Genomic DNA, 139865 nt, shown 5'->3' with positions numbered 1-139865 from the left:
ACGTGGTGACGTGGCAGCCAAGACGTGGAAGCTTGGGACGTCTCTTCCACCACAACAGAATTTGGGGGGTGGGCAGGGGTGGGCCAGGGGGTCGCTGGGAGTCACAAGACCATTCACCTTCACTGTGGGCTTGGCTCAGGGATGACTGCGGGCAGAGTCAACCCTTACAGCATCGTGTCCTCCGAGGAAGACGGGCTGAGGTTGACCACCATGCCAGGTATCAACGGCTTTGGCAATGGGAAAATCCATACCAGGAGGAAATGCAGGAACAGGTTTGTAAAGAAGAACGGTCAATGCAACGTGGAGTTCACCAACATGGATGACAAGCCACAGAGGTACATTGCAGACATGTTCACCACGTGCGTTGACATCCGCTGGAGGTATATGCTTTTGCTCTTTTCCCTGGCATTTCTGGTGTCCTGGTTATTGTTTGGGCTGATTTTCTGGCTAATTGCACTCATTCATGGAGACCTAGAAAACCCGGGTGGAGATGATACCTTCAAGCCTTGTGTTCTGCAGGTCAATGGCTTTGTGGCTGCTTTTCTGTTCTCCATTGAGACCCAAACGACTATTGGTTACGGTTTCCGCTGTGTGACAGAGGAGTGCCCGCTCGCGGTCTTCATGGTGGTGGTTCAGTCCATCGTGGGGTGTATAATTGACTCTTTCATGATTGGTGCAATAATGGCAAAGATGGCCAGGCCCAAAAAAAGGGCCCAGACATTACTTTTTAGCCATAACGCAGTAGTGGCAATGAGAGATGGAAAACTCTGCCTGATGTGGAGAGTTGGGAATCTCCGGAAAAGCCACATAGTAGAAGCCCATGTACGAGCTCAGCTAATTAAGCCCAGGATCACAGAAGAAGGGGAGTACATCCCTCTTGACCAAATAGACATTGATGTGGGGTTTGATAAAGGCTTGGACCGTATCTTCTTGGTGTCTCCAATCACCATTCTCCATGAGATCAACGAAGACAGCCCCTTGTTTGGGATCAGCCGCCAGGACTTGGAGACAGATGACTTTGAGATTGTGGTCATCCTGGAAGGCATGGTAGAAGCCACTGCTATGACAACACAAGCTCGGAGCTCCTACCTGGCCAGCGAGATCCTCTGGGGCCACCGCTTCGAGCCTGTCTTGTTTGAGGAGAAAAACCAGTACAAAGTAGACTATTCCCACTTCCACAAAACCTACGAGGTCCCATCCACCCCTCGTTGCAGCGCCAAGGACTTGGTGGAGAACAAATTCCTCCTGCCCAGCACCAACTCTTTCTGTTACGAGAACGAGCTGGCCTTCATGAGCCGTGATGAGGAAGAGGAAGATGATGACAGCCGGGGTTTGGAGGACCTGAGCCCAGACAATAGGCACGAGTTTGATAGACTTCAAGCCACGATAGCGTTGGATCAGCGGTCGTACAGGAGGGAGTCGGAAATATGACTCTTGGTCCTTCCATTGACTTTTCTGAGGGTATTTTTTTTCCTCCTCTAATCTCTTCCCCTACAACCCGCTCAAATTATGCAGAACAATGCAAGTGCCATAGGAATGCTTGAGAAATTAGTATCGTTCATAGTTTTCAGTTTCATCGCAATAACCACTGAGCGGTCGGCAAGAGGGGACGGCGACAGCCCACGGCACGTCCCCCCCACTCGGCGCCCGTGGCGGGGCTGACGGCTCTGGGGGGACGGACAGACGGATGGATGGATGGGCGGACAGAGAGAGGAGTGTCCATGGGGCACGGGCAGGTGCTCGCCCCATGCGGCCCCACAGGGGTTTGCTCTCCCTGCGGGGAAAACGCCGGCGTTTTCTTGGAGCTGAGCACTGCGAGATCCAAAAAGAGGAAATATCAGGAAAAAAATCTTTCTCTCTCTCTTTATCTTTTTCCTTTTATTTTTTAACTGAGCAGCAACAACAACAAAAATTGCTCTTTGCGGCAGGCGGTCTGATTCAGTTGCACAAGAACAACACTTGAAATAACATGCAACATTAACATACTCCTATTTAATTAGGGGAAAAATAGGGGAGAGGGCAGGTGAGAGGGTTTCTAATTTTTTCACCGTACCATTTGGGAGACTGTTTACTGAAATAATAATAATAATAACAATAATAACAACAATAATAATAATAAATCTGAAATAAGTGATTCAGTATTTTTTAAAAAATAACAAAGGAATGAATAAGCCACTGGGGTCTTTTAAGGGGTGACTTGCTGGGTAGATACAAGAGAGAGAAGTCAAGACTGCATCCAATTTTGGGGTGTGGATTTTTTTTATAGGCAGAAAACAAACGTAAGTGGCTGCAGGTCTGTGGCAGTGACAGCGAGTAGCTTAATTATTGGCAAAAGTAGCTAACAAGGAAAAGGAAGACTGTAATAGAAAGATGCATTGTAAACACAGTAATTAACCAGTTTCTGGAACTATTGATCTTCAGGTTGGAAACTGTGTTTGGGGCACCAGCTGTTGAAATGTTTAGTCTAGCCCGGCACTTCCAATGGGGAATTCATGTTTCGCCGTAACTAGGATGAAATAGCAAAAAGCACAAAAAGGAGAGTGGAAAGCTCTCAAATTTGGGTATTTTTCCCACTTTTCCAACCCATTTGGTATTTGCTCCCTTGAAAAATCATTTCAAACATGGAAATCAATGTGAAAGTCATCTTGTCGAGTTGCACTTCTGACACAGGAGCCGTCTCCCCGCCAGGCTGGGCTTTATGACTTCCCCATTCCCTGGTGAGTGCTGCTTTGAAGGCAGATGGTTTTCCAAAAACTACAGATGCCAGTCGAGAAGACCCCAACCCGCCTTGCACTTCAACCCCTCCCTGTGTCCCAGCCTCAAGTTGGATTGTGCCTTAGAGATGCAAACTCCTCCTGCACCCGGTGTCCCTTTTGCTCTACCCCTGTGGCAGCGCCTGCATCCCACTGTCTGCTGCGGTTTAGTCTGGCCTTGGTTTAGGATGGCACATTGGTTTAGCTTGTGCTCAGGCACAAGGCAACCCCCTCTGTGCACGGGAAGCCTTTGCTCCATCCCTGCTCCTGCCTTTGCACAGAGGGAAGGAGCTGGAAGATGCAGGTTGCAGGTCCCTTCATCCCGGTTGTGCTGCTCATTGGTGCTCTGCGAGCCAAAATTTGGCTCCCTGCTCCACTGGGGCTCTGGGAAAAGGCTTCGGTACCCACAGGCATCCTGCACCCAGCCCTGGGTGTAGAGCCCTGGCAGCACCCAGCCACGGGGAGAAGGGGTCGAGAGTGGGGTCCCTGGCATCGTTTCGGCTGTGATGGGCTCCCGGTGCTTTTCCCCACATGCCCACACCAAGGGAGACGTGTCCCGGGTTAGAACTTGCCGTAGCACGTCCAGACATTGGTGGCAGAGGCAGGATTTGTCCTACGCCTCCATCTCCTTCCTGCACGGGACTCTGGGAAGCGGCTGCCCTGGTGTCCCCCCCCGCTGCCCTATGCCCGCCAGCATCGCATCTCATGAGACGGGGACCAGAGTCTTTGTCCCCACAGAGCTTTCTCCCTACCCTGTTCCCACCGGTGTCCATCACCACAACCCGGCGCTCCCCACCAAGGGGCTGCTCTATTTCTGGTTTTCCCCTAAAAAACGGGGAGAAAACATCCCTGGGGACAGTACCGGGAGGGTGACGACCGTTTCAGCACCGAGTGCCCTGAATGGGCTGTCCCCAAACATGGGGACACAGGGATGTGTCATCGGGCTTCAGCCACAATCCTTGTGTTTCAAAGGCAGCGAAGGCAGACGCCATCCCATCGCTGGTCCCTTTGCTCCCAGGGGAGATGGTTTTGGCACCCGCTTTTTGCCCCATAGCATCTGGGGCAGCGGGAAGGACGGATTGGGGTGCAGAGAGATTTTGTGTGCGCACTACTCTTTTTTTTTTTTAATGCTTTTAAGTGATTTTAGGTTCTTTTGAATAAATACTAATTATTTTAAAAGGTGCACATCTTGCTGCTGTAGAGTTCTCAGAGGGTTACTTTCTTTATAAATATATATATATCACAGTAAATATTTGTATAAAAACAAAAGAGAAATAGAGATGTCTTTAAGTAAATTATTGCTTTTAAAGAAACTTCTATGATTGTACAGTGTTACCTGGGAGAATAGACTAATACATACAGATGTATTTTTAAACTGCTGCGTAGGAGGCTGTGAACTGGGCTGGGAAGTGCCTGTGGCCATCACAGCGAGGGGGGTTTGGACCCTCCCCAGCCCCCGTTCACGCACCCCCTTCCCCAAACCCCACTAGTGAGGATCTAGCTCTGGCAAGTTGTCGTATATATACTGTATAGTGCTCGTCCTGGCCATGGACCACGCTGGTATATAGTGTATAAATCTTATTTTTGCCTACCTGTGAGTGTGCTGAGCTACTGGTCTTTTTTTCCTACCATCAGGGAGCATTGGGAAGGCTGCCCAGCGGTCGTTTTAGTCACTTGGATTGTCAAAGAAAAGGGGGGAAAAAAGAAAAAAACAGGTGAAAATAGCCAAAAAGTGATGTTTGTTCAGTGCTCAGGTTCCCCGGAGGGACTGGAAAGGCACAAGGATGCTCTTGGGGTGCGGGTTGTGGTGTTGGTCACGGTAGGGATGGAGCGGGATCCCAGTGAAAAGGAGCTCAGTGCTGAGCAAGGGAACACGTCCCACCCCACATCCCCCCCATCCAAACAGCCACCGAGCAGAGGCTGCTCCATCCATAGAGTTAACTCCAGTGTTACACTTGATCCTTGGAGGATGGTGGGAGTCCAAGAAAGGAAAGAACCTCTAATCCTCTTGGCCAGCATCCCGCAGGGATTGTCCTCGCTCACGGCAGCTCTGGCAGCAGCAGCTGCCCTGACTGGGGACCAGGGATGGGGGACCACGGACTGGACCTGCTGCTGCTCCCTCTCGCCTTCACCCTCAAACCATCCAGCAGTGAGACTAGAAAGCAGCCGCACCCCTATGCCCCAAAACCATTGGCTGGAAAGAGCATCCTCTGCCCCCCAAAATGTGTGATGTGTCCCGTTCAGCCGGGCAGGGGTTCGCGGGGGTTCCCAGGGGCCACCGGGATGAGTTTGAGCTTCTCATAACCAAATTTAGTGCACTTAGTCTTTTAGGGCTGGGACAATCACTTAGCGCTTAACCTTTCGCGATTCGGTGCTTGCTTGACCTTCAAACCTTTTGTAGGAGATGAATTCAGAGCCACCTTTTCTATCTTTAATAAGGCAGAACAAATACATTTATTTTTAAACCCTCCTGCTCTTTCCTTTCCTCTCATGCTGACAACCAAAAGAGTCCCCTGTGTCCCCCCCCACCTCATTTCTCACATAACAAAACCAGAGTGTGGCGCTCCGGCCGCATCCTGCTCTCCCACCCCCCCAATTCAGGGATGCTGCCACGGGGGGGTTGGTGCAGGGCAGGGGTTGGAGCAGGGAGGGGACATGGGATGGTGCCCGACCCAATGTCACTCATCACCTTGCTGACCCCTGTGCATCTCTGTCCCACTGTCCCCTCCCGGGGACAACATCTTTCCTCCATATCCCCCCTCAAAACACACCCCGGTGCTCCCCCAGCCTTGGCCCCAGGTGGTTTGGGGACTGAGACACAGCACCGGTTCACACGGGCAGGCTGGCAACTGGGAGCACTGGTTTCCTAGGGGGAAAATGCCGAGTCCGTTCACTGTGGTGATGGTGATTTGCAGCGATAGAGGAGCTGATGGATGCAATGGAAGTATCTGTACCTTTTCCACCTCCCCTGTTTCTCTGTCTCATTGCACATATATTTGAGATATATGTGACAATGTATATATATATTTGTAAAATGTATTTCAGATAACAAAACTGGCCAATTTTATGTTATTTTAAATATATTATATATATTATATATAAGAGTCTCCAAAAGATATAAATAGAATAGAGAAAATAATATAAATATGTAATAAATGTATTTTGATCTATTTAAAATATCTCGCGTCATGCTGTATATTTTAAAGATCATAAGGAAGTGTCTGCTGGCATCAAACTTCAAATGTAGTTTGGAGGCTGTCACTTGTCACATGTATAATATACCTGTGCAGCAAACTTCGAGCAAGACTGGGGTCCAGCAGGACAAGTACAGATGTTTTTTAGGAGTCTTCTAGCAAATGTCTGTCTTGCTGCCTCTAAGTAGGAGCAGGAAGCCCAAATTTGAATTTTCCTCATCCTGCAGGAGAGGGTAATTTCTCCTCTCTGCTGGGGAAGGGGCTGCAGGGATGCTCGGCAAGACGGGATGGGATGCAGGATCCCACCTGCCCGCGCAGCCCCGTGTGTGGGTACCGCCTGCTCTGCTGCATCCCCCTGATGGGCTTTAACCAGGGGACCGCATCGCAGCGTCTCAGCCACGCGGGCAGCCCGGAGATGGGGAAAAAACCGTGTCCGTAGCCCAGGCAGAAAGAGCCCAGCCATCCGAGACCGACCCAGCAAATCTTCCCCGAGCGACCTTGGTCGCCCTTGGGCTCCACAAGGATCTATTTCCTACGGGCATCGCCTCCTGCGGGGACCTCAGGGGACACCGTGCTGCGGCCAAGTGACAGTTTAAATGTCTTTAATGGTACGTCACGGTCGAAGGAAAGCAGAGCAAGTCCGTGGATGCTATTTATGGAGAGGTTAATGGCCTGCTGGACACAGAGCCCCTGGTTTTGCTGTTCTGGATTTTCCTCCTGGTTTTTGCACCTGGCTGCTGCAGGGAACGGGGCTCCTGTGCCAAGACATCCTGGAGAAATAATTAATCATCATTTCTCAGGCTGGACACAGGTCTGAATCCAGGTTGGTAACTGGTGACTGATAGCTTGCATCCACTGATGAGTATCAGTTTGGTCTCATCGGCTCCATCCCTTCCACTGTAAGGTAGTATTTTTACTCATTAAAAACAAAATCACTACCAGCCACTCTCTCTGATCACCAAAGATAGGTCCAAGGCTAAGCATGATTCAAGAGCACGGCCCGTTTAATTTATCAAAGCGGGAGACTGAGAGGTGACTTGATTACAGCATTTGTCACAGGAAGAATACACTGGTATAAAGAGGTAACTTAATCTACCGGGGAAAAGCATAATCACCAACTCTTCCTGGAAGCTGAAGCCAGACAAATCCATCTTGGAAATAAGGAGTGATCTTTTAATAATTATTAGCTATTAGAACAAGCTACCAATCTCTGTCTCTTAATGCCTTTAAATCTGGACCAGATGCTTTTCTGGAAGCTTTTTTCTTGCTGAGTAGAGGAGCTGGGGGTTATTGAGGAAGGTAATGGGTTGTTACAGGCAGGAGGTGAGATGGGAAAAACCTCCCTGCTCTCCTCCAAAGCAGGAGATGGATCTCGAAAAGGAGGATGCGGGGGATGCTCTCGCAGCATCTCTCCTGGGACAAGCACTGGCCCGTGCAGCAGCTTCCCAAACTCTGGTGGCTCCGCTCTCGGGGTTTGCTTTGCCATGCGGTGGCGACTTCTTGCGCAGCAGTTTGCACTACGAAACCCATCACTTCGTTTGTGGAAGCATTTAATGATTTGGGAGTCGGCAGCTCCCTGGGGATGGTTTCCGCTGCCTCCAGAATTCCTCCCTCAGTGGCTGCTTGTAGCAGAAATCCCCGGGGAGCCGAGCTGACGCTGGCACCATGGGAAATGTGCTACCGGGACGTTCAGTCCTTGCTTTACTTCCACTCTGACCATCCTCATCTTCAGGAATTAGAACTAAACTCTGCAGGGAAGGACCTTGCTTATGCCTCGCAGGCATGGCCAGGGTGTTTTTGGCAGGGATGCTGAGGTTGGGACTGTTTCTTAGCTGGCAACCTCCACTTTCAAGACTCAAGATGTCTTTAAATACTAAAACCCTCTCTAAACTCAGCATTACCCCAGCCCTTGCTGACTGCCCTCCTGCCTCTTTGGCTTCAGGGGACCCGAGGCATCTCTGTGTGCCCTTCCAGAGGTTTCTGGCCAACCCAAAAGCAAAGTGTCTTTTCATGGATGGGTTTGGCTCAAACACATCGATGTACCGTGTCTCAGAGATGCACGGGCAGAAACTTCGCCCCGTCAGCACTGGAGATGCTGCTTCTCCTCCCAGCCTGGGCGCATCTTCTCTCCCGGCTGCTTCGAGAAGCTCAGACCCTACGAACGCCTCCGAATTTGTTCCCCTGCCCACTCGAATTGTTCCAGCGCCATTCCGGGTGGCCGGGAGCAGCTCGGGTACTGGTACCCAGGGATGCTTTGTGTTCTCTGGGGGTAACCATAGTAACGGAGCAGCATCTCCGCTCTCCTGCTGGCAATTTGCTTTTTCATCCTGCATTAAGGTGGACCCTCTCCAACTCCTTTCTCCCCCTCTGCCTGCCATGAATGGCAATGCCAAGAGCTCTCTGGTTCCTCGTGCCACAGCCCAGCCCATCCCATGCCAGGTTTCATCCCACTTTATCATAGGAAAGTGCTGGGGAACCAGCCCCCAGCATCTGTGGGGAGACTGGGACAGCGGCTACTGGAGTTTCTCCTTAACACAGATTAATAAGTGTGAGTGGGACAAAATTAGGGGTTTCCTTACACTTGTTGTTAAAAGGTCACTGTCAAGGTTAAAAACCTTACCTAGGTTTGTTGGTTTGTTTTTGGTTTTAATTATAAAAGGCCTCTATTAGTAATAACATTCCATCTTATTAATATGGATTTAATTTTGCGGTGTTGAATGTAATTATCACTCATTAAGTACTTTGTTCACCTTTCACATTTCTTCCTGCTCGGGAAAGGCAAACACATGACTTGGTGTCCCTTTTTGTGTGGGTTTTAGGCAGTTTCAGTGACAAGCTGTCATGAATCAGCGCAACGCTGCCAAGTTCAGGTCGTGAACGCTCGCCACAACACTGCTCTCGGAGAAAAATGGTGATTTAAAGGAGGTGAAGGAGATCCCTGTCCTGACCCCAGGTTTTGGGGAAAAAAACCCCACAAATGAATAAATTTGGAGTTAAGCTGGGCATGGTGGTGCTGCTTTAGGGGAAGATGCACAGAAGGGTTTCCAATGGGATATCAGGGCTGTGGATGGAGAGGTAAGAGGGGACGTGTCCAAGCTGGCAGAGCAGCAGCCCATCAATGCTCCCCCTCCTCCTCGCCTGCAGCTGGCACATTTATTTTGGCAATAACTCATTAGCATGTAACTAAGCCTTGTCCTCTTTGCCAGCCTCTCCTGACGACCCCAAGCATCACACCTGTTGCCCAGGCTGGGGCATTTCTCACTGTCCCCTTCCAGGGTCCCTGCTCACCCCGCACAGGGGCTGGGTAGGGGTGCCAGACTCTCAGACATGGCATTAAGGGGGGGATGACCCCAGAACCCGGTTATCTGGGGGCTGGCATCCCCGCCTGGTGGGCTTGCTGTCCGTTTGGGTTGGTGGTTGACTCAGCCCCAGATGGTTTCTGTGAGTGTTTATATAATGGCGTGTTTTGGTGGGGGCCGCGGCGAGGAGGTGGGCGCGGGGGCGAGGGAGGGAACAGAGCTAAAGATAAGCCTGGCAGCTCTGGCACTGCTTTGCCAGGCCCCCTGGGAGCCAGGAAGGAAAAGGCTGCTGGAGATCGGGCACCGTGGCCCAGGAGAAACAGCTTCACATCCCACTGCCAGCAGCTGCTTTCTGCTCCCCGGTACCCACCAGTGCTCAGCCACATTTCAACCTTCCCAGGTTCATCTTCCTGCAGGTGCCACTTGCAAACAGACCCCAAACCCATTCCTTAAAACAGATTTTCCCCCCCCTGCCGTGTGTTTCATGACCAGGGTGCAGCAGGGAAATTATTCTGCCTGGTTGCAGGACTGAACCAAACTGCCTAGAGCTGTCATCTGCATCCTTCACCCCTGTCATTCCCTCTCTCCTTCCTGTACCCTCTGCTTCGCCGGTGACTGCCGACCAGCACCAAAGCTCGCGATCGGATCGGAAAACTGATGTTTATTTCTCTTAAAGGGATGTTTTGGATGACCTTTGACCTCTGTAGAAGTCTTCCTCTTTTGCCCAGTTTACTAATTCAATGTAAACGCGAAGATGACCCTTGTTTTATGGGAGTTTTATTTTAATGCTCTGGAGATTTGCTAAATAAAAATGATTCTAATATGAAAGATGTGCTGGGTGTGATGGCTTTTCTCAAGCAGGACAGCCAGGTATTTTGGGCCAGGTAATTAATAACGTGAGACCCTGCTTGGTGCCTGGGTGGGTGCTGCATGTTCCTCAGCACCGAGGTTAATGATGAAACCCCCAGGATGGTTTTCATTTGGCTGGAGCCATACGGCAGCACCATAATGACACCGGGTGTGGGGGCGATGGCAAGAACAGGCGGCCGGTGTCGGCAGCAGGAGCGCTGCGGGCTGGTGACAGCGCTCAGATGGTGGGGGGAAGTCCGCAGCTCCTGATAATTAGGAGAAAGACTAAATAAATCTCTTTTTTTGACAAAGACAATGAGGTGGGGGAGAAGCTCGGGTCTGGGCTCCTGCCAGTGATGGATTTGCAGAGCGCTGCCGCCCACGCTGGGTGGGAGCAGAGAGGGACATTGTCCCCACAAGGTCAGGGTGACAAGGCTGCGGTGGCAGCGGTGACACGCTGTGTGCAGAGGGCTAATGGTGGCCATGGCGGTGACAATGGGGTTGGGTGGTTGCTTGCCCGGGTGGTGGATGTCTGGGTGTCCCCTCCATGCAGGTCTCTCCGTGGTCCCCCACTCCAGGACAGGTCTCCATTGTGCAGCCCCCAGCACAGAGAGAACTGGATTTCAGGGGAGCTGGAATCTGGGGATTACACTGCCGGAGTCTGACCAGCCAAAAATTGTTAAAAAGCAGAATATCCGTAGCTCAAATCCAGCTTAAAAGTCAAACCAATCATCCAAACCATCTGCCTCACCACTGAAGATAATACTACTTTTATTGTTTCCATAATCTGCTAAGCAGCTTGTCAGCAAGAAAAACCCTCTCTGCTGGGACATTTGCTGCGGTGGGACGGCACGGTGGGCTCCCCAGTGACAGTCACATCCTGCTGGGATGGGGAAGGAGAGAGCGATGTGGTGACAGGGAGGACCCCCAGTACACATCTCCATACACCACAGCCAGCTCCTGTGGTCAGCTCAGTGTTAAACATCTGCAGGATTTCATCCAGCAGAGCAGTTCAGCAATCTTCCCCATGTGAAGACTGATGGGCAATATCCACAACTTTGCTTTTCTGCGTGTGTTCGTGTCCTTTCTGCACACAGCAATGTCAGGGCTACGCTGACAGTAAAGAGAGGATGGTACTTTGTGCCCGCATCTCTTCCACTGGGTGTTTCCAGTCCTGTGGATGAACACAGGCTCTTTGATCTCAACATTGCAGACACCCAAATGTGGTGATTCAGGGAAATGTGGCTGGGTCAGTCCCTTGGAGCTGTTTTAGACTCAGTGTGACTGCTGCCAGAGGGGTCCATAGATTTCCATATGCCACAAGCCATAAAGCATCGCCTGGGGGCCCAGCGTCAACAGAAATCATCTGTTGTACAGATGACAGCAAGCCACAGAAACCACAGGGAACAGCAGGCAAGGCCAGGATTGTCACCGTGTCCCTGCTGCACATGAGAACCTGGTCATGAGCTCCCGACACGGGAGCAGGTATCACTGCCTCCTGCTCGGCACTGGGCTGGCAGAGGGAGCTGCTCCCGCTCCGTCCACCCTCATCCTCCTGCCGCAAGAGGTATTTGCTGCTCCAAAGCGCAGTGAGCGGCTCCTCAGCTGACATCGCTGTGCCTGGGCTGCAGATCACACCGGTGCCATTTCCAAGATGCTGGCAAGTATCCCCTTGAGAGGAAAGAAGCTCAGCCAAGCCTGAAATGACCTGCTGAGGCAGGGCAGGCTCCTTCAACTCTCACATCACGTGCTGGGACTTATATAAAAGGGGATTCTTTGCAGGATGGCCTGACCCATGGAAGGTGACAACGTGCCAGTCACAGACTGCAGCTTGAGTTCCTCGGGATCAGGGTGAGCCCCGGCCTCTGCCACAGAGCACTTGGCTCCCTTTGAGGTCATGATGGACCCATCCATTATCTCAGCCACATCTGCAAGGCTGACGGCTCTTCTGGGACAGCACAGGGACACTGGGAACAAACTGGGTTCTCAGGCACTGCTCAGACACAACCCAGTATGGAAACTACATGGAAAGGAGGCAAACTCAGAGATAAAGACATTGCACTGGCCCTTGGGAAGCCGGGCTTACCCAAATCTGCCACTGTCCTTTGCACATCTCCTTGGTCACCTCCCTTAATGCCCGTAACTCAATTCCATCAGAAACTGGTTTCCAGGCCCTAATCCCATTGTCAAAGCTCAGGCACTGATTTTGATTCCCTAGACTGAGTTGCAAAGCTATAAGTGGTGGAGTCACCATCCCTGGAGGTGTTTAAAAGGCATAAAGATGAGTCTCTTAGGAACATGGTTTACTGCTAGATTTAGCTTATGGTTGGACTCAATCTCAAGGGTCTCTTCCAGCCAAAGTGATTTCATGATTCTGAGTCAGGGCAAGCAGGAGCATCAGTGGTCCCCACACTGCAAGAGAGCATCCCTTCTCCTGCAGACTGGTCATCAGAGTGGGCTCAGCCAAGACAAAGGGATCCAGTAACATGACTGCAGCCACCCTGCATGCCAAGCCCTGCTCCATCATCCCTGCCTGCTCATCGCTCCCGTGGACATGTGTACACAAGGTGGCAGGACCAGGCGATGCCAAATGCTCCTCGGGCACTGTCACCTGATCTCCGCATCCTGCTCCAAGCCTGGACAAAAATAAATCCGGGTGCTCTGCAGTGAAGCTGCTCTGGCAAGGCAGGCCTGGGCTGAGCCCATTGTTCCAGCGATAATGCTGGTTCCAGTGAGTGATCAGGGAGAAATGCAGATATTCCCCCTCGCGCCCCTCCAGCCTCCTGCTGCAGAGAAACCGCGGCTCAGCATCCAGGAGCGGGTGGAAGCATTTGCTGCTGAGCAGAAAAGGACCTTTTTTCCCCCCCCACGGTGTGGATTTTCTTGATGATAAAAGGTTCCTTCCTTGTGGGTGATGCTAAAATTTTGTCAGGGATTATGTTTTCCTTGGAAATTTTTCTTTAAGTAAAAGGGCAAAAACTTCCTTACCTTGTATCCTGAAAATTAAAAAGTCTGAAGGTCCAGATCCCTCTGTTCTGGCAGGGCACATGATCCCTTGCTGTGCAGCATCCTTTTGTTACATTAAATTGGCATCTCCTTGCAGCTACCATGTCATTTCTGAGCATATAAAGAACTACCCATGGAAGGCCAAAGAAACAGAGAATCATTTCAGTTGGAAGAGACCCTGAGAATCATCGAGTCAACCATAACCTAACCTAACTCTAGCACTAACCCATGTCCCTAAGAACCTCATCTAAACACCTTTTGAACCCCTCCAGGGATGGTGACTCCACCACTGCCCTGGGCAGCCTGTTCCAATGCCCAACAGCCTCTTTTGTGAAGAATTTTCTCCCAGTATCCAATCTGAACCTCCCCTGGCGCAACTTGAGGCCATTTCCTCTTGTCCTATCACTTGCTACTTGGGAGAAGAGACCAACACCCTCCATGCTCCAACCTCCTTTCAGGTGGCTGTAGACAGCAATGAGGTCTCCCTTCAGCCTCCTGTTCTCCAGGCTGAACATCTTTATCTCTCCTGTGATGCAGAAACGCTAAGAGGCCCTGCCCCAGAGGATCTTCACCTGCATCCACCCCGGCACAGAGCATGACCGAGCTCAGGACATGCCCCAACCCTGCACTAAAAGCCCCATGAAGGCTTTGCCACAGAAGCCTCCCACCAGCAGAACGGAGATGTGGGCATCAGCTGCACCTCCTGGTGCTCCAGCTGGCCAAGTGGCTTCCAGGGCTCCTGCTCTGAGGTGGACACATCAAAACCCCACATATGCACCCTTCTTCCCAACAGCCCAGCGTGCTCACAGCCTGGCACGGTGATGAAACAGGGGAAAAAAGCCAGATCTGAGCAAAAAGCTAAGAGAAGAGAGTGCAGCAATATGGTCCTGGGGAAAGCAGGAGCACAACCCCTTGGCTTCCCTTTCCAGCGCACCTCAAGCTCCAAATATCTCAGTTTTGCAAAGAGCCAATCTCCTGGTGTTTGCTGGGCCACTGCCACATCCATATCACATGAACTCTGGTACATCCACCAAAGAGCCTCCTGCATCTCCCAGCAACAGGCCATGGAAACCACAAGGCACCCGAGTGAGCGTCTCTCCTTGTCCCAGCATGGTCCTGGGACAAAAACCCTGCCTGTCCCCATCGTGCTGGCTTTTTGTCCCTCTCCCCCAGCCCTGACTTCTCTCACCCTCTTCCCAGGCCATACCTGGTTCTTCTGAAGGCGTCATGACTTCACTGTCTATTTTTACCCAGCCCACTGCTAAGTGAAAGCAGAGTTGACACTGGCTTTTGTAGAAAAAAAAAAAGGCATTTTTCTTATTGTGTGGGAAAAGATCCATGGGTTGAGTTTTCTTTTTCTTCCCCCTTAACTTGGAGATCTCCCAAAGCAAACAAGTGCGGTTAACTGGAAAATAGGATGATTCACCAGTCCCCTGGGCAGATGGTACCCGGGTCCTCTATTCTCCAGCTCCTGGTAAGGGAAAATGCCCCCTATAAAACCTAAAATAAATAGCTGATCCTGTAACCATCACGGGATCTGTTTTACAAGGCCAGTGTCTCTTCAGTGACCTCCTGCATGTGCCCAGACCACTGTGTTCATTCCATCTTGGTGTCCTGCACCAGAGGGGCAGTTTGGGGTGTGCAGGACAGATAGGGGTACAGGAGGTTTCCAAAGGTTGCAGATTTTCCATGGACACAGGAAACCAAGCAATGCACCAGGTTATATCCCGGAGCAAAGGGACAGAGCAGCCTTGAGCCGCCCAGGAGCTGGAGCAGATCTGTTGCTGCATGACAAGGTGTCTCCTCCTCCACGGAGCATCTGCCGTGCGATGCCCTTGCTCTGGGGTGGTGAGAAGATGCTGACACACGGAAAAGCCAGCCAGAAGATCCCTGTGGGTGAATGAACAGTGGGGCCAGAGCAACGAAGCAACATTTATCTTCCCTGCAGCCTCTGACACGTGCCACAGGGAGACGGTTTTCTTCGCAGCGTGACTCAAATCCCATCTGGATAGCGCAGGAATCAGCTGTCCTTTCCAGAGATGGGGAGGGTCTGTTTTTAACTGCCCCCCAAATCCTTCCTCCCGTGGGCAATGGGACCAATCAAGCTTATTTATCCTTATTACATTTCCCTTAAGGAGATTCACATTCCGGTCTCACCGGCAGCAGTGCTGTCACTGCGAGGTGGTCTCATCTCAGAGGTGTCCTGAGCCAGAGACGCAACAAGGCAAAGGGCTCTTCAGGGATGTTGGAGCATCACAACCCCTGAAGAACATCCCACAGGGCAAGAGCTGTCCATCACCTGTGTCCTTCCAAAGCAGGAGCTGTGACAGTGATGATGGTGCTGGAAAAGACTGGGGTGAAAACAGGACCTAAGCAGGTCTTGGGGGTGACCTGGGAACAAACTGGTCCCTGTAGAGATGCTGGTTGCTGGATCCTGTGCTCAGGGTCTGTCTTTCCCTGGCTGGGACATTACGACAGCAGAAGAGCCCGAAGCACACGCTGAGAGGCCAAATTCCCAGCACTTTAAAATTCCCCCTTGGAAGCTTTTTGGCTGCTGGAGGCCTGGGTTATTTCTGGCTGTGCTCGGCAGGAGCGTTTTTCTCTTGCTTCGTAACAAGGCAGGGATGAACAAACTGCTCAGCTCTCTGTTTCTGCAGAGACAGCCCGACCATGAGCTCTGTGCCCTCTCCCCTGTCCAGGGATGAGCTCATGAACCGCTCACCAGAAACACATGAAAGTTTCTTCCTTCCTCTCACCTTGAAATCAGATCTTTACCACCCAAAGAGGCCAGCAGCCCCCACTCCTCACAACAGGTCCTGTCCTGCTGCCGGGACTTTCTCTTGCATCACCGCTGGAGCCAGATCAGAGACCTTTGGGCTGAAGAAACACTTCAGCTCCTAAGAGGGCTCTTGGGACAGAAAAAACGAGGTTTCTGAAATAAGCCGGAGATGATAAGCCTCAAAATAAGTGACAGCTAATTGCCGTGTCACCTCATTGCCCACATTGCCACAGCTGCTCTGGGCATTTTTATCAGCTTTGCCCTCCTCCTCTTGCTTTAGTATTTTACTCAGATGCACCCACTCACCCCTCCTCATGCCTTAGGGTGGGCAGCAACCTGCTGCCTTAGTACCCGCTCCTCCACCTCTGCTCAAATACAAGGCTGTGACAGCCACTAGGTCACCTCTGGACATGTCTGGCAAAGGGGTTAAGAGGAGAAATCCCATTTTTGATGCCAAATATCTCAAATAAATGGTGCTGTTACAGATTTAGAAAGAAAACTGAGTTCTGGTTTGGAAGTGATGTGGGCACCCTGGGGGCAGGAGGTGTTTGGGTCTAGATGGGGAGGAATGGTTATAGAGCTACAATCACTCCTCTGAATGTTCCCCCAGCTCCCAGTGATGGTGCTGGGAAGCGCTGGCTCTCATTTTGCACAGAGATGTTCAACAGAGCCAGGCTTGTCCCTGAAGGGTTAAATCCACCCAGTCCACCCACTCAGCTGGTCCCATTCCACTCCCCAGCTCCCAGCGGTCTGGTGTTCAGCTGCAGCAGCAGGAAGGGGCTGTAGCCCCTGCCTGCTCCTCCGGCCAGCTGAACAAGCACCCAGCACTGGGGGATCCTGTCCCGGGGGCAGAGCAGTGAGGGAGGTTGGAAAGGCATTGGGCAGGGGATTTGGGGGCGAGAGATGCAGCAGTGACCTCAGCACTGGCAGGTAGATGGGACGAGGTGGGTGGTCTCTGGTCCACATTGCATCCCTAGAAAGGGCAAAGAATGTCCAGTCCAAGCTTCTCCATCCTGGCAGAAGTGCAAATGTCCCAGGGCTGGGATTTGGGACTGTCAGGATTCACTCTGACCACAATTTTTTCTGGCTTGGCTGCACTCAGAGCACAATGATCTGGTGCCCAGGATCCCAAACTGCCTCACAACCCCCCCACCAAACTCAGCCCTGTGCTGAGGGGTCAGGATGACATCGGGCAGCTCCAAACCCCTGCATGTCACTGTGATCACCCCAGGGGAGCTGCTGCTTTGGCCCTTCCTCTCCCAGACCTTGCTCAAAGGGAAGGGGAATGGGGGTTGGGGGAAGGACAGAACAACCCATTTTAACCCAAACTTCTAGTGCAGACACACATGGAGGACATCATTGCTGTCACAGGGTTCTCACACACAGGGACCTTCTCCCTGTAATAGCCCTGCAAGCCTGAAACAGGGTCCAGCACCAAGTCCCACAAAGTGCAAAGAAACACAGGCACTGTCCTTGTGTCCCTACCCCATCACACCTCCTGCCTCTCTCAGCTGCTGCTCTCCATGGAAATTTGCTATTTTCCCCCCGATAACAAACCCTGCCCAGCAGTGGGTCTAACTGGAGCTCCCCTGCAGCGCTTCAGCCTCCCAGCATCAATCCATCTCACAGACTTACTGTCACAAATGCATCATGGAAAACAGTATTGATCCAGCAAGGTGGTGACTTAATTTGAGGGCTCTAATGAGGCAGTGATTTAACCTTATTACACAAAGGTAAGTAGAGCTGCTGGGTGCCCTGTGCTGGAATGGGGGACGTAGTTAAGCTGTCGCCCAATTCCTTATGTGGGAAGGTGCCTCCAAGGATATATTAGTGTTAGGGAAGGTCCGGAGTTGTGATGTCCAGGCTTCTGATCATGTTCAAAGTCACAGGGGAGTTCAGATTCTTCATGACCCTCTGTGAGAGCAGCATCTCTCAGCACTGCTCTCTTTAGTGCTTACCTGCATCTACTGGCTTCTTCCTCCCCACGTGCCTCTAGGAAGCCTCTTAGCATCGAGTTAATGCACTGTCCAAAAACAGCATGTCCTGGCTTCACAAGAGCATAGAAAACCCAGGGCAGAGCACCCATTAGGAGAATTTCAGCCCCTCACCAACTCACTTTACAGCCCTGATAAAGTCCTTTAATTAATTTCCCCATTAATGCATCACAGTAACATGATCACCCCTTAACTCAGATGTATTTTCTCTCCCTTCCATCAGGCCATGCATCTTAGCTAACTGGATGTCTCCTTTGGGTCTCCACAGCTTTTGGGACACAGCCAGAACAGACCTGGGGGTCTCCAGGACAAAACTACTGCTGTGGGATGGAGCCAGAAGCTCCAGCTGGGCCCAAAAGCAGCCGTGAGGGTGATGAAGGCACCTGGGGTGCTCCTCACTTAGAATCATAGAATGTCCTGGGTTGGAAGGGACCTACAAGGATCATCAAGCCCAGCTTCAACTTGTGAGCAGCCAGGCAGCAGGTAGTGCAAGGACGGAAGCTACAGCCTTTCCTGACCCATGGGCTGGGGAACGTGTCCTCAGCAGCTCAGTTCTACAAATCATCAGGGTGATGACTTTAATTCTGAGCACTCTCCTGCTGACAGCAATGATTTTTCCAACCACCCTGACCACAAGCTTGCAATATCAATCTGTACCACACTAAGTCCAACAGAGCCCTGGTCTTTCCCAGACTCCTGAGACACCACCATGATCGTCTGCCCCTTCCAGAAGGGTGTCTCCCCTCATCTGGAATCATGTGCAGGCTCCTGATAATACTTCTTTCTGTTCACAAAGGAAATGGGGCATAAGAACAACCCTGTCCAAGCACAGGGTAACAGCCCAGCTCCCATTGATTCTGCTTAAACCTCCCTAAGCCAATGATCCCATCCATGTCTCAGCACAACCTAACAACTCATCCTCACAGCTGGTGGAGGCAGGACACAAGCTCATGTTGCTATGACTGTCCCTGCCAGCTGAAAGAGCTCTCAGCTCATGGAGAGCAGGTTATTGCTCTCACCAGTGATGGAAGATGCTGGTAGCCCTGGCATATTGCTGAGCAATGTTGTCCTCTGAGTTCTGGGTGTAACCAATTTCAGCAGCATGTGAAGGTATCATCTTAATGGCCTCAGGAGCAGGTGGCTGGCTGCAACATCCTGAGGTTCGTATAACTCTTCCCTGCTGAGTATGAGTATCTTCCTGGCTCTCCTGCTCCAGGAGATTTGGGCAGAGAATGTGGATCCACATGGAGAAGAATCACAGAGTACAGGGAAGGAGGAAAGAGCTCTAGTTCTTCAGACAGCTAGCATCTAAAATGGACCCAGATCTCCTCCAAAACCTGGGCAACTTTGTCCCTTCTCACATCTGTATGCAGGTTGAGTGGCCCACCAAGGAGAGGGTCAGGGAAGGATCACCTCCTCCATGCTTTCCTCCCACACATCACCAGCCCTGGCTGGCAAGGACAAGGTTGGTGGCCTTTCTCTAAAAGCACAAACTGGGGACACCATGTTCTCGCCTGGTTAACCACCCAACCCAATCCCCTTGTCTCTGCACATTCCCCAAACAGTCGCTGCTTCAGAGACACGTTCTCCCAAACACCCTCCCCTCACTGCCGCCTGCGTGCAGGGACTCGCACGTCACCGATGTGGGGGAGAACCAGTGGGTTGGGGACCGAACTTTGGTCTGTGTGGGAAGCTCCCCGCACGCAGCAGTAAGGGTGAAGTTTAACAAGGGTGTTCAACGGGATCCAACAGTTTAAGAAACCCCAAGATCTCTCCCATGATGGCTGGATGCTTTAACACAGCAATAAATCATTAGCAGCATAGGAATGCCAAAAGGAAAGCCAGGGGGTATGTGGGGAGGAGAAGAGAGACTAGAAGGGGATAAAGAGGCTGGAGAAGTGCCCACCCCTGTCCTTTCTCACCCTTTGACATGCAAATCACATTTCCCTTTCAAGGAGCAATGAAAAACCTCTACATCTTAGCCTGGTTATTCCAAGCCCTGCCAAGTTAGATCCATGGAATAACTGCCTGCTGCAGCCAGCCAAAAATTGTACCTGACAGTGTATCACATACTCCTGTGCATCCCCAGCAACCCCCATTTTAAACCCAGTCAGCACTGGGATTTCTTTGCAACCATTGGCATTGCAAATAGGTTGCCGGGAGAGATGGATGCCAAGGGAGAAAGGTTAAATAGACATTGGACTCTGAGGGGGGGAAAGAAGGATCCAATTCAGCTTTGCAGTTTCTAAAACAGTCTCATTAGATCCTGAGCGAAGTGTACGCAAGCAGTTTTGGCAAGGAGAAACAAAACACCTGAGAGGAGCAAGAGAAGGGATGAATAAACAAAAGACAGGAAAGCTGCACACGTTTTCAAGTTCACTTGTCTCTCCTTTAATGCCCAAGCACTTTTCTTCATGAGGCACCTTTGTAAAAGGTAGAAAGTGGAGGGTGGGAGATTTACTACTACCAGTTTTGTCACCAGATGCTATTAAATAAAAAAGAATGGGAGCAAGGGGAAATTCCCAAGGCGAGAAAAAAAAAAATCCATCATTAATTGAAGGGCCCCTGGGGGCTTGAGCGGAGATGTTGAGCTGAATTCAATTACAGACCCGGTCAGAAACAGGCAGGAAGATGTGGCTTCTTTCACTCTGTCAATTAAAGAAGTGACTGGGAATGATAGACTCTGATCCATGAGTCAAAACGTGCTTCCATCCGGCACTGCCTGATGGCTCCGTGGCTCCCACTGGGAACAGATGGGCTCCTGGACAGGGCAGGGATGCCAGAAGGCATCTTTACAGGCTGGGCACTCCACAAAACCAAGCCTTGTGCCTTCTGCAGAAATCACTGTGCTCTGCAGGGAAGTGGCATCATTAACAGTAATTAATTTGCAGCCACTGTGCTTTGCCTTTGTGTTACCTTGGCAGAACCGAGCGCGCTGCCTCACTGTGTTGCAGAGCTCAGTGCAGCACAGCACCCCAGCCTGTTCACGGGATTTGGGTGTATAATTTCTTGGGTCCCCATTTAGCATTTCCCTTAGAGGACTAGGAAATAGCTGCCCACACTCCCCTGTGAAAAGGGACAAGGTAAGAAGCTTTCAAGTGGTAAAGAAGCAAAGCATCAAACCACATGCACCGGGGAATATCACATCTTTTCACCTTCTCTGTTGTCCACCTCAGGCTAGGTTTGGCTATCCCCAAATTTTCAGTCTTCCATCATTTCCCCTGCAAAACTCCGAGTTGTCCTGTCTCATCCACTTCTTTCTTCCTACAGTGCCTTGATCTTGTTTCTGTGGCTCACCTCTAACATCAGAACAGGCACTGATAGAAAACAAACACCTCAAACAATGCAAATCCAAAGCACATGGACACACCTAGAAAAGGGCTGAGAGAATTTGCTCACTGATGTCCTAAATGCAAAGCAGTGTGCAAGTTTCAGGGAAAACAAACAGGAGAAACCATGGAAAAGGGAGAAAAGCAGCAAGGAAATTCCAAACTCAGCACAGTCCAGAGAAGAGATGGTGCCAAAAATGCCTGAGCTGCAAGTGTGGCCATGTCCCCTGCTTCTGATCCCTGCTGGGTTCGGGTGAACAGGAGCGTGTCCTTTCTTTGTAGGACCAGAGCACCTCAAAGGAACCTCCACTCCATTGCCACTTCCTCCTCTTACCTGGGATAACCTGCAAGTCCTCTTGTTTTCAGCTCACTACTCTCATTAAAGGAATAACAATATGATGTTCCTACTGACACCATTTCACACTTTAAAAGGATCTCTCTTTCTCCAGAATCCCCTTCAAGAATTGAAAACATCCTTTCTCCTACTGGTTCCTGCTACTTTCCTTCTCCTTTGAAAACATTTATTTCATTAAACAGTTTCTATTGCAACACATACAGCTTATTTCTTACCATAATGGATCCATCATGCCTGAGCAGGTCACAGGACACTATAGGCTGTTTCAAAGCTTTCCTGGCATCCTCACACACTCCTTCCAAGAAAATTGATGGCAGAAAGGTCCAATTCCCCTCTGGCAACACAGCGAGAACACAGGACTCCTCACAATAAAGATATGGGCTGATCCTGAGCTCTCTGGGGACTGGATGAAACCAGGAGCACCATAAAACTAGCAAGAACAAAGAGGTTCTATAGAAGCACTTATATATGTATATATAGCTCTTGAGTGCTCCTTTTTTGTTGGTGCTAAAGTGGCATTGCTAGCACCTGGGGAAGGAGATAGTCAAGAGACGGGCTGATTGATGGAATTACTCATGGCTAGTTAATGGCTAACTGCTAATTAGTGGAAGAGGCTGAGCAGGGTGGTGTGTTGTTGGAAGAACTCCTCTGAGGCCTTAGGAAGGAGAAAGAAGCCAAGAACAAAGGATCTGTGGAGTGTCAGGCAGGGCCAGGGACAGGAGGAATTTCTATTTCTCATGTTCTTGGCTTATTTACAAAGATTCCCAAAACTCCTGTAATGAAGGGATGAGCAGGATGAGCAATGCTTCATTCCCAGCGCCGGAGCACGGTCCCTGCAGCCAAGGGAGAGGTTTGTTACAGCGGTGTGTAGGAAAAGGAGCTTTTCTGCAGCAGCTCCAGATGTTGCCTCCAGCTCTACCTTTGCAGTGACCCAAGCCAGACCCTCATCTTTTGGGTGGCTGATGTTGTGGAGACCACAGCCTAACATCCAATATAAACCAAATCAAATAATATCCGGTATAAACCTCCCCTGGTGCAACTTGAGGCCATTTCCTCTTGTCCTATCGCTTGTCAGGCAGGACCAAAGGGCTGCCCAAGATGACAAGACATAGATCACAAACAGTCCCAAACTCGTTCCTCCGGCCTGAGAACTACCACGGCAGCATCCAAAAAGCAGCTATTTCCCCTGCCAGGAGGAAGGGAAGGAGTGAGGAGCGTTTAGGAGGGAGGTGTAAAGGGAAATTCTATTTTATAAGGGCCCAGTCAGTCCTGCTTGTATCAAGTGACACACCTGACAGGAGCATTTGGTGACAGAACACACACAGTGTCTGGCAGGTACAAAACAACAGCGGGGACCCAGCGATCTCTGCCCCAGCGGGTATTTGGATGCTGAGAGACAGTTCCCAGGTAACACGTGGGGCTTATTATTTGAAAACTGCTCCTTTTATTATTATCTTTCCTCCCACTGCAAAAGGCAAAGAGAAAAAAAAAAAGAAAAAGAGAGGGAGAGTTGTTTGACAAGCTGAAAACTTTTATGGGGGAAAAAAAATGAATAAGTGGGAAAAAAAATGAATAAGTTGGGTGGGAAGAATTGAAAATACAAGTGACTTTATAAAGAAAGAAAAATCAAGTCAAAAGGCTCAAGGCTGAGTCAGTGTGTTGCAGGGTTCGTGAGGGAGACTCTCTTTTGGAAATCAGTAACCCGAACGGCTCCGCGTGTGTGCGTAGCGCTATTGACTGACGGCATGACATCCACTTATCCCCCATTAAGCAGCAGGCTTCAGCTTGATCCCAAACAGCAAGGAATTAGTGTAACTCTACCCTGCGTTGCTAGAAGGGTTTCCATTTCCGAGGAATCCCAAGTGCTCCAGCAGCCTTCCGGGGAATGCGGGACTGACATCCAGGCTGGGCTGGGGGGGCTGGGGGGACAGGCTGCTGCGTGCGGCGGTGGCGGGAGGGAAACCCTGGTAATTCTGTAAAACGCTATAGGATGTCTATTGTGCAAGCGAAGTAGAAAAAGGGTTGGCTTCCGAGGACACAGGATAAAATTAGCTGATCCCAGAACAAGTAGCGATTCCTCCCCTGCTAAGTGCCTCCCAAGTAAATCTTCACTCTGCTGGCTGTGTCACTGCACACTAGAACCAGACAAGCGGCTATAGGTCTCCATATGGGTACAGAACATTTTCAGCAGTAGAACCGACTTTGAAAGTTTTTGTTCCTTTCTGCCCCCACTTCAGTTTTCCACCCCCTCAGCTGTACTGATGAAACTGCTTGTGGATCTGTGGGGAAATCAGACCACAGAAAATATCTATTAAAAACAAATAAAATAAAAAAACCCCAAATAATATATATATTCTTTGCTTTTTGAAGACAGATTCACTTGCATCACTTCAGCAGAACAGGTTCCTTGCAGCCCCCAGCCATAGAGCAGCACAAAGTTAAGTGAAGAGGCAAAGTTTGGTGGGAAGAAGCTCCCAGGGGTGAGAAGGAAAACAAAGGGGACCTCAGGGCCCCTCCATCAGGTCCTGCTACCCTGAGGTGCTCAGCTACGGAGCCACCATGATGCATTTCCCCGGTGATCTCCACGGCTCTGAGCCAGCTCCATCCAGATGTCCCTGCAGCTGGCACGGGGTGAGGACATTTGCACCCTCTTGTTTCAAAGATCTTTGCTTTCTGTCTCTGGCTTCGCTGCCATGCCCAGCTGACTTCTAGTACAGCAAAGCTGCTTTGTAAGGGATGCTGCTGAAAATGCTGCTTCTCATGGAGCTAAAGAATCATAGAATTGTATGGGTTGGAAGAGATCTTCCACACTCATCCAGTGCCACCCCTGCCACGAGCAGGGACATCTTCACCAGCTCAGGTTGCTCAGAGCCCCGTCCAGCCTGGCCTGGGATGTCTCCAGGGATGGTTCATCCACCACCTCTCTGGGAACCTGGGCCAGGCTCTCACCACCCTCAAAAAATGTCTTCCTCATGTCCAGCCTGAATCTCCCCTCCTGTAGTTTAAAACCATAACCCCTTGCCCTATCACAACAGATCCTGCTAAATAGTCTGTCCTCATCTTTAGGAAGAGCAAAGTACAGCTCTCTCCAGGAGAAACCGAGTCATCTGAAATCCAGGTCCCAGACCTCTGGGGCAGAACTGGGGAAAGACCTTGAAGGAACAGATGGAATCTGAGCATTTAACCCCCATTGTGACAGCAGCCACGGAGGTCCCAGCACCTGCATCCTTCACACCTTACAACGCAGATGGAGCTTCACTTCTGCTACAGCACACAGCGGTGGTCCTCAGCTACATCGCCTCTGTCCTGCAACACTCCCCAGATACTCCCGGTGGGAGCTGGGGATGATTATGTCTGTTGCCTTGAAAATAGCTGGTGTCCCAATGCCAAATAGTCAAACAGGGAGCTGCCAAACTTCCCTGTCCACCCCCTGCACCCTCCAGACAGTGCATCTGAGAGGCACCTTGTTTACGGGCTTGACGCTGGATATGACTTAACCAGCTTTGACAGGGGTGATCCTATTTATAGGAGGAGCTCCTAATGCCTCTCATTCAATGTCATGTTTGGGAAAAAGTGAAAAATGAAACAGAAATGACCCTTGAGTTTCTTCGTTCCATAATGGAAATTTCAGATGCTGACCTGGCCAGGATGGGCAGCATGGAGCCATTTTCTTCAAGGTCACCCAGAAGTTCACATTGCAGTTCAAATTCCCCTCTTGGAATGTCCTTCCCATCTTAGCTTGGCACTCCTGATGCTTTTCAAGCCTGGATCCCTTGCATTTTGGAGCCTCCCTTTCAACCCTGGCTCAACCCAGTCCATAAGGACGGGCACGTGAAAAGTCGAAGGAGAGGTGTTACTGTCCTAGCTCACCCCTCAGGAGTTGCACAAATGCTTTGCTACACACCCCTGAACACAGGTCAAGAAGAGGAATATCCAACCGACTACCTTTATTCCTCCATACGCACCAAAGGCTTCAGCGGAGATCTGCAAACAAGTCATTTTTATTTTCCTGTGGGTTTTTCTAGCACCTCAGAGGATGGCTGGCCACCAATGCCAGCCCTTTCCAAGGCCTGCGGTCAGCCCCTGCCCCACAGGGCGGCATCCAGAACCCACAGAAGGTGCATTTCTCTGTGATGAGCAGTGCCAGGAGACAGCACGCGTGCAAGGCATCTCCAGCTCCAGGCGGCTCGGATGAGTCAGAGAAAGTCGCCTTTTTCCCTGCGGTGCAATTGTACCAGGGCGCTGAGAGCATCAGCTGGCTTTTATCACTGCTCCACATCAGAGCTGTCAGTCCTGAAGACAATGGAAGGTGTGTGGAGGGGGAGGAATTGAGCATCTCTGCACTCCCGTTGCCTTCCCAGAATGATGCCAAAGTGGCGAGCAAAGAGTTTTTGATTAGCAGATTGCTGCCGCAAGAGGATTAGCGAGGACGTCAGTGACTGTAGCAGCACTGAAATTAAAAAGCAATACTTCTTGAGCTTCCTTCGCTACTGTTTTTTGGGAAGAGCTTGACTGACAGTGATGAGAGCTCTGGAGGGCACGTAGCCACTGGAAGGTTCACAGATGCCCATGGACCTGTGGATGGAGAGCACCCGGCTCCAGATCTACTGGCTTCAGTGGGGTCTGCAAAGGAATCAAGTCACTTCCTCAGTGCAAATTCGTCTTCCCCTGCACACAAATTCTCAAACTCACGTGTTGCTGTGGCTGTGACAATGAAAGAGAAGGAAAAGAGCCTTGAAAAGCAAGGTCCAGGGCCTATTAGAGAGGCGGGTGGAGAAAGAAAGGTGGGGACAGACTTTTATAGCAGGGCTTGTTGCAACAGGACAAGGAGTGTTGGTTTTACATTAAAGGAAAGGAGATTCAGGTCAGACAAGAAGAAATTCTTGCCCCTGAGGGTGGTGAGAGCCTGGCCCAGGTTCCCAGAGAGGTGGTGGATGAACCATCCCTGGAGACATCCCAGGCCAGGCTGGATGGGGCTCTGAGCAACCTGAGCTGGTGAAGATGTCCCTGCTCATGGCAGGGGGGGCACTGGGGGAGCTGGGAAGGTCCCTTCAACCCAAACTGTTTCGTGATTCTATGATGTAGTGAACAAACAGAAACCCTCAAGTGAACAAAAAGATCAAACCTTGCCAGCGGAGCTCCCTGCCAAGGAGGGGGCTGCTTGTGCCTCCCTCAGGCACATCACGGAGTCTCCTGTCCCCCAGCCTTGCTGGGGAGATCACCCACGTGGATTCTCAAACCGCCCCTCGTGTGCCTTGTCCTCTGCCTCTCCCTCACGCTTCCTGCGAACGCCCACGGAGCCAGTCGAGTGATTCGTTACCTCCCTGCGCATCCCTGACGAGATGCTGATGGAAAGACTGACAGCAGCTGGTGGGCAGTGCCCAGGCTCTATTTGCCCCTCAGCTCTGCCTTGTTTCATTCTTTCCCATCAGACTTGCACCTGCCTGTTGTCCCCACCTTGTACTTAGGCACTGTAGTCCCTCCAGAACAGAAATCAGATTTTTATTCTATTTGTAAAGCACAGAAAATGATGGCTTTGATGCCATCTAGATACTACGCTCATCCTCCTAAAATCAGAGGTAGGGAGAGTGTGGTTATCTTGATTATTTTCTAGATACAGAAGTTATGTTCAAAGCAGGGTAAGTGATTTGATAGAGGTCTTGGGAAATCTGTGAACAGTGTTAGAACAGGGTCCCTTTCTCTTGGATCTCAAAGCAATATCTGAAGCACGAGTCCATCCTTCCCTTTCAAAAGGACTTACAACAACTCTGCTTCCCTAAAGTGCTGAGGAATTATGTAAAATAAATCGGCTTGGTCTGTGCAGGACCAGGTACAATGGGCTTCTAAATTAAACCCTTCTAAATGGAAATGGTAAGATAAGTGTGAGAGAAGATACCTACAGGTTGGAAAGCTTAATCAGAAATGAACGCTGCTGAATGGGCCAGACACAGTCATTTTAGCCAGAATTGCATGGTGTGGCTGCAAAACAGCAATAAAAAAAGCTCCTGTTTTAATGATCCCATGCAACCTGCTCTGCACATGTCACAGAAGTACTCAGGCACTGTGTCACCATGTGCCTGGGGGCTGCTGCAGTGACAGAAGTGGCCAGTTGTCCTAGAGCCCTGTCTGGTCCCAGCCTGTGACTTTGCATCCAGCCCCACAGGTAAAATGCCCTGTGATGGCTGAGTGGCATTTTGTCTCCATGATACTCCTCTGTGAGGAAATACATGGAGGAAGGAACACATTCAGCATCAGGACAAAAGCTACAAAATAAGCAGAAAATGAGGAAGTTTAAAAATTTATCAGAGCTCAAAGTGCTGTTGAGTTTCTCCTCCTCCCTCCCTATGTGGACACGAAGCCATCACCAAAGATTAAAACTGATCGACTGCCCAGGTCAGGGCAGAGAAGATGTGATAACAATGCAGTAATCGGCACAGAGTAAGAAAAATCGCAGTGTCCAGCATCTAGTGCAATGAACAGGTGCCACACATTCGTCATGTGCTGCGCTGGGACCAGGCAACCTGAATATAAGCTCTCAGCACAGGGCACTCAGAATAAAGGCTTTGACTCCTATGGATAGAATAATGGAATAGTTTGGGTTGGAAGGGACTTTTAAAGGTCATCCAATGCCACCCCTGCCACGAGCAGGGACATCTTCACCAGCTCAGGTTGCTCAGAGCCCCGTAATCTGGCCTGGGATGTCTCAGGGATGGTTCATCCACCACCTCTCTGGGAACCTGGGCCAGGCTCTCACCACCCTCGTACCATGCAAAGCCAAACCTGACCAGCTCTCAGAGCCAGGCGTTAGACTCTCCTAGAAGACAATTTACAGATCTCTCCCTCCCCTCCTCTGTAGCTGTTTCCTGTTCCCTTGCTATGAAAAGTTTGGTTGTCTTCTTTTTTCTGGCTGAATCTTTCCACGGCAGTTAGCTGCCATGGTGATAGAAGTTACAGAAATTAGTAAGAAGAAGAGTCATGATTAACAATTGACTGACAGTCCCATCTGACCTGAGACAGTAGCTGAAAGCTGCCTCCCACTTCAATCTGCTTGCCACAAAACAGCCAGGAACAAGCAGATTTGCTAGCCAAGGTGGTTTGGCTATTTGGCTACATTCCCACAGTGGCTGTCCTCAGCTGATTTGGTGCTCAGAGCATCAGTGAGGATGTGTCACCATTGCCCTCTTCTGGATCATCAACCAGGTCTGCTCCAAAGCTTGGGAGTTGTCACCGTCTGGTGTTGGCAGCACGTGGTGACTCCAAAGGGACAGTTTTGCAGGTGACCACTGGTACTTCATGCAGGTGCTTTGCACTATTTCATCCAAATATCTTCAAGTTCTTCTCCATTTCTCCTTCCAACATGGTGACTACACTGCAGGGCAGATTTACAGCAGATAGTGGATTCAAATGGATTAAGCGAGTAGACAAACTTGACTGTTAAATATCTGGCTAATTCAAGTTCTTTGTGAATGTGTACCCCTGCTAGCTAGTTGGTGGTTCAAAACCTCCTGGGAACACGGGGATTTCAGGTTCAGATGAAAGGAGATGTGTGGTTAAGCTGAGGAACTCCTTGCCACATGATACTGAAGAGGCTAAAAAATGTACATGAACTTAAGGGGAGTCTGGAAAAGTTTGTGGAAGATAAATCCACTGAAGGTTACTAATTACACAGAACTTCTAACCATTTATATAAGTTATATTTCCAAATGAAATACATATTTATGGAACAAAAGTCTGGCTGGTCCTTCCTAGACACCCTCTTTGGGGATATATATAAGATAAGGACACTGAGTCAGCCCTTTGCTGACCCAGAATAAGCACACTCCTGTTGTTATGAATATGGAAAAGCACACGGATCTAATCAGGGGTCAGGTCTTTGGCTTCTGCCTCAAGGTTTTATTCAGCTTGAGGCAGGCGAGGAGGCAGTAATTGCTTAGTGACACACTTGGGGCCTGGCCCACCATCAAGCTCTTGAGATCTGGTGGTTTTGTAATGCACAAAATTATGCAGAAACTGCACTGTTTTATATGGTGAAGAAAATTAGCTCAACTTAACGAAGCACATTACTTATGGACTGAGCAAGGCAATTTTTCACACTCAGCTGGGGAATATTTCTCCACTTGTCTGTTTGCTGGAATATGCACAATATGGTAACACAGAGCACCAAACCGAACCGACACTGGAAATTATGGGCTGTTGTCAGCATCCAAAGGCTAAAAATATGCAGAACACATGAAACTGGTGAGGAGTTTCAGCAGCTTAAACCCAGGTCCATAACGGACTTTGGAGTCAAGAGCAGGTTGGTGACAGCTGTTAATTCCCTCTAGCACAACCCAGTTTTCCTCTCAGTTCTGCCTGTTTTTATGACTGTTTGAATAATTTATCTCCCAAACAGGGAGAAAAAATGGGAGTGGGCATCCCCCTTTCACCCAGCATGGGAGAAAGGAAATATGGGGGGAATGGTGAGCCCCGGACAGCAGGGGAGAAGTAGAGAGGGTGATGGGTGAGAGAGGCAGGGGATGCACAGAGTGTCTGGCACGTGGAATGAGAATGGTGGACCCTGGGTGAATGGGGACATAGTGGGAGAACACATATAAACTCGAGCCAGGGATATAGGGGAAAAGATGGCATACAGACCTCTTGATGGAAGGGATGGATCAGAGGGATGTAGGGTGTCTCTGACAGTGATCAGTCAGTCCCAGCTTAAAGCCCTAACTCTGAACAGTGGGACAGAAGGGGCAAAGCCAGATCTGGGGTATCACAACATCATCTCCAGTGTGTCACTGCACTGTACTGCAGAGGTCTACAGAAGAACCTGAGAGACGGAGCTGTTCTCTGTCATTTGTCAAGGGTGATAAATGGGATACAGGACAAGTAGCACACAACACACACAAAAGATCCTCTTTAGGTTCTGGATGATGGAGTGCTTGGCAGATGGATCAGGGACTAAAAGTCAAGATTCCTGACTCCTGTTTAAACTCTAGCACGTGTGAATTTACATGAGACGAAAGATACACTCTGTTCCAGTTTCATGCTTTCCAGCAAGTGTACCAGTCATCGCCTGCCCCAGCAAAATATCATTCTTTATTCAGGTTGGGGAGCTCCTGGATAGCAGCAGCTGTGCTAGTGCAGAGCATTATCTCCTCAGCATCCTGCAAGAGCATCCCAGCAACATTTAACCTCCCTTCAAATCCAGTGGCAGGTCACAGCGGCTGGCGGGTCTCGCGTGTGTGTGACTGTGAGTCACCCAGTATTACTGATCTTCCTATTAATCTATTGTTGTAAATGACTCGGAGCTGCCTACAGACAATTCTTCAGAATACGGAACAATGGGGAACTTGCACATCTGAAGAAAGCCTCCTCTGCATGGCAACTTATTGCCATCGTAACCAGCATCAACAAGAGCAATTAAGACAATTTCAGAGCATCACCTCCTCCCTCTGGGGTCTTAATGAGAGCACGCTTAGAAGGGGGCTGGAGCAGAAGCAAGCGAGGGCTGGGAGTTAACTTGTGTGGGAAAAGAAGGGCAGGAGAGTTTTAGATTCAGACCATTGATTCCTCTCCACCCCATAGCGTAATGCAAAGGACATGCAGGAGGAGAGATTCGACTGACTCTGTGGTAGATGGAAAACGCTCAGAGGAGCAGAGCTTTTCTGCTGTGTAAGCCTCATGCCAGGTGTCAGGACCCTACAGAAGTTTTTGCTGACATCCCCAGGTAACTAGAAGTAGGTAGAGTGGGTGAGCGCCACGGGCATCACTCAGAAGTAGACAGGGTTCAGAGCCATATGTTTTGGTAGAAAAAAGGGTTCGATTGGACTGATAACCTTTTATAAGCAAGATGTTAAGGAAGAAGCTCTTCTAAAGGTGATGATCATCCATCCCAGAAAGTAAAGACGAGCCTCAACACGGTGCTGTTGGATCAGTGTATGGGTTGTACGCGCATGCTCCTTAAAGTTTTGCTATATGCTAGTGATCTACGAGCATTCAGATGACTGAAAAGCTGTTTGTGGGTGGCTGTGCAGCGAGAAGGAGAATTCGGAAGCTCTGCTAGGAGGAAACTGCCAGAAGACAAGAGCTTATGTGTGAGAGGGGCTGACCCGTACAAATACTCCAGGGAAGGAAGGGACCCGGCTCCTGTCAGCTTGGTGAGCTTTGGCAATCCAACCCCTTGCAATGGAGGTGAAATGGATGGGGTTATAGAGCAGAGCTTTTGTTGAGGTTTTCTTATGTTCTAGTACTGCCAGAACTAAATGATTGTTAATTGAGTCTTCTCAGATTTAAGGCAAAAGTCAGTAACCGGGTTCCTGCAATGTCACCGTGTATAAATAGCCGGGTGGAAGCACAATAGCAGCTCAGTCAGGTTTTACCCAGTATGGCAAATGATGTATCATGGACTCAAGTATTTTGAGGCCAGACAGGACCACGCATCTGGTCTGATACCCTGTATAGAAAAAGCCATCGGATTTTATCCAGCTACCCTTGCACCAAGCTCAGTAGTTTAATGTGTGTGAGCTGACAGCCACCTGTGCCTCAGGTGGATCGCAAAACTCACTCTAGAGCCAAAATGGTTCTTTCCATTCTCTGCAGGGACAATCTTTTCCTTTCAACATGAAATTTGCTATCACAGATTTGATTGTCTGCTTAAAAAAAGGGAAGAAAAGCAGCACATTAACTTGCAGAGAGAAGAGAGGAGCTAAATCTGAGACCTCTTATCTGAGTCTTCTTGATGCCTAAGTGCTGGATAATTAGAATTGCTGTCTGAGCCATGAACACTGTTTTGCTCAGATGTTGCTAACCTCATGTAGTCTTCTCCTTTCTGCTTTTCTGGCACAGCAGAACCTTGGTTCTAGGATCTCAGAAGACAGATAAAATCTGACCTTCAATGGAGAGAGATCATATTGAAATGTCCTATAAGCCAGAGGAAGATTAGTGCTTTACAAAATGAGAAAAAATGAGTTGAATGCTGTTCAGAAGCAAAGCATCACTCAGCCAAGACATGTGGACCAACTCTCCCTTAGCTGAGACTTTTGACAACCACAGTTCAAAACCTCCCAGCCAAAGGACCTGCCATAGTCAGCTGTGTCTTTAGGAGGGATGTGTGGAATGGTCAGGTCGTTAGTAGTTCTGGAAAGTGGGGGCTGTCTGCTGTGGTCCTTCTCATCTTGTGCTGCTTCTGCGTGCATCAGATTGGATGAGAGCTGGGGTCCACCTGCAAGAACTTGTATGAGTGTATGAAGAGGAATAACCATTAGCAGTTGCTATTAGTCAAAACAAGACAGCTCTCCCCACGGGTATTTTGTTTAGCTACTGCCTGGAGAGCAACTAGTGAGGACTCAGCAATTCTGAACATCAGCTTACATATTTAGGAACCTTCTAAAAAACAGCAAAAAGGCCATTTGACAGAGAAATATGGGGAGAGGCGAACAGCTGAAGCTGTTCTCTACCACTGACTCACCAAGGGACATGGAACAAGTCACCTTATTTTCCATGATTCAAATATTCCCTTGTAAAATGAGGCCAACGGAGAAGCAGATACAGCATTTTCTGTAGCCCTGTTTGTACCTGCTGATGTATGTGTCTGGACGGGCTGGGTCGCACAGGAGTTTTGGGTTCAGAAGAAAGGCCTGTAGAGACACATCAGTGTTTGTTACCCTGAGCTGTATCACGTTCTGACATCTGGAAAGGTGGAGCAGAATCATTACTGTTAGGATGATGACCACTGTTTCTCTTATTAAGAAGAAATTAAAAATAGGAAGTGGTTATAATTATCATTTTGGACACCATTCCAATGGCATCATTCTCAACATGCTGTCAGGATTATAATGTAACAGCAAAGTGAATGTCATCCTATAATTGCTTTTTTTCACTGCAGCACAAGTGCGAGCCAGTAAGATCCCCGCTATCTCTCTACCCGACATCCAGCCGTGCATTTCCCGATACGGCCATCTCCCTCTTTCTGAGACCCATTGTAACATTCACAAAGGCAGCCAAGTGGTATTGTTAACATCCAAATGATGGAAGGGGACACAGGAAAAACAAAAACAAACAAAAAACCCCAGCATCTCTAGACATGCAAGCAATCAGCTTGCGCCATTCCAGAAGGGGAGAGAAGAATTTCCCAGACAAAGATTTATCACCGTCCCCATCACCTGCTCTAAGGCAAAGTGCTGTTGACCCTTTCTAAGCTCACTGGTTTTGCTCGCTGCTCCACGCAACGAAGAGAGAACCCGTTTTTGGAAACTGCTAACCTTTTCCTGCATGGAAAACCAAACGAACGCACTTTGTTTGGGAAAGGCTTCTGCTGGGATTCATGATAAGCCATCGTCAACGTGACAGACCTTATTGTTGACTTGGTGCCAAATCTTGAGGTCCTTGCCTGAAGGATCAGAAGGATTTGACCTCAGGACTGTTATTAGCCTTGACATCACCAGCTCCTGACATGGGATAGTTTTTCCAGTGAACTTGCTTGAGAATGTTTTAGAAATGTCAAGTGGCCGAGCCACGAGGACACAAGAACGAGAAGGTGTCAAATTCGCCCAATTGAAGGGGAGAATTCCTGTCCTCCCCCCTGCTCTCGTTGGCGATAGCAGCGCTGCTGACAACGTACGTCAGGGTGACACGGCGGTATCAGACCTCCTCTCAGCCCAGGCATCCTTTGTCAGCACAGCCCACGTGTGATGTCCCTGTAAGCGATCACCACGGGGTCCCAACATGGGCTCAGTGACCCACAAGATCACCTTTTCCCCACTAATTATATTGTGGTGGATGGTGCAAGACTTCTGTGTTTGAACTCAAGTGGAGGAAAGGCTGTGTGATAGTTAAAACTTCTTTCTCTGTGCTGGGAACTCTCTCTAATACTTGCAGAACAACCCATCTGACCACAGTATAAACCAAACGTCCCAACAACCTTTTCCATTCTCCATCTTCTTCACTGCGTGTAGTGCTGCCAACTTCCCTTGGGTACATCCACAGCCTGAATCATACACTAAATCTTACTCTTGTACTCAAGGATTCAAGCCACCATTCTGGCTGTTGACACTAGTCAACATCTAACAGGATCTACCATTCATGCCTCCAAAAGACTTTTACTTTCAAGATGCCATCATCGAGTGATATTCACATTATTTCATGCAGCTAAAATCAGTCTCACTAACAAAAATGATAATGGCTCAGAATCCATATCGATCATATATCCACCCATCTACCTTGCCATCTCTCCACAATTTCCTTAATCCTTGAGAGCACCACTTGTTAGTGTGCTGCAGGAACTCATCCAAAATGCTTTAAGATCCCTAAATTAATCATGGAAGATTCACCTTCCCTTCCATCAGGGAAAATAAAAGCATGAAATTCAAGGGGAGGGCTGCAATCTATTCGGCTGATTGGCTGGAGGATGCTTTCTAACCCACACGTCCTGCTCAGTAACATTTCCAAATATTTTTGAGCAAGCTGAAAACAATTGTGTTGGAGGGGCAGAGAGGTCCTGCTAATACCCTATCGGTTTCACATTCTTAGGAGAGTTCCCAGCCCACCGATCTACCGCCCTATATCAGGCAATGAGCCTTCAGCTGGAAACTTTACCCTGGCTCTACCTATTGTCCAATGTTTTCCTTCCTGCCAGATGATTGGAATCGCACCAGTTGTTAATTTTACACCTGCTGTTTGTGAGAATATCCCTGGGTGACCTTTCCAACAGCAGCGAGCACGGGGGATTTCTTGGTGGCGAGATGCACATACATGCACACGGGACCAGACAGAAAAGGAACAGGAAGGGGCCTCCTGATGAATGATGAGGGATTAAAATAGCTCTTGCTGGGGCCATAATGGGATATTGGACAGCAGGAATGATGAAGCGGATGTTTGAAACAGAGTGAAGTGTCGATCTAAGCATGAAAGGCAAAATAGTGTTATCAGATCCCTTCCTCTTTCCAGCTCTTTCCTTGTGCCCAGTTGGCTGAGAAATGCCACCCCCAGAGCTTCTCAAAACACAATAATGTCTCCCTGAGATGCTGAAGCCAAGGTCTGGAAAGTCTGAAAACCTTTTCATTTGGGAATCCGGAAGGAATATCTGCTCTACAGCCCCATTCATCTCTTCCTTACCTTGGTGTAACCGACCTCAATGCCATCTCTGGAGGGTATTAATCACCCCAAGAGGGATGTGTCAGTACAGCCTGAACAGGAGAAGCCATTGGCTTCGCAGTCCTAAATTCTAGCTGGTCTGAGGAAGTCACAGGTGCTCAGATATCACTGTGACCAGCTTTAATACTCAGATTAGGTTAAACAGATCTAGCCCACATTAGAACTGCTGCATTAAGAACACTCTGGTTATTAAAAATGATTTATAGGACCAGAGATGGATCAGAGGAGAAAGTGGCCGTGGGCTGTAGTCAGGTCACCTCGACATTTCCTACAGCAAGGTGGTACTCGGCGCTGGAAAGTGGAGCTAGTACATATGTAGGAGCAGGAGGTGGCACATTTCGCTCTGAGAGAATACTGAATATTGGATAAATATCTCAACACAGTGGTGGATGTCTGCTGAGCGGCAACAGATGTTCGGGGACAGGCAAGCCTGACCCTTGCAGAGAAGAAATCACTAATGTGGGTATCAACAGGATTCTGCGTGTACGCTGCTCAGACACGGGCTCCATCCTTCCCAGCACAACAGTGACCATGTGCCAAGAAATCCCTCTCCCAGCGATCTCAACTCAGAATAACACACCCTTTCACTGGAGAATGGCTCTGGCTCAAGAACAGATTCTGTTCAGAGATGATGGGGCAAATCCCACTGTTTGCACAGCTCCTCTGCCTTCTAACCTGGCCAAGCACAATTCAAATGGAAAAAGCCCTTTCAGGTCTGAAGCCCAGGTCCAAACCAAGCTGGAAGAGCCTGGGGCAGCAGCCCCCAACTCTTGTACCTTGTCACGACAGGATAAGAGGACCCCATCCTGTTCCAGATACCATCTTGCAAGTGAAGCTCTCACTACATCTAAGCCAATGATCAGCCCCACTGTATCTTGTGCAAAACAGGAACCCTGAGAGGTGGCCGCCTCCCAAGCTGAAGAACAACATTCTGACAATCTAAACTCCTGCGGTAGTTTTAACACCAGAAGACATTGCTCACATCTTCTCATCAAGCGTGGAAGACAAGAGCATTTCTGCAGAAAGCCCGTCTGCAAGCACCGGGTGAATAATCTCAACAGGCATGTGACAAGCCTCTCAGAAGAAAGGATGTCCCTGACTAATCGGTTTGCTATGGTGTTCTTGTGATTCCTTCTTCTGCAACTTTCAGGCCAGCAAGCCACCACTTTCTAAATACTCTTGGCCAGGAGCTCACTCAAATTCACGGACAGCTGCAAATAGGATGATGCAGCGTGGGCAGCATCGGAAGTGGTCTCTGTGTCACGTATCTCCTAACCCCTGGAAACTAGGAGAACAATAGTTGTTATCCCAAAATAACAATCCCTCAGCTAAGTGAAACCCATCTTTGAAGGATCAGAGATGGCAGAAGAGCTTCTCGCTGCAGCCTCACAGATGTGCTAGCAGCCATCTGCATCTCTGGATTCAATCCTGTCTTTGGCCAGCTCAGTTTAGGAAAGGTTTTGTTTTCCTTGGGCTGTTTTTATCTACAGCCGCTTGACCGAGGCAGAGAGTTCAGCGGCAGCTGAATGCAACCCAGGCTCTCCCAAGTGCAAGTTCTCCAGTGAAACATCTGGTTACAAGGCAAGGTCAAGCGGGCCTGAAATGGGAGAGGGCCACAGGCTCCCTCCACAGAGATGCAGCCAGCTGGGAAAAGAACAGGCTTTTCTGGGCATGTTTGAGCATCTGGCTGGGAAAATGAAAAAGAGAGAAAGAAACAGATACTGCAAAAAAAGCCAGGGAACAAGAAGCTGGTTCAAGACCACCCTAGTTGCCACATGAATTGCTGAGTCTTATTTAGGAGGAATTCTAGTTATTTCCAAATAGACAGAAGGTCTCTTCAAGTCCCTCATTTATACATATTCACCAGTGGGTATATATGAATTTCCCTATTCCCCACTATCCTGGAATTACCTCAGATACATATCTCAGTCAGGAGACCTTCTTCCCACTCTGTTCTTTCTGTTATTTACCTCTCACAACTGCACTAGAGCTTGAAGGATAAAGACAGACCTGATCTGCAACCTTCACCTCATCAGCTCCTTAGGACAAGGACCACCCGGTTGCTGGTGCCCAAGTCAATGTCTGGTTGCAATAACAACACAAACAACAACGTTGTTCTTGAACAGTAGAGAGAGCTGCTGAGAACCAAAGAAACCATTCAAGAAGCCCGAAGAACGAATCTTTCTGCGCAGTCACAGCAGCAATCGAACATTTAGGATTTCCTTATTTTTTTTAAAAAAAAAGCCACATTCCTCTGAACAAGAATCAGAAAAACCCTCTTGTGAAGCCAATGACCAACCATGCACACAGAAAAACCTAAGAGAGAAAGCTTAACCTGGAGACACAGTGGGAACAGCTTGGCAAACTGGGATTGATTCATGGACCACCAAAAAAACAGTAGAAAATACTAAATTACAGTGTTCCTACAGCATAAGCTGACCTGCCATAATAACAGTAATCCTTAGAACACTATTTTCAGTGAGAAATAAGTGAAGAATAATTGTCTGAGCATGGGACCAAGCACTGTTTCTGAGCTCTGATGCTTCCTACTTTAGGGACCTTCACTAAATCTCTCAACCTTTTTGTGCTTGAGCATCCTTCTCTAAAAGGATAAGGACCACAGCAGTCCCTCACCTACTCCACCAGGTAATGAATGATTCAGATAATTCTCATCGACCTCTTCAAGTCCTATACACGATATCCGATGTGTCATGCAGCAGTTCCCATCAGCCAAAAAGCTATTGGCTCCTAATGGGGCTGAGTTTCAAGGGTGATGGGCAGGGCAGAGCCTGTGGCAGGACCTCTGAAACCTTTTCCTCTGGTATCTCTGTCCAAGCTGGGGCTGGTTTGCAGAAGGATCCACTTTCCTGCGGAGGGAAGCAGGAGGGACTGGGGACAGCGTGTGCTGAGTGTGTGGCTGCCACCGCACCCGGTCATGCTGGAATCCGGATGTCAGGGGCAGAAGCATCTTTTGAGGCACAAGCACATCAGCTGCTGCCTTCATGCACCAGAAATAAAGGACTCCAAATCCGAACCTGGAAGCCAACCAAAATACCAGAAGACCCATCCTGGTTCTCATGTGCATAATCTGATGCCTAATTTGCACGCAATGCTTGTGTATCTTAATCCCAGCTTTCCAGAGGATGCTGTCCTATCGCTGATCCCAGCAGCAGATGGACTACATCTGCCCAAATGAAAACCACCGTTTCACCCTACTCATATTTTTTCCCACCACACTGCTGGATGCAGCTGTTACCCAGCCCCTGCCTTATGCAGCCTTTGGTCTGAATGCGGAGATTTTCTTTCCCAAGCACGTTACCATTTCAGTCGCCCTTCAGGCTGCCTGGACACAAGCAAGATCTGATATGGAATCAGTGTGCTCCAACAAACACAACTCAAACTTCTGAACACATAGTACTGGCTAGAGTTTGTCTGGCTTGGAGTACAGACCCTGTGCAAAAACTCTCAGTTATTCATAACAGTCTGTTATATCCCCATGCACAGAATCATAGAATCATTTTGGTTAGAAGAGACCCTTAAGATCATTGTGTCCAACCATAACCTAAATCTAGCACTAAACCATGTCCCTAAGAGCTTTATCTATATGTCTGTTCAACCCTCCAGGGATGGTGACTCCAGCACTGCCCTGGGCAGCCTGTTCCAATGCCCCACAGCCCTTTGGGGAAGAAATTGTTCCCCAGATCCAACCTCAACCTCCCCTGGCACAACTTGAGGCCGTTTCCTCTGGTCCTGGCGCTTGTTCCTGGGGAGCAGAGCCCGACCCCCCTGGCTCCAAGCTCCTTTCAGGCAGTTCAGAGATCAGAAGGTCTCCCCTCAGCTCCTGTTCTCCAGCTGAACCCCCCAGGTCCCTCAGCCGCTCCATCACACTTGTGCTCCAGCCCCTCGCCAGCTCCGTTCCCTTCTCTCAACTCGCTCCAGCACCTCAAGGTCTTTCTTGTCGTGAGGGACCCAAAACTGACCCCAGGATTCAAGGTTTGGCCTCAGCAGTGCCCAGGACAGGGTGACGGTCACTGCCGTGGTCCTGCTGGCCACATTGATGCTGATCCATTTTCACGGGCTGGGATTGCACTGCTGGACTGGCACCCCTTAGATTGCACTGAGCAAAATCCTGAACCATGGAAAACAGCCTTAAAACTTGTTCCCTTTCTCGTTATTCACAGCAGGGATAAGTGAGGCCTCATCTATAATCACCTAAAAACATCACATGATTCATGCTCTCGCAGTTCAACAGCTGAGCACGCTGCAGGATACACAGCAACATACATTGGTGATGCACCATTACACACTTTCCCGTTGCAAGCCCTGTTGAAATGCTGCCATCAAATTATTTCAACTGATCAAAGTAGGAAAAAAAATAGAATATTAAAGCCCCAGATAACAAATTAATAAGAATAAAAGCATGTAGGTGAGAATTAAGAAGGCATTAACATTCTGATGGCATCTGCTGCCTAAATTAAACTACAGGGGAAAAAAATGAGTTCAGCTGACGCTCAGGATCAGGACAAATAGTTCTCAAATGGAAATTACAGTTTTGAAAATTATGCACCAAAAAAGGATCCAATTTAGGACATTTCTGATTTGTGAAGTTCTTTCTCCAGGTGGGGATCGCAGGCTTGACTGGAGGGCTGGCAACACGACTGGCGGGATGCTGGAGCTGCTCCGTTCCTGCATCCCGCAGCAGGACCGAACCGGCCCATTGCCCAGCTGGGCCAGCATCTTGTCACCTCTCCGGTCCCTCCGGGACTCTGTCCCCTTTTGGAATTGGACCATATGGACATGGTGTGCTGTGTGTTTCATTCATGCAGACACCGACATGGAAAAGGAGGAGGAATTAGGCCTGGATTTTCAAAGGTGCTCAGTGTTAAATTATGTGGATAACTGCGTCCGTAATGTACAGGAGCAGTTACTGTGACAACTAATAGTGAGCGTCAGAAGTAGCCAGTTGAGCATGTAATGACCTGAGTTATATGCACCATCATGTCTCCTCGACACACCAAATTAGGTGCGCGTACACATTTTGCATGCCCCAAAGCTCTTTTGCCTCAGCAAAGAGCCTAAATTGCACAGCACAAGCCCGACCTCCGCAGCCCAGTGCCGCACAGACAGTTCATGCGATGCAAAGAGCTGGCACCAGCTCCACGGCCCAGGTTGGAATGGATCCTCAGACAGCTAATTAATTTTTACCGCTCCTTTGTGAACTGTAAATTACCCTTCATTTCCTAGATTTCTGTCCCATTTTTCGCCTGCCTTTCTCTAGTGAAGCAGTAAAAAGGGAAAAGCGCCAGTGATGGGCTCTCATTGTGATAAAAGCAGCCACGACTCGCTCGCACTTTGAGCGATGCTCTGCTTCTGACCAGAATACAAAGGCAATTGGGTTTCAAGAAACTGTCCAAAGATAATGAGTTTTCCTGGAGATGGGAGGATACGAGGAATATTTTTTAAAAAAGAAGGGCAGGAGGGGTGTCTGGTTTTGTAGGACAAACAGAAACAAGTTCCTCTCTTGCAGAGGGTTAAACCCAAGATAACTAATTTTCACTTAGGGACCGAGTTCATCAGTATTGCCTGCACAAGAGCAGAGGGAAACTGCTTACAACGCTGAACCACTAACAGCCTCCCCGTCTCAATCAGACAGCAAAGAAGAGCCTCTCTCCGAGAAAAAGTGACCTTCAGACCACACACACACCCGGAGCCTTTGGAGAGCAGCCCCTGAGCAAACGGTGTCAGAACAAAGATGGGCGGATTTGTTTTCAATATTACCGTGACTCTGTTCAAAGAGTAAAACTGCTGATTCTGTTGAATCCAGATAGCAACACCCTGCCAAGGAAAGACCTACTAGTATAGGATATAGCAAGCAACAAGGATGAGAGGAAACAGCCTTGGATATTGGGAACAATTTCTGCATTAAAGGGCTGTGGGGCATTGGAACAGGCTGCCCAGGGCAGTGCTGGAGTCACCATCCCTGGAGGGGTTGAACAGATGAGGTTCTTAGGGACATGGGGCAGTGCCAGGGGTGGGTTATGGTTGGACTCGATGATCTTGAGGGTCTTTTCCAACCAAAATGATTCTAGGGTTGTATGATTCTATATACAAACCTGCCAAGACATGGTTCAAGTGTATGTTCTATGCTGCTGCCACTGTCATCCAAACCTGCACCTTCAGCCACACACCTGCTGGAGGCAGAAGTAGCTGCAGGGAAGTAATCATAACACACCCGAGATAAACTTTGCATGGGCTCTGCTGAAATTCAGGACAGCTTCAGCATGGTGAGAATCACTTCACCCCTGTGTCAGGACACGAATATTTGCATTAAATCTGAGGATAAGGTATTACCGGAATTTTCATGTGGTTGCATCTACCAAATGCCCCTTGAAAAGCCACAGCCACAAGAACATATGGAAGATCTCCAGGTCCATGCTGTTGGGATGTTGCAGGAATGAGAACACAGCATTGCTGGGGTGCCTTTACGGGGCCTTCAGCATATTATAGCCTTACATTGCAAAACATCACATTCCTCAGCTCTGACGGACCCTCTTTTATCTCAGCTGCAGAGTCCTGAGTTGAAATCTCTGCCAGATGACTGTGCACAGCGAGTTAACGGCCACAAAACCCGAGCTGCTCTTACCCATCGCATCAATGACGTTACCACATTCAGCCCATATTTACTACAGTTACAAACTGATTCAGAGAAACCCGGAGTACAGGATTAATCATTTCTCTTGGGATGTTGAAAATGGATACCAGAACGGACTTCCAAATTAGGCATCTAAAAGTCCTGCATCTCCCCGGAGAGCCCCATTACATCTCCCGCTCGTTCTAATGGAATCTATAGTATGTGAGCACGGCTTTGCATCCCACAAGCCCTCCCTGCGTAATTAGCCCCAGCTCAAATTGCTGCTTTCTGTAATGGCTGGAGAACCGCTTTCTTCAGGCTACTGAGACGTGAAGAGGAAATGTTTATTGCAAAATGCAAGTCAACCACCGGCAGTGGGTCTGGGCCGTGGTGGAGGGATACAGAAATCGCTTCTTCTCTTTTTTTTTCATATTTTTTTTTTTCTCAGAAATAGAACTCACTAAAAATAGCAGTTCCTCAGGAACAAGACTGCCTGAAAATAGCTGTTTCTCAGGAGCAGGGCTGGCTGCTTCTGAAAGAAGTAGCTATTAATGTATAATTGTCCCTGAGGCTGGTTTCTGAGAAAATGCTGTACATACAGAGGGCTGTACAGAGATACGTTCGAAGGCAGGAAAAGCAGGCACCCCTCTCTTGTCAGAGGTCCCGTAAACTCCAAGCGTGTTTGGTTCTCTAATCTTACACACACTTGGATGCATCACAGCACTGGGAGGTATTTTCCTCTGTATTGGTTAGAGCAGCACTCTGGGATGCTCTTATTATCTAGACCACTAAATCACAGAATCATTCGTGTTAGAAGAGACCCTTAAGATCGAGTCCAACCATAAAAATGACAAAGCCTCCATCAGCTCCAGCCAAACCTACATGGATTATCCTCCCAGGACTGGGAGAGCTTTACAAGCAAGAGGCAGCTTTGAAACTCCAGCACTCTCCTTGCACAGAAGGTCCAAAAACTTTGTTGAATTGCAGGTTGTGCAATCTACTTCCAATTTCCTGCTCTACTCAGCACTTAGAGTTTTCTCACGCAGATGCTACAGGGCAATAAATCTTGTGAAGAATGGCCCTACATTTCTCCCACTGTGGTGTTGCTTTATAATGAGGAAAGACAAATTGCTTGGGAGATTGGTTGATTGGTTGGTTATTCCCTAAAATGTCTCACTCATCCTTCTCATCTCACCATGGGTTCAACAGCTCATTTCTTCTGCCTTCTTTTTCCTTCCCAGCACAGCCAGGCAATATCTGCAGAGGCCGTTCTCCTCCTCTTCTTCTCCCCTTTAAAGAAAACTCCAGCTGACCAAAAGAAGCAGAGATTATAAAAAGTCCAAAAGAGGCCAATTTTGCAAAGCAGCAACTTGAAGGAAATGGTCGCGCAGATGAAGTACCGGGGGCTCCAACCGTTCCAGTCTCTGCAGAGAGCACCTTTGGATCCCAAGGGCTGGGTTGTGTCACCATGGGATGGAAATCTATCAGCTGCTTCTTCCAGCCTCTGCTTTAGTGCTTCTTCAAGTCGTATCTCTCCTCTGTTCGTTGGTGATTTAGAACTTCAGCATTCCCATAACAGAAGCAGCCTTCTGGAGGAAGCGCATGGCTCAAGCGCTAGCCACCATGCAGCCCAAGGCAGTTCTTTTAGCTCAAGAAATAGCTTTCTTTTATTCTTCCTTGACCGAATCTCAGCAGAAGAAACAGCGCTCTGCTTGCAATTACAGCAGGCTGCAATTTTCATTACGGAAACTACCTTTAGTTCTGCGAGTAGGCTTACATCATGGTGCATAACACAGACAGACATACCCAGACTTCATTTTAACCTCGTTTCCTCGGGAGGGAGGGCCAGAGAAGCTGCAGCCAGGCTGATTTCAGGCACCCACAGCTGCAGGAAACTTGTAAAACACAAAATATACGGTGCCAGAACTCTGGTGCCTGACGTGGCCAGGCAAACCAGAGCAGGTGTACAGACCCCTGCCAGGCAGCCGGGACATCCAGCCACACCGCTAACTCACCCTTCCCTTCCCTATTGCAGAGCGGTATTGTTAGGTAATCTAGACCACATACATAAAGGGAAAGATTTATAAAAGACCGATGCATACATATACTCCTTGCCTTTTTATTTTGGTAAAAGTTTTGAAAAACGCCTTGGGACCCTCAAAACAAATAGCCCTTGAAAGACAAAGCGCTTGGCAACAGTTCCGTTTGATAGCAGCAGGGTGAGGATTTTTTTGCAGCTCAGATCGGTTTGATTAAACAAGCATTTTGTTGCAGCCGTCACGCGGTGCTCATTAAAAAGTACTCTACATTTGTGTAGCATTCATCATCCAAGAATCTCATCATGTTTTACGAAATGTAATTAATTAAACTCAACAACTCCCCTCGGAGAGGAATAAGGAAAATGGAGAGTTGCCTTAATCCATCACCGAAATGCAGCAGACACTGGGTTCGAGGGGAGCAGCTGCTCAGCAACACACGGCAGCGCTGGGACAAGAAAGGAAGATCTCCAGGCAAAGTCATCCGGGGAATGCACTACACACCTTGTGTTTGCCTGAATTCTGCACTTCCACTATAGGTTAAATCCTAATTTTTGCAGAAAAGAGGATGATTTTTCTCCCCTGCCTCACACCCCAGGTTTATATCTGATAAACCCAGCAGCACAGCATGTCTTGTCTCTGCAAGAAATATTCCATTTCCTGAATCCCCAGCACTGTTAAAGACCAGGGGCAGCCACGACCCTGACGAGAACCGAGGGAAGCAGAAGATATAAAGCGACACAGCCACAAAATTGCATCTCACAGCACCGGAATGCTGTGCAAGCTGGTGCTTAAAGTGGAGGGAGGGTAAAGTCCCCTTAATCCCTCGCGTACTTCCCTCTCCCCTCCCCATCAGTAAATCCACACCTGTTAAAGGTCACCCTGAAATAAAATATATTTATACTTCCTGCTGCAGCTTGGCTGCCCCATCCCTGTCCCTGCGGTCCCCCCCGTTCACGCTGCGGGGCAGGACAGGATGAGCAAAGGGGGAGCCCATGGGTGCTGCTCGAACGTCAGAGGCGCGGGGCTGAAATCTCACCCGACTCTTCGCTGATCTTTAGAGGGAAATGTCTTTCTCACCCTGGCTTTAAGCTCTTTTCTTGCCAAGTATATAGGATACCATGGCCGCTGGGCAAGCCTGATTAGATGGAGCTGTTATCCCACTTTCGCTACCTTGCAAAAAGCTTGAATTTGATCCGGGGCAAAGTTGGGGAGGGGGTGCAAAGCATCGCTCGTTTGTGAGTGAAGTATGACAATAAAAAGTCAGTTGCGTGCTGGGGGAGGATGATGTGAATAAACATGTATGCATCCACACTGCACCACGGAGAAACACGGGGAAAAAGGAGAACAAATGGAGGAGCAGGTGTTTTACCAAATCACTCACTAACTAATCAAACATAGCCCTGAATCCTGCAATGGTGATCTACTGGTTGGAGCAAGAGGTACAATCTGAATCCTTGGGTGTGCGATTCCCAAACTGGAAAGCCTGGGTTATATATGTAGGGAGAGACAAAGTGCTGGTGGGGGCTGAGCTGTGGCTCCCCCATCCCAGCCCCACAAACCTCCTGAGTCTTTTCGGTCTTCTAAGAAGATACCGAGCTCACCCACTGGTGAAAAAAATGAGGTCCAAACGAAAGAGTAGTTAGTGCTTCTTGGCTCCTGAGCACTTCCCTCAGTCTGATGAAAGGAGGTTGGAGCATGGAGAGGGTTGGTCTCTTCTCCCAAGGAACAAGTGACAGAATGAGAGGAAACAGCTTCAAGTTGCGCCAGGGGAGGTTGAAGTTGGATCTTGGAACAATTTCTTCCCCAAAGGGCTGTGGGGCATTGGAACAGGCTGCCCAGGGCAGTGCTGGAGTCACCATCCCTGGAGGGGTTGAGCAGACACAGATGAGGTTCTCAGGGACATGGGGCAGTGCTGGGGTTGGGAACGGTTGGACTCTGTGATCTTGAGGGTCTTTTCCAACCAAAATGATTCAGTGATTCTGTGTTTTCTCAGTATCACAGGTTAAGTGACCTGCAGAAAGCAACAGCAACGGGCATCTTCACAGGGCTGTGCAAGTGATAACATCCCAAATGGACACACTGATAAGATGGGATCCACCACATTGACCTTCCCCAGCTTGGGAATGCAGATCTGCTTCCACAGCTGGAAAACATGTTCAAATCTGCCCGTCTGGACTGATACTACCATGGCTTTCCCAGTGGGTACGTGTCTTACCACATTTTAGTATGAAGAAACTGGTTTTTGCTGGTCCTTGGTTTTATTTTCTGTTTGTCTAAGGGAAGCAGGCAGTCTCAGGTACAGCTGTTGCTGCAGCACGTTTAGCTTAGAGAAAATTCCTGCTTTGGTTTTGCAAGTGTTTTAAATTAACGTAAATTATTTTACTGCACTTTACTACTGATAGGGTGTAATTATCTCCCCACAGGTATATATTTAGCTAACCAGCAGGCTGATCAAAAACCTACAAAATAAGGTACTTTTGCAACTGACACCAGGCACAAGGAAAGGCCAAGCAGGATGGGACCAGGAGGGAGGAATTCCCCCTCCCCCGTCCTAAACACGGGGCTCAAATTTCTCTGCTTGAAAAGATAATCATAACATTACCTTACGCATTTTATCAGAGCAGCACGAAAATGCACCGATACTCAAGTGGTGTGGAGGAGAGCAGAACTGTGTACATGCTAAACCACTAATCATTGGTAAGCGATCTCCTTTGTAAAGTGTTTTGAGGTTGACTAAGGAAAACGGCTGTGCAATAACACAGAGCGAGCCATCTGCTTACAATCAGAGGTTAATTCTCTCAACTGCTTTTGCTGGGTCCATCCCCAGGTATTATTATCATCTCTGCAAGGCACTTCAACGCTTTCCTGAGGAAGTCTGGTCGTGGAAGAGATTCCAAAGTCCGCTCCCCTTTCTCATCCGATTCAGCTCGGGAGTCTGGTTTCCACTTATGAGCACATTTTTTGGATGAATGAGGTTGAGACCTACACAGGGCAGCTGCACTGCTCTCAGCACATCCAGCTGCTCACACAAGCAAAAAATCACAGATTGGATCCAGCTACCTGGGACCATAACTTTTCTCCCAAATTACCGGTTGATACAATATCCACCTCTCCATTGAACTTCTGCAAGTGCTGGTAGCTCATGATTTCTTTCTCCTCGATGTCTGTGGCCGCTCAACTTGTGCTGGTGGGAAAACATCAGATTGAAATAAGTGTTTAGGAGCCAAGAAGCATCTTACGCCAAGCCACACGTTTCAGAACCTTATCTGTCCACTTGGGCAGGTTTGAGCCTTTATTAAAAGCAGTGGGTGCTTTGTCATGATCAGTTAGGTAAATCCTCGTCTCTTGACCTTCTTGAAGGCCGCTCTGTGCTGCTTTACACACCGACGGATGTCGTGTCTGCACATCACCGTAGTGTCACCCACCCCAGGCCTCGGTGAGACCCCAAGTCTTCAAAGGGTGGCACAGAGAATGACAAAATGAGCCCAGCCTCTAAGATGCTACAGTTGGAAGGAGGTTGTGTGATGCTTTTTCCTTCTTTTCAGCACCTTCAATGAAGAGCATTATTTAACTTTTCAGTCCATAACAAAACCTTCAGACCAAAAGCTGCAATGTTATGTGTTACAGCCGCTACCGGAAAAAGGAAACTTCTATCTATCAACATCTCTTGCAAAATACTCGGGGTGTTCTGAATGATGCACTCCCTATTATTTCCATGCCATTACTTATAAACTTCACAGCGTTTTCTAGAGGAGGCTTCAGTAAGATGAAAACCTCAGGGCAACACTCCATTAGGCTTTTATTTTTATAGGTTGGGTTAAACCTTCTTGAAACTGGTAGGTTTAACTGCATTCTTTTATTTCGAGTAGCTGAAGGAGATATTAAATGTATTTCCACCCACAATGCAAAATTGCTCAAGTACCTGAAGGCTCTGGGAGGACAGTTTTGGGCAGGATATGAAAAGAAGGTTACGTGTGGATGGACAATACAGTTCAGGTGGAAGAGGAGACAGAAAGACAGAGGATGGAAACAGGCGGGGAACGGAAACTTCAAACAGCCTGAACAATCATTGATAGAAAACCTGGACTGAACACAAGAAACAGGGATTTGGGGTCACGCTGCTGCCTGGAGCAGGTCTGCAGCAAGGAAAACCGGCGTTCAGACGCACGATGGCTTCTGCACTCAGGAAGGACGGGCGGTGAGGACGCTTGGAAGCGAACAGAAACATCAGAAATACCTTTCTTCATCATTTCTCCACCAGCCCAACAAGACGCTGAATTTTGGCCAGCAGCAGGCAAAGGGAGGAAATGTGTCCTGCAAAACCTCCAGCACATCGGGACCGTTTAACTCATCCTGCTGGGTTCAGGATTAAGATGGCACAAAAACAACAGAACTGTTCTTCTCTTACACTACCAGGTCAAGGTTTAGGTCACTGCTGTCTCTATTGCAATGGAGATTTATCCTTGTTATGCCCTCTCATTCCTACCTTAACAAATTAAATCTCCCCAGCCCTTGCTATAAGAAGTCTGAGCGACTCCACGTGCTCTTCTGCTTTGCAGGGAACTCCTTAAAAAAAGGCACCTGCCGCTGGCTTTTTTCCTGGTGGTGAATTAATCTGCCTTGCATGAGTAATCCTGTTTAAAACAACAGGTTGCCTTGCAAGAATGAGGGAAGTTTGAAGCACGTTTCTATGCAAGTGCTGTAAAAAGGCCACACTGCAGTTCATCAGGGGATACTTCAGCAATAAAATGACAGTTACTGGCAAAGTCCAATAATAAAACAAACGCTAATTTAATAAGGCGATTTTAAACCCATTTAACAGGGACTAAATTTGGAACCCTCTCCCCAAGCGATCAGGTGCACTATGCTTTCGTGATCCTACTTTCTGTTAATAAGAAGAAAAAACAAACAAACAAAGGAACAAAACAAAAAGCAGGCAGTAATCTATTCCTTCTGCTTTTCATGTTATGAGAGAGCACTGTTCAATGTAAATAAATTAATGTCAGTAAAATAGAGGGTGAAGCTGTACATGGAGAGCAGCCTCTGAGTAAGACGCGTTCCAGGTACCGTATCTGGAGACAACAGAGGTCCCTGTGCCTCGACTCATTTAATACCAGGTAACACAAACCTGATCGTTTATAACACAGGAATCCTGCAGTGGCTGGAGGAAGGAGTGTGGAACAAGACTGGGACATAAGAGAAGTAAAAGCTGTAGAGATTAGTGTTTCTGTTGCCCTGTGGGCCCCCTTCAGCATCCTTGATTTCATCTTTATCACCTCCGATCCATTCGAACAGCCCGCTATGGGATGGAGATTTAATTTCCAGGGAAACCGGGGTCCTGGCCGAGCTGTCGGAAGCCGATGGCTGCTCCCGCGTTACTGCTGCATCACTTCGCTTTCCAGATTCAGCACCATCAACAACAACAAAACCCGACACTGTTTTATGAACCTGAATGACAGGATTTAAAGCCTCTAGAGGTCAGGCTGCTGGAGAGCATCTTCCCCGCAGCTGCGTTCTGCTAAGTGCGAGTGACACCTCCTGGAGTCCTGTCCCCTGTAAGCCACCTTGTCCCACCACAGCCAGCCCTGCAGGTGTTCTACCTGCCCAGGGTGGCACTTCTGGGGGCCTGCGGGTGCTAAACCCCCAGAAATGGAACCTGAAAGAAATCTGGGTGGCTCTTTCCTATTGCAGGAAGGCAGAAGTTGTCTTTATGTGCACATGACCTCTTTCACCGCTCTGGTTACGCAGGTTTATTTCCACCACATACCAAGGCCCAGCCTCTCCTTTTGCCTTTGCCATCCATACAGAGGAGCTGTAATAAAACACAGTATATTTCCACAAGGAGAAACCCCAAGTGGGCACTGAAATGGGCCCACACAATACGTTATTCATCTGCCACCTAATCCCTGTGAAAAATACAGCCTAACAATCCTCCTCTTGCCTGGAAGCCACTTGAGAAGACAACAGGAGAGGGCAGGTGACCCCTGGAAGAGGTCTGAGAAGCCCTCACTTCTTACATTACAATATAAGCTCACAAATTTAAATGTATGTTGCAGCGTGTACTGTCTGTGAATGCATATTCACAGTGTTAAAGAGTTGCAGTGTCTTCAGAGCACACTGGAAATGGTCCACACGTGGGACAGCAGCCCCCAGCGGACTGATGAGCCTTGTGATGATGCTGATGAAAGACTTGTGAATTTTTCTCTCAGTTCTTTTCAGAGTCTTCACCTCCGCAGCCCTGGCAAGCGCTGGCACCGGACACCTGGCAGCGGGGATGGTGCCAGGTGTGGGCAGGGCCTGGACAGCGCAGGACACCCCGCACGAGCCATCCAGTGTCACCGGGCCAGCATCTCCTGACGAGGGTCCTGAGCACTGAGGAGGCTTGTGGGAGTGGGACAGGGAGGGAAAACCCCCCAGGCTGCTCCAGCCCCACAGGCTGCCGTGCTGGCAGGGCCCCCGGCCCCAGAATCACAGACTCATTTGGGTTGGAAAAGTATATTATATTATATTATATTATATTATATTATATTATATTATATTATATTATATTATATTATATTATATTAATATATTACCTGACATGAACAGTCTGAAACAACCATTAGTGTGTTATCCCTTGCTGGTCCTGACCAACAGGTATCACAACATTCAACAGAGTTAAAACACACATTTAGTAGCCCTGCTAGAAAATTTCAGCAAACTCTGAGTCTCCTGAGACTGTGTCAGATTATCAGACTGAAGGAAAAGGTTTAGAGACCAGGCCACGGGTATACCCAAAGATTCATTCTCCCTGCCACCAAAACGCCTCATCTATCAAAAGTGAATGAAAAAAATAAGCATAGAATCATTTTGGTTGGAAAAGACCCTCAAGATCATCAAGTCCAACTGTTCTCCCACCCCTGGCACTGACTCATGTCCTGAGAACCTCATCTCCATCTGTTCACTACTCCAGGGACGGTGACTCCAGCACTGCCCTGGGCAGCCTGTTCCAATGCCCCACAGCCCTTTGGGGAAGAAATTGTTCCCCACATCCAACCTCAACCTCCCCTGGTGCAACTTGAGGCCGTTTCCTCTGCTCCTGGCGCTTGTTCCTGGGGAGCAGAGCCCGACCCCCCTGGCTCCAAGCTCCTTTCAGGCAGTTCAGAGATCAGAAGGTCTCCCCTCAGCTCCTGTTCTCCAGCTGAACCCCCCAGGTCCCTCAGCCACTCCCATCACACTTGTGCTCCAGCCCCTCACCAGCTCCGTTCCCTTCTCTCAACTCACTCAGCACCCCAAGGGCTTTCTTGTCCTGAGGGGCCCAAGCCAGCAGTGACTGGACACAACGCAGCACCTGTGGCAACTGAGGCAGCGTGTGCAGCCCCCACTGGTGAACCGCCCCTCCCCAGGGATGACATAGGACGGGGACAAGGCGACACCAGGACCAGCAGCTCCCCAGCGGGGCCGCCCTGGGGAAAAATGGGGAGGGGGCGCGACCCGCCCAGCATGGCGCCAACCCTTCCCCACCGCCCCACATCCGGGTTCCCGTCTGACCTTCCTCCCGTGAGCCTCAGCGGCGCGTCCCTTCCCGGCGTGCCCCGCGGCGGCGCAGAGCAGCAGCGGCAAGATGGCGCAGCCGCCGGGTGAGTGCGGGGGGACAAGGTGACCCGGCCCCCGCCATCCCGCCCGTTGACCGGCCCGTCTCTCTCTCTTTCTTTGCCGCAGTTCCCCTCAAGGACATGAAGCTGATGGACGTGAAGCTGGGCCAGCTGCCCACATGGCTGGCCATGAGGGACTACACCCCCGGCGGCATCGTGAGGGCCGTGCGGAGAGGTGAGGGCTGAGGGGCGGCGGGGCCGGAGAGGGCCCGGGGGGCGAGTCCCTTCTCCGGTCGGAGCGGGACACATCGGGGCGTGAGCATCTCCGGCTGCTGGAGCGGCCCTTGGCTGCCGGGGGGAGGTCTAGGGGTACAAAGGTTGTTTCAGGGCGATTTTCTGCTTTCCCAAAAAGGTGCCGCCTGTAGCTGCTTGTTCTCCCATCTGTTAATTTGTTTTCTGGTATTGGCTTTATCCAGCAGAAGTTTGTTTTCAGTATTCTGTCTTTAAAAAAGGAAAATACAGTGTCCTTACTCCTGACTCCAGAACCTACTTGCTGAAAATCTTAAGGTTTCCCAACATCATAAGTAAATTGAAAAAAAAAAATGTAATTGATCCCTAAAGATGGTAAAAAGGAACACAGGGCTCTTATAGATGGATCACTTGGCAGAAGTTTTGAGCACTGTCCTTTGATGTAAATACAGATATGGCATTCAGGTAGATTTAAACTCAAGAGATAAAATGCCAGTGTCTGCATAATGTAAATATATTTGTATGAAAGAAATAGATAATTCTAAAATGGCTTGAGTTCATGAACGTCAGAGTAATGTTCAGGGAAAAATCATAAATGGCTTTTAAAACATTTATTTAAAGCTCAGTGTTATTAACTTGAGCTCATCTTGCCCACCTGCCACACAGGTCATCTCTCAGTTTTGTATCTGAGCCTCTCAGATATTTCCTTAGAAACAGTTTCCTCGAGTCTGGTGAAATGGGGCTGCTTCTTTCTGACACGGAAAAATGTGCAGCTTATCTGGCCATCGTGAAAACTTTTCTCCTCCCCAGGTTATGACAGATACTACAATAAATACATCAACGTCAGGAAGGGCGGCCTCGGTGGCATCTCCATGTTACTCGCTGGTTACGTTGTCATCAGCTACATCTGGAGCTACAGTCACATCAGTAAGTAAAAGCAGAAGGGCTGAATGTGCATAGTGCAGCTGGGAGGATATATAAACAATCTGCTGCTGCTTTTAGAAACAAAATGAAAGACAGCGCTAATCGTTGCTGCTTGAATCCAGGACTGTGGGCAAGCAGAGTTCTTGTAGCCACAGAGAACTCGAATGCTTGTAGTACGTTATCAGATGGCCGAGATTTTTCTGGTGATGAAGGAAGCTTAGATCTTGTCCCTGTCTGACCTGACAGTACTTTAAAACTACAAATTCAGGCTTCTTTAGAGTGTTTTCTTTACTGTATTTTCAGGTGTGGTGATTTTTGCTTGTGACCTCAGTAAAATTAACTTGTTTTACTTTGGTACAGAGCACGACCGCCACAGGAGGTACCACTGAAGCGTGAAGGTGCAGCTCTTGAGCAGACCCAGCTAATGGAACAGTTGCCCTGACAGATGATGTCAGAACTATTCACGTTAAAACCTGTACTATTATGACCAATAATAAAGTGTGCACACTTTACACTTACTGACACTGTCATAACTGACTTAATTGTACAGTTAATTGTACTCTGCAAGTGAGGCTTTCTTAGGAGTTTCCCCCCTTGAGGATAAGTTCAGGGTTGGCTGGGAAATCGTTGTGAGTTGGGGAAACTGGTCCCATTGATTCCTCTTTAACTGCTTGATAAAAGTAAAAAGCACTGAATTGCTTCTTAATGGCGCTTCTGTATAGTTGCAAGGATGTAATATTTAGATCGGAAAGCACAGTATCCGCACTTTAAGAGGCTTTTTGGTGTGGCCACGTGTTTGTGATTCAGGCTGTCACCTGAGGACTGTAGGTACTGGGCAGTATTCCATTGTGGCAGAGGCCTTGGGTGGCATCGGTTTAGCTGTAAGCTCTAATTCTCGTTCTGTCACTAGGATTCTAATTGTTCTCACCTCTGATAATCCATTTCTATCAGAACTCTACCTGCTTCTATTACTAAAAGAAGCTAGATGGGTGTAAGGTTTAAAAAAAAATGTCCATGAAGTTAAACTGAAGGAAAAGTTCACTTTTTGACTGAAATGCAGCAGGAGATGCTACGTGCACAAATGCAGCGTGAAGGAGCATCTGGGGGTTTGGGCCTAGCTGATGTGCACCCCTTGAAGGAAGCGTAACTCCATTACCACATGACCCACTGACCCTTTAACTGCGGCTCGACATCCCCATACACCCCACAGTGCCCTTTTCTGATGGAGAGAGAGAAAAAAACACACACTTTTTCAAGGATATAAAGAATCTCTTGGGAACTTCAGTGGTGGCAGGAGGGATTTCAGCTTTGAAAACATCTCTTCAGGTCATGAAGACCATAAACACCTGAGCTAGAGGGAACAGGTAGCCACACCGAAGCGTTGTGGTTCCCTTTCCGTGTGTGCAGTTACCGCCAGACGCACATCTGGCGGTTCAGCCTCTGCAGACACTTATGGGCTGTCACACCATCAGCACTCCAACCTGAAACTTGTCTTTTGAGTGACTCTGACTCTCCACAGTGAAATAATCACAGTCATTCAAACCAACCACAGGCTCCAGTCACTTCTCTTAAACTACTCATATTACCTTGTTCTTAAAAAAGAAAGAAAACCAAAAAATGAATCCACAGCCAGCTTTTTCCATCATTACATTTCCATAAAAACAAAGTATAAAGGCAGTCAGCAAATGAGAGATGGGGCAGAATCAATAAGGCTCATATCATAGGTGAATTTTTTTTTTAATTCACATTTTGTCATTGGCCCTTTTGAAATAGTCTCACAAAATGAGTGGGGTTTGGCTTGAAAAATTGCTCTCGGAAGAATGCTCCACCACTTTTAAAAGCAGTGTTCCATGAGAATATACATCTCCACCTCTTGGTTTTCTCCAGGCTACGGAAATACCTGCTCTGTGTGAGCTGGATGATGCCGGGGGCGAGACAAAGCTCTTCCAGCCGTGTTCATTTTCCCTCCTCACTTTTTGCAAATGGAAAATGAGCACAGATGCATTTTTTTTCCCTACAATCATTATTCTTCATTGTTTAGTGAACCACAGAGATGCCAATTTATTCTCCCCTTGATCGGTTGTCACCCAGAAGATTAATTTCTAACCTTCAGTATAGCAAGAAACACAGAACTAAAGCAAGTGGACAAGAGTTTTACAGCCTGATGTATGGGAGGCATCAGCCGCTGGGACGAGCTCAGCGACTACCACAGGCTGGACCTGGGAACATGACTTTTTGCTTTTTAAGAGCTAAAGGACAGCAGAATTCCTGCTTCCGCACTGAAGGGAGGGAATTTCAAGTATTAATTTTCCCAGTCAGTCTTCCTGCTTCCACAGGGAGGGCTGAAACGCTGCAGGTTCTCCAAAGAGAAGCGGCAAAACACTTTAAAGAAACACTGGAGGAAGATGCTTTTACGTGGAGCGCTGCACTGGTGAGGGGTTCGCTTTATCTATTTTGGTTTCAGATCTACCTTTCAGCAGGGCTCAATGAAAACAGGTGGAGGCCAAAAAATCTTATTTTTAAAAAGGTTAAAACATAAAAAAAAGTCATGGACAATTACAAAAATGTTGCTTAGCAGCAGCCAGCCTCTGACCAGTTCTTTCAGTAATGGCATTAAAAAACAACCTGATTAATAGTTCAAGACATAGTGCTCGGCAGAAACCTTTGCTCAGTGCTAACAGCTCGCTCGCACTCTTCGTCCTGCTCTTTCACTGCCCACTGAGAAAGGCCAGATGTCCTTTGGTGCATCTGTTGGCATAATGACCTTTTTCACCACACTAGAAGAGAAAGAGAGAGAGGAATTATTACTTAGTTACGACTTTTTTTCTCCTCTAGCTGCCTTTATTAAGGCAGCCGACAACTGTTGTGACTTGGAAGCTTTTCCACGTATGGAACACGCAGCATTTAGCAGGTGAAGTGAAACACGGTGTCACAAGGGGCACGATTTATGGGCTATTTCTATCCCTTGGAGCAAAAGCTGCTGCTGCGCCGGGAGCAACCTGGTGTCATGTTATTACAGCGCTTCCCATGCACCGTCACAAACAGCAAAGGGATGTAACATACACAGAGAATTTCAATATTTGTGGCTTCCATGACTCCTCCATGTGATATAAACCACATCAGAGATACACGGGGACTCTCCTGAGTGGCTACTCGGAATTAAACAGAGAAAAGTCCAAAGGCATTCATGACTTTGCATCTTGAAGCTATTCAAGCCCAGCGAGAAACATCAGTATCTGATGCTACAGCGTCCTCCAGATATGGCATTTACTTACAGCTAAAATAATAAGCACCTATTCAAGGTTTCAGTGAAATGGATTCAGCTACTTAATATCCCTGTCTAATCACAATTATTTTTACCCTAACAAGCACCTAAGGCACAGAACTTGGCGTGTACCACGATGTAGCTGTCAAAGGTGATGGGACAGGAAGATTTCTTTGCCCTTTCCTAGTGGCTAAGGTTGGGGTTTGTGGAAAAATAAAGAGATGGGAATTTGATTGCGTCCAAAGCTTTACCAATGCTCCTCAATGAGCAACCACAGTGAATAACACTTTCCTTGGTGTGACAGCAACGAGGTGCATTTACAGCTGAAATACCAAAAGGTCTTTGCATATTCAAGTTTTGTTACTCACAAGGACCTTCCACGCAAACAGAGAAGCAAATCTTTCTAAAAATCACAAAGTATAAGCAACTTAACTCATGGGACAAAACTAATATTAGCTCTTATTTCGTAATGTAGTCCAGGTGAGTGCATGCTGAGCTTCTTAAATCCACGCTCTGCTCTCCCTCCATGTCCCTCCCCTCTGAATTACCTTGTAGCAGGTGACCTGTTCCAGGGGCCGGGGTCCTCTGTTCCCAGTGTTGTTATTTTGTGACTGCATGACTCCAATGACTTGAGGTGTCCTCTGTTGGTTAGGAGAAGAGTTCTGACTCGTTAAGTGCATCAAGGATAAAGGCCTTTTCGGTTGTTATTTTGTTAAGTAGGGAAAAGGAGCACCCCACATATCAAATGATCAATTTTCCTCCAGATCTGTGTGTGGGTGCTCTGCCAGCTGGAGCACCAGAGAGAAGAAATTAAGCGCTGAGGCTTACAAAGCCCAGCGATCCTGCTTTTCTCCAGAAAGCAGATTTAGAGAGTAGGTTTAGGCTGCTAAAATATCATTGCCACCACTGAGACATGTCACGCAGATTACAAAACTGGCAGCTTGCTGTCCAACCATGTATGATGCACTTCTATGTAATGTGGGAGTGTTCGGTGACTCGATCTCCATGTAAAGTTGGAGCAACTGTAGGAATTTCACCACTATAATGGCACTCAGAAGGGACCATGCTTTGCAGTTTATTAGGGTTTGTCTGCAAATTCTTAATTATGAAAAAAATATCACACTCTGTTGTAAAATAGGAAGGGTTTCCCTCATTCAGTGACTATTTCTCCAAGGCTTTCCAGCAAACCAAGAGCTCAAGTGTGCAGTTCTGACCACAGGACAACACACCCGCTGATAAAGCTCATGGGAAACGCTCCGAGGGCGGGTGTGCAGGGGGGCAGGGGAATCGCGTACCTTTTGCTGGGTCTGTGTCGGTTGAGGCAGCGGTGGTTGCTCTGTGGTTCCCATTGGCAGTTCAAACCGTGGGCTGGTTGAGATGGAAACAGGAAAACTGATTCTCAAATCATATGCCAACATTTTACCACCAGCTCAGACAAGTAACTCGAAACAAAATAAACTTGCAGGCAATTAAAATTCAGCTCATGGGAAACAGATCTCCCCCTTCCCCACTTCTCTTTGCATTCTGGTGCTAAACAATTACATATACTAAAATGACAGTCCAGTACTTAGTGTATCACCCCAGCTGTGAAATCTTCTGGAATAAAGTCCACGCGATCCCACCACACTGATAGCACCTGATCAACACTTACTGGTGTTAATAACTCCCTGCCCCATATCCTCAAATCTGTACAACAAATCAAACATTGGCCCAACCTCCAAAGCCACTGGGAAGCACTGGAGATGCCTCGTTTTACACCTACGGGATGACAAAGATCCCAGGAGAAGCCTGGAAGCGTACTCACTGCATGAATTTACAGGTGGGCCCCTCCGGACAGAATCCTACAAGGTAATTCACACAAATGACTCTTCGAGTGTGCCGGTGTCTACAGAGGGGACCTGCAACACAAAACCCAATGGTTCATATTCCACATACATGTACCCCAGCACTCAGTAGTAGCAGGTGCACAAGCAGATAATGCAAAGAAAGAATAGCAATGCCCTACCCTTGATTTAGAGCCACAGAAGCAGCAGCTCTGCGACGTACATACCATGTTTACAGAAGCCTCTGTCATACCAGGGACAGTCCTTGATCTTAGATTCCGGGTCGATGTGCAAGAACGGACATTCTTTGTTACTGCATTCCCCTGTACCAAAGGCAAACAGACTTCTTAGTCAATTGTGCAGCTTCGAGACCAAACGACTCTCAAAACATTACCTGGAACGTAGCTCCCACAAAGCTGTTCCCAACATTTTAAAGTTCAGGCACAACTGCCTGCCTTAACCTAGATGAAAACCACCAAGGACTCACCTCCGGTGAGTAAAGTTCTACCAGACTGGATTATTTATGTGTGCTTTTAAAAACAATGCGGAAACTAAATTGGAAAGAGCAGTCATGATAACAAAAACCAAACATTTAGTGCACCAGAAGTGTGGAGAAACTACAAATTGCGCACTAACCTCAATCCAAGGAAACCTACAAGACTGTAAGTTCCTGACAGCAAGTTGCATCATTATGTCCAGATCTCCAGAGCTGGAAAGCAAGTGCATAAAAGTTTTGCACCCCCTTGCCCTCTGCTGCTCATCAGCTCCCCAAAAATAAGAGTCATGCAAAGATCAACTGCTCAGCCTATTCATCTCATACCCAAAACAAGGTGTAAAACCCAGTAAAAATTTGAACTTCCCCCCTCTTCCCCCAAGGGACAAGCTCTTGAGAGAGAAGATATCTATGATACATCACAAATTTAGAGAGATAATAAGGTGAAGGACTAAGCGGATCTGAAAAAGTACAATTTAACAATATTATTGGACACAGAAGAACTGCAACACTCTGAAGACAGATGAGAGCAATGTACCAGGGTCCTCTTCACCAGACGCCCACGCCAGCAAGGAACGCTAAGTAGGAGCTACAACACCCCTTACCAAATTTGGAGTAGAAGTAACACTCAGGCATCTTGGTCATGTCATACTCATGCAGAAACTCGCACTGGTCTCCCTTTTTGCACAGTCCTCGTAGCCAGTGTTTGCAAACAACAGTCTTTTCCCCGCTGATGTGTCGGAACGGGCACATGCCTCCTGCAGAACGATGGGGCAAAGAGAAGGGAAAAGAGGAACAATTAAAATCTGCGGCACAAGAAGTCACAGAGCAACACTTTGTTCCCCTTTGCACGAGGGGTTTCAGAAGGCATCACTTTTCTTATTAATTTGGCCTTTAGTGGCAACAGGGACCTGGGACAAGTCTTATGTTACACTCTAATGAGTTCCACAATGTAGTCTCCAGCTCTTAATCCTGGCAACCACAACCCCCAGCAACTAATACAGCCACATCCATAGCAAGGGCTCCATGTGGCAGCTTTGCTTATTCACCGCCAAACTGCTTAAAAAAATACCATTCTTTCACAATTGCTGCAGTTACTCCAACATCCTTCAGTATTATCCTCTACCTATTAAGAGGTCATCCCCTCATCTTTAGAGAAGACAAGAGTACTACAGATAGTGCTAGAAAATCAAGTTTCCCCCCCCTCCATCCCCGTGAGTATTATTGTATTGGAAATATTACTTGCCTTTCCCACAGGCCGCTTTTAAAAAAAATTCACAGACAGCTGCACCTGATTCTGTGGAGAGAACGAAGAAAAATAATTAATTTTAACAAAGTCTTGTGGTAACTTTTAAAATACTTCCTTCTCCAGAAAGACAACCCGGTCCTCAACAGGAAAAGAAAAGCAGCGTTTTGGTTCAGGGAATTTAGTTTTCCGCACAAGTTCCTTGTTCAAGTCTGGCCGTCATAAATATCTGTGTTCCTGGAGGACACCAAGGGGAAACTGCAGAGGTCTGGTGGTGCTTGTTTTACTTTTCAGGTATTTAGGTTTTATTGACTGGGTCTTCCTCTGCTGTTAGGTCAATCATGTCAGTGAACCTCATATTTACACTCCTGACAACGCCTTATATTACCTGACATGAACAGTCTGAAACAACCATTAGTGTGTTATCCCTTGCTGATCCTGACCAACAGGTATCACAACATTCAACAGAGTTAAAACACACATTTAGTAGCCCTGCTAGAAAATTTCAGCAAACTATGAGTCTCCTGAGACTGTGTCAGATTATTAGACTGAAGGAAAAGGTTTAGCGACCAGGCCACGGGTATACCCAAAGATTCATTCTCCCTGCCACCAAAACGCCTCATCTATCAAAAGTGAATGAAAAAAATAGGCATAGAATCATTTTGGTTGGAAAAGACCCTCAAGATCATCAAGTCCAACCGTTTCCCCACCCCTGGCACTGCCCCATGTCCCTGAGAACCTCATCTCCATGTCTGTTCAACCCCTCCAGGGATGGTGACTCCAGCACTGCAGCCTGTTCCAATGCCCGACAGACCTTTGGGGAAGAAATTGTTCCCCACATCCAACCTCAACCTCCCCTGGTGCAACTTGAGGCCGTTTCCTCTGCTCCTGGCGCTTGTTCCTGGGGAGCAGAGCCCGACTCCCCTGGCTCCAAGCTCCTTTCAGGCAGTTCAGAGATCAGAAGGTCTCCCCTCAGCTCCTGTTCTCCAGCTGAACCCCCCAGGTCCCTCAGCCGCTCCATCACACTTGTGCTCCAGACCCCACACCAGCCTCATCGCTCTAAATATAAATAACATTCTGTGCAGGAAAGTGATGTTTATTCACAATACTGCCTCAACTTTTATTTTCCAGACTGGCTGGGTACTAACTACACCTTTCATTAGGCGGGAAAGAACACCACCTGGATTAAGACACACGTGTCACAGGGAAAGCCGGAGCTGGGTGGATCTAAGGACAAGACCAGAACCAGGCGCTCAGACCTGCGGAACCTCCCTCCTTCCCTCCCACTCCCCGGGCTCGTCCCCGCCGGGAGCCCCGACTCGGCCCCAGCCCCGCGGGGCGGACGGGGCCGCTCCGCGCTCGCTGCCCGCACGCACTGTCCATGCCGGGGAAGGGCAGCGGCTGCGCCCCCAGCTGCTGCTCCACGGCCACCTCCAGGTCGAACTTGATGTGGTCCACGCTGGCGATGAGCTCCTGCATGGTGGCGGCCGGGGGGCGGCGGAGGCGGGAGGGAAGGGGGGGGATGGTGGGGGGTGGGGGGGCAGCGGGCGGCCGGGCCCGGGCTGGCCCGGCCCTGCCCGCTCCGCTCCGCGCCGGCAGCGCCTGAGGTGAGGGGAGGCGGCGGCGGCAGCTCCTCGCCGCCCCGCGCCGCCCGCCCGCGGAATGCCGGGAGTCACCGCCGACCTCCGAGCCCAGCGGGCAGCGCGCGCGCCTCCGCCAATCAGAGGGCGTCGTTCGCGCAAGGCCCCGCCCCTTCCGCTCGCGCAGGCGCCGCGGCTGAGCTGGGCGGAGCGAGACCGGTTCCCGCCCCGGTACCGGTGACACATGAGGACCCTGCGGCTGCTCGTCCCGCCCTGCCGCTGGGCCCGCTCCGCGCTCCGGCGGTGGGCAGCCCCCGCGCAGCCCCCGCTTCCTCCCCGGGCTGCGCTGCCGGGCTGGAGGCCGCTCAGCTCCTCACAGGCGGCCGGTGGCGGCCTGAGGGAGATCGGGGGCAGCGGCTGCGCCAAAGCTGTTGGTGAGGAGGAGGATGACGATGACGATGAAGGTGTGGAGTTCGGGACGCTGTCAAATAAATTTTCTTCCAGGAAATATTATCGTAAAACCACGTCACGGTTTAAGGATTTGAAGCTTCAAGATGAGGGGGAGGATGAACCAGAAAGAAAACTCCGGCGGGGACCCAAGAACACCCCGTACTGGTACTTCTTGCAGTGCAAAGCCCTCATCAAGGATGACAAGGTTTGGTCCTGGTTCTTCCCTTCTCTCTTTTTGTTTTTTTTAACAGTGTCAATAAAATAATGCAGCTTTGCCCCATTGGTATCATCCTGTCACTTGATGTCTTTACAGAAAGTAAGAATTTGTGAGGAATCCCACGCTCTGTCCTTTCTACCCCAACCTCCCCACTGCTGTGCATATTAATATCTATTGTAATCGATTCTGTTGCTGCCTCATCATGGATTTTCCTCTTCCCTGCAGCTGGCAGAGGCTCTGGAGCTGTTTGAGGTGCAGATGCTGAAGGAACAGCGTGTGCAGCCGACAGAAAGTAATTACACGGTTCTAATTGGTGGCTGCGGCAGGGTTGGCTACGTGAAAAAGGCATTCAGGCTCTACAATGATGTAGGTTCATGTTCTCTCCTCTCAAACCTTCATTACGTTTTCTAAGCTAAAACTGTTTCAAGCATCTGGTCATGTTACTTTTTCTCTAAAATGCCTTTGAGTTACCATTCCCATCTTCTTAACCTGAAACTCTTAAAAACAAGTTAAGGGATTCTAGAATTCCTTTCCTAAAAGTTGTTTCCCATTCTTCTTTTCTTCCTTCAGATGAAAAAACGAGGCTTAACTCCCAGCGAGGCCACTTACACAGCCCTGTTCAACGCCTGCGCCGAATCCCCGTGGAAGGACTCGGGGCTGCAGAGCGCTCTGCAGTTACGGCAGCAGCTCCAGAGCAAAAACGAGCAGCTGAACCTGATCACGTACCACGCGCTGCTGAAGGTCTGTGCCCTCTGCTCCGACCTCAGGATGTGCTTGGATGTACTAAAGGTAAAGATGTGACTTCTCTTGTATTGAGCATAGTCTGCTCTGGTTAAAGCTCCTGGAAGTTGCCACATTGCATAGACTTTTTTGATTTAATTTCCAGCAGAAGTGATTACAGGTCTCATGTTTATATTTCATTGATCCTTGGTCTCATACAATGAAATAGTCTTGGTACATAAAAGTACATAAAAGGCTGCAGAAGTTGGCTTTAAAACTCTGGCCAGGTGTGTTAAAGACTTAATGAACAAAGTTTTTATGGAGTTCACAGCTCTGTGTCTGTCTCCATCCTTCATTTTAAACACCCACATATCGATATATGCTCTTCTTATAGCAGCTCCTCAGAAGGGCCAGTCTGGGAGAAGCTGTTCCTGCCCTCAAATTCCTGTAGCTCCCATCAGGGAGAAGCTGGGATCTACACCAGTGTTTCAGGGCGCTTTTTCTCCTGGAGCCATCATTCTGCTCACAGTGCCAAGTTCACCCTGTGCTTTGTTGGTGCTCTACACCCAGAAGACAACAGCTGTGTTGAGCTTCACAACCAGAAGTGATGGACTGTTTGGGTAACTGGGAAGTTTAACGCTCTCTCTGCTCTTTTAGGAAATTGTGCATAAGGGTCACATTCCCACAGCCGAGACTTTCAGCTTCCTTCTCATGAGCTGCATCAAGGACAGTGAAAGTGGCTTCCGCTACGCCTTACAGGTTTGTCCTCATGTTTGCAGTGGGGAGGAAAAAGTGTTTCTGTGTTGTAACTTGTCACTCGTCATCAGCTCAGAGCTGATGAAGCAGGGGGAATTCAGCTCCTCCTGGGAGAAGTTCTGTAAACTAAACCTTGTCATGCTGTAAACTCATTTCTTATCTGCAAGTAGATACCGTAACACTGAGTACAACAGAAATGCTTACAACCTGCTAGAAGAGTTCCTGTTACTTATTTAGTATCACATCTAGTGTTCATCTTCCTCTCTTCAGGTTTGGAGACAAATGACTAGGTTTGGAATCAAGGGTGACAGCCACACGTACAATTTGATGCTTCGTGCTGCAAGAGACTGTGGAATAGGGGATCCGGTCGTGGCTTCCGAACTCCTGCTCAGACCCACCTGTGAGAACTCGCCCCAGCTACGGCTTGCAGCCAGGAGGCAGAAGGAAAAGGTGAAAAGTCAGAGGAAGAAGGGATCAGAGAGCACAGCTGCTGTCCAGCTGGATGTGGCAGCTATGGAAAAGCAAATATTTTGGGAGAGTTCAGTGCAGCCTGAAGAACTGATCCAGCAACAAAATAAAGACGGGAATCAGGCTGAAACAGAACCAGTGGCTCTCGACGGTCCTGGCGAAGCTCCCAGCAGAACCGGAGCGCTGATGAGGAGAGAGCAGAACAAGATGGAGCAGGAACAAATGCACCTACAGCAAAAGCTGCATTTCTGCAACCTGCCCAACTTGCTGGATTCCCAGATGCACAACGCAGCCATGGTTTCCTTGGGGACAGTGGCCACACCGTCCCATCGCCTGGCTCTGATGGGGGATGTGGATGGCTTCTTGAGTAAAATGAAAGAGGACAACGCGGAACCTAACATTAAAACATTTACATTACTGGCTGAGCTGGTGGAACCACAGAGCCCCTCGGAGTCCTCATTGCTGGAACTCCTAGATAAGCATAAAGTGAAAGTAGATGTGACTTTCTTTAACACTTTAATAAGGAAGAAAAGTAAACAGGGAGACCTAGAAGGAGCAAAGGTGAGGACAAACTCAGCATCAGCCCTGTCACCATCTCCTTGTCCCTGGCCTCCAGCGTTACCCGTGTTTCACTGTGAGACCTGTTCCTCTATCCTCAACAGAAACTGTAAATCTCATGCTGTTTTCCACAAACCAGTGCTCAGGTTAATTTATAAGTAGCTGTGGATTCTATTCTAGCACCTTCAGCTCCATTTGGAAAACTACAGGGAGACTTTATAGGAACTGATGTCAACACTTGTGTCTTGCAGAGTGTGCTGCCAGCTCTGGTGAAGAGGGGACTGTCACCAAACCTCCAGACGTTTTGTAACTTGGCAATTGCTTGCCACCAAGAGAAGGATGGGCTGCAGTTACTGTCAGATTTAAAGGTAATGATAATAATAATAATAATAAACAACCCTCTGCCGCATGGGGTTCGAGCTGCAGGAGGAGGCAGAGTGAAGTATTAATGCTTCTAGAAAGATCTGCTGAGGTTTCTATGGTGAGTGGTTGTTTTCTCATTCCAAAAATATGCAACTGCAGAGAAGGTGGCAGCTGCGGTGTCTGTCCTGTGTCTGTGCTGAGACAGGAGAGGGCTCACAGGAAGGGCTGTGCTGGCACCAGCAAATCACAGAAACATTTTGGTTGGAAGAGACCCTCAAGATCATAGAGTCCAACCATTACCCCACCCCTGGCACTGCCCTGTGTCCCTGAGAACCTCATCTCTGTCTGTTCAACCCTCCAGGGATGGTGACTCCAGCACTGCCCTGGGCAGCCTGTTCCAATGCCCCACAGCCCTTTGGGGAAGAAATTGTTCTAAATATCCAACCTCAACCTCCCTGAAGGGAGTGAGAGCCTTGGTCCTTATGTAAGAAGCTCCTCTGTGCCTTTTCTTTCTTCTTGTGCCAATTGACACAGGATTTCCAGAAGTTTAACTGTAGCATTTGTTGTTTGCAGAGGTCTGGAGTCACTCCCAACAAGTACATCTACAGCACCCTGATCGCTGGTGCCGTGAAGCAGCTGGATTACCAGTACCTCACCGAGATCCTGCGGGACATGAGGAACAACCAAGTGCCTCCCAATGAAGTTATCATCCGCCAGCTGGAGTTCGCAGCGCAGTACCCTCCAAAATTTGACAGGGTAGGTAGCCAAGACCAGTTAGAGTGTGAAGGCAACATGGATGATGCCAGTGAGGGATGAGAAAGCAGATTTCTACAACATCATCTTCTTTTGGATTTGTCTGATCTGGCTGACAGTTCCTTGAGCCTTTTTTTGTTTTGTTTTCTAATAGAAACTTGTTTTGTTGCATTTCTCTTTGCAGTATAAGTCGAAGAACCCCTACCTGGAGAAGATTGATGGCTTCCGTGGCTACTACTATCGGTGGTTAAAAGTAATGGCAGGAGAGGAGACCCCCCACCCCTGGGCAAAATACAGAACAGCAAAACCTGCAGATGACAAAAATGAAGAGGACGTGCAGGAGCAGTCAGGGCACAAGTAGCAGCGAGCAGGATGCTGAGCTCCCACATCTTCCTTGGGCTGGAAGAACTTGGAATTTTCTTTCTTGAACTGTCTTGTAGTAGAGCTGCTTTGTATTTTCATGAGCTCAAGTTCTGTAGGTGACTACATAATAAAAGACTTGTCCTATGTTTGAAGGAGAAGCAAATACATTTTCAGTGAATTTCCTTAAGCCACAGAGGATTAGACAGGCTGTAGTTGAAGAAACCCTGTGCTAAATAAGGGAGAAGCAAAATCAGGTGTAACAGGGGTTTAGCTCAGTGCTGGTTTTGTCTCTTTCCCATGTTCTCTGTTAATTTGGGCACTGACCACACGACCTGTCCCACATTGCTGGAATTCCTGACTGCATCTTCACACTAATTCCAGTTTACAGACAAACTGGAGCAGAGTGTTCCAGTGCAATTTAACTTCCTTCTACATGAGATCAGGGGAGAGCTTAAATCATGAGTGGAATTTTGAGAGCTGTCTTATTTCCTTTCCACACAACCTTTTAAATTCAGTTATTTGAGAAAGAAGGGGGAAAAAGCTGGTTTAAAAACAAAACACACACATTTAGAACAACCTCACAATATGCAGAACAACCTTCAAGCCAACCAAAACATGGAATATAAATGTTTTGCCAGAAGTCTGTGCTGCTCTCTCAAGAAGGCAGACTTTATTTTAAAATAAACGGCTACACAAAACCTACTCCAAAACAACCACCATTGTCTATACAATCCTGGTGAATTTGTAGCTGTTTTAATTGTTATACAGAAATATCCAATCCTGCAGACGGTGTCTATAACTGCACCAACAGTCCGATGTGTCGGATGATGTCCAGAGTTCAAAAAGTAGCTTTATGGCGAAAGGCTTCACCCAGAACAGCCTCTGCAGCCGCAGTGGGTGCACTCGATGATTCTCCCCTGGAAAACAAAACACGAGGGAATTTCAGCTGAGCCACACAAGCAGACAGCGCAGTGCGCTCTGGCCTTGAGGCTGGGGATGGGGCTGCGTGGAGAGCGTTTCTACCATCTGCTTTTCTGCTGTTTCCCGTACTTTAACGGCTTTAAACCACTGCAAGCCAAAGCTGACAGTAACTTTAGAACCAACAAGATACCAACTCTACCAGCAATGATATAAAGCATTAGAAGTAGAGGCAAGTCCCAGCGCAACCTCCTCTGCTCGCCCTGCCCTGGGAGGAGTTACAGCGGGTGCTGCAAGGGGCTGGACATGTGGAGGAAGAAGCGGATAAACTCTTACCACTTCCAGTTTGCTTTTGGGGACCCTGCAGATGCAGTTGGTTCCGAAGTTGGTGTCGCGTGTCTGGATACAGCGCAGGCAGCAGAGGTTCTCGTAACCCTGTTTCTTCCACTTTGCAATCAGGTTTTTGTCAGCGTATCCTTCCTTGATGCAGTACTCATAGAGCTCTGCAGAGGGGCAGACAGCATCATGAGTAGCTCCCGGGAAGTGTTAGAAGACTCGCTAATGGGAATTACAAGCTGTAGTAACTAGGAGTTAAAGCCAGGCAGCTGCCAGCCTTCCCTCCACCTTCCCTGCCCAGAAACCCAACCCTTCCCACCAACGCCACTGGACATCCTGCTCTCTGCCCAGGGTAAAGCCTCTGCATTCCTCACCTCTGCTGATGGCTTTTCTTTTGTAGAAGAGATCAAAGATGTAACGTGTCTTCTGGTGGTGAATTCTGAAGATGGGCCAAAGCGATTCCACTTTCCTCTTCCCTTCGTGAGGCTCTGTCTCCGCTGGGAGGGAACACAAACACCAGTTTCAGCTGATAACGTTACTTCCTTAATCGCTTCGCAATGAACCATTCCAAGAACGTTCATAACTTTAATACCTTGTACAGATAAGGCCAAGTTTAGTGGGAAAAGATACAAACAAAAGGCACCTGAGCTAGAACAACTCTTTTGGGAAATGAAAACATAAACAGAAGTGCAGTGGGGACGAGGTGACCTGCACTGGGATGGCCAGTGGCTTCATGGTTGCCCTGGCTCGTCAGATGAGAGCAACAGCACAAACAAGAACTACCTGTGGTCAATCTATATTTGCAGGGGAAGCTGCGCTTCCTGAAGCGGTTCAGGATGCGATTGTTTCAGGGACACATCTGTGCCAACACCCAGCTCTACCTTCTCTCATCTTCTGATCCAGCTCATCCAGTGTTGGCTCAATCAGCTCCCAGCCATCCGGAGGAGGCTTCCTGCTCCGCTTCACTTTGGGCATCACGTCAGAAAAAAGGCAAAAGGCGAGGGAACGAGGGTGTGCCTAAAATCACACCTGCGGGTGCTTCAAAGTCCTGAGAACCACTGGAAAAAAAAATAACGAAAGAAGAACAGTTGTTGATGTTTCTGCTAAGATTTCTGTGCCCCTTTGTTATTTTCCACTTTGATGATAAAAATGAGCTTTATAGAGCTCATGAAGGAATCATAGAATCGTTGTAGTTGGAACAGACACTAAAGACCATCAAGTCAAACCAGAACCTAAATCTAGCACTAAACCATGTCCCTAAGAATATCATCTATGCATCTTTTAAACCCCTCCAGGGATGGTGACTCCAGCACTGCCCTGGGCAGCCTGTTCCAATGCCCCACAGCCCTTTGGGGAAGAAATTGTTCCCCACATCCAACCTCAACCTCCCCTGGTGCAACCTGAGGCCGTTTCCTCTGGTCCTGGTGCTTGTTCCTGGGGAGCAGAGCCCGACCCCCCTGGCTCCAAGCTCCTTTCAGGCAGTTCAGAGATCAGAAGGTCTCCCCTCAGCTCCTGTTCTCCAGCTGAACCCCCCAGGTCCCTCAGCCGCTCCATCACTCTTGTGCTCCAGCCCCTCACCAGCTCCGTTCCCTTCTCTCAACTCGCTCCAGCACCTCAAGGTCTCTTTTGTTGTGAGGGGCCCAAAACTGATCCCAGGATTCGAGGACTGGCCTCCCCAGCGCCGAGTACAGTGGAAAAACATAAAATCTCGGCCAATGTGGCCCCGGGGCCAGCGCTGCATCCGCCATCACACATTAAACCATTTTTTCTCCTCAGCAAAGTGAGGCGAGCCCTGCCCCGCCCCCCCCGCGGGACCCCGAACAGACAACTTCCGCCAGCTCCTGCCGAAAACCCGGACGGGACCGCCCGGCCCGGCCCCAGGGCGGCTCCCGGGACTCTCCGGAGCTCGGTCGGTTTTGCCGGTCCCGGTACTTCTCACCTGCCAGGGCCGCAGCCACCGCTTCCGCGTCGCCGCCGCCGTCACCCGTGGGGCCTTTCTCGCCGGCCCTCCCCGTGACCCCGCCCCGCCGAGGTGCCCGCCGCAGTGCCTGAAAGAAACCCCCCCCGGCGCCGTGCGCGTCCCCGCCTCGATCAGGACAACAAGAAAAGCGCGGTCCACCGGGAGATGAAGCGGCCCCGCCGCTGTCCCCTGCGGAGGGACCCGGAGGGGCGGCGCTGAGGGCAGCCCCGCGGCGGGGTCCTTTCTGCGGACCGCGGTGACTGAGCGGGCGGCGAGGGCTGCACACCGCGCGCGCGGGGGCGGGACGGTTTCCGCTTCCGGGTCGCCGCTCGGGGCCGGGGGGGGGGCCTCGCTGCAGTTGCCGCCGCTGCCGCCATCGCCGCGATGCCGAAAGGAGGTGGGGCCGGGCCGGGGCTTCCCCACGGGGATCGGCGGGGGGGAGGGGGAGGGGGTGTGGGCCCCCAGGGAGGAGCGGGGGGGAGGCCCCGGGCGGACCGGGCTCGGCCCCCCCGTCCCGGCTGTGAGGTGCTGGCGGGGACAGGTCTCGTTCCCGCGCTCGGCTCTGAAGGGGCTTCTCTACCCCTCTCTCCCGGCTCTGGGGAGTTTGGGGGTGTCTCTTTTCCCCCTTCTCGGTCTCAGGGGCGGCCCCTTCCCGCCCCCCGGGCTGTGATGGTCTCGGGGGGCTCTCGTTTTCTCGCCCCAGCCCGTTCTGTTGGGTTGCAGGGGACCCTCCCCTCCGCAACACACTCTGCTGCGGTCGCCCGCGTCCCATTCGGTCCCCGCCAACGAGCGCCCTGCGACCGCAGCAGCCCCTGGGGTGTCCGGCCCTTGCGCCCGGGCTGTGCCCCATGTGCTCCCGTTGGGCCGGGAGCTGCAGCCGGTTCCCGGGGCTGGGAACAGGGGGCACAGCCGCTGTGGGGTGTTCGGTGGCCCTTCCGTGGCGGAGCCTTTTGGGGCTGGGACCGGGAGCCCGGGCAGAGGGTCCTGCTGGGCTGAGGGGCTCCAAACGTGGCTCCTTTCATGTGGCTCCAGCAGCGGGTACCAACTTGCCGGTGTGATTAAGAAGCACCGAGGGACTGACGGGCTGTCAGGGCTGAGCTGGATCCACCCAGAACCTTCTCCAGATGCACCATCTGCATAATTGGCTCTTGTGCGAGCGTCGGTGAAACCCCGTCATATACATTAATGTAAACCAGCTCTCATCATTCAGCTTCTCTGGAGTTTGCTCCAATTTATTTCATCAGCGTTTCCCAAGCTTTAGTACCAAACCTGCTTCCGTGTTTGGGTTTTCTTGTGTCCGTTTGCACGATGTTGGTAGATGGGGCTGAAGCTTTCACGTAGTTTTTGTGAAAGCAAAGAACTGTGGTGGGTTGTGACCCTGGTTGCCATATTTAAATGCCCTTTACGACAGGATTTCCTGCTCTGTATTTCATTGTGCAGTTTTGAATGTTTGTGTCAAACCTTCTGTTTCTTGGGAAACGGGGGATATTTGCCCCCCCTCCCCAAGTCAGTAGGAGTTATTGTGTTATGGAATGGACTTTTGCACTCACTGCTTCATACAAAATGGAGATTTTAACCAGCCATTAATACAAGATTATTTTTTAATACCTCAGTTCACCAAGAATAAGTGATTCCTTCAATATTCTTCAATTTTCTTTGATTTCAATTCCTTAATTAAGCTGCTTAAAGCTGAAGACAGATGTATTTGAACACATGCATGCCTTAGGCACCGGTGGCCTTTACTGCAGGTGAAATCTGCAGGTGATTATATTTTAAAAGTGCTTTTACAGAGCAGGCTAAGAATCGTTATCCCTATTTTACAGATGGGGAAACTGAGGCGCGGAGCTGACGCGAGTTGCGCAGCGTGATGCGGTAGGTCAGGGCAGCTGTAGGACCGGCGCTCCACTGGTCTGACGTGGTTTGATCTCCCCGTGCGGGCTCCAGGATCAATGAGATCGATCCACTCCTCCATTTGCTTCGTTTTAGTAATTTAATGCCAGAAAATTGCTTTTGTGTTGGTCAGTGCTGAGCCCAGCTGGACCAGAAGGCTGCCTGGCATCGATTGAGCTTGTAGCACAGGATTGGTTTGGTTTATTCAGGTTTTTTTGGGGTTACGTGGTATGTCAGGGATGTGACTGTTGTTGCATCCAGGGTGATGTCATTTACAGGGCACTGAGTTGACGTCTCTGGGACAAATCTTGTTCTCAGGGGTGTCAGTGTTGCCACGTGCAATGGTTGGCAACAGATGAATTAAAAACTCACGTCTTTGGGTGCAGCAAATTTTTTGGTCGCACTTGTGGTTTGGGAGCCCACGAGACTCCCCAACTCAGAGAGAAGAGTCTGGTCTCTGCACTTCCACATTTCCCAGGAGAAAAACATCCCGGGGGTCTCTGCAAAGCTTCACAGCGGGGTTTTGAGACAATTTGTTCCACAGCTCAGCTTGTACTGAGCTAAAACCCATGAGTTTGTCTTTGCTGAGCCCAGAGGGCTGGTCAGGAAATGCTGGATTTCTCAAGCCCGCAGCAGCCGCCGGCTCCAGTGTCTCCCTGCGCAGTCCCAAGGAAGGAGGGACAGTCCCCTCAGCATCACCGTAAGGTTTCTTTTGTCCTCGGCAGGTGAAGTGGGGAGAGCACGAGGGTTTCCTGCTCCTCCCTCGGCCGTCAGAGGCTCCCCCGCAGCAGGGAGCTCCCTCACCTGAGCCACTTGCTTCTTGCTGCTCTCACACACCAGGTCTACCCCAAGCTCCCTAGTTCAAGGCTGGAGACCGACTTACCAGCTTGTTTTCCAGCGGTTCTTTGAGCCGTAAGAGCAGAAGCAGAGAAACCGCTTGCAGAGCGAGCATTAATGGCTTCAGCAATTCATTAATCAACAGAACTTTGAACTTGAGAGCCGATGGTAACCAGGCAGTCCAGCCAGCTGAGCCGACTCTCCTCTCCCTGCTGCCTAGAGCTTGTTTTCATTTTTCCTTATAAAGCACTAAAACATGGAGGCCCCTCTTAGTAGTTCTTCAAATCTCGTTATAATTCCCAAAGCTTTTCTCCAATTAGCTCCTTATTTTCTCTGGGTGCAGCCCTGGTGTAGAGGAGAGGCTGAGGAATTCAGCTGGTCGGAGATGCAGCAGGAATGTGCTGTGATTCCGTCTGTGCCGAGGGGACACGTGGGAGCTCGTTGCCCGATAACCAGTGTTCTCAGAGCTGGGAAGGTCCTGCCCAAATTGGGGACCCGCTCGGTTCTGGGGTCTCCAAAAGCAGCCCAAGTTGAAAGAAGGAACTACATCTCCATGTATGTGTCTATGGATCATTAATCCCAATTCTCTGTGTAACTTATCCAAAATGCTTGGAGTGTTCACTGAGCTCAGTGTGATTTGAGTCTAGTGTGATTTGTCCCATCTTCGCCAAAAATCCAGAGAGAGTCCTGCAGGAGGAGCAGATCTTTCTGGAAGCTTATCACTAAGCCATTTATGAACTTGATTGTTTTGTACAGGTAGAAAAGGAGGCCACAAAGGCCGAGCAAGACAGTACACGAGTCCTGAAGAGATTGATGCCCAGCTTCAAGCAGAAAAGCAAAAGGCGAGGGTATGTGTTTACTGTTGTAAGTCCTGGCTCATACAGCGTGCTCAGCTTGCGGTTCCTGAGAAACGGTAGCTCGGTCAAGTGCTGCAGATCATTGTCAGTGATCACGGTATGAATTCAGAATATCTCTGGCTGGGGAGACAACAAGGGGTAGTCAGTTTGGTTCCTTGCAGAAGTGAGGGCAAATAGACCATCCAGTTCATAAGTGGAAGGTTAAAGAAGAGGGAAGATGATCACCCAGCAGCTCTAGATCTCTTTTCCCTTGTATTTCATCGTTCGGGTCTCCAATGTCAGCTAAATTTTTGTCCGTGCCCTGCAGTTTAGCTGTGGAGAAAAAGGTCTCACATCTTACTGTGTATTGAATTGTGTATTATTATATTTGCCCTCTTCTAAATTTAAAAGACCAGATTCCATTGACTTCTTCCTCCACACGTGATTTTCTTGTTTGCCTCTGACCTGTAGGGAGAGATAACCAGGTTTTCTTGCACAAGTCCTTTTTTTGGGTGTATTTCCATGCCCCAACATGGGATTGTAACAGCCCCTCCCACCAGCTACCTGCCTGGTGTTATAAAAGACACGGCTGCTTCTTGCAGTACTTGCTCTCTTGTATGTCAAGTTATCACCACTCCAAGGGCACCCTCGCTGCTGTTTTTCTGTGGCTTTATGAAAGTGCTGCCTAAGCCTGAATACACTATTCCAGCTGAAGCCTCACAGCACTGACTCCAGAAGGATAATTATACCCCAGATAGGAAATACTGATGAATACCTCCCAGGAAATGACTCTTTCAAGCACTTATGAGCCATATTGTTGACTCCTTTTTAATGTGCTGACCAGCTGTAACTCAAGAAGATTGTGTGGTTTGCTGCTTGGCCACACAATCTGACTTTGTGTTGGATTTCTTCTCCCAGAGTGTATCTCCTCATGATTTGTTTTCTGATTCCACCTTCTTGGTTTCCTGCTGTCTTTCCAAATTCTGGAGCCACTTATGGGTCTGATCCCGTTTCCCAAAATGATTCCAACTCCTACCAGTCGTTCACAAACTTGACAAGTGTTCTGTACTTCCGAGATGTTAATAAAAATACCAACCAGAAATGGAACAGAACAAGCAGGACCCCGCTTTATGTATGTCTTGTTTTAAAAGAAACCAGAGAACTGTTCTTTGAGAAGGATTTCTTCTTTTTCTTCTGTGATAATCCATGTAACACCGTTTTGTTACGGAAATCTAAAAATAAAAAATTAACAAAATTACTCTTACTGCCCGTAGCTCGTGCACTTTGCCAGTCCCTCTGGTGAGGGATGTTTGACAAAGGCAAAGCAAACTGGTCACACCTGTGTTGGTTGTTCCAATGGTTTACAAATCAATTCCTAGACCTCTGACAGGTAAAACTTGTGCTGAAAAGGCTGCATTTTCTTGGATAATAATGTTCTGGTTGGTGGTTGTCAGGTTGCTCTTCTCTAGTTGTTTTTTCAATTGAGATCTAGGATGGGGTCCAGCCCTACGCTATACCCATGTAGTTTCCAGTCCCTGAGATATTGTGCTGGAAACTGGGGCCAAAATATCTCCAGGAGATTTTTATGTACATTTTCTCTGATTTCCTGTGATTTTATAGGAAGAAGAGGAACAAGAAGAAGGAGGTGAAGGAGCAACAGGGGACCCTAAAAAGGAGAAGAAGTCTTTAGATTCTGATGAGAGTGATGAAGATGACGAGGACTATCAGGTACTGTCATTCTCAAGGCATTTACCACATTCACAGCACCCAGGGCAAGAGAGAGATGCACGCTCGTGACTCCGAGTTCTCTTTGACAGCTGCCTATAGTAATTTTTTTATGGAAGAACTATTTTTAAAAGCCAAAAATCCCTTACTTGACAGTATGTTGTCCTCAGCATGAAAACTTGCATATTTTTATAAGCAAAATGCAGAGGCAAAAAGATTTCAAAGAAGGCTGAGGATAGCTGGTGGTAGAAACCTCGGCTCATAAATGGTTTTGCTGTCTGGTAGTAAAAACTAGAAAAAAATACTGAATTCTCCTTTTGGGGTGTGTTTGCTGAGCTGCGATACAACACGACGCCGGGTGTGACAGAGCTTCTTAACCTTCCTCTTGTTCTTCAACCTTAGCAAAAGCGCAAAGGAGTGGAAGGGTTGATAGACATAGAGAATCCCAATCGTGTAATTCAGACAACCAAAAAAGTCACTCAGCTGGACCTGGACGGACCCAAGGAGCTCTCACGACGGGAGCGGTGAGTCTTTCCCGCTGCCTCGGCACGTCCCTGGAGTTTCACGCTTGTTGGTGGCAGCAGCTTAACGCGGGGAGATGTTTCCCGGCTGCGCGTGCATTGGTGTTTCAGGGAAGCCTTTTAAATGTATCTGTGTAAAGCGGACACTGAACAGCAGCGAACTGTCAGGCAGGACTCGCTGTGGTTCAAAATATCTTTCCTTACGAATTTTACAGCAGTTGTCTGTGCTCTGGGAGCAGCTGTGTTCGTGCTGGGGCCAGCAGCTGGGCCAGGGGCACTAAGAAAGTGAAGTTTGTTGCTGTGAAGCAGATTTAGGCTATTCCTTTCCTGAAGTTTTATGCCAAAAATCAATCGTAACTAAAATCCATTCACCAGAGGTCACCTTGAGGTCCGCTTTAATCTTGCCCTGGTGACAGCCAGCGGTTTCCCAGATTCCAGGCATCACAGTGACATTTTTCTCTGAGCAGATGAATAAGATGAGAACCAAAGTTTAATCTTCTAGTTTCATTTAGCAATGGAGAGTTTCAGAGCAAAAGGTTTAAGCTTATTTGGGCTGGATTGCTTCAGCAGAAGTACGGCTTTGGGAGGGAAAAACATGTCCTGGTGCTGTGCGGTCTAGGGCTAATTCCTTTGACCTCAGTGTCCTTATTTAGCTGAACAAAGGTAGAAATAATCTCATCATCCCTGTTCCAACTCTGCAATAGATACAACCTGTGCTTGAAAACTGGTGACAGGGACCCCCGGTCTTTGTGGGAAGCCCCTCCCTGTCCTCCCCGCTCCGATCCTCTGGTGACCAGTGTGTTTTACTCAAACAGAGAGGAGATAGAGAAGCAAAAGGCAAAAGAAAGATACATGAAAATGCACCTAGCTGGTAAAACAGAACAAGCGAAGGCCGATCTCGCCCGACTAGCCATCATTCGGAAGCAAAGGGAAGAAGCTGCCAGAAAGAAAGAAGAAGAAAGGAAAGGTTAGAGAGTAATTACTCATATCCTCTTGCTTCTCTTTGCAATGGTTGTACTGCCAAGGGCCATGATTTCTTGTGTGTGATGTTGCTGGGTGTCATCACAACTCCTCTCATCGAAACCGTATTCAGCCTTTTCATTCTTGTAATGCTTTTGCTTTATAACACTCTAGGACATCTGAGCTGGGAGCAGGAAGGCAATTGCCCTCGATAACCATGTTGTTCTCAGCCTCCCAGGCAACGCTTGCTCCACTTTGGGGCTTTAGCAGGTTCCTTCTGCCGCGTGTGATTTATTGGCTTTGTGTGCTGGGGATCCAAAGGGAATTTGCAGCCCCCCCTCTCCTCAGCTCTGAGAGGTGTAAACCTGGGGTCTGATGAACGTGTTGTCTCGGTGGCTTCCACTGAGAAATCTGCAGCAGCATCGGGGTGATTTGTGGACACCTGAAGAGAGTCTGAGAAGGGAACATGCTGGGGGCTGCTCCTCTGAACTCTGAGGGGAATCTACCAGGAATTGGCGGGGAGGGCTGGATTGTTCCCATTACCTCACCATACGTGCCTGGCAGGATTTTGGTCTCTGGGGCTGTCAGCAGTCCCTGACACCTGCTGTGAAATGACGAAACCTCTGTTCTTTTCCTCCCCCAGCAAAAGACGAAGCGGCCATGGCAGGTAAAAGACTGCAGTCACTATCCCTTAACAAGTAAGCGCAGGACACGTAAGAGGAGGAAACGCCAGGGAACTGTGCCTGGTGCCCGCCGGGAGCTCTGTCGTGTTGCATACCATGGGTGTACTGCAGCATCGAAGTCACCTTCACCTCCAAGAGACACCGACAACATGTTTGTCCTCATCCTGGCACAGATTTCTTTCCATTTGGGGTTAGGGGCAGCTGCGACCTTCGGTGCAGAACTGTGCTGAACAGCGGTTCTCTGTAACAGTTTGGAAACCTGAATGTTGGGGGTTTTTTTTGCTGTTTTTAGGATTAAGAACTCATCTAGACAAGGGGGAACAGGGTGGGAGGGAGGCGTGCGGGAGGGGAGGTGCTTCAAATATTAGATTGCAAGAAAATTAGATTGTGGGGTGATTGTGGGGTGGGGCATGGGGTGGGGAACCTTGACTTGCTAGTGAAAGCCCGAACGATGATGTATCTGAGGAATCCTTTTGGCCAAGTGGCCCATCAAATTCTGCTGCGGGGTGTTGCGGTGTAAGCTGGGAGCCTGACGTCACGGACATCTGGAGTGCTGTTCCTTCCCGGTTTCATCCTCCTTTCTTGCAGCCAGTCTCCCTTTTTCCCTCCTCTTCATTTGTTGGGTTTTTTGGGTTTGTTTTTTTTTACCCTTTTCCTTACTAGGGATAGTGCCAGTTTTTAACCACATCATCCTTTGTTTAAAGGAAAAATAAAAGAACATGTATCAGACCCAGACGGAAAACAAAAGACAACTTGATAAAGTTTAAAAACCAAGAACAGAACTTGTATATTTGGCTGATTAAAAAGTAAGTTATCATAACTGCTCTGTCGCCATGGGGTGTGTGTGTAAGTGAAGAGGCTGCTGCCATGCGGCTGTGGGAGCGCTCCGTGGGGTGGTGATTTCTGCCTCTTTGCTGTTTCTGTGGTGGTTGTGGTGTGGAATTTGTGGTGTGGAATCTGGCTGGAGGTTCGGCAGCTCCAGCAGCAGATGCAGCCGGGAGGCACAAAGCTGCTGCATCTCTGAGCTGTGTCTTGCACAATCTGGTTACTACAGTGGAGAAAACACTAACCCTCAGGCTGCTGGCGAACCGAGTCCCTGAACGGTCACCCCTTTTAGATGTCCTTAAAGATCATCTCATTCCAACCCCCTCCCACGGGCGTTTTCCACCCGATCAGGTCACTCAAAGCCCCGTCCAGCCTGGCCCTGAACCCTTCCAGGGATGGGGCATCCACACATTTTTGGGCAGCATGTGCCAGGGCCTCACCACCCTCATGGGGAAGAATTACGTTTGCACTGAACTTGTTCCAAAAAAAAGGAAAATAATTTGATTTATACAGGAAAATCCTTACTTTATTTCTGTTTTTCATTTAAGCGACGTATGACCAGCATCGGGTAGGATTATAACAAAAATAGTACAAAATAACTCATTGTGAGCGGCCGCCGGGGCTGGCTGGCAGCCGGGGCAGCGCTGGGGGCGTCTCGGGGGCTGGCAGGGGGTGCAGGCAGGGGTGGCAGGGACAGGGACAGGCGGGGGCCAGGATGTCCTTCCCAGCTGATTCCTTCATTTGATCTTGAGATCCTTCAGCGCTGACTCCAGGCTCTAAAATGAAACAGGAGGCCGTTTGTCATCAGCTTTTTGCTTTCCAAGGCAGCGGGAGGTGGTTGGGGAACTAACGGGGGACACAGTGGGGTAAAACTGTCCCATGGGGTGTCAACCTGTCTCGGTTCCGGGGGGAGATCCAAACTTTGTCTGGTTTTGGTTCATTTTTAAAGCCGTGTGGGCAAAGCTGAAGCCAGGAGAGGGTGCTGGATCCTTGCACAAGGCTGGCAGCACCCCCCACCTCTGATGATGAGCCACTGAAAGTGCCACCCAGGAGCATCCCCCACCCAGCCCTGTGTTGAAGGAGATTCCCACCCAGGCCTTGGGTCCCCCGTGGGCAGGATGGGACCCACCACCACAGCAAAGAGCTGCACAGCACCAGGGTGGGGGGAATCGCAATTAGAGCTGTGGCTAACGAGGGTTCAACGCTGGATGCTCCAAATCTGAGGCACACCTCACCTTGACATCCCAGATGCTCATGCCGCCGTCCATCCCCGTGGTGCAGAACTGCGAGCAGTTGGCCTTCCCGCCTGCCAGCACCGAGATCTGGCTGCGGGGAGCAAAGGGACAGCAGGGAGTCACCCTGGGCCCCTGAGCAGGGCCAGAGCCCTCCAGCTCCCCCACCCATGGGCAGGGATACCCAGGGGTGCTCAGGGATACCCAGGGATGCTCCAGGGATGCTCAGCACATCCCAGCTCCCTGGACTGCACCCCTCCATCTCCCACATCCACGTACAGAGATGCTCAGGGATACCCAGGGATGCTCCAGGGATGCTCAGGGATATGTAGGAATCCTCTAGGGATGCCCAGGGCTGTCCCAGCTCCTGGGGCTGCACACCTCCATCTCCCCTACCCGTGTACAGGGATGTCCAGGGATACCCAGGGATGCACCAGCGCTGCCCCAGCTCCAGGACCAGAGACCAACACAGCCAAGGGATGCCCAGGGACCAGCACCCCAGGGTGACCCAGCCAAGCCCGTCCCTCCACCTGCTCTCCCCCCGGTCCGTGCCTGATGCTGTTCTTGTGCAGGGTGTCCAGCGAGGCGTTGGTGGTGTCCGAGCTCGCTTTCTTGTCCAGGTTCTGGAAGCGCTCGCGGGCGGTGAGGCCGCGCTGGGAGCTCTGCTTGGGGACGTCCAGCTTCCCCCCGAAGGTCAGCGCGCCCTGGCTCTCCTCATAGGTGAACAGCATTGGGCAGCAGTCGTGGCCCTGGGGAACAGCCCTGCTCAGCACCTTCCTGCCAGCTCCCAGAGCACCATCCACCCCCTGTCCCCAGTCCAGACTCACCGCGGCCACCAGGCTGTTTTCGGTGATGAAGGTGACAGCCAGGAGGGGCAGGGTCTCGGTGCACAGGGAGGCGACGCTGCAAGGGAGGGACAGGGCGTTACCAGGGAGCTGAGCTTGGAATCATAGAACCTCAGAATTGTTTGGGTTGGAGGGACCTTCCCAGCTCCCCCAGTGCCCCCCCTGCCATGAGCAGGGACACCTTCACCAGCTCAGGTTGCTCAGAGCCCCGTCCAGCCTGGCCTGGGATGTCTCCAGGGATGGTTCATCCACCACCTCTCTGGGAACCTGGGCCAGGCTCTCACCACCCTCAGGGTCAAAAGTTTCTTCCTCACATCCGGCCTGAATCAGTTTAAAACCACCACCCATTGTCCTGTTGCAACAGGCCCTGCTGAAATTCTGTCCCCAGCTTCCATTTCTCAGCGCTGAGATCGGCACAGCTCATGACACAGGTGGAAACCTCAAAACCACAAGGAGAGGACACATCACCAGCTCTGCTTGGCCCTTCACCCTCATCCCAACCCAGATGCCTCCACCTTAGGCCAGTGTTGGGAGTCACCCCCCTGCCACCCACAGCACATCTGTCCCCCAGTCCCCTCAACCCCCCTCCATTCCCATCCCTGCTTACGCCATCTTCTTGTTGGCGTCGGCGAGGCAGAGGGTGCTGTCGTGGCTCACCCAGGCCACGCGGGTGCCGCTGGCCGAGAAGCAGATGCTGTGCACCCACCCGCAGCTGCTGCTCGACTCGAACATCAGCTCCCCAAAGGGCATCTTGGAGCCCCAGGGCGTGGGGCTGGGCCGCTCCTCCACCTCCTTGATGTAGGCTGAGAAGATCCTGGGGGAGACACAGCCCTGCCATGTGTCCCTGGACACAGCCCCAGCGCTGCCTCCATCCCTGCTCCCTCGTGTGCCTCAGTTTCCCCGACGGAGCCTATGGGGTGCCCCGCTGGGTGCTGCAATGCTGGTCCCTGGGGCTCCCCCAGCCCTCCCCACATTGCCGCTGCATCCCATCCCCGTCTCCCCATGGCACCTGGAGGGGTGAACTCAACCCCATGGGTGAGCCAGGGTGCTGGGCTGTGCCGGGGTGGGAACCCAACCCATCCTTAGGGGTCCCCCGGTCCCCCACCCCCCAGCTCCTCACCGGCACTTGAAGTCGCAGGAGCCGGCGGCCAGGAGGACGTTGTTGGGGTGCCAGTCGAGGCTGAGCACCGTGGAGCGGATGGGCTTCTTGATGTGCTTGCACACCCACCTGCGGGAGGAGCGGTTGGTGTCAGTGGGGAGCATCAACCTCCCCGAGAAACCCCACTGGGCTTTTGGGGGGCTGGTTGGGGCTACGAGCACCCCAGGAGCTGCCCTGGGTGACCGGCTTGAGGCAGCAGCCAGGACGTGGGGACAGCATGGCCCAGCAGATGGGGTTTGGAGCACCTCCCTCCATATCCCCATCTGTCCACTCTTCTAGTCTCCTCTCTCCCAATCTATGTCCCTTCCACGTCCCCTCCATCTCCCCATCCATCCATCCCCTCATCAATCTCCCCATCTGTCTCCTCTTCCTCCTCCTCCATCTTGTCCTGTCTCATCTCCTGCTCCTCTGGTCTCCTATCTCCCAATCCATATCCTTTCCACCTCTCCTACATCCATCTCCCCACCTGTCCATCCCTCCATCCCTTCTCCATCTTTACTCCATCCATCTATCTCCATCTCCTCCTCGCTCCACCTCCCCCAGGACAGCCCCAGGCCATGGCTGAGCCTCACCAGTCGTTCTCCTGCTCAAAGTAGCAGATGGAGATGAGCCGGGAGCCGCTGCCCACAGCAAACTTGTTCTCCTTGGGGGACCACTTGACACAGCGTGCGGCCCGGTTGATCCGCAGGATGACCAGAGTGGGTTTCCAGACGTTCCCCTTCAGGGTCCAGACGTAGGCATTGCGGTCAGTCCCACACGTCACCAGCCGGTTGCTCTCAGGGGCCCAGTCGATGCCTGGAAGGCAGAGGGGGGTGATGGTGGCCCAGGGAGCCATGGGGACGGGTCATTCAGGGTGGGAGGCTGTTGGAAGGCAAAGCTGTTCTGGGTGGCCTCTGCTACAGAGACACCCTTTGCTCCACTCCCACTTCCATTCCAAATCATCCCACCCCATCCCACTCCATCCCAACCCGTCTCACCCCATCTCATCCATCCATCCATCCATCCATCCATCCATCCATCCATCCATCCATCCCACTCCAACCACCTCATCCCTTCCCATCCCTCCACACCCCATCCCTCTCATCCCATCCATCCCACCCCTGGGTGCCTTCTGACACACTGGATCAGGGCCAGGAGAGCTTGACACAACCTGCTCTCTCTTCTCCACCCACTGCTCAGTCCCCATCCAGAAGCTGCTGATGTCACCAAGTGAGGCTGGGACCATCTCCAGGGCAGGGCCACCCACCAGCTGTGCTCCCGTCCCCTCTGTCAGCCAGGGCTCACCTGTCACCTGCCCGTTGTGCTCCTTCAGCTCATGGACTTTGCTCCACTTGGACCCATCCTTGCGGTAGATGTGGACCTCATGGTTGTTGGGGCAGAGGGCGATCTCTGTGGGGCGAGAGCAGCCGGGACAAAGCCCTCCCGTGGGCAGTGGGCTCTGCCGGGGGGAACTGGGACAATGGGCTCTGACCTGCCCCTTCCTGCTCCCCTCCAGGCTTGGTGGGGCACAATGGGACCCCACTTAGACCCAACTGCATGGTGAGGTCCCACCACACCCCCCAGCCCCACGCTGCTGCAAAGCTGCCCCTGCTCCTGTGAACTGTCCCTATGGGGAAGGGAGGAGCTCTCCCATACCCAACAGCCCAGCATCCTCCCTTGCCCAGCATGTGGTCCTGTGGGGCTGGTGGGATGGGATGGGATAAGATGGGCTGGGGTGTGATGAGAGGGGGTTGGATGGGACAGGATGGGGTAGGATGGGATGGGACGGATGTAGTGGGATGGGACAGGATGGCTGCAGGCACTCAGCTCCCATCCAGCCCCATCCCACCCCCGTGCCTGGCACATCACCCACAGCATAGAAAGCCCTTTTTGTTCTCTCCCACATCCCCTGCGCCGCAGCCGGGAAATGCCATCGGCCGTGAATCACTCGGCTCCGCTTCCCTCCCCGTGCTCCGTCCATCCCTCCCCGTGCTCCATCCATCCCTCCCCGTGCTCCGTCCATCCCTCCCCGTGTTCCGCTTCCCTCCCCGTGCTCCGTCCATCCCTCCCCGTGCTCCGTCCATCCCTCCCCGTGCTCCGTCCGTCCCTCCCCAGGCTGCGGTGCCGCGGGGCGGACGCGGTGCTGGCCGCCCCTGCGCTGGGCTCTGTCCCGGCAGCAGGACCAGGGGGATGCAGGAGGACACGTGCTGTCTGCAGCCCAACATCTGTCCATGGCAGGAGCTGCTTCCCCAAACCCAGCCCTGACCCAGCTCTGCCCCACTCGGGGATGTGCAGCCGGGACAGTCGGTGCTTCGAGCCATCCCTGGGGGTTTTGGGATGGGGTGTCCCGGCCGTACTTACGGGTCCGGTCCTTGTTCCAGGCGTGGCAGCTGATGGGCTCCAGCAGGAAGCTGTGGTAGGCCATGGTTTCCAGGCTGCGGACAGGACAAGACCACCACAGCTGTCAAGAGATTCTGCTCTGGCCATGGGGACAAACCCCAGTGGGAGTCCCCACTCCCAGCCCCACCAAGTGCTCTGACCCACTGTGATCAGCCCCACTCTGCAGCCCACAGAGTCCCCCCCTCTGCCTGGGAAGGAGTTTCCCCGGGGATTTCCAACGTCAGAGTGTGCTCAAGCGAGGGGTTCAGCTCAGAGGTGGGGACGAAGGAGAGTTTGGGTGGAGCTGGAGGAGATGTTCCCCAGGCTGCTGCCCCATGGCCGGGCACCCCACACCGAGTGTCCCATGGCTGGGTGCCAGACAGGTACCCACGGCCGGATACCCACAGCTGGGTCTCCCATGGCCAAGCACCCACAGCTGGGTGCCATGGGGGTGTCCCATAGCCAGATGGGAAGTGGGGACCACCTCCAGGGACACCCAAACTGCGCCACCATCCCACACCAGCCAGCTAGAACCAGGTGGGCAGGAACCAGATGGGCACATTGGGACCCCAGTGCCAATACCACCAGCACCACATGCATCCCGAAGTCCCATCACAGGCAGCACCTCCTTCCTCCAGGTGCCCCTGCCAGCTCCATGCGGCCAGATCCACTTACTCCTTCACCACCTCTCGTTTGGGAAGAGTGAAAGCCCCATGGAGGCATCTCCATCCTGCCCCATCCCATCCCATCCCATCCCATCCCATCCCATGTACACTCAGCCCCAGTGTGACTAATCCCTTCCCCTGGCTGAGCGCCCACCGACCCGGTGCCGCAGGATGGAGCAGCTTCCCACCATCCCGCTCCAGGTGCCGCGGGACCGAGAAGGGCTGGAGCAGCAGTGCAGCCCCTTGGCCATCCGGCCGAGGTAACGCAGGGATGTGAGGAAACACCTCACCAGGGCGTGACGGACGGGGATTACTCACAGTTTGCCTCTCAGCTATTTTGGGAACACTGAGTGCTGCCCGTTTTTTTTGGCAGCTAAAAACGGTACAGGGGAAGTAAAAAAGTCCCTCCTAGCAAATCTCTGTCCCAGGGCTGGTGAGAAGAAAATCTGCAGAGCTCCATCACCTGCCTTATGCACATGGAGAAATCCCAGTGCCGATGCATGGCACAATCCCTACTGTCACATATCTCGTGGTCAAGTGTCTTCCGAAACGCCCATCCCCACCGGGCAGGGACACGGGCACGGCTGAGCTGCCCAACCCCAGCCCCACCAACATGCCGAGATTTGGCACAGGCTGACCCACGGGCGGGTAAAATGCTGCTGCCACCGTGTGCCTCTGCCCCGAGTCCTGCAGCCAGAGCTGCACCGACTGCTGAATAAAGTCATCAGCAAGCGGGGATGTTGCTGCTGGTATTGCAAGAGATGGGGAGCAGAAAAGCTGGCTGAAGTGGGGACCCAGCTGAGATGGGGACCTGGCTGAAACAGCTCCTGGGGAGGAAGGGTGGGAGGTGTGACCCACCATGGCGCTTTCTGGCTTCAATGCTAAGAAAATATTGATGCCTTTTCTTTTTTCTTTTTTAAATTCCATTTGGATGCTGAGGCTCCTGGACCCTCCTTCCCAGGAAGTTTTGCTGCTCCTCTGTTTCACACCATCCACCAAAGGGACGGGCTCAGCCCCTGTGCCGGGGAGGGAACCCCATCCTTTGGCTGCGGCTGCAGAGCTGAGTGAGAAGCCAGGGCTCCCGTCACCCCCTGCAGCCGCCTGTGCCTCATTTCCCCAGCAGCTGGTTCGGGACCAGGTCCCTGCTGACACCCCGTGGGCTGAGCCGCTCTCCCACGCGGGATGGGAGCCATGGGGTGACCCCCGGGGAGCTGGGCCGCCCCTCGCCCCGCAGGGAAGAGCATCGGAGGGGCCATGGCTGTCGCCGTCCTCAACACGGAGGAAAACAGGCATTTTCAGATGGGCAGACAGGGCGTGATTGGGACACAGCTCCTTTATCTCCCCAGCCAGCCCCGAGGCGCCGAGCAGTTCGGAAACATCCTTGGAGGAGATAAAACCAAACCTTGGCAGGAGCCGAGCGCTCGGGGCTCCTCCCGGTCCCAGGGAGGAAGCCGGGCTCCCGAGGAGCTGTGTTTCTGTATTTTTGGTTTTGCTGAGCCTGGCGAGGCAGCGGGAGGTGGGTTTGTGCCCACCAGCACAGGGACCCAGTGACGGTACCGCGAGGAGCAGCAGGACCCCATGAAAGTGTCCGCGGCCACCGTGGTGTCCCGGTGATCCTTCTGCATTGCCGAGACCCCCGCACCGACCCCCAGGAGTCCTCCTGCTTCCCAGAGCTGCACGGTGTCCCCCCCGTGCTCAGGCCAGCCAGACTGGGGACACCCATCCTCAGCCCTGCAATCGGTGTGGGGTACCCCAGGAGCCAGCCTGGCCCTGGAGGGGACATCACCACCCCAGGGCAGCGGGACAGCAGCTCCCACCCTCCTCTTCCTCGTGCTGGATAAAGCTGGAGGCAGCTGATGCCCGAGGAGGAGAAGACAGATTGCAGCAGCTCTGCCAGCACCAGTCTCCCCCAGGAAACCCTGCGGGGGACCCTTTCCAACACCCCACAGCTCCCAAGCCCCCGGCAAGAGAATAAAACTCAAACTTGCTGCCAAAGCTGGAAAAAAAAAATAAGGAAAAAAGCCCAAAACACAGCAACAGCAAAACTCACGAGCGATGAAGGCACTGCTCGCACCCCCTGGTACCCCAAAGCAGCCCCAGCCGGGGGGTCCCCACCTCCCCTCGAGTGGGGCGCGGGCACCAGGAGAGGTGACAGCCACAGCGCCCATGGGACATACCCCGCTCCTTACCTTGCTGGGCAGGGCTAGTTCATGGACTCTGGGCAGTCGACACGAACAGCAGCCCCGAGCGAGCGGCGGGAGCTGCTGGCCGCCCCGCCAAGGCAGCCCCGACTTCCCTTTTCCTCTCCGAGAAATGCAACCACTTCCTTACGTGGGCGTTGGGGGAGCGCAAAGCAGCTCGGCGGCCGCCCTGCCCTGCTGCGAGCCAGGCCTCTCCGCCATCGCCACACGTGGACGGGGCCACCGGCCCCGGGGTGTTCCCAGGGGTCCCCGCCGCTCGGTGGGATGCGGGCAGCTCGCCCCGGGTGCAGCGGGGAAGGATGGAGCCGGGAGGGCAGGGGAAGGAGCCCCATCCTCTCGCTCGGGCTGCAGGAGGGTTGCTCATCCCCTGGTCCCCGCCACGTTTCAGGGGGACAGATGGTCCCAGTGCTGGCCCCCAGCAGGTGAGAGCTGCTGTTGGAGCCCACCCGGGGTGAGACGTGCGTCGACATCTCCGCCCACGGCTGGGGGGATTTGCAGCTCCGCAGGACCCCACAGCGCCTGGATCCGGCCACCCTGAGCAGCAGCTGCTGCTGGTTCCTGCGTCCCGCTGAGCCCAGTGGGACCCGCGCCCAGGCAGGCGGCAGGCACAGCACCCCAATACCGCCACACATGTACCCCCACCTACCAGACATGCACCCCTCTATCTTCTTCCCCTCCTGCTTCAAAGCAACTAATTTTTATCCCTTTCCCAGCCCCCCAGGAGCTCAGCTCCTGCTGGAAGCACTGGGAAGGAGAGACGGGCTTCAGCTTCTTGTTCCCCTGCTGTGGAGTCCCACATGGAGGGGACACTCACCCTTCCCTCCCCAAGTCATGTCGCAGAAGTGCGACAGCAGCACATCGGGGTCTTGTACAGGGAGGGCAGGGTCCTGACGGGGCTTCTCAGCTGCAGGATGCAGATAAAACAACCTTGTATATGTTGAGTTGCAGAATGAATCCCCGAGTGCAGGGTCAGCTGCAGACAGGCTGTGTGGCGCGGCACGGGGATGAAGCTCATCTCTGCCCTCCTCCTGGGCTCCCTCAGCCGCCCTTCCCTTCACACACGTTGCTGTGACCCCACGCAGACACGAGTGGAGATGCGGAGATGTCCCCGGACGGTGGAGGTTCTCTGTGGATCTGGCCAGGAGTGAATCCCCGCGGTGGGAAAAGTCCCTCACAGAAGCAGCGAGCTGCCCCGTCCTCTAGCACCCATTGCAGCACCCAGCCTCACCCCAGCATCACCGCTGCCCCAAACGCAGCTCCCTCAACAGCTCCCGCACGGCTGAAAGCTGCGGCTTTTTCAAGTTTTTCCTCGGAACGATCCCCCTGCAGATGCTGGGAACACCAGAATGTTTTTTTGGTGGGGTTTTCTTTGGAGGGGGCAGAGAGGAGGAAAAGCGGCAGCAATTCTGCAGCTTCTTTTCATGTAGTGGCTGGGGGGTTTTTCAGGCAGCCTCCAGCAAACAGTCCCTGGCATCCCCACTCACGTAAAGCCCCATTTCTTGCTCCCAACAACCCGTTAACTGGTGCGTAACGTCGAGCACACACAGCCAGCAACACTCCTGTAATTAAGACTGGAACCACGAGCTTTGTTGTGCTCCCAGGTGATGGCCTGGAGATCCAGAGCCACCACGTCCCACCTCAGATGGTGCCCAAGGCTGCACTCCCCACCCCTGCACCCGGAGCAGTTCTAGCTTGAATTATGCCTTAAGCGATGGTTGTTTATATTCCCCTTGCTCGGTCCTTTCCTAATATAAATATCTCCAATCTGGTTTTAATCTCAAACTTCTAGCATACGTGTTTCTCTCAGGAACCTACAGCAGCTCCATCAAGCCTCAGTTTGTTGGCTTTTTGGAGCAAACTGGCTCATTTTACCTTCTCCAGCCCTTTAAAATAGAAAAAGAACGAGGCATAAAAATGTAGAGATCCATCTTCTCCACTCTCTCATTAGATGATTTTTCCCATCCTTTTATGTTATTTGGACCATATATTTTAGAATCAGTTTTTTAACACTTTTCGGAAATAAACACTACGCTTTCAAAAAGTGACTTCAGAAACAAAATCATTACTGTCTGTGAGAGATAAGCATCTAGGAGTACGTAAGGAGCCAGACAAAGCCAAACCCTGTTCCTTTGATCCAGAAGACACTTAACTCCTCCAGCATTGTATTCCAGCTGATAAACCCACCCCACCACAAGTCATCATACATATCAGGTCACTAGACTGCAAGAGCAGAGGTGCAACAGTCATTATTTTAGGTTTACAAGGAGGGGAAATTGCAAAGCCACACTCAACTGCCAGGGAAGGAAAGTGGGAGACCTAAGAAAACCAGAAGGGACTGGAAAAACAATTAATTCTCCACACAGAACCAACATTGCACCTGAAAACAACCCGGCTCTGCGATGGACACGGTTCACTCGCAGAGGAAGAGCAGCAGTTGTCAGCTTTGTGCGCTTATCCCCCACCCTCCCTTCTCAATCACTCAGAGCTGACAGAGCAGCAGCATCTGAAGCAACCCCGGTTCCAGAGGAAGTGGTGAATTTAGTCATTGGGTTGGTTTTTTTAAGACACTTCTGCATTTTCAACTGAAATGACAAAGTCTTAAACCTCGCAAAGCAACACCGTGAGGCAGATAATCCCCTTCAGAGCGCAGCCTGCAACATGTAAGAGTAACAAAAGCACGGGAATGAAACAAGTTACGTGCAAATGCCTCAGAGAGCTACCGAGGCTCAGAACTGAACTTCAAAACATCCAGTCACCTGGAGACAAAGGATCCGCACAGAAGCCAGACTGTGCCGATACTTCCGTTAAACACGTTCCATTTCTCCACCAGTCATTATAAACACATCATTTCACAGGCCAAGCACTCAGCTCTAACATGACACGCAGGCCTGTGAAGCTTCACAGACTCACAAAGTGATTTGCTTTTAATTTGTCCTCTTACGATCTGGCTCAGCAGATTCTTGCCTCGCTTGCCACATGCGGCCTTCGAGAAGTCTTTGTACAAATCCTAAAAGAAATAATTCTGGTCATTCGTCGTCAGAAAACTATGACCCACTAAATGGACAATAAAAAAGACATTCAGGTTAATTTGCTGTTATTACTGGATTAATCGCCAGGCAGACAGAACTAAGAGTCAGCAGGACAAAATCGTTCATCCTCCAAAATTATCACCTCAAGAGAACAATTCCCCTGACAGAGGCTCAGCTGAATCCTCACATCAGAACCCCAGGTCTTCATCCGTCAAATTTATGAAACTTTCAGCTAAGACGAACTCTTCCTGTTTTAAGGCCATAAAATATCAGCACAGGGTTTTCCTGTCCTTTCTTTAATTCCCTTAATATCCCTTTTTTAATCACTGCTAATGACCATCGAAACAAAGATTCAGTTTTTCTTTTTTTTTATTATTATTACTTCTAGCAGACAATTTACATAAAATTCCCCTTTTAAGTTAGTGATTCATAACTTCCTGCAATAAACTACTTAAGGAGCAGCTTTGGTAAAGAATGGAATGAAACAACCAACCAAAAAAATAAAATAAAATAAAAGAACAATCACAGCTGATTTTGAAACCAACACAATTCACCAAATTTAGATTCAAAAGAAAATCTGCCAAGCTGTATTTTCTCAGTGTTTCCAAATATTCCACCTTCCTCCTCCCTTTTCGGGTTTGTGCAGATGTGGGAGCTGCGTTCTGTCGAGCAGTTTGTCCTGCTAGATCACGGAAATCCACCTTTACATGATTCGTAGACCTTGAATAGAGGACTCTAAGGTCTTGAAAGAGAGAGAAATCTTAATCACAATCTGCGACAGTAGCCTGTGTTCAACAATTCAGTGTAAATGCTGATGTTAAGAAAAAAAAAAAAGAGTAAAAACCCTGAATACTTGAGATTAGACCTATAGACAAGCATCAGAGAGCACTAGTCATTCACTTCAAACTCATATATGAGCCAACGAGTCTACCCCCTCCCCCAAAACTGCATTAAAGCTGCTTATACATCACCTCAAATTTGGCTCCTGTTCCACCAGAGCTTCCTGGTGTCACAGAACACAAATGATTCTTTTCCTAAAGGTCGGCGCGCAGCTCTCGGCAGCGGGGGGAGGCCAGCACAGACCTCTCCTGGCTGGTCCTCAGTACAGCCAGGACTCGCATTATTAAATCCTTTTAGGGTTTTCCATAGAATGCTCACTGCATTTTCTGTTTGAGGTTATTTCTTACTGCTTTGCTAAGTTAATCACCAGAGGGCATGACAATGTTCTACAGCAAGAGTGAGCAGAGTCTAAAGGGATGAGAGCAAGAAGAGGCTTTACCATACCAATGATCATTCCAGCCTGATTGTGGCTGAGGTAGAAGTTGGAAAAGAGTTAGTGGGATTCCTACAGGGACATTAAGCAATTCCATTAAAAAATTAAGTCTGGATTAGCACCATCTGCTAAGCGAGGTACATCTTGAATCTTTCTTCCTTATGGAGTTCACTAATGGTCTTGAATACTCCAGTCTGGATTTCCTACTGCTAATAAACCCTGTGCCAGGGCTGAGCCCCAGAAGAGGATGCTAGAGATCAAAAAACCACCCACCACCGCACCCAGCTCAGATAAACACCGTAGTAAAACATACCTTGAAATCCCAGATGGTCATTGCGCCATCAATGCCGGTGGTGCAGAATTTACGACAATCTCGTTTGTCTATCTCATAAATAGACACTTGGCTGAAAACAGAGAGCGATAGCTGTGACACAGACATCCATTCCAGAGAGCCAAAAAGCTGGGAAATTTGGGCTGAATTCAACTCCTACTCTCTCAAAAGGAGACGGGAGTATAGCAGGGCTTGTGCTGGACTTTTGGTACAATGCTTCAGAAAAATAAGCAAAGAAAAAGGATGCTGAAAGCTCTTTAATCGCTTGGTGACTGCAGCCTAAACATTTTCCTTGAATAAAAATAAATTGCTTCAGAAATGTTAGCATCCTCTGAGCTCACGTACTTTTATAAATGCAAGGAGATTTTACTCAATAAACCTGAATCAAGCCTTTTGATGAATACATACACATGGAAATAACGACTGAAACAGGAAGCTGGTATGTGAATTTCAGCTTCAGGTGAATTTTGCTGGCTAGATTTTGGGCAGTGCTACTAACCTCTTGTGAATTATCTACGTATTTGATAAGATAAACTGTGCTCAAGTTACAGAACACAATACACATGAGCAAGCAGCAGTAGCACACATGCCATGTTAATGATTAACTTCACGAGCTTCAACGTTAAGTCCCAGAAATGTACAGCTGTTAGAGAAAGACAAAATAAAATGGGATACCAACTAAACCCATCTGGTATGGCAAATTTTTTGCTCTCACAGGTTTGCGGTACGTCCTGTGACACCAACGGGATGTGGAGAGCGTTCCTTCCCCTCGTACTGGCGGCCAAGACACTCACGTTATACTGTTTTGGTGCAGCGTCTCCAGGGTAGTGTTACGATCTTCTGTAGTGGCTCTTTTATCCATGTTTCGAAAGCGTTCCATAGCAGAAATATTGCGCTGGATGCTCTGTTTTGGAATGTCTAGTTTGGAAACGAAGGTCAACAAGCCACGGTCATCACAGTTAAAGAGCATCGGGCAGCAGTCATGGCCCTGCAAGCATGAAAACACGTCAAGAAACATAATCAACATAATCACCTCTTTGTTTTTCTGCTGCTGTTAATTGCAGAAGTGCGAAGACTGATACTATGGAAGAGCTTGCTTATTATTAACTTCATAATGTATGGTGTGTTTGCCTCTCCTAAACACTACAACGTTCTACAAGGAGAAAATAATAGACACTTACAGCCGCCACCACGCTGTTCTCAGAGACAAATGACACACTCAGGAGTGGGAGGAACTCTGTTTTCAGCTGCGAAACCCTGAACACAAGAACGTTTGTTAGAGGACTTCATTGAAACCTCTCATATTTGGCTCCAAGAAAAAATAGAGACCGTTCCCACATAAGGCTTATTGGAAAAGAAGGCAGTGCAGCTCAGCTGTCCTGAGGTGACACCAGAAGGTTGTAATTCATAATAAAATGTTATAACTTAATGAAAGTGTCCTGAAGATCTATAACAAACATGAAGTTTTCCAGCTGAAACACTGAAATAAACCAGCATCATGTGTAACCACAAGAGTTTATAAATACACCCCAAAAAAGGTTCAAGTTGATGAAGCTATTTCATTTGCAATATAAAGCCACTTAGTACTTGACATGATCTTTTCAAGAGAAGCAAGCCTGTATGCTAAGTCAATTTTCATAATGTTATAATAAAGGAATTCTAGAACACTTCACACTCAATGGGGTACTTATACAACTATTAATAATTAGCAAAAAGAACATACTTACATCATATTTTTTGAGGCATCAGCAACTGACACGGTACTGTCGTGACTGACCCAGGCGAGGCGGTTACCGCTGGCAGAAAAACTGACGCTGTGCACCCATCCGCCACTGCCAGCACCCCCAAATTCGGACATCAGCTGCCCAAAAGGCATTTTGGAGCCCCACGGTGTACTGGCTGGTTTTTCATCCACTTCTTTAATGTAAGCAGAAAACACCCTGCAAATAAATATTTCAGCAGGAATAAAGACAGGAAAAAAAACCACAACTCCTGGGAGCTGCATATACCTTTTATATTGGAAACAACCAGATGCATTGTAATTCCACCAAAATAAAATACTACGGTATCTTTAAACAAGCTTCTAGCAGCTGAGAAGCTTCAGTCTCCAGAGAGAAAGCAATTGTACAAAGGGTGTAACACATAAAAGTTTCTCCTAAGTGTCATGTCTTGTATCTTTTCTCCTTTTTTCCAGAAGATGGCACAAAAACATACGTTATCATCCCATTTTCCACCGTGCTAAGATTTCCCTTTCATCATTTTGCAGTGCTAACAACTCCCAGAGTCAATTCTTCAGTAAGAGAAAAAAACACCAATCGCACTGTATAGTTAGAAGGGAATACAAACACCTACAAAATTACCCGCTTTTTAAGAACATTCACTTTTTAGCAGGAGAAAAGAAAACTGATATTCTAATGCCAGCAAAAGGGCTCTGAGCCACCTTATTCTGGCTCATTACTGAAAGGGGTCCTTGAAAACCTGATATACCACAATGTTTTTATGGTTTTTTTCCCCAGCACTACAATTTGCAAGATATGTTTAAGTAGGAAGCCTCCTCCTTTCATCAAATTCATTCTGCATGATTCAGACACGCCACAATATGGTGTTCTTGACCGTTACCATGGAAGTTACTTGGACGTCACCAGTGCAGGATTAGAGTCCATTGAACAGGAGGAGCAAGTGAGCTCTGCCATACTACTACCAGAGAAATATTTCAGTATTGACAAAAAACCTGTGATCAAATATTCCTGGTTGCAGTCAAATACAAAAAGGGAGTTTAAGGAAATGGTGTTCCCCCCTCCCCGTTTTTTAAAACTTTCACATGTGTTGGGTGTGCACTTCAAAAGGTACCTATATTCAGCTTATTCAAATAAAGTTGATCATTTGGAACAAGAAGGGTTTAACTGCAGCTATATTAGGCACAGATTTTCAGAGAATTAAGTATGAATTTATACTCAGCTCTATCAGTTTAAATATAATCTAATGATAATCCTTCAACAAACTTAATTTTATAGAGACATCTAAAAGGACAGTTCTCCTAATGTATGGAAATAGGACAAGAGGTTTAAAGCAACAGCCTTTGAGACAAGACAGAAAAATCATTCCCACAGAGTAAAAGACCTTGAAGATAACTGCTAAAAAGTCTTTTGCTTTACTAAAGTCTCCCTCTCTTTTAAAATCAAAATCATCTCAGCTTGCAGGCCCCAGCCTTCAAAGAACACTCGGAAACGGCTTTTATTCCCACAGCAACATTGTTCCAGCCAGAATATAAAATTCACACCTATGTGGTGCTGTCAGCTCTATATATATTTCTGAAGACAAATGTAAGAGGACCTCATCCAGGCCAGCCACCAGGAAAACTCTGCTGAACTCCTATCAACTCGGAGCCTCTTCTGCCCCTCCATTCTTTTTCCAAAGTCTCTCCCATTTAGCTGCTGAACAGTTGGCAGTGGCTCTGGCAGATCCATTTCCTAATTTTCTTCAGAACCACCTATCAGAATAGATGTAGAACTTCAGCCTCAGGTATCTTTATTTTCTTTGATATGTAACCGAACATTCCCCAAAACTGGAATTCTGGAGATTTCTGCTAGTCATTTGGCAAACACAATATGCTTGCATGAGTTTGGGGAAGAAATAGAAACATAAACCCAGTATCAATCTCCATCACTTTTTCTTGCTTCCTTTAATACTTCTATATGGAGATTTCTATGATAAAACCAGCAAAATTATTAAATGTTTCATCCTAAACTAGAACGTTAAGCAAGAGCAGAAAGTTTCCCAAATGTTCTAAGCCAAGATATCTATTTTTTTTTTTCAAAATATAAACAAATTTTGTTAATAATAAGATGCAGGACACAATTAGTTTTCTGACAGGAAACAAAAGACTAACCAAGTCTTCTGGAAAACACTGCAAGGAAATTAACTGAACCACATCTTGAATTTCTTATAAAAACACACTGAAAGCTATACTGAAAAAAAATAATTCAAGCCTAACTCTCAACCAAAACCCCAAACGGGAAACAGGAGATAATCAGGGATGCACAGAACAAGCACCAAAGCCTGTAGCTGAAGACCAAAATAACAGATCAATTGATACATAGGTATCTCGTTATATAGAGATATCTTGATATATAGAGGTCTCAGCTGACCTAATGTCAGAGTCTCAAGATGCTTTATGAACACACACAAAAAAATTTCAACATGTGAAAAGCAGCTGCTTCCAGAAGATGAATGAGTACGTTTTACAGCACATTTTTTTGCAAAAGGAAGCAAGCATGTATAGTTTATGTAATTAACACCGGAGACCAGGCAGGGAAGGGAGGCAACTCCCCTCTTCTTCCCAGCTTTCGTTTAACATCTCTCCTTACATAAAAAGGTATTAAAGGATCGAATTTAGATGCATGGGTTCCATTCTGAAATAAGGAACGTAATAGTTGGTCCCACCTCCCCCTCCCACTCCTTCTTAGTCATTTTTAGTACACACTTTGAAGCTTAAAAATTACCCTGTTACATAAGGAATTTAAGAAAAGAAGCTTTCATTATTATTCAGGGTACAAGTGATTAAGTAAAATATGAATTAAAGTCAACCACTCTGCAGACAGTTCCTCATGCAGACTTCATTGCAGTGACTCCAGTTACTTGGCATGGAGCAACTCGCAGGACCCACTCCTCACGGTGTAATTTCATCATTTGAAAGACTACCCCACCCATCTCACATGCCCAGTTGCTTTTACCAGCCTTTTTCTTATTGTGCGTCAAAAACATTATGCTGAGTTTCATTTGCACCAGTTCCTTGGCCCTGATCACCACAGGGCTGCAAGAAAGTTAAAGCTGACACCGGCAAAAGGGAGAGAACAAGTCATTCAGGGAAGAAAAAGATGAAAAATCACCTTTGTAATCATAAAGTTACTCTGAATTTCAAAATTTCACCATCAATATATTGGTTTTTAGACTCTAACCAGTAGTGTTGGTATTCTACAAGATAGTACCTGCTGGTCTGATTTCCAAGTCTCTTAAGCCAGATATTTTATTTTGGTAATAACAACAGTATGCAATGAGCCATCTTCTATTTTGATAGCGAATGCATCACCCACATGCTTGTGCCAACAAAGAACCTGAACCAGTAACTGACTTACAGATGCTTTATTTTCTCTCACCTGCACTTGAAGTCACAGGACCCCGCTGCCAGCAAAACATTGTTGGGGTGCCAGTCCAGGCTAAGGACAGTGGAACGAATGGGCTTTTTAATGTGTTTGCTCACCCACCTAAGTGAAAGCAGAAATAAAATTCATATGAAAATATTTTACTGGACTCCTCCAAACCTATGAAATACTTCTCAAAAAGCTCACCCTCCGCCAATGACTAAGTACACCAGTTTTGCAATAAAACTCACATTCTGTCCAAATCTTTAAAATTATGGTGTACAGTCTGTGAACTTTATGTGTTTATCTTAATTAAAATTTTAAATATTCTAAACAAATTTACAATAAGTATATATCTCTTCACCCAAATTCTATTCCCCTGCTAACTCATTTTTATAATGCATTGGACTGAACTCCTTAATGTGGATTTTGCAGGGTAACTGCCTGGTCTCTCACATCCTCTCTCACCTCCTCTATACAGAAGAAAGACTCAAGTCAAAGTTTCTTCATTCATTCTGAAGGGAGATGCAGAGAGGAAACATTTGTCTTTTTTCAGCAATACAGTTGTGGTAAGGAAATTTTTACTCTGCAGAAATTCTTGCACTTTTCGAAAAGCAACATATGTTTATGGTAGTCAACCAGAACCTATCCACGCCAACACACATAACCTGAAAACAGGCTAACTCAAAGACCTTTAGGTGCTACATTATATTATAGTAAAGAAGCAAAAGAGGGAATCTTTTCCCTAAGATGTAAAAAGTCCATGAAAGAACTGATGAGGTCTATTCCTCTACATTTCCTGAAGATTTTAGGAATTAGGAAAATAGTAACCTAGTAACCGCCATTAAACTCCAGGCTTTAGCGTTCCCATGCAGACCTTAAGGGTATAAATAGAAATTAAACCCAAACAGCTCACCAGTCATTTTCAGATTCAAAGTAGCACACAGATATAAGTCGAGCTCCACTTCCCACAGCAAATTTATTCTCCAAGGGAGACCATTTCACAAAGGTGGCTGCACGATTAATTCTCAGGATCACAAGGGTAGGTTTCCACACGCCGTCTTTCTGACTCCAGACATAGGCATTACGGTCTGCGCCGCAAGTTACAATGCGATCGCTTTTGGGAGCCCAGTCAATACCTGCAATTTAGAGTTCACATTAATAAAGTTTTCCCTTTATAGTGTTTGCTTTGCCGTAAGCCAAAACACAGACAATCTCACAGTCTTCTACTATAGAGATAGTTATTACTATTATATTAGTATTCTCCTTTTTCACTTACTCTTCAGGCACCATTTTAAACTGCTAAGGATAAAGGTTTTGCCCTCTAGCTTTCACCAAAATTGCAGATCCCAAATTTCCCGATTCTGGAGGATTTGTCCGCGAGGAAGCCGGCTCTGACTGGTGGCCAACAGGCGGAGCTCCGCAGCCTGGAATGGCCTGTCCACCGCAGCATTCAAACCACTGACTTGAGCAAGAGACACTTTTCAACAGCTGAAACCCAGCAATTCTAAAACTATGCACAAACCTCTAACCAAGTTGTCTGCTCACTGCCAGACTGCAGTCATGATCCAAAAGTTAAGATAACAGGTTTTTTTTTTTGTTAGAAGTGGTTAATCTTTATGTACCGATACAATCCTTACATTTTTTCCATGCCTAATTAAGCTGTGCCATGAGAAAGAAACATTTACCAACAAAAAGAAAAAAATCAAAGAATAAAACAAAGCATTTGATAAGCCTGCCATTGCTTCTTTCCCTTCCTATGCAATGAAGGATGTTCTCAACTGGAAAGTCTTACGGCAACACTGGTTTTCGTCTTTGCTTAGCATCCTTCTTGGAGATGTAGAGTGCAATCCTTAACTCTCCTGCCACTAAATCATATTTCAATGTTTTTTCAGAACTGTATTCTGTACTCAACACATTCCTTAAGCACACAAACTGAAAAAAGGACAAAAGTTATGGAAAGAATTTGTACTAATTTTACCATATTATTCATATATGGTCTACTTCAAAATAGGCTTACGTCTAAAAGTTCAATTTTTGAGAGGCTGGTAGTCTGAAACCAGAGCTACATGAGTAAATCTCGTGCCTTTGAAATGGGGACCATCCTGCACCTTTTCTCTTTCTCACCACCTCCCTAGCACCAGCATTCTTCTGACCCATGGCAATCTCAGCTTTTTAGGCTTAGCAGAAAACTAAGCCAGCAAAAAAGAGCAAATAATGCTCTTCCTGTAAGTGAACAGGAGCATCTCACCACAAATGTCTGCATCAAGACACAGGAATGCAAAACAAGGGACCTTGTCCCCTGTGATCAGAAGCTGGAGCAGCAGCAGTTGAATCACCCTGTCAGAGGCAACATGCAGTCTGATCAGTCTCTCTTCTGTGTCTAAGCACAGTTTAAGTCTAATCTTTACGACAACCACAGCATTCAGTATTCCAAAGGTATGCGCTATGCAGGAAAGCAGAGAGAGCTCTTTTCCCAGGTCATAAATATTTGGTTTCTAACACTAACAGGTACAAGAAAAATGCAAAGAAACATCTTTGGGGAACAGCACGTCATATCTAAATTCAGCCCAAGTGACTCTTCACAAAAGGGCACATATGGTTGTGCTCTTTGACAGCAAAAATCAGATGAATTGAATAAGGTTCCTGAAAAACACTGTTGGGCAGATACTTCTGCCCGTTAGTGAGTTGAGAACAGAATAAAGGATATTGCTGTTTTGCGCGAGTGCTTGTATTAATTACTTTTGTTTCCTTAGAGAATAAAGCCCTTATAGAAATAACACCACGAAAAAAAAAAGACTACTGCAGGACAATCACGTATAAAAATAACACCTTGTGACTCATCGTGGCAGCTCTTCTTACATTTTCATTGTGGATCTACAGATACTCTGGGCCTGCAGTAAAATACACTCACTGATGGTTTGTCATAAGTCCAGGACTGACCACTTAAAGTGTTTATACAGTCCCTAAAAAAGGGTATTTATTGCTGTCAGAAACCACGAACCAATGCAACAGCCGGATACTTGATGCAGTTTTAATACCAGCACTTGAAAGAGAGCAGCATGTATCATCAGGAGAGTTTGACACAGAACTCAGCTGCTTCAGAAGACTGTAAGTTTATCATCATTATGTTATTATGGATGAAAAATAAGTGACAGAAAGGCTCAGTTACTCTACCAAAATGTCTGGAAATGAAATAGGGATTTTCTTCCCAACATTCATTGCATGCGGCCCAGAAAAACGCTGCAAAGCTGTCTGTAAGTGGGCATGCCAACCTATAAAAAGATCGATTTACTCAACACTTGCAGATTGCCTGTCCAGATTCTCGACTGGGGAAAATAGGGGGTGGCCAAACCTGTTGTCTGGCACAGCACAACCTCTGCTTACCTGTAATGTGGCCATTGTGTTCCTTTAGCTCATGAGCCTTGACCCACTGGTTCCCACTCTTCTTGTAGATGTGGACTTCATGATTATTAGGGCTAATGGCAATCTCTTGAAGAAGAAATAAAACAATCCAATAGTACGGAAGACTTTTTAGTAACAAATGCTTTACTTGGAAAGACTTTCCAGTGTAAAGCCTGTATTCTCAAATTTCAGAGCATAACATGGATTTTGTAAACAAAGGGCCAATGGCCCTAGATAATCTTAAATAATTATGGTTATAAAATTTTCATGAGTATACAGCACAGAAAGACAAGACATTTTGAACACAACGATCAATGTTCTAATAAAAAAGTAGGCTATTAGAGGCCTGGGTTGCGGGTATGGAAATAGAGGGTCAAAAAGGGTAAGCAGGGACAGGTCATGTTCTAACAAGGTACAGACCAAGAGGTAAAGTCTTTTGGAACACCGGTAAGGCCAGACTTGCTCATATGCCAGAGTTCCAGTAATGGGTTTTTCAAAGTTCAGATTTAGAAAACAGGCACTTTTTGGATCATCAATGGAACATTTAATGTGCAGCACTAGGTATTTGACTATACCTTTGCTAAACATACTCCAGGAAATTGCAAGATTACAAACTGACAGCAAAGAGAAAGTAGCAACGGAAAACAAACCAAACAAACAAAACCAACATATTACTTACGAGTACGGTCTCTGTTCCATGCATGGCAGGTGATTGGCTCTAGTAAAAACTGGTGTAGAGACATTCCGAGTTAAAGATATTCCTATGTTGTAAAAATTGAAAAAGCTGAAAGATGTAAAATTGAAAACAAAACACTTCAAAATTAGGTAATTATTAAAACAAAATCAGCCTTCAACATTTACCAAGGTTGTTTCAGTCCAGTGTTACAATTTGCATACAAACGATCATAACTTACTCAGTCAATACGTTCAGGCCGCTTAAGAGCTGCCTTTGCCCTACATCCCAATATCTTCAGTAGGCCAATGAATTTTAACTGTCCTGCTTACTGAAGCTAATTGCGATTGTCCCAAAAGCCATGTTCACTTGCTTCTTAGTGCATCATCACTGGCGAGACAGCAGGTTCTTAGGAAATCTAACAAAATTAATAATTTTACTATGGAAACAGAATACTTGGAAAAAAACCCTAAAATTCTAGGGACATATCTCAGTGCATTGATTCAAATCCTGACATGTACCAAGGCTCACAAGCACTACAATAACATTTTTTTCTTCTTCTTTCTCAGGAGGTTAAATTGGTGTGTCCAGAACATCTGATATGCAACTGTAATCTGCTGATTATTTGATAAAGCCATTTATATGTATCCTAGGGAAAAAAATATTAAGATAAGCAAGTAACTAATTGCCAATTTCTTCAAATTAATCCTAGCACTTAAGTGTTTTATAGTTACGCTTTTGCCCCCATGAGATTCAAACACTGAAAGAATGAGCTGAATCATTCTAGTTCGTATATATTTTAATTTGTTTAAAAAAAAGCTAGACACCTAGTTTTTTCTTTAACTTATAACTGCTACATGAGACAGCGCCGAATATCTGCAATTGAAGGTGCAGTGACCCACAACCTCAAAGTTGTTTAAAATATCATGTTGTATTCTATGTCCTGTATTAACCAAGCAGCACAAATGGATGGAAGATAACATCAACGGAAGATAACACTGGAAAAGCTCAGTGTCACCTCTAATAATTAAAATGTGCACAGTTCAACACACAAAACTTGAATTTGTCAATTCCTTCCATAAATTCCACTAATTTTCATAGCAATTTACCCTTGGCTGATGGATCAAAGTTTTTTTACCCCTACATATACATCTAAAAAGAATTATCTCTGTGATGTCATTCCAAGGCATCCACACCCATTATAGCCTGAAATTACAACATACCCAAGTATGGCCATGTTAGTGGAGGGCGGAGGCTTTGGGACAAGGTAGGAATTTGGAAGCAAACAGGAAACGAGCGGCAGCCCAACAGAAACTCAGGCATGAATGAAAGATGAGTATGTTCTTATAGAGCTCAGCAATTCCTACCACCCCACTCACTTAACAAATATGCTGAAAGTGCTGAATCTTGGAGCAGAGATGATACAGAACTTCACCAATGCAAAGCATTGAAGTGACTTTTTCTTTTCCCTCCCCCAACCCCTGCTTTTTTCCTTTTTAAGAAAGCAAGCACTGCTATTTTAAAATTATTTACGGTTACATTTCAAATGTGCTTCAAATATAACTTTTAACTACATGAGCTTTAATTCCAGTTGATAATTTTAACCAGCATGATTTCATGGTTCTTCTAATAGTCATATTCTACCAATCAAATGAAGCTACTAAACATATGCAGTCCTAAGCAAAATAATTAATATATCTTTATTAATGTGAAAAAGTAGACATAATCCAAGTTACCTTTGACCTTAGACAGCCATGACTTGAGAGTCCATGTGCTAATATAAGCAAGACACAACTTCAAATTGCTTTTTCCACGATCTTGCTTTAGCACATGCCAACATTCAGTAGCACTACATTTCCATATACAGGAAAAGTTGAAGAGCTGCTCTACCAACAAGGAATGCTCAGCCTTTCCTGCTCTTTCCGAAATAAAATGTAAAAATATCCAATCTCCCCTCCCCAAGGAATGCAGCTATTTTGAAACACTTTCTAACACAACCCTGGTATTTTCTGTACAGATTTGAACTACATATGAATGATACGATCCCACCCTAACTTCTAGTTGGGAGATTTTTGCTAACCTACACACTGCTCCCAAAGACAGACTAGACAAGCAGTATGTTCCATTCTTTCCCATTGAATGAGCTTCTTGAGCACCATAACTTGCAGCAAGCACTGTTTTCTGTTGTGGTTTGGTAACAAACTCATAAAAAACAACAGTGATGAGAATCTCCAAAAGCACTACTATTTCTCTGATAAGTGCAGTGCCCTTTTCTTCATGAAGTTAAATCTTAAAGAAGTCTTGCAGTTACATTTATTCCTTACCAATACATAGACAAAATCAAACTCACATATCACACGAGAAAATGCAATGGACTCTATGATTCTTTACACAATTAACATGTAGTAAACCCCTCAATGCCTTCCTGTCAGCCAACCTCAAAATCTCATATAGGAAAGATACTGTCACAATAACTTTGTTAGCCACATACTTAAGGTGGCTATCCCTCATCTTTTTTGTAAATGCAAAGTAACTGTCCTTGAGTTTCAATACATTTTTCTTTAAAGGAGAAAAAGGAAAATTTTGCACCTCTGCGCAGCAGTTCTTTCAGTACATAGACTGAAAGGATCGAGGTTGGGAAGTACAGGACTCAGCTGTTGTCATCTCTCCACGGGGTGAGAAATATGGGGTATACGGGCATCCCTGGACAAGCAACTAGTGAGGGTGCAGACTCAGAAGTGGAGACGGCATATGTGTGGGTGAGAGAGAGAGAAAAAGGGATCTTTTTGATCCTAGCCTGTTTTCAGAGCACCTACATCACTCCCAAACACCTGGAAGCGAAGTGCCTCTAATTCAGGCCTCCTCCTCCCGCTGTCATTCCTCTCCGAGTCACTCAGCGCAGCGTTCCCAAGGGGGTGACTCCTGCCACAGGACACCATTAGCATTACAAAGCCGACAGGTCTGGGATGGATCGCGGGCTGCGGGAGGCCCCGTGCGGGTCCCACAGGTGCACAGAGGCCACGGCGGCTCAGAGCCGGGGGAGGCGGGGGCTGCCCCGCCGAGGCCCGTCCGGTTGCTCCCGCCCCGGCCCCATCACCGCCCCGTGCGGCCCCGGCCCGTAGGGCGAAGGGGTTGAGGGTACCGCATCGCCTCACTAGAGGGCCCCGCAAACCCCCCCTCGCAGCGGCAGGGCCAGGCACAGCCCTGCAGCCCCGGGCAGGCTGAGGTGACCCAACCCCCCCGCCATCCCCTCACACCGGCGGGCCTGCAGGGCCCCCCCCGCCTCCCATCCCTCTCGGGGCTGGCCTGGCGGCACCGCGGACAGCCGCCCCCCGGGGTGGGGACTCACCTGACGCGGCGGGAGCGGAGCGGGACTCGCGGACTCTGGTCAGTCAACGCGACTCCGCTCCGGGCGGCGGGAGAGGGAGCGGCCGGGCGGCGGAGGCCGAGGGGGAGGCGCCCGGCACTGACAAGGGAGCCAGGAAACGCGCTCTGCGCCTGCGCGCCGCCCCGCGGGCTGCGCCTGCGCCGCCGCCGCCGCGCTGCAGGGGCGGGGGGAGCCGGGGCGCGCCGGGGAGCCGCCCTGCGCCTGTGCGGCGGGAGGGCGGCGGGGGCGCGCGCCGGGCCCGCGCCTCACACAAAGGCGGCCGGCGGGCCGTGCGCGTGCGCGGTGGGGCGGCCGTTCCCCCTCACGGGAGGGCGGGCTTGGGACGGGCTGTAAATCTGGTAAGTCGGGTGCGTTTCCACACCTTGAGCACCAAGTGACCTCCCAGGAGCGCGGTCCCGCAGAGCTGCTGCCTCTCCAGCAGCATCGGTGAGAAAACAACGATGCTCAGTATTGATGAGCGACCGGTCACTGCCAACACCTGGATGACTTCATCACATTGAATTCTGTCAAATACACGATTATTACAAATATATATATATATATATTTAAATCCTACTTAATATTTTGTAAAGCTACATAATTTTTAACGACAGCAATATTTTTCTGTCATTGCTGCCTCTCTCCTCCACCCCATCCCCAGCTACCAACAGCACCACCACACTCCTTAATTGTAAGTGTCTCAGTTTTCCTGTGACTTCCATAAACATTTTAACCAACAAAATGATGGATACCAAGAGTTTAAAGCTGTGAGTTTATGACATATGTCATGAGTTTGAGGCCACCTGAGCTGGGGCTTGGCAGTGCCAGGGAAAAGCCAGAGGCTGGATAAGGAGGTTGTGAGGGGTTGAAGGGAGTTTATTTGAGCTTCTTCAGCACAGGCTGATTTAGAGCTGCAGAGCTGCCATGTGAGGAGGCTTTGTGACCTTCCTCCCTTTTGAAGGATGGAAGGAAAGGTTGTGAAGCATTGGAACAGGCTGCCCGAGGAAGTGGTAGAGGCACCATCCCTGGAGATGTTTAAAAGATGTATAGATAAGGCTCTTAGGGACATGGGTTAGTGCTAGATTTAGGTTATGGTTGGACTCAATGATCTTAAGGGTCTCTTCCAACCAAAATGATTCTATGAAGGCACTCTCCACTGCAGGGCTGACAATCCTGTCCAACTCATTCACATGCCAAAGCACCTTCCCTTCTCTCTGGCTGGAATATAGAAAGGAGTATATTCACAGTACTTTGCCCTATGTTTTATTGCCTCAAGGAGTTGCTTGTTGTTTGGAGTCTCGTGGTTTGGCTCCTGTAAAACTCCATTACCTGTGAGGTTTTTTGAGCTTAAGTACAAGGGAAAAAAAAAGGCGAGTGGGGGGAATGGGGACATATTGATGACTTGCAGATATACTGAGGAGCAATAGAGTAGTGAGTTTAATTTTGAGTCTGAGAGCAAATAAACAAGTCTGTAAGCATCTAGAAGGAAACAAGAAGGTGAATGCTAGCCGGTATGGCTTTGTTGTGAGTGAATTGAGCCAATCTAATTTCCTTTTCTGGCAGCATAACAGGGCTTGCAGATAAGGGAGAAGCACTGTAAGTCATATATCTTGATTTTTAGTAGAGCTTCTGACACTGGCTTTCAGGATATTCTAATAATAAACTGGGAAACCAGTCTAGATGATACCCCTCTGAGGGAGTTGCAAAACTGGTTGAGGAAAAATGTACTTGATATGAGTGCTTGTACAGGGAATTACCTTGGGTCCATTACTCATCCATGATGAAACAGAGTGTAATTACTGCATTTGAAGATGAGATCAAGTCAGAAGGCAGAATAAACACAATCACAGAACTAGGACTCAAAATGAGAGCTCTGTGGAAAAAATAGGATGCGGCTCAGTAGCAGGTGCACTGCTATACAATTTAACATGATCAGCTGCAGAATTACAAGACTGGGAAGAATTGGGCAAGAAAGGATGGAGGGGCTGCCATGGATCATCAGCTGAATAGGAGTCCATAACATCTTGCTGTTGCAGAACACCGTGCAGGTCTATATAGGTAAGAAAATGATAGGAACCCAGGAAACCTGCTCTGCCGAGCTGTGATAGAAGAGTATGTCCTGTCCCGGGCCCCGCTCAAGAGAAGTATGGAAATCTGGAGAAAACGGTGGCAATAATGATCAGAGTCTTTGAACACGTGAGTTTTGCTGAGCCTGTTGAAAGGGCAGAAAACCCAGGGAAGATGTGGTAAGCCTTCAAATAGATAAAAGGCTGCTGCTCTGAGGAAAGGAACAATTTGTTGTCTTACGTCCGCTGCGGGTAGGGCAAGAAGTCATAAACTAAGATAACAGCGAGGCAGATCTAGGTTACAGTGAAAAGAATTCTCAGTGATTCCTTTGAAGTGTCAAGTCCCGTGTTGGACTTGGCGGGATGGAGGACTCTTCTTACGTTTTTTTAAGAATGGATCAGATAAATATTTGTCAGAATGGCAAAAGTGCAATATAAGATCTTGCATTTGGGAAGGAGCCTCGAGTCAGTGGTCTCCTAAATGAGTGTTACTATGGTTTGGTAACTGCGAGATATGTCATCATTGCCGCCCTTATTGGCTTACCGATAAAACTAGATCAGCTGCACAGATTAAAGATACGCAACTAGGCCAAGTAAAATTACGTAACAGGAATGAAATTACGTTTAAGTATGGGTTTATGTTTACAAAATGATTTTCACCAGATGGGGTGAACGTATCTAAATGAGGAACTCTGCAGAGCTTTTAAGCATTAAAAGCTAAGGCCCCGTCTCCAGCAAAGCCTTCCAGAGAATTTTCCACCTTTGTTCCTGCTGTATTGCTGATAACAATTACGCTGTGCTAATCCAGAAAGGATGCCAATGTTTTTGAGATTAAGGCCTCAGAAGCAAGGCTGAACTGAACTTAGTGAAAGTAATTTAGATGCAGTCAGACCTTAAGATGTGTATTTTTAAAAAATTGAGCTGGCACATCCTTTGAGGTAGTTGTTTTTATATTTTCTAAACAGCAAATGCATTCAAATGGGTAGCAGCTAGTCAAAAAGAGATCTTTTGGGAGCAGGCTGTTGTGTATACGAACAGGTGACTGTGGATGAAAATACCTGCCTCAAGAGGTATTCTAGATGTGAGTTCACCCCAGTATTTGTAAGTCTGGCAGTTTCCAGAACCATGTCATATGCCTGATGTTTAAAAAGAAGATTAAACAAATGAAGTTTTTTCCCCTAATTGGATTCCCTGTTTCTCTAGAACTGCCGTCTAGATCACAGTAGTTCGTCAAAATCAGGTTTCATCAGTAATATTCTTGAATTATGAAGAACATTGCTTTAAGATTAAAGTCACTGATGATCTAAATAACTGCAAATATGGGATTTTTAAGCGGGGAAAAACAACAGATCCCGACGTGCTGCTTCTTTGCCACTTAATACAGTGTCCCCTTGTCAACTCCCATGCTTAACTTTATGTGGAGTGTGTGCAATGGTCATAATACAGAATGAGAAAGAAGGAAGACTGCTTGCAGCTTGGCCAAACTTTTCCTGGGCGATCTTTTTGCATACTGGCTTTCTAGGTGATTATGAGCTTGATGCCAACGACTTCCCCCTGCTAGAGGAGACCTGCAGTGAAGCAGGTAGGAAGGAGCCTGTGTGCTCAGGCTCTAAATCACCATCTTCAGAGCAAAAATATAAAGTGTGTGACATCTAGCAGCACCTGCATGCTGTTCACCTGGTTTTCCAAGGTTGTATGCCTAAATGCGTTTCTTCCAGTTGTCCAAGCAGGGCTTGGTGAGCAACAGCAGGGTGTTTGGATGACAGCAGAGTTTTACTCTAGCTCCAACAGAAAATGATCGCTAGAAAAGAAACAGTAGCAGTGTTTATCACCATTTTTTTAAGATTATGATAGCAAAATTGTTAACATCGGTTGCTTCAAGGTGTTCCCTAGTGGTTGGCCCTCCTAGGGAACATGAGCCATTTCAGAACTTATCTCAGTGCATGACAATACTTATGGAATAGCTCTGTTCTCTTTTGTGGGGAATTGCATGAGTCAGCTGGTGTTGAGAACACACCTGTGTTTTCCTCATCTCCATCCCACACCCTTTTCTGCTCTAATAAATTCATGGCAGGTGGATTTGAACATGTGAGCTCTATCTTGGGTGCCTGTTCCTGAGCCTCTGGCACAGAGAAGGAAGGTTTAGGCACTTGTCTGATCTCCCCAAAAGTGAACCCTTTGCTTGCTGAGATGCAGTGCCTGGGGTGCAGTTTGTTTAGACCTGATTCAGCCATCCCATCTCCCTCTCTTCTCCATCATCCAGCTCATCTGTGTTCATCTTTTACTTGGCCAGACTCTGTTTTGCCACCTGTTCCAGTACCAGAAAGGGTGCATAAGGTGTGATTGCATGATCGTAGAGTACCTCAAGTTGGAAGGGACCCATAAGGATCAAGCCCAGCTCCCAGGTGATGAAGTGGTGAGCTGGAGCAGGGAATATACACAGCCTTCTCAACTTGCCTCTTTTCAGTTTGTTGTGCAACCTTTCCAGTTGCTCCTGCATGTGTTAGTTGGTTCTGTGGCCATCGTTTGTGGAAGACGGGCTGCTTTTAGAGGCCTCTTGTTCTTGTGCAGAATTTTCAGTCTCCGCATGGTGTTTCTGTTTGGAGGCTAGCTCTATTTCCAGTTAATTAATCTGAAAAGGAGCGGAAGGATAAACGATGATGGCAGCGATTTGAAGTGTTGATGTGAAATGATGAGGATCAGAAAAAGAAATAGGAAGATGGTATCTACCCCAGGAATTTGAAGCTACTTGTGCTCCAGAGTTTTGTAGCAGTAGAAAAATAAACAGCAAGTCATGCCACTGATGACACTATGCTTTGCACATTCTCCTTTGTGGGTGTAGATCAGCTGCTGATACCAGTGGCTTGTTACTGCTGTTCTCAAGCATCATAAAGATTCTGATTGATGAGTTCTGCGCGGGGTGCAAAGTGCTGAAGTTCTCTTGCGCTCCAGTGGGCTGAGAGTGTCCTACATGCATCTTTTCTGCCTAGTCTGTATTTCCTTAAATTAGTGCATTCCCTTTGGGACGTGTTGCTTGTTAAGTGAAAATGTTTCTTTTCAGGTATTTGTGCCGAGTGTGGAAGCTGAAGTGCAGGAAAGAGTTTCATGCCTGTTCTGTTGGAATGGTCTTTCTAATCCATTTGTACATGTTTTCCTACCCTGGAGTTCCATGATGGTGCATTTTTTTCCTCCTTTCAGGACTAACTGCTCAGCCTATTCCATCTTGACTTACAGGTCTTTTATTGTCATTTAATAGTTCTTAATTATAGTGCACGTAATGATCTTTCTCCTGACACAGACCTTTTGCCACACAGGAAACCTGTGAGGAAGGTATGAAAGAGTTTGACAGCACAGCTATTTATAGAGAGCATTAAAAGCTAGGATCTGTAGACCTGATATCTGCATGTTACCTTCTGAGAAATTTTGCCGTATCTTTAATTTTTCAGTGTATCATAATCTGCCTTTCGAAAGACTGGATCCACAGCTCACTGGAATCAATGGCAGCAGTCCCAGCTGACTTGGGCAATTCTAGATCGGACCATAAACGACGTGATGGTATCTTCGCTTAGTACCATTGGACTAGTCAAAGGTATTATCCCCCCCTATTATTAAGTCAATAGCTTTAGCTCTACTGACACTTCAGGGTTTTCTTTCTACCCTTCAATGGAAAGAGGGTGACTGAGAGCATGCCGTAGACGGAAGGTGAAGATATTGTCTGAACACACGGTAGCTGAAAGCACAAAGGTGGCAGAAGGCTCAGCCTCGCTCTGGGGGGAGATACTGTGCATTAAATCCACAGCTAACTATGATATTTCTGAAGTGCCAGTTGTCAGCACAGTGCCAAAGGAGCAATCTGCTCAGCGCTGGCAACTTTTCTCCCTCCTGTGCCAATTCCGAATGCCATTGACTGGCTAGAGAGGGAAACCGGCCTACTCTTTGTTGGAGGCCTGATAGATGTGATGAGTGGAGTTGTTTAATAAGGGAAAGAAAGGATAAATCAAGAGGAAATGGAGGAATTCCTCAGGGTGCCATCTGTGATGTAGATTACCAGGGAGGCAGAGGGGAAGTGGATTTCTTCTTCAGCGGATTAATATTGTCAGGCTGCAATCAGTGAGCTAACGTGCATTCTGCTTTTCAGCATCATAAAAAGCAACGCGAGTGCTAACATGTATTATTAACAAGGTGCTTTTGAATCAGCACTGGAGAGAAATCATGGAATATATACCTAAAGGTTTCCAGTTACCAACATAAAGGGCAGAAAGGTGGGAGGCATCAGCCACAGCTTTCTTTGCTCTCTCAGCAGCTGCTCAGTATTCACTGATGATTTCCTCATGCTCATTAGTAACGTGTTGAAGGTCAGGCTCCAGCTTTCATTTAATAGTAAGCAGACTGAATCTAGAGGGCAGGAAGAAGTCTTAGAGACCCAGAATGTCTTACTGCCCAGCTCTAGGGCTTCCATTTGGCTCTCAAAGAGATGATTTGTGCATCAGTTTTCCGTAGAGTTTGTTTTTTCTCTATAAAATCGTGCACTGTTACAAGTGAGATTCATCCCCACTGTGTCTGCTTTACGGAACATTAGGACCTGTGTATTTACTTGCACGCTGAGCGCTAAAATGATGATACACCTCTGAGGCAGAAATAGCCCCTGTGGTTTATGAAGGCCTGGAGTCTGAGTCTGTTTTCCTAAATTTCTGTGTGTATGGATTTGAGTTTATATACAATATTATTTATTTCAAAGTTATGCTGCAGTAGCAGCAGCTGACTTTAGACCTAACTGAAACTGGATTTGATTGCGCTCTCAACAAACGTAGGCTCCGCTCCACAGTTTACAATATGTATGTGTCTCTTTATTGCATGGGAAATATGAGCCCCACAGCTCATTTAGTGCTTGCTGTTTACTGATATGAATCATTGGAGGACTGTTGTTGCTGCTGCTGTAAAAATAATAAATGCATTTTAAAAACACTCTAAGGAAGGTAAAAAGCAAAGGCTTTAATAGAAAAACTGCATTCTAGCAACACAACCTGCTTTTCAGAGAAACAACATCAAGAAAATGTGCCAATGTGTTCCAGAGTGCTGCACAAGTTCTGTGCTACGTAGGTTTTGTATAACAAATACATTAAAACTCCCAAATTCAGTATGGAGATAGCAAGTCACCTGCTAAAAGTGTATCCTTTAATTATCAGTCAATCGGAAGTGAATATATTGGCTGCATTTTTCAACCTATTTGAACAAAAGCCACATTTATGACTCAGTTTTTATAACTGATGTCCCATAATTGCAGCTGATAAATGCTTCTTGTATTATCAGTCCTTTCCAGAAGTTATGCACTTTTCCTTGGAAATGTTGGCATGTGTGGTCTTTATGGAAAAGAACTGCAGCCTATAATGCTGAATGTTAAAGTAGCTTCTGAAATCTATGTGCAAAACGAAGTGACAGGTATGTTATTTCATACTGCAATCTGTAAGGCAAGGATGCTTAAAATTCACTAAGATGGATCTCTCGCTGTGGGCTACAGTCTATGGAAGAAATCTGAGCACCATGGAAACAACTAGAAAAACTGTAGTTTCAATGGATGCACAATTTTACACTGTTCCTTTTAGGTGTGTTTTTCAAAAGTGTTCAGCACTGTCTTAACTCTTCCATCAAATTTGCTAAAAGTTTTCCATAGGCCTTGCTAGGAGCAAAACTGGGCCAAAATGGTGCTTTTTTGAAAATCCTGCTATCAGTATAATATCTCTGAAGACTGAGCTCTTTGTGTGCCGTAATCAGACCTATCTTGTAGACCGCTATTGTATTTATCCATTATTGGCCTAATCCTGCACTTCTTACCCACAGTTAAGATTTAATGTTAAGCCGCTTGCACATAAACTCTCTGACAAGATAGCTGTTGCATAAATAGTTCTACTTTCACCGCACGTGGACATTGAGTTCCTTATGTCTTCTTCATGACCTCTGCTTGCTCCAGGAGTTTGCGAGAGCGCTCACTGCCCTCCAGGCCGGTCTGCTCTTCTTCTCGCTCTGTCTGCAGCTGCTCCTTGTGCCAGCAAGCATCCTCAGCCCTTTCGATCCGAAGGTCCTGAAAGCAGGTCAAAGGTGAATATAAATAATGAAGGAAGAGGAAAATGAAAGATGTAGGAGGTCTCTCTGCAAAGCTGTTCTTTAAGGTGACGCCAGACTTAAAAAAAACCAAACCAAACCAAAACAATTCACCCCCCCAAAAAAAAAATCACTGGATCCTAGTATCATGTATGTCTGTTCCACCATTGTAACCACGCTGACTATAAGAGAATTACTTCTGAGACTGATGTACTAAGTTAGGTTTGAGTGCGTGTCTATATATATATGCAAGTGTACAGAGAGAAAGAATCTTTGTTGTTACTCTTTAAGTTCTAAAATTGGATTTTTGGCAGCAATTGTATCACTTTATTCCAACAAAGAGACTAGCCTTTTAATAATTTACTTAGTTTTATTTTAGAAATGAAGAGCCAAAGGAAACTCATTAGTTTTACATCTCTGTTAGTTTCAAGTCCCTTTGTTGGCTATCCTGTTCAAACAGCAATTACAACTTCTCTTAAAAGCAGAACTTTCTAGTTTTATTTGCATATGAATTGTTCTTTGGGTTTTTAGCTTGACCAAAGCTGATAGCCATACTTATCTTGTATAAGCTTTGTTGGAACTGCTGCAGATTGAAATTGATACGAGTGGGAGAACCAGGGCTTTTGAATAGAAATTCTCAATTTGTTCAAGAGTACATTATCTACTGCTTTGTTGCTTAAGCTATAAAATAGCTCTGGTATGCTTTTCCTTGCAGTGACCTGCTTCCACCCTCTCCAGTTTACCTTGACATGCTGTTGCAGTTTATTTAGTGTCCTGAGGAGCTCACTGTGGTTTGTGTTGGCACAATCCAGGTGCATTTCCATGCTGCTCAGGTCAGTGTCCATCTTCTTGAGCCTAAGAGCTTCAGCACTCCCCTTCACTCCAGTCTCCAGACTTGCCTGCAGAGACTCAGTTGCATGCTGGTGATTATTTCTGCAGAGTTCAGTGAAGCATATGGTACAGCATTCTGTTATGTTGAGTCTGATCCAGGCTTTGTAACAAATTACTGCCCACCAAATAATAAAAATACAGTAAGTTTTCAAACCTGTTTAAAACTGAGATACCAGGATTTTGCACCCAGCCATTCATGAATACCTTCTTTTAAAACACAGAACTGGGAGAGGCTTTCACAGGGTCGTCTTAAAAATCTACTGCTTAAAATCTGGATCACCTTCTGCTAAACCAGTTCGATAGACAACGTGTGACCAGACTGCGCTTAACTTCCAATAATGGAGACTCTGCAACCTCCAGACGGTCTGGTTTAAGGAGTAATTGCCCTTAACAATTATAAAACTTCCCTAGTGTCTAATATAAAACCTCCATGCTGCAGCCTTCACCTGTGACTGGATGTAATATCTTCACTATACCTGGTTGTTTCAAATTCTTCCTTCTCATGTTCTTCTGTCAGTGTCAGCTTTAGCCTGAGCCAGATTGAGCTGCATGCGAAGCAGTTTACTTTCTTCAGCCTGCAAGGAAGGGTGCAACAGATGGACAAATAAATGCCCTTTGTGGGGTTAAACATACAAAATCCATCTGATGGAATGTGGGCAGCAGCCATGGGCTGGCGTGCAGCTCTCGCATCTGTAGCACTGGTACCTCCGGGGAAAACTCCTCTTCCTCCAGTGCCACCTGCAGTTCATCCTTCTCCATCTCTATCGATATTTTGCAGCTCATGAATGCTCTTCCCTCCCTCCCCCAGCTGATTGATTAGATCCTTAATTTCCTCTAGGGAAGAAAACAGATATTTCATATGATAGGTTTATTTGAGGACTATGAACTTTACCAAGTGCACCAGGAAGATTCTCTGAATGTAAATGGCATTAAATGATTCCAGTCACTTTATATCAGCTGCCCTTTTCTTTTGTTGCTAAATATTATCCTGGATTTCTGAATGAGCCCTGCTCGCTGCATGTGTTCATGGAGATGGAAGAATGAAGGCTATTAAACCAAGAGGAATTTTTTTCTGGTTTTTATCCAGCCTTTCTCTCTCCCCCTTTCAGGCAGTTGTTGTCACGAAATGCAAGCAGGACGCCACGTTGTTTATGTATAGTGGAGTGGGGCTCTCTGCCAGGCCAGAGCAAAGGGCTGGGGGAGATCGCCCTAAAAACACTGGGGCTGTGCCAGTGAGTCCATCACTGTTTTCTGTTGGCCTCAAGGGCAGCAGATTGTAGCATCTTCTAAATATTTACAATGTCATCTTCCAGCCTTCTGTAAGAGATCAATTTTTGCAATTTCCAGAAGTGGATTAAAAAAAAAAAAAGAGCCAAGGCAGCTGGTCTCCCTGTGCAGCCAGAGGGGGAGAAGTGATACCAAGAGACTCTGAGCAGGAGTTTAACTGACTTGCTCTGAGCGGATTCCTGGAGATGCCTAATCCTCCCCACTGAGGTTAAAGGGACCATCACCTTCCCAGGGTAAGCTGGCCATTGTTAATAGTCCCCTAAGCGAATTGCTCCGAGTTAGAGAGAACGCTGGTAGCCAGAACTGGGACTGTAGCCTGTGTCTTATTTAAGCCTGTGCTGAAACCAGTCTGTGATTCCCATATGCAGGACTCTAGTGCTGATACCTGGCCCAGCCTGGAGTGACGACCTCCTGGTACAACAGTGAGTACAGTCCAGCTGCTATTGTGGTCGTGTTTTGAGGGTTCAGAAAGGACCTTGATTCTGAATGTCACCCCAGAGTCAGGGCAAGCAGTTCACTGGTGCTAGTTACAATCTTGGGTGATACAACAGGGATGGCACGTGTGTGAGTACAGACTCTCTCCCAAGCGCAGAATCCAACCTGTGACTTTATGTGCATCGAGTGTATGTTTCCAGAGAGTGAAAGCACTGCTGGAAATAAGAAAAGTAGAATTGGTGCTGGGAGACACCACAAGAGATCATTCAATAAGAATATAAGGGGTTAGGATTTGCAGAATTTTTTCAACATCAAACCAGTGCTTACCCTGAAAGTGTTTTTTCTCCTCCTTCATAGATCCCAGGTGCTCTGAGGATGCTTCATAGGCAGACTTAAGCTCAAAATTTTCAGTTGTGTACATTCCTTCTGGGAACTACCCACTTCCACTGGCAACTCTTTGCATTTTTTTTTGCTGTTCTGCCAGCATCTTGTCGAAGGTTCTCTGCTGCTTGTCCAGGGCAGCACCAGCAGCACTGGCCTAGAAAAATAAAGCCCAGCATTCACCGGACACAAGTTTTCTTTACACTTCACTTCTCTGCATGTCCTGCCAGCTCATCACAGTGCAATTGGCAGCCACTCTAATGACAGGCAGAGTTTCTCTTGGTCACTCTGAATGGGTGATTAAAATGTTTACGAGGCTTTCTTTCCTCATCATTAGGAATTTAACAAGATCACCCAGTTCCCATCAGTGTGATAGTCTTCCTTGCTCCTGCGGTTATAATGATGCTGCTGTGGAGCAAATGTTTTCCACTTCAGATATTCCTTGTGCAGATGTGCTGTTAGTAATTGCCTGGGTTGATTAGTGTGACTCTTTCTATTTCAAAGACGATTTGGTTACAAACAAGATGTTATTCAAGGCTATTTTAGACTGTGTTTAACTGCTTGTCTTGAAAGAATAAAGGTATGTTTTTCTTTCTGAGGAGCTTTTAATCACAAATATTCTACATATCCTTATGATCCTCACACACGTTCAGATACCATGGTGACAAGCACACCACAGGAACCATAGAATAAAGAACTGCTTCATTAAAGAAAGTGATGGTGAAACAGATTCTTTCAGCCCAGTAATGCAGTGCTGTATGTGGGATTTTCAGCTCTTGAGACCTGTTCTAAAGCCGACTGCAGACATTGGCAGATACCCAAGGACTTCAGTGGATTTGGAGCAGCCTTTGTGCCTATTTAAAGTAACATTTTTATTCAAATGTCCCACAGTTGCACCACTATTCATGCTCTTACACTAACACTAGCTAGGATAGAAATACTTATTCAATGAAGGAGCATTTGTTGCCAGTGTTTAAACTACATGTTGTTTAGATCTGCTTTGAGTATGGTGCTTAATAATCAGTGGCCAAATCACTGGTTCCGCAACATTGAGAAGTTCAAAGCAGGATATCATTATCCTTAAAAAGAAGATGAATACCTTGCCTTGCAGTAAAGGAGGGGTTTTGCTTTAGCTGTACTCTTGTTTCTGGAAGTCAGCTAATGAGCTTACCAGAAGCTTGCTGTGTGCTCCTAGGAATTAGCTGTGGCTCTTATCTGGGTTTTTTTCTTGATGTGATAAATCTTAGCCTTGCTTCTCATGGTCATACAGATTACTTGACGTTTAATAGAGAGATCTTAAAATATTAAGAAATAAGGGACAAATCCAAATCTGACCTGAGCTAACAGAAAGACTCCCAGGAATTTCAGTACTAGCTCTTAGTTGGTCAGGCTGGTGCTGGATATGCTCTTGAATAGCTGGATTCCTTGTCTTCTCAAGGTCAACACTGAGGTCCTCTACTTCTTTCTGAAGCCTCTGCCTAGTTTTCTCTGTGCTGGCAACCCAGGCTTGGAGTGATTCAGCTGTCTCCTCTGCTACTGGGAGCCTCACAGTCAACTTTGTCCTGAGGGAGAGAGGACAGGAATATCCTGGCGAGTACGTGGTTCATGGAGTGAGGAGAGGTGGGAGTCAGCAGCCCTCATCTCAAGCACCGTCGCTGTTTTCACCATTGAAAAGGTGAAATCCTGGCAGCAGTCTCAGAAAAGGGACCGTAAAACTTCTTCCCTTCTACTGGTGGATATAGAATCATAGAATAGTTTGGGTTGGAAGGGACCTACCAAGGTCATCTAGTCCAGCCCATAATGCATGTGGTTCCTCTCTGATGACATACACCATACAGAGTTAACTTCAGAGATATACAAACAAATAAAAAATCCCTAAGGGTTATTCCATTTGTCTCATCTTGTTCAATGAAACCCTCCAGATGCTTTAACTTTTATTGCTATTATGTGAAAGCACCTGTATGTTAGCTCTGTTAGAGAGACTGCTACAAAGATTGGTTCAACTTCTAGTCTGTAATACCAGCTCTCAAGAAACAGTTTCTAAGGGGTTTAATCTGATTTGATGCTTGCTTTATTCTTAGGAAATGCTAGTGGCTTTTGTGGGGCTGCTGGAAGAGTAAAGTCCTTGTTGCAATAAAGAAAGGCTATCCAAATTCAAGCTTTTATCAGAAAGGATCAGTGTTGGTTTTCTGTTGTCAGTGTACAAGTGTTAGGTCTCAATAGTCCCTGTTTTTATTACAAGTATTATTTTCTTTCTCTTGGCTGGAGCCCTTTGCTTTCTGTCTTGCCAAATTGAGTCCTAACAGGTCACGTCTACAAGCTGTGACTCAGCAGCCAAACTAAATAATGAGACTGCTTTAAGTCCCAGCCCAGGCTCCCTGAAAGCTGTGTGCTCGCTTGGTTTCTTCCAGGTCTTTGGTCCTTTGAATGGCATCAGTTTTGTGTGTAGTCCTCCAGATTATGCCTTCAGTATTGAATTCAGAGACCAGGCACTGCAGTTCAGGTTTGCGCTCCTCTTCCTCTAACTATTCTCTTTTTGGGTTCCAGTTGTGCTTGGTGTTGGCCAGACTCACCACAGCAGCAGTGCAGGACTAGAGACATCACAACCATTGCTTGTGTCTGTCATGTTGGAAGTACAAATATACAGACCTCACTGCCCAGAGCTGGAGTGCTCTGCTCAAACAGCTCCATTCTGGACCAGCTAGAAACATCTCAGGCTTCAAAATCTCTTCCTGGTCAGGAGCCAGGTTCCTGTTCTCTGTACCTGTTTTTTACTGTAATACAGTGAATTGAATTGAGCTCATACAACTGAAAACAGAACTTGGCTTATCATCACTGTTTTCTTTCAAACAGAGTTTCAAAGGAATTATGACAGTAAACCCATTTGGTGATTGTTCTGAACACAGAGACAATTCTTGCCAGACTTTTGATATAGGTCCAGCACTAGAATTACTCTTTGGAGATAAGCAGAAATTTTCAAGACAGATGTGTCAGGCAGAGACCTGAGATACTGGTATATTTTGAGCTAAACTTGTATGATCTCTGCAAATAAACTCCTGTCCGATCCACTGAATGGAGAGTGGACTGAGAACCAAGAGGTGTGTGTTCTGCTTTTTGCTGCTGACTCACGGGAAATTCTGTATCTTTTTTTTTCATATCCTTACAAGACTCATCCCCCACGTTGCTGCCAAGATCAGCTGGTAGCAAACCCAGAGATTAATTCGGATGAGGAAGTTTTCCTAACACAAAACATTTGTTCCACTGAAGTGGACAGCAAAGAACAGGCGCTGCATGTCCCATGGCAGCAAGCAACCTCTGTAGGCAGTTGGTGCTCCCCAGCACCTTTGACTCTTCATCCATTGCCTCTTGATGTCATTTGCCTGCAAGATGAGAGAAATCTTTATGTAGATATTCTGGTTAAGCCTGCTCTGAGCTTCCTCATGCTCCCAACTCAGGCGGCTGCTTTCAGCTGTAGGAAAACTGCATAAAGAAGCAGGAGAGAAACTGATTCAGTCTGACTGGAGAGAAAGAGAAGTGAAAGCTAGAAAGATTGGGCAGATTTGCTGGAGGAGTCAGGGCAGGGCTGCCAGAGCTCAGTGAAATGTAAGGGAAGAGAAGGATCAGAGGGAGGTAACATTGCACAAAGCTGTCAAAGAATTTACCTTGGAGCCTGATGGCATTAATTTCAGCTTGGCTCTTCTCCACCTCAGCCAGCTGGACGTTGGCTTCAGACAGGTTGTCTTCCAGCTGTGAAAGTGAGCATCTGGGTTCAGCTGTAGGAGAGATGTCAATCATACGGTGCCAAGTAAGTCTTGATGGGCCAAAATATCATACCCCTCTTGCAAACTCAGTTTACTCCAGTTGGTTGTAATTATGATGGGATGAGTGTAAATAGCCAGGGGTAGTAGCGAGTGTCCTGATCTTTAGCCCGAGGGATGCCCGGGGTGGACAGTGTTCTGCACCACCTGCAAACAGCTGCTTTCTGGTATCCCACTGGTATCCCAGGGGGTTGGCTCCCACTGCAGAGGCCTGAATTCTACCTTGCACCCATGGCTGCACCCATGGCTACATTGATGGTTTGGTGAGGAATTCACTGCTCAAGGAGCAGCTCCCACAGCCCAGCATCCCACTTGCAATTCTGTTAGATCCGCTGTCAGCTGGGATCTGGCAACCCAGGAGTCTCGGTGAGGCCCTCACGGTTGCTTTTATAAGAAAGGCTTCTGGAAGCCTTTTAGTTAGCTTTAATAGTCTCTTTATTTGGGACAAATCGTATCTTTGGTATGAATCCCTTAGAAAGTCAGTGGCTGGTACCTTCCAGAAAGATTAACCATCTCTACGCCTCATTGCTAAATCTCACCGTAATTATCTGGACTGCAGGCCATGTGTTTTCCTTGCTAAACAATAGCAAATACCCCTAACAGTCCTGCTTCCTCTTTTTCCTGTGTGCTTCTGAATTAGCAACTTCCTAATGAATCTGTGATCACCTTCCACTTCAACTCTATAGGAACAACAAAGCTCACAGTGAATTTCATGGAGCATTGGTGCTTTACCTCAGTATGAGGGGAAGGTTGGGAAAGGCTGCAGGATCTGGCCCACTTAGGAGCTTAGAGAAGCTGCTGAAGCAGCTTTTCCTTTGGGGAGTCCCAAGCGATATTTCTCGTTCTCCGAGGAAAAGGACACGATGCTCAGATGCTGGGAAGGTGTCTGACCTGAGCAGCTGTTGCAACATCAGCCTCTTCCAGGCAGTCTTCCTTGTTTCTCCACCTAGTGGGAAAGAGGGGAAGAAATATTAGAATTCTGAATGGTAGCACTGCATCCTGTGAGGTGTGGCCTCATTTCTGGTTTTATTTCCCACCTTTCCTTCCACGGTGTTAGAGAGAGTGCCCTGCAGGAGCCTTTGGCATTAATGTGGCTGAAAAGGTCTATCACCCATCTCTGGCTGCCTGCAAGCAAAAGAGGAGAGGTCTCTGCAGCAGATCACCTTTCTTCTGGCCATAGCAGCATGGAGGTCCCCAGACTTCAAAGATAGTACAGCTTAGAATGAGTGGATAAGATATTAATACAAGACAAGCTGGATCTCAGAGCTGGCTGAACGATTGAGTCACTGGAAGCTAAAAAGGCAAATGTTTCCAAGCCAACAGGTTTCACAGAAGTAGTCAAAATCTGCTGTAGAAAAAACCTCAAAATCTACCTGTGGAAAAACAAATACTAGATCTCAGCTGCTTCTGTTATTTAAGGGTTTAAAGAGCGATCGGCACCAGACTCCATTTTAACAGGGCAGGTTTAAAAGATCTTTACTAATCTTTTATGCCAACTCAGTCTTGTCAGAAGATAAAGCTGCATGAGCAGCTACTGTGGTGTAAGAACAGGCAGGATGTTACAGCCAGTGAGTTAAGCCAAACAAGTGTTTCTGCTCTGTAGTGAGCAGGTTAATCTTTGTTGCAAGTGGGTTGAGATCCAGTGTCCTGTCTCCTCAGTGGGACTGGCAGGGCACATAAGTCCCCTTTTATTTTATTGAAGCTCCTCCTTACTCATCATTAATTTTTCTGCAAGTAAAGGCACAAGCACCCCAGGGCATTGAGTCTGTTTGCAGCTCTGAAGGACTAACACTAGTACTTCATTTTTCTTCTGGCACTTAAGCATCCCAGTGGCCTTGCTCTGAAGCGCAAGTATCTCATACTCCCTGTGGAGCGCTGTGTTAGAATGTGAATTAGCAAAGCTTGCCAGTATTTATTAATGATTGTACACATTGCCTTAACTACTTAGCTCTTTATCTAGGTAAATTAGTGGTTTGGATAATATAGAGTTGGATATTTGTATTCTGGGAAGTTAATTTCTAAAGCGAGGTTTGTCAGAGAAGTGCTGGCAGACCCATCACTAAAGGAGTCAATAGTGACACTAAAATAAAGTTCTAATTTGTGATAATATTTTGCATTTCTAAAACAGTTTTTATCTGAGGATCATAAGGCCTTACATAAACATGAATCATTTAAGCCTCATAACTTCCCGGTGATTATACACATTTTATATGTGGGTGAGTGTGGCAGATGAATTATAAATATCAGACAATGAGTCAGAGGAAGGAAAAAAATCCTGTATTTGTGATTCTGCTTGCCTGAACTACTAAACTGTACTTCTGCTTGTCACTGGGTTAAAACTGAAGAGATCAGGGTGTGATTGTGGATTTCCCCAATGACCTTATGATTGAGTGACTTTTCAGGTGTAGCTAATGCTGTCAGAGCTATGATGTAGCACAACTGCACCCAGTTGGATCCTGTACCCTGGGAAATTCTCTTAAAATTGAGAGTTCTTTACAACCTCTTCCAAGTTTGGTTCTTTTCATCTCATTAAGGTTATCAGTTATCATTCTGAGATCACTCTCTGTGAGCATTTTCCACCTTGCCATGGATCTTCTTTTCTCCTTCCCATTTTTCCTCCAGCTATTTGAGAAAAGTGCAATCAGCATAGAAAATAACTTTGTAAAGCATGCACAGGTGATGTTTATCAGAAGGGCCCAAGAAGGCAAAGACAGACCAAAGAGGGCCATCTAAAATACAGATCATAGCAAGCATAGCTCACCTTGTGCATCTGAGCGGTAGGTTTGCTGCTGTTCTTGGTAGGCTGGTTCACCTTGTTCTTCTCACCTTGAAGTTTTCTAGGAACAGAGAGACCAAGACTAGTGGTCAGAGTTGGGTGAGAAACGAACTACCCTGTGCTGGCAACAGACTGAAAACACAAAGAATAGACTCACTGGAGGTTCTTCCTGAAAGCGGTACGTCCTTCATGTGGGTGTTTTCAATAGTCTCAGAGGAACTTGGTCCAGCACTGACTCTTACGGAAGAATTCTGCTCACCCTCAGCAGTTCACGTAGCTCTTTTGGGCAGTGGCACAAATTGGCAACACTTCACTGTGCTACTGTGAGTTAATACCTAAAAAAACACGGACCTCTTCCTGTTCGGGCAGCACACTGGAGACTCATGGTATTTTTAATCATGAAGACAAGGTTTGTCTTTTCGGGTTTTGTGTTGTTGTTGTGTAGTGTTTCTTGTAGTTGTTGCGGTTTTTGTTTGTTTCTTGTTTCTGTCCCCCACAAACTGGGAGAATGAGAATGGGAGAACCTAAAGAAAAATGGAGCGATTATTTCTGCCTGGTAAACTTCCTCCAAAGCCCTGTTCCTTTGGAATTTAGTGACTGAGTCATTCTTAGCAGAAAGATCTGAAGTCAGAGTTCAAACTCTGTGGTCTAATGCCTAGAGACAGGAAAGGGAACATCACGCAGGTTTTGTGGATCACACGAACCGTTAGCAGCATCAGGACAAAATGTCACTGGAAACTTGTATTTCTTTAGAAGGAATCTGAGATTCGGTTATTAAATTCTGAGACATATGAGGCATCTGCAAGTTTAACATCCTGTGGATGTTAACACTGACTTCAGAGGAAGCAGCAGACAGACACATGGCTGCTATGGTACAGATTTAAAACTTCTCCAATTACATTAAATAAAAAACAGCTCAGGTGCAGGAGAGGAAGAAATATTCCCCAAGGCTGGGTGGAAAGCAGTTACATGGCTGTGGAGGGGGGCATTTTATAACTAGAGGCCTACCAGCATTGCCATGTAAAAGTGGATATCATTAATAAAGAACACAGAAGAGGTGCAGATGTCTTTATGTAGAGGGATCCTCAAAAATTGCTGTGATATGACTATTACTATGGGCTAGAAGGGTGAACTGTAGAATTAAAACCATCCCAGGTTAAATGAGATGCTGGAAGACAATACAAGAAGCTCTGGGGGAGATCAGCTGAGTGAATCAGCATCCTAAAGGGTGCTCAGATTAGAGGAGCTGTAATGGTTGACAGGCTTCATTTTTCTGAAGAAAAAGGCAGAAAAAACCCTCTCTGTCATGCTTTACACCTGCTTTTCCTTCTCAGTTTTAGCCAAGGTATCTCCAGCCCTTCCAAGTCGCATTTCAAATCACTGAGTTAATCCTCCAGCATCCCCTTGCTGGCCCTCGTATCCGCTCCTTCCTATCCAGCACCTGGCTCAGTAGGTCCACCTTTGATTTCATCATCATGAATCCTCAGCATCCAGCAAGTTCTCTTGTTCTGTTGAAGGGGTAGGAATCCAGTGTTCATCCTCAGAAAGGCTGCTACAACTCCTGCCTCTTACGGCAGCAAACTTCCATTAGCAAGAAATGCAGGATTTTGCCTCTTCTGCAGAGTTTATTAAGATTCCTTTACCATACCTGTTGCTATAGTTGATCTGAATCTCCGTGACTCAGGCCATAGCATAAAAAAACCTCTGTTTATACACACACAGGTCCTCAAAGAAGAATTTACATTTTAAGATGCCACCCTGGCTTATTGTAGATCATGCTGATAATCAGTGACTGACCAGGAGGAGAACTCAAGACTTGTGACAACAGCTCCTTTGCTTTAGCCGTGAGACCTCTTGGTCTCCCCTGTTTTCTAAGGACTTAACTGTATTTTGGATACAGTCAGGCTGTCTGTGAACCTCATGCATCATCCCCATATGCTCTTTATTCATTCCATATTCTGAAAAGGAGCCTTTATGAGTCATTTGAGAAAGCTGATGCTCTGCTTAAATGAATACTAAGCCATTAACCATCCCCTGTGGGTAACTCTCAGCTGGCAGTTGGACGGGAGGTCGGTCTTCTCCTGGCTGAGGGAGGCCCTCTGCTCCTCTGCTGTTTTACGTGTTTTGTGAGCTCCCGAGTCTTTGACATGATGCTTCTCAGCTCCTTCAGTTACATTTTCTTCTCCTATTGGGCCACATTCAGCAAAGGCTTCACCTGGAAGTAAGGACTTCAAGCAGTGACATTCCTAAAACAACCCTTTTCTACTATAATGGTCCCTGAAAGCCCTGAGGTGGTCATTTTATTATCAGATCTTAGTATTTTTTGCATACCAGTGGGAGGCCTGGTGTTTCCTGAAATACCTGTTTAGTGCAGAGGGTTTAATATCTATAATGTGAGTAATACAGCTCACAGCAAATGTTGTTTTAGTGCACAGTAGCAGATCTGTGCACCAGCAAAGAAATCAGGACTCTATTCCAGATTCTGAACAGATATAAATGCAGAACAAGTTTGTTTCACTTATATGTGGAAGATTGGCTTTAACATAGTTTTGTTTCACTTAAGCTTGAGTATCTTGGTCAACACTCTCCTCTCTCACCAGAAAACCAACTGAATTATCCAGCCTGAGACTAAGTGTCTGAGCTGGAACTGCCCCTTCATGGTGACAGTGCGGTTCTGCTTAAGAGAAGGGAACCAAGCAGCTTTGTTTCAGCTTTTAAGTGTTAATGAATAGTGAAATATTGTATTCCCATGCTCATAACCTCACCATTTCTCTCTGTGCTGTTTTTAGAAGTGGGAAGGCCAGGTGTTGAATTTCCAAGACAGTCTATTTCCACTGCTGGGAGGTCGCAGGCTTAGCCTCAGATTTCAGGGCTCTCTCTGTTTACTAACTTTTCTGGCATTGATTAGGAAAGAAATCATTCAGGCCCCTTGCCCTATTAATAATTAACAAGAAAGTCACCAGCTTTCTCAGTGTCTTTCCTGAAGCGAACATAGCCGGTTTTTTCTCTCTGCCGTTATCTTCACTGCCCAGACATCCCAAGGTTCTCAGTGCCTGTAATTACCGCTGTTTAATTTTGCAGAACAGGACAACCTCAGAGTATTTTCCTCATCCTACTGTACAATTTCCACCCTCCCCAGAAAAGCAGCTACAGAAACTTCTGGACATTCCTCTGAATTGCCATCAGGCATAGCCTGTAGCAAACGGAACGTGTGTGGCTTAGAAACAATTCTGTTTCCAGGCAATGTGTATAGCAGGACTCAAAGTGTTCATGCTCAGCTGTACACAGCAGAACCTGGAGTCGATATGTGGTCAAATGGAGTAAGCCTCGATGCCCCACAATTTTTTGGCATGCAAGAAGGGTCATAGCAGTTTGCTGACATAGGAAAAAAGGACAACAGAATTGAATTTCTTAAAAAAATGATGCTGTAAATGTAGAAATTCAAGTTTTTGTCCACTAGGAGAGACAAATACTGCTGGAAATATACAAGTTAACATATACAAATAAACTGGAAGCTAATTGAAAGGGTGTTTTTTGCTTCCTGTCTTTCGCCACTGTGGGCAGTGTCTGGTCCCCTTTAACCTCCATCTATAAGTTGAAGTTTAAGGATAGAATAGGCTAGAGGAGTGATGAATATTGTGTAATTATGACAAAAGTTGGAAAATGCAGATTTTAGGTTCATGCAAAGAACAGAACACTCCCTTTTGCATGGCTGTTGCAATAGCTACTTTCATTATGTTATGACAAAAGCATATGTGCAAAATTAATGATATATGCTGCTAATATTAGACAGCTGCGACAGTCTCCCTCCGTTTTCCTTTCCAGTCTTAAATTGGATAAATGATCAGTTAGTAGGATTTTTTGCCTGACTAAGGAATAGTAAAGAGCAAGTGAGATTTATCGCATAGCTTAAGGTGCACTTCATTTGCATTATATTAACTCTACTGTCTGATTAAAAGTCAGTTTGGGGAGCATGTGTAAGAGAGAACATTCTATGCACAAGGAAGCGGGTTGCTGTAGAAACTCCGACTCTGCAGCTGTATCTACTCCAAAGGCACGCTGAGTCATAACTACCATCCATTTATTTAGCTCAATTTGGTAGGAGTAACAGTACTGTTATATCCAATTCCGTACTCTTTCTCCCTCAGGTCAGGAGAGCAAACTCTGATACCTTCTTCTTGTCCACTGACCCAGGAGGGATCGTGCTGGGATACAGCCTTTGGGATCTAAAATGAGAAAGGCAGGTCTAATGATATAAGAGCTACCGTTAGCAGTGGTGCAGAAAGGCTAACCAGCGCTTGAGATCTCTGGTTTTGCTTTCCAGCCCCACAGGCACGGCATTCAAATACTGGTGGTGAGGAAGCTTGTGGACATTTCCACCCGTCTGTGCAAAGTTCTTGGAGGGGGACCCAGAAGGGTTAGAATCAGATATTTGTACTCAATGCCTCTGGTTTCTCATGGACAAGATCACCGCACAGATACCTCCGGCATCTCAAAGTGGAAGATGTGTGTTCCGTAATGGTGTTGGAATTCAAACAACATGAGTAATTGCCTATTCATAGCGGTTTTGTTTGCCGGTTGCTGCTTTCCATTACTTGCCCTTCCACTTTATTCTATAGCATAGGTGAAAACTTATGTTACTCATCCCCTCTGCAATTCACTCTTTATGTGGTTGGTCCTGCAAAAAAAAAAAAAGGGATTGCAGGAGGCAATGCAGCCTAATAAATAATGGCACCAATTTGTCTAGTTCCAGTTCATGTATTTCCTAATTCCTTGTGCTTCTCTCACAAAATGGGAGGTTTATTAGACATCCTGTCGCTAGCCCTGGCGCTTGGAAGCATCTCTCAGACTAACGTTCCCTTGAAGGGGTACCAGGTAGTCTGCAAAGTGGTGACCCAACTCCTTGCATTCCTGAATAAAGATCTGCTGTTCAGCCCACCGCAGCTTGTGCCGAAGGCAGCGTGTGGCTTTGCCTGCAGATTGCTCTGCAGTGCTGCAGACACCTACCAGACTCGCGGAATTCATTTGGAACAATGCGGTGGATGAAATGCAGGGCTGCGCTGTGCGAAGCGGTTGTTGGCTGGTTCAGCTGCTCCTGGAATGAGGCAAAGAGAAATGGAGTGAAAAAACTTCACAGGAGTTACAAAGGCTGGAGAGAGAAAACCCTCTGTATTATAAAGTCATTTGTGTTTCGCAGCTGCAGAAAAACAAACCAAAAAGTCCACACAACAAGGTGGCAAGTGAGCCTGGTCCTACATGGCCCAGGGAAACAAGCTTACGTGTGTGAAAGCAACCTTGGGCATGATGTGAACCTGAAACAATCTCAAGTAAATGTTCCTGGTTCTGGCTTATAATGCTATATAACTATTCCTTCAGGGATTATCATCATACAAAGAGTTAACATTGAAAAGACCTGCTCTCTATCAGCAAGCCTAGAGGAATGACTCCATGATCTGATAACAGCAATTGGCTTTTATTTGCTGGGTGGACCAGCCCCCAGAGACAGAAGCTGCTGCAGAGGACAGGCAGGGCTGTCAGCAACCAAGAGTGGCTGAAATGGCAGCACGGTGCATAATAAAAGCAAATAAGGGTGTTTGAAAACACTGAATTGAACTTGCCCATAACTGTATCAGCTTGCATTCAGCTTTGGATATCATAGGAATAGTAACACAGGATTTTTTCTCTAATGTATTTCTCCTGTTCATTTGTGACTTTCAAGGCCAAACACTAACAGGCTTCTCTAGACCTTTCTCATCCTGTTTCTAGCACTCAGGACAGCAAATCTAAGTCCTCTGACACCAGCCTCAGAAAGATCTACAACATCCTCTGGGTGCCAGCCTGCATCTGAAGGAACCAGGACACAATGCTCTGCTCTGCCATATCCTTCTCGTGTGACCCTGGGCAAATCTTTTAGAGAGGTTTCCGTTGCCTAAACACAGCGACATTTTAGATGTGTTCGTGTGTCACCAGCCACTGCTCCAGCACAGCACAGGCCCCTTCTAAGCCCTGGGTCATATCTTTTTGCCCTTTGTGAATGTCCCAGATACCCAGGGGCATTTTATATGACACAAGTGACACTAGATGCACACGTTTCAGTAACTGAAAACTGCTGCTGCTGGAATACAAAGGCGCTGATGGCCGTTTAAATACAAAAGCATGAATGATCGCTTAGCCTGTGGAAGCTGGAGGCAGTCACAAAAGAGGACCTTCTTTCCTGCCTCTCGCTGCCACCAGCTAAAATCAATATTATTGCACTGAATACGTGAGAGATGTTCTTGAAAAGGAGTCACACTGAAGTAGGATACTGTAGCCTCCAACATAAATCTGTCTTAACTGACTTAAGTTAGCACTTCAGTGCTGTCTGGATAAATTACTGACCAAATAAAAATGTGTACCATTTTACCTGCATTCTGCTTTGGTTTAGAAGTTGTTTTCTCATTGTTTACTACTCTAAAGAAATTCTCAAACCAGAAGTGAACATAGTCCTTGGAAAAGGAGAGAAGCTGCATTCACAATATGTTGGCACACACATTTTTTTGCACTCTAAGTCAGCCTCCTCTCTCTTACGCTGCTGCTGCTTTACCAGTTTAGCATAGACTGAGATGGAGTTGCACATGCAGGAAGTAGAAATAGATTCTGACCCTGCCCATTTGATAGCTTGAAAGCTGAAAAGCAGTTTCCTAAACTGCTTCCTATTCACCTTTTAACTGCAGAGTCCTGGGCTGGGCTGATGACAATCCAAGTAGGCAGCGAGTTTTTCTGGTTAATGGAAAGCTGACATTTGTCTGGGCAGCAGAAGGCCACTGGCTGCCAGGAGCGGATTATGCAGCTTGTCGTTAAGCTGGGACTGCACTCACGCTTCCATCTGTGCAGCGTGTTTCTGCAGCAGTGCTCAGTTGAGCCTTTGGTGCGCAAAGACTGTGTGTTCCACCTGCCTCGCGGTGCTGGAGGGGCAGGATTTTCAAGGACAGAGCTAGATTGTCTTTTAGCACGAAAACGAAATATACAGAGGCAGACACAGGCTCTGGATGAAGGGAGTGTTATAAGGACAGGCTTAATCCTTTCCACAAAAGAATGATGGGGAAGCACTGGGCACCAGAACCGATGACATTTGTTTGCCGACACATTGAGCTGACGGTATTGATTGTACCACATAATGTTCACCCCACCTGCAGCCTCCTCCTCCTTGAAGAGGATTTCTGGAGCAAGCCCACCACTGCTTCATTTCGGAGATCCTTGTTCTTCTCCAGTCACCCTGTGATATTGTGTCATACCTGGAAAGGGGCGGGAGACAAAAGGCGTGACCAGTTCAGACACAGCAAGAGATAGCCCTGTAGCAGTGTATGAGAAAGCAGACTCCTGATTGTTAACCTGCGTGGAGAGAGGGAGAAATCCTCTGTGGGGAAATCCTCAGGCATGGAGAGCCTCTGTGGGTATAGGGGAAGGATGCGAGTTAATGCTGTCAGGGGAATAGCATTAATGTACTCCCTGGAGTCTTGGGAAAACCCATTTTCCCTGAATAAAGGATTTTGCAGGATTGCCAAAGGAAAGGATGTTGTGGAGAGATTGTATTTTTACCTTTTAGGCTCATATTTTGATATTCTGACAGACGGGACAATGTAGCTTATAGACCGGTATAACCAAGCACAATCAGAACATATTTTGGCATAGTCAAATGTCACTTTCAAAACCCTGCTGGGTAGCAAAGAAAGGAAATAGTTGCTGAGTGTAAAAAAGATAGAGCAAAGGGCCATGATTCCTGCTCTGATCATGTTCTGTCTGTGCAGTGGAGGATATGAATAACTGGTGGAGTTTGATAATATGCTTAAATATTGTTCCTGCTGCTAAGCATTAGCATGGCTGCTTGACAACACAGCAGAGAGGCAAGTCACATACCCCAGGAAAGCCTCGACAAGCTGCAGTGAACTGCAGGACTCTGGCTCTTCCAGCAGCACATAAGCAACAGAAGCAAAAATGAATTTAATCCTGTGGCTGGTGCACCCTTTGGGTAGCTTGGCTACAGCTCTGTGTTACTAGAAACAAACCTTGGCTTGAATTTTGGGGGTTTTGTTCCTTTTCAGAATATCTGTAAGTATTATATTTTTAGTTAAGGCCAGTGGCAACATGTTGAAGAGTCACGATACAGCCTTACTGTTCTTTGTATGTTAAAATGCTCAGCTGTTGCATTTGCATAATCAGTATTTTCAATTAATTGTTACTGGAAAGGATTTTGGAGATGCAAATTTCTGCGTGGCAGAGTCAATCTCTGGCTGTAGAACTTCTCTAAGTCAACAAGAGACACATTAATTTGCACCAGCAAAGTACTTTCCCCAGTGTTGCTGTGCGATAAAACCCATGGAAGTTTGATGTGATCTATTCATGCTGAGAACTTGGCCTCATGTCTGACCTTGCTAGGTGCGTGGTCCAGCTTACTCAGGGCTAGAGACCAGGGTATGGCAATGTAGCGGCTGTTATAGGTGGCAGCCTTCAATGGCCATCAGGGCAACATGCACATGCTGGCCAAATCCCCAGTTCTGGCACTACGGTGCTAAGAGGGATCCTTTCTGCTCCAGCTTGTTCCCGATCTGGAGATGCCCCTCTGGACTTTTCCAGAGTTCAGATCCATTAGCTGAGCAACTGTCAGCCACTATTGGAGAGAAGATTACCACATTAATCTGAGTAACAAGGAGAAAATCACTCATTGTCCCCATCCCCTTGTTGCATATTAGAAAACATTTCTTCCCAGAAGCGGCTGTCGGGCATTGGAACGGGGTACCCAGGGCAGTGGTGGAGTCACCATCTCCAGAGGGGTTGAACAGATGTGTAGACTTAGCGACATGGGTTAGTGCTAGATTTAGGTTATGGTTTGACTCAATGATCTTAAGGGTCTCTTCCAACCCAAATGATTCTATGATTCTGTGATTCTATATTGAGAAAAATAGTTTCAGGCTCTGCTTTTGAGGGTCGGTGAGCTCTCCAGCCCCACTGGGACCTCAGAGGGAAGGACAGAAGGGCTGCAGGTCTCATCTCTGTCCCTTCCCACACACCCCGTCCAGCAGAGCTTGCTGGCTGGAGGAGAGGCACCAATACACACCTCCAACAAGGCATCTGAGCTCCCATACGCTGTGGGAGGTTTGTGCCTGTTTGCTCCACCATGGCTCCAGAAACACCTGCAGAGCGGGGCTGTTCCACAAAGAAGGATCGAGTCCTTCGCTGAGAGCTCAGCCATCTGGCCAGGCCTGCTGCCCCGTGACAGCTGTGAGTGCCAGCGCTGATTCTCAATAGCACATCTGTTCATTTAAAAAAAAAAATCAGTGTGTTGTTTAAGGTCATTGTATATTCTCTGGAAACAAGAGTCTGGTTTTAGCAGCTTTTTCAGTCTTAGCGAGCTGGCTGAGCTCTTAGCATGCTGGCTTTGTCCTGGTTTGCTGTCACTAAGTGTGAGATCTCAGCCTACCTCTGTGTTGTCCATCTCTGCCCGCTCTTCTCTTGGCTACTGCTTAAACTTCATCGTGCCCAAGTGCGTGATACCCCGTGTCAGCTTGTAAACAGAGATCTTCTCTTCTGGACTGCAGCCCAGGACATCAAAAGCTACCTGGCAGAAGGGATGGAGACCCACACAAGAGAATTCTTAATCTGCACCATAAGCTGGAAGCCAGCCCATAGTGCTAAACATCTAAAATAATTTTCCAGCCCATTGAAATTTGACCAGCCAGGTCCCTTCAGACTCGCATGGGACAGAGTAGCTCAATATTGCTGTAAACCAGCACTCTGCTTTTCTTTCATACACCGATTTATGCTAGCCAAGAACTCTGTGCTTTGACAGCAGTTGTTCTAAGTGTCTCTGAGACCATAAGCAAACTTCAACATATCATCTGGGATATCAGCTCATTCCGCTTTTCACCGTGCTTTTTAAAATAAGCAGAACATGAGCAGCAACATCCCCTTGTAGAAATTATCCCACATCTCAGCCAGCAGAGACACGGAGGATGTGTCTTCTGCTGGAACATCGTGCTTTGCTCTCACAGTGTGCCTGGAGCAGGGGGAGTGCACGGCTCTGAGCACACCAGAGAATCTTGCAGTGTGTTACTCGTGAGCCATGATCTGGGGCTATGAAATTCATATCTGCATTGTACAAAAGGCTTGTTTGCAATGGACAAATCCTGGAAGCTGTAAAATACCGACAGCTGCTGGAAGGAGCACTGTAAGTTCAGCAGCTGGAGACTGTTTGATCTCTCTGTAGCTCAAGTCCTGCTTGTAATAATAGTCTCAGGAGCCAGCAGACATTCCCAATAAGCTCTTTTCAGTAACATATTCTTCAAAATTATATTAAAAAGGAAAATGTGTGTCAAAACCAGACAAAGGGTCAAGCCTACCTCTAACAAAAGCTGTTTCTTGAGATTACATATGTATGTGAGATGAGCATGTTTTAACCCATGGTCTCTGCCACAGCTTTCAGATGTCGGTTTTCAGGCTTCAAACAAACCCTTTAACCAGCTCATTTGAGGGCCTGCAAACCCCAGGCCATCGAATGTCAACCAGAAACTGCTACATCAAGCTCATTTGCTCTGGAGCGGATCTTTTACTGTCAGGCTCCAGACAACTGAACAAATCTTTAGGCTATCCCTAGCTGCTCTTTCAGTAGCTTATCTATCCTCAGGTTGAAAAAGCTGAATTTTATTCATAGGGGAAGCTTAGGCCAGGGAGGCAGCAAGCTGTTTGGTGTATTTTCAGTTTCGCTGGTGTTTCTCCAGACTTACTTCAGTGAGAAGTGGCTCTTGCCCATCATCTGTGTTGTCTGCTGTGATCACACCTTGATGCACCCGGTGGCAATGAGTCGGATCAGGCACAAGAAGCAGCTTCTGCAGCAAGGGGCAGAGCAAGAGGTGATTACACCAGTTGCCACCAGTATGATCAAGGCATAATGTGAGCTTTTTGACTGGAAACTGAGGGTTTTTATAGGGTTCAATTCCTGAGGATGTTTTGAGTGCATCACTTGAGAAAAAAGCCCTTTGTGGGATTTGTTAGGTTACCTAGGAGCTTTTAACATAGCAGTCACGTCAAAGTAAGTGGCATTGAACACCCAAACCTTTTTGGCAGTATTGAAAAACTTGTCCTGGCTGTCTTTCCTGTCCTGAGGAGACGTAAGCGATTGACGTGAAGCAGCTCAACACTTCAGTCTGAAAAGGATCATTTTTACCTTAGTGGCAGCCCTGCCAGATCAAGCGGAACCCCACCATTCATTGATCAAGATACGGGAAGACAGCTTTCTTTTCTCACTCTGGCCTGCCTAAGGAAAAGTCACTTACAATCCTCTTCTTCCTGGGTAATTAGTTACAAACCCCCACTGCAGAGAATCTGTTTCAGTTTCTAGCCAAGTACAGTTCTGGTGAGCAGGTTTCTTATTCTAGAAACAGAGGATTGAGCAGGGATTTGTGCATTAAAGGGAGCAAATAACACACACAAATTGCCACACCAGCAAGTTCAACTTTCTTTTTGGCGACAATCTGGTGGAAGATCTGACGATCTCTCTCAGGTACCTCCTGGGAAACGACAGGTGACTTCTCTAGACCTGGAACACAGAGGGAAACGGTTCGTAAGACCGACCTGGGAAATGTGTCCTTATACTACCCTTTCTTTTTGAGGAGAGCTCTGGAAAAGATATTTTGTACCTTATAATCTGTCCATACCTTCTGTCAGGTGCTAACATGCTTAGTTTGGCTTCCGGTTTCCAGAAAAAAACCCAAACATCTTCCTTTAAACATGACCATATCAGTTTGTTCAGCTGTACCACATCACCAGACCTTGCTGGCAGCCCTTGCTGGGCATTTTTCACTCTTGCCTCTCAGCTGAAGCCTTCTGTCCATACAGCTCTGCTGGTGAACAGCATCATGTGGGCTCTTCAGATAAATATTTGTTGACTCAAACCACCTTTATTTTCAATTTTAGTTAGTCCAGGTGATTTCAGAGAGCACTCATACAATTCCATCTGCCACTAAGGGTGCAGAAGGACCTCGAGCTGGTGCTACTCCTTGCACAGTGAAGATCTGTCCACATCCTTGCTCACCTGGCCAGGCTGCAAGAAGCTGCAACCTGCCAGTAAAACACCCTAAAACTTCTTGGCCCACTGTCCAGAGAGGCAAATCCAACATATGATCTCTGGGTGTGATACAAATCTGTGTTGAGTTGAAAGTAGGAGGGATGCAGACAATCCCACATTAAAGAATAAGCATTCCATATGTTTCCTCTCTCCTCTTTCTGTGTGCTAAAGGGCTTTAGGCAGGAAACACGGTGGGCTCTTTTCACCTTGGGAGCTGGGATTTGTGGTTCTCAATTTAGTCTTTGGTGCACGTGTGCACACAAAGAACAATGCACCTTCCCTGGATAGCTATTTTTAGGGTCTCAGTTGCAAGGCAATTATAGTGTTGTACTGATGAATGTGAGTAATGGTTGCAATATAATTGTAGAATGAGAAGTGCACAACTTTTGGGGGAGGCTTTGTGCCATTTACGTGTTCACAGAGTCTCATAGGCAACTAAAGAAAGAAGAAATAAATTTATCATCACCCAAAGCACACAACTCCACTGTAGAAGTAGGGGCAGATTTTGTTTTAATTTACATTAATTTACAATAGTGCAGATCCTTCAAGTTACCAGGATTCATTTCAGATTTGCAGTGTCTGATGTAATCAGAACAGGGTCCATTCAACACAAGAAAAAACCCAAAGCAAAATTAATATAAAGAATTATGTGCTTACTTACAAGTCTCAGCATTAGCCCCACACAGCTTGCCTGTGCTACCAAAGTGAATTCAGATAAATATGCCCTGGATGAGAAAATAAAAGATGAGCCTGTTAATCAAAATTGCAATATCTGTAGGAAAACTGAAAGTAGCTGAGAGGTTCCGAGTGTTCAGCGGGGACAGACAGCGCTGCCTGTGGGGGCAAATTTGCAAGTCAGTGAGAGGAAATTTAATCTTTTTCAAAGATCAGATCTATAAAAAACCCCTTTCTTCTTGGATTCTGTATTAGAGCTTAAAGAAATCCTCCTTTCCCTGCAGCATATGGCAGAAGAATGTAGCACACAGAGGAATGAGACTGCAGTTGAAAACTCCGACGTTTTGCGTTTTCACCGACAATTTCAAAATTAAAAATAATCTGCAAAAAATGAAAGCCTTTTTAATCTTTGCAGAGTAAACAGTTGAAAGACAATTGATTTGGGGTTGATCAAAACTTTTAGTCTTTTGACATATAAAAACATGAAGTCAAAACAAAATAGACTGACAAACCCAGTTCAAGAGAATAAGACGCAATAAGGCTTTGTGTGGAATGTTAGTAAATATAAACTAACTTAATGCTTGAGGAAGCATTTTAAAATAATTTTTTGTTTTATTTCTGCTGAGGGAACATCTTTGTATGACCTCCCAGTGACCTGTCAGTGAAGGGCTGGTACCTACGAAATGGGAGGAATTATTCTTCCTCATGGTTGTAGCATTAGCAAAGGTCTCCAGAACAGGACCCACCTGGGTGATTTGATCTTCCAGGGATTCCTACAAAAAACAATATAAAGTCGGCATCAGCAGGATTCTCAGCGCTGAGGGCTTAGGCTTTGTGCACAACCACTCCCCGCCATTCATCTGGAATATTGTGTCCAGTTCTGGGCCCCTCAGTTCCAGAAGGACTGGAGAGAGTCCAGTGCAGGGCAACAAAGATGATTAAGGGAGTGGAGCATCTCCCTTATGAAGAAAGGCTGAGGGAGCTGGGGCTCTTTAGTTTGGAGAGGAGGAGGCTGAGGGGTGACCTTATTAATGTTTATAAATATATAAAGGGTGAGTGCCATGAGGATGGAGCCAGGCTCTTCTCGGTGGCAAACAATGATAGGACAAGGGGTAATGGGATCAAGCTGGAACACAAGAGGTTCCACTTAAATTTGAGAAAAAACTTCTTCTCAGTAAGGGTGACAGAGCCTGGAACAGGCTGCCCAGGGGGGTTGTGGAATCTGCTTCTCTGGAGACATTCAAAACCCACCTGGACATGTTCCTGTGCAACCTCACCTGGGTGTTCCTGCTCCAGCAGGGGGATTGGACTAGATGATCTTTTGAGGTCTCTTCCAATCCCAAACATACTGTGATACTGTGATACTGTGATCCAAAGCAACCCTATAAATACATTTTCTCCCACAGAAAGCTGAATTACCACTGTGAGCACTAATTCCTTTCAGGTTCAGCCCTACCAAAGGGTCCAGTCTTGTGGATTTGGGGCAGGCAGGAGTCTGGCTAATCTCAGTTCCAAGAAGGAGCACCAAATGCAAAGTATAATGCAGTTTTCAGTGCTTTCAGTCTTCCAGAAAAGAGTTTTGGGGATGTGCCGGGAATGAGAGACCCACAGGAACAGGTTGGGCAGTGCTGGATCTGCAGTCAGAAAGCTGGGAAAGAGGAATGAGGTTTATTGCTCGTAGGAAAAGGTTATTCCAAGGATAGAGGGCAGCATAAGACAGGCCAGGAATGGTGTAGGGTAGGAACAGCCTCAGGGGAAGAAGTTGTGGAGGAGGAAACAGGTACAGAGGTACAAGCTGGGACATGACAATCCAGAGCTGGAAGGAGAAATTGGAAGGCACAGAAGGAATCCCACGAGGCTAGAATAACAGGATTTTTGCTGCCAAATGTGGCTGCTATTTATGTCTTTAAGTTCTGAATTGTTTTACTGAGCCTCATAGTAGAGTCAGAGGGGAGAAGGGGAAAAAAGGAAAAAGAAACAAGAAAAAAATAACGGAAAGGGAAAGGGAAAGGGAAAGGGAAAGGGAAAGGGAAAGGGAAAGGGAAAGGGAAAAGGAAAGGGAAAGGGAAAGGGAGAGGAGAGGAGAGGAGAGGAGAGGAGAGGAGAGGAGAGGAGAGGAGAGGAGAGGAAAGAGAAACCACTGCTCAGCCTCAGAAGCTGCGATGCCCCTGCATGCTGAAGCAGCCAGTAGCACAGAGTTTCTTTCTGTTTGATACCAAACAACACACTTCATTGCTATCAAGAAAAAAAAGCCCATGTCTCCCTTCCCGATTACCGATGCTTATGTCTCTGTCTCTTTTATTATTTCAATAACTTGCTCTTCACAATGTTTTACCCGGATAAAACACTTTTTACTATGGGTGTTTGTGGGTTTTGGTTTGGTTTTTTTGCAGGTGGCAGGAAATGAAGTGCTGGGAAATCCCACCTGGCCGAGGATCCCTGAGGCTGCTGTACAGCACGATTCTCTCAAAAATCTCCATTCTCTCTGCAAACACTGTGATTATTCCTCCCACTGCTCTTTCAGTTCCCAGACCACCTGCAAGCCCCCAGAGCTCCGTGTGAGGGTAGATTCATTGCAGCCATAGATCAATATCACGCTCCGTTTCATGAATGGGAAAAAAAAGAAATGCAGGGAATTAATGTGATGACAGGGCAGAGCAAAGCAGAGAACTCCAATGTTCCTCTTGCTTTGCTGTTTGCTTTTAACAAGTGACACACAGGCAGGGAAAAGGGGCTCAGGTATGGGCTGACTCTGGAAGATTTAAGTCACACACATACAGAATTTACAGCAGCACGGGCTGGCCCTCTGAGCCAGGACCGGTTCCTGTCCTGACATTCCCCTCTGCCCTTTCAAATCATGGATCCTCAGGTGGGTGTAGTGCTGACATAGGTTGTCTGGGACACTGGCCTCATTCAGGAAGGTCACGTTTGCCATGTCATCGATCTGGCTGAACGTGGACATGTTCATTATCCACCATTCCATCCATCTACTGGACATTTGTCACCATGATGGCCTGCAGTCTTGGGGAACAGGAAGGTGATGTTATCCCAGATAGGTCTCCATGAACCACATGGGAAGACGCTCTTGGACATGCTTCCACTTCAGGTCTTCTTCTGGCTGCCACTGCCCCTGGCTGGTGGCCTCAAGAAAGGATTCCCACAAACTGGCTGACCCACAGGGCAAAACAGGTCTGGGCTCAGAGGTGGTTGCACTTCCTTGGGAGGCAGGAGGCTTCTGCATTCCTGTTGAACCCATGAAGCAGAGCTTAGCTGGTTGATTATCATCTTCAACATGACTTTGTCATCCTTTTCAGATGGGATCTCCTCAGCAAGGAAACCCTCTTTCTCATCCGTCACCCAGCAGGTTTTCCTGATGTCACAGGGCTTGTTCATGGCCTCAGTTTTGTCTTTCTCAAGAGGAGCCAGAACTGGAAATGGTCGGCATCATCCACACATTCTTCCTTTTAATAATCAGACGTCTTGACTTCTCTTTTAGGCAGAAGGTAAAACTAGAAGGAAAAGACAAAGGGAAAAGTGCTTCCCACATTGCTGAGAAAGCAGAGATTGAAGAAGCCTGGACTTGCCTGTGGTGCTGTCCTGTTCACACCAACAATAACTTCTGGTTCAAAAGGAACCTGCAGCAGAAGGAACAGGTAAGTCAACCCTAACCTGGGTGCTGCTTCCTAAGAGAGACCAGAAAGCAAGAGATTAATGGGGGAAAAAAAGGGAGAATATTCCCATTTTTTCCTCACCCTTGCTCATTTTCCAGTGCCAGGCCACTGGGAACCTGCCTATGGCCAAGAAATGAGGGCTTTTTCCCATCTTTTGTTCCTGAAAACTGTGAGACCCTGAGGCCCTGTTCTGCTGAGGGCAGTTCTTTGGTGGGGGTTGCAGTGGGATTTGGGAAGTACTGAGGGTGTTGATGGTTTTCTGTGGTTGCCAGAGAACCCATGAAGGAGCTGTAAGTCAGAGCAACCACAGAGCTTCCCGCTGCCTCCACGGGGTCAGGCAGCCCCTGTGCAGGTGCCTCCTGTGCCATTTGGGTACGTGAAAGGCTACAGCAGTGCACAAAATAGCACAAATGTAAAAGGGATTCAGAGGAACCTGAAAAGGAGGATCTGGTTCATCACCTCCTGTCCTCAGCCACCAAAACCCACCAGGGTCACCCAGGAGAGTCTGTGGCACATCCTCCTCACATGCCCCTTGGTGGTTTCCACCCTTGTCACGACCTGTGACCATCCCTGTGGCAAAGCCATTCCACGGGAGGGAGCAGGAGAGTTCAAGGATGTAACTCACATCCCAAGGCTTTGCATTTTTTGGGAACGGTTCCACATTGGGAGCAGACAATGTCCAACACACCAGGCAGTCTTCCTTCCCCCACCCCCACATCTGAACCAGCTTTAACGTTGTCAAGGCAACAGTCAAACTGCTGATGGTGAGGAGGTTTTGTCAGTGTCCAGCTACCTAAAGACTGGGCACCTCTGAGACTTGCTCAGCCTGTTGCTCCCTGCAGAGGCAAAGCTGGTTTCATCACTCCTATGCATTAGTTAGATTAAAGGGAACACCAAGCTATGCTGTGGCTTTGTTTTGCAGTGCACACACTGCCCAGGCCAAGGGCTGCTCTCCATTCCACCTCTGCAGCCCCTGTGACATGACCACAGCCCCAAGCAAAGCTTTGCACCAGCCTTGTGAGTCCCATCGTCTGCACCGGAGGGAGAGGAGTCGGTCTGGGGTGAGTGGGAGAAGCCCCCATGTGTGCAGAGGACTCAGTGCCAGCAGGGGCTGGTTTTAGAGGCTACTGCTTGGGCTGAAGTCAGAATAACTTGGCACTGAGAAGAAACGATGATGGTACTGGCCCTTCTGGTGCTCTCATTTTCCCCACCATCCTGAAAACCTTGGTGATCTAAAAATATGTGCATGCAAAGATTCCAAGGCAGCAGCACTACACCTTTGTAAACTGGTTTCAGGGGTCAAATAGGTCCTGGTGTAATACTGTCAACTAAAATTTGCTGCTCTGGGATGAGTTACACCCATAAAGCAGGAAGGAGGAACTTTCCTCTGTCCATTTCCACGTCTGATCAGGCAGAGATAAGGAACTATAACAACTCAGCAATCATTTCCCCTCTCAATCTGTAGTTAAATTTGTAGACTTGCTGGTTTTATATGCCCAGATTGGCAATGTATATGTGAGACTTGGCTCAGGTCTACACTTTATCTGTCACCTCCCTGAAATTCATGCACTAGCGTGGTCTCTGAAATGGATCAGTGAAACGTTAAACCAAACACCTACAGAAGATAAATGCATGTGGCTGCAAGTAGTTCATACTTGCATCAGAGTTTCTTGGGTGCAGGCCTCGGACCTTTATGAACTTTAAACTCTTTATGCCTCACCATCCTTTTACAGCTGGGGAAACTGAGGCACGGCATGATGACATCTGCAGAGTTGTCCACCCATTGTCAGTCCAGCCTTTGGCAGACAAAGTGCCTATAAAAAGTCTTATTTTCTTCTGGCCTTTCAGCCTGAAGTCAGTAGGAGCAGCTGGTACTTACCTTCTCTAAACTGTGTTGGTTAGGTATCCAGAGACAATATGTGTTTTTAAAAACTTAGGCGGAAATGTAGTCCCAAAAGTCCCGGCTGAAGGAATTGGTAAGGCCATGCCAACAATTGGGGGTGAGCTAAAATTCTGAAAATGCACTTTGAAAAAATCATAGGGTATTTAACAAACGTATCGTTAAAATACCTGTGGGCTCAAGTCTCCCTGTTATAAAACACAGTGAATATATAAATCCAGATGGGCTTTATGTCAGCCTGCAGGCACCGTGCTTTTCTTTCCGCCTCCGCCTGCAGTTTCTGCCCTGTGGAGTTAGATGGTCCTTCCTGATCTCCACCCCAAACCTTCCCCGCAATCCCACACAGCAAGTACCTTCCTACTGCACCCTGGTCCTGGAATATGGGTGTTCACAAGGGCTGCTCAGGCTCCTTCAGGGCTGCTAAGCCAGA

The 139865-nt window shown here is 47.8% G+C and overlaps 9 protein-coding genes across 12 annotated transcripts; 4 read left to right on the top strand and 5 right to left on the bottom strand.

Moving 5' to 3' along the window:
- Positions 1-141: 141 nt before the first annotated feature.
- LOC308046315 (ATP-sensitive inward rectifier potassium channel 12) lies at positions 142-1431 on the top strand (the record flags this gene model as incomplete). The annotated part of the gene is made up of 1 exon (XM_080354051.1): positions 142-1431. The coding sequence occupies one exon, from the start codon at positions 142-144 to the stop codon at positions 1429-1431; it is 1290 nt and encodes a 429-aa protein (XP_080210177.1).
- Positions 1432-51943: 50512 nt separating this feature from the next.
- ATP5MF (ATP synthase membrane subunit f) lies at positions 51944-53630 on the top strand. The gene is made up of 4 exons (XM_080354234.1): positions 51944-51983; positions 52066-52173; positions 52998-53114; positions 53472-53630. Exons 1-4 carry the CDS (start codon positions 51968-51970, stop codon positions 53498-53500), a joined length of 270 nt encoding a protein of 89 aa, XP_080210360.1. The 5' UTR covers positions 51944-51967; the 3' UTR covers positions 53501-53630.
- A 394-nt stretch (positions 53631-54024) lies between these two features.
- On the bottom strand, positions 54025-61600 carry CPSF4 (cleavage and polyadenylation specific factor 4). The gene is made up of 8 exons (XM_080353806.1): positions 61315-61600; positions 59939-59989; positions 59298-59450; positions 58427-58522; positions 58181-58274; positions 57672-57744; positions 56925-57017; positions 54025-55888 (listed from the first exon to the last, which is right to left on the bottom strand). Exons 1-8 carry the CDS (start codon positions 61415-61417, stop codon positions 55820-55822), a joined length of 732 nt encoding a protein of 243 aa, XP_080209932.1. The 5' UTR covers positions 61418-61600; the 3' UTR covers positions 54025-55819.
- A 162-nt stretch (positions 61601-61762) lies between these two features.
- Positions 61763-66323, top strand: PTCD1 (pentatricopeptide repeat domain 1; the record flags this gene model as incomplete). Its single annotated transcript, XM_080354270.1, has 8 exons — positions 61763-62173; positions 62411-62551; positions 62756-62974; positions 63563-63664; positions 63932-64690; positions 64939-65055; positions 65624-65806; positions 65988-66323. 8 exons carry the CDS (start codon positions 61763-61765, stop codon positions 66162-66164), a joined length of 2109 nt encoding a protein of 702 aa, XP_080210396.1. The 3' UTR covers positions 66165-66323.
- A 482-nt stretch (positions 66324-66805) lies between these two features.
- BUD31 (BUD31 homolog) lies at positions 66806-69484 on the bottom strand. Of its 2 annotated transcripts, none has more exons than XM_080354132.1 (5): positions 69360-69484; positions 68302-68478; positions 67795-67917; positions 67421-67587; positions 66806-67083 (listed from the first exon to the last, which is right to left on the bottom strand). In XM_080354132.1, exons 2-5 carry the CDS (start codon positions 68393-68395, stop codon positions 67033-67035), a joined length of 435 nt encoding a protein of 144 aa, XP_080210258.1. In that variant the 5' UTR covers positions 68396-68478; positions 69360-69484; the 3' UTR covers positions 66806-67032. The 2 variants fall into 2 exon arrangements, with proteins under 2 accessions (XP_080210258.1, XP_080210259.1); XM_080354133.1 differs by lacking the exon at positions 69360-69484 and adding an exon at positions 68999-69243.
- Positions 69485-69635: 151 nt separating this feature from the next.
- PDAP1 (PDGFA associated protein 1) lies at positions 69636-77146 on the top strand. The gene is made up of 6 exons (XM_080354131.1): positions 69636-69777; positions 72864-72955; positions 74564-74671; positions 75071-75192; positions 76005-76156; positions 76793-77146. The coding sequence occupies exons 1-6, from the start codon at positions 69765-69767 to the stop codon at positions 76849-76851; spliced, it is 546 nt and encodes a 181-aa protein (XP_080210257.1). The 5' UTR covers positions 69636-69764; the 3' UTR covers positions 76852-77146.
- A 1069-nt stretch (positions 77147-78215) lies between these two features.
- ARPC1B (actin related protein 2/3 complex subunit 1B) lies at positions 78216-86213 on the bottom strand. Its single transcript, XM_080353826.1, has 10 exons — positions 86106-86213; positions 83234-83307; positions 82178-82282; positions 81466-81688; positions 80855-80962; positions 80342-80548; positions 79717-79792; positions 79442-79638; positions 78893-78983; positions 78216-78433 (listed from the first exon to the last, which is right to left on the bottom strand). Exons 2-10 carry the CDS (start codon positions 83295-83297, stop codon positions 78395-78397), a joined length of 1110 nt encoding a protein of 369 aa, XP_080209952.1. The 5' UTR covers positions 83298-83307; positions 86106-86213; the 3' UTR covers positions 78216-78394.
- A 3175-nt stretch (positions 86214-89388) lies between these two features.
- ARPC1A (actin related protein 2/3 complex subunit 1A) lies at positions 89389-103450 on the bottom strand. 3 transcript variants are annotated; one of them, XM_080353696.1, is made up of 11 exons: positions 103319-103398; positions 102786-102891; positions 99976-100080; positions 99279-99383; positions 96808-97030; positions 95907-96014; positions 92478-92690; positions 91932-92007; positions 91545-91738; positions 90733-90823; positions 89389-89888 (listed from the first exon to the last, which is right to left on the bottom strand). In XM_080353696.1, exons 3-11 carry the CDS (start codon positions 100037-100039, stop codon positions 89850-89852), a joined length of 1113 nt encoding a protein of 370 aa, XP_080209822.1. In that variant the 5' UTR covers positions 100040-100080; positions 102786-102891; positions 103319-103398; the 3' UTR covers positions 89389-89849. The 3 variants fall into 3 exon arrangements, with proteins under 3 accessions (XP_080209822.1, XP_080209821.1, XP_080209823.1); XM_080353695.1 differs by lacking the exon at positions 102786-102891 and having other exon boundaries at positions 103319-103450; XM_080353697.1 differs by lacking the exon at positions 102786-102891 and having other exon boundaries at positions 99976-100057; positions 103319-103430.
- MYH16 (myosin heavy chain 16) lies at positions 102762-138103 on the bottom strand (the record flags this gene model as incomplete). The annotated part of the gene is given in 45 exon segments (XM_080353948.1): positions 102762-102891; positions 103319-103511; positions 108561-108615; positions 108619-108630; positions 108634-108651; positions 108655-108702; positions 109650-109709; positions 109713-109772; positions 109776-109797; positions 111317-111345; positions 111347-111481; positions 112245-112434; positions 112869-112898; positions 112900-112967; positions 113098-113167; positions 113169-113226; positions 114442-114531; positions 114534-114582; positions 114584-114652; positions 115925-116057; positions 116893-117020; positions 117024-117086; positions 117838-117854; positions 117857-117964; positions 118158-118250; positions 118253-118268; positions 119205-119259; positions 120874-120935; positions 121075-121150; positions 121614-121723; positions 121727-121744; positions 122407-122438; positions 122441-122476; positions 122479-122568; positions 122571-122597; positions 126097-126184; positions 128259-128339; positions 128343-128348; positions 130547-130582; positions 130586-130684; positions 131850-131951; positions 132561-132661; positions 134541-134637; positions 137117-137292; positions 138022-138103. Coding segments are annotated over 45 exon segments (3318 nt in total).
- Positions 138104-139865: the final 1762 nt, after the last annotated feature.

This window comes from Nesoenas mayeri, assembly GCF_963082525.1.
Source record: "Nesoenas mayeri genome assembly, chromosome: 15".
NCBI lineage: Eukaryota > Metazoa > Chordata > Aves > Columbiformes > Columbidae > Nesoenas > Nesoenas mayeri.
Note: the sequence above shows the minus strand (reverse complement) of the source record. Positions and strands in the feature narration are given on the sequence as shown.

Bases quoted from the DNA above. Each gene is read 5' to 3' on its own strand.
- ARPC1B (XM_080353826.1), bottom strand. From the start codon at position 83,297: ATGGCCTACCACAGCTTCCTGCTGGAGCCCATCAGCTGCCACGCCTGG. The intron at 80,963-81,465 runs GTGAGGCTCAGC...CTCCTCCCGCAG, and splicing joins TTTGAGCAGGAGAACGACTG to GTGGGTGTGCAAGCACATCA. The intron at 79,793-80,341 runs GTAAGCAGGGAT...CCTCCCTTGCAG, and splicing joins GACGCCAACAAGAAGATGGC to CGTCGCCTCCCTGTGCACCG.
- ARPC1A (XM_080353695.1), bottom strand. From the start codon at position 100,039: ATGTCTCTACACCAGTTTTTACTAGAGCCAATCACCTGCCATGCATGG. The intron at 99,384-99,975 runs GTAAGTAATATG...TTCTTCTTCAAG, and splicing joins ATGGAACAGAGACCGTACTC to AGATTGCCATTAGCCCTAAT. The intron at 97,031-99,278 runs GTAAGCAGAGGT...TCTAAATTGCAG, and splicing joins ACACAATGGCCACATTACAG to GTATTGACTGGGCTCCCAAA.
- PDAP1 (XM_080354131.1), top strand. The intron at 72,956-74,563 runs GTATGTGTTTAC...GTGATTTTATAG, and splicing joins CAGAAAAGCAAAAGGCGAGG to GAAGAAGAGGAACAAGAAGA. The intron at 75,193-76,004 runs GTGAGTCTTTCC...TTACTCAAACAG, and splicing joins GAGCTCTCACGACGGGAGCG to AGAGGAGATAGAGAAGCAAA.
- ATP5MF (XM_080354234.1), top strand. The intron at 52,174-52,997 runs GTGAGGGCTGAG...TCTCCTCCCCAG, and splicing joins CGTGAGGGCCGTGCGGAGAG to GTTATGACAGATACTACAAT. The intron at 53,115-53,471 runs GTAAGTAAAAGC...ACTTTGGTACAG, and splicing joins CTGGAGCTACAGTCACATCA to AGCACGACCGCCACAGGAGG.
- CPSF4 (XM_080353806.1), bottom strand. From the start codon at position 61,417: ATGCAGGAGCTCATCGCCAGCGTGGACCACATCAAGTTCGACCTGGAG. The intron at 57,745-58,180 runs GTGAGTACGCTT...CATCTCAACCAG, and splicing joins CCCACCTGTAAATTCATGCA to CCCACGGTTTGAACTGCCAA. The intron at 57,018-57,671 runs GTACGCGATTCC...CCTAACCAACAG, and splicing joins CGACACAGACCCAGCAAAAG to AGGACACCTCAAGTCATTGG.
- BUD31 (XM_080354132.1), bottom strand. From the start codon at position 68,395: ATGCCCAAAGTGAAGCGGAGCAGGAAGCCTCCTCCGGATGGCTGGGAG. The intron at 67,918-68,301 runs GTAGAGCTGGGT...GTTCCCTCCCAG, and splicing joins GGATCAGAAGATGAGAGAAG to CGGAGACAGAGCCTCACGAA. The intron at 67,588-67,794 runs GTGAGGAATGCA...GCCCCTCTGCAG, and splicing joins AAGAAAAGCCATCAGCAGAG to AGCTCTATGAGTACTGCATC.